General features: G+C 33.6%; 27 protein-coding genes and 1 long non-coding RNA gene across 35 annotated transcripts; 14 read left to right on the plus strand and 14 right to left on the minus strand.

The window, feature by feature from the left end:
• Positions 1 to 2,364: 2,364 nt before the first annotated feature.
• LOC120773924 (farnesol dehydrogenase) lies at positions 2,365 to 5,714 on the minus strand. Its single transcript, XM_040103121.1, has 3 exons — positions 5,125 to 5,714; positions 2,601 to 2,738; positions 2,365 to 2,528 (listed from the first exon to the last, which is right to left on the minus strand). The coding sequence occupies exons 1-3, from the start codon at positions 5,698 to 5,700 to the stop codon at positions 2,487 to 2,489; spliced, it is 756 nt and encodes a 251-aa protein (XP_039959055.1). The 5' UTR covers positions 5,701 to 5,714; the 3' UTR covers positions 2,365 to 2,486.
• Positions 5,715 to 6,792: 1,078 nt separating this feature from the next.
• LOC120773923 (farnesol dehydrogenase) lies at positions 6,793 to 8,809 on the plus strand. The gene is made up of 3 exons (XM_040103120.1): positions 6,793 to 7,371; positions 8,500 to 8,640; positions 8,706 to 8,809. Exons 1-3 carry the CDS (start codon positions 6,793 to 6,795, stop codon positions 8,745 to 8,747), a joined length of 762 nt encoding a protein of 253 aa, XP_039959054.1. The 3' UTR covers positions 8,748 to 8,809.
• A 2,409-nt stretch (positions 8,810 to 11,218) lies between these two features.
• On the minus strand, positions 11,219 to 13,988 carry LOC120775351 (activating signal cointegrator 1 complex subunit 2). The gene is made up of 7 exons (XM_040105509.1): positions 13,875 to 13,988; positions 13,739 to 13,822; positions 13,530 to 13,687; positions 12,879 to 13,475; positions 12,655 to 12,819; positions 12,456 to 12,596; positions 11,219 to 12,392 (listed from the first exon to the last, which is right to left on the minus strand). The coding sequence occupies exons 1-7, from the start codon at positions 13,902 to 13,904 to the stop codon at positions 11,345 to 11,347; spliced, it is 2,223 nt and encodes a 740-aa protein (XP_039961443.1). The 5' UTR covers positions 13,905 to 13,988; the 3' UTR covers positions 11,219 to 11,344.
• A 421-nt stretch (positions 13,989 to 14,409) lies between these two features.
• On the plus strand, positions 14,410 to 16,911 carry LOC120773952 (UDP-N-acetylglucosamine transporter). Its single transcript, XM_040103178.1, has 4 exons — positions 14,410 to 14,680; positions 15,030 to 15,165; positions 15,230 to 15,349; positions 15,912 to 16,911. Exons 1-4 carry the CDS (start codon positions 14,651 to 14,653, stop codon positions 16,841 to 16,843), a joined length of 1,218 nt encoding a protein of 405 aa, XP_039959112.1. The 5' UTR covers positions 14,410 to 14,650; the 3' UTR covers positions 16,844 to 16,911.
• Positions 16,912 to 17,253: 342 nt separating this feature from the next.
• On the minus strand, positions 17,254 to 19,439 carry LOC120773951. Its single transcript, XM_040103177.1, has 3 exons — positions 19,053 to 19,439; positions 18,523 to 18,981; positions 17,254 to 18,392 (listed from the first exon to the last, which is right to left on the minus strand). The coding sequence occupies exons 1-3, from the start codon at positions 19,149 to 19,151 to the stop codon at positions 17,619 to 17,621; spliced, it is 1,332 nt and encodes a 443-aa protein (XP_039959111.1). The 5' UTR covers positions 19,152 to 19,439; the 3' UTR covers positions 17,254 to 17,618.
• A 118-nt stretch (positions 19,440 to 19,557) lies between these two features.
• On the minus strand, positions 19,558 to 22,029 carry LOC120773950 (protein RFT1 homolog). Of its 2 annotated transcripts, none has more exons than XM_040103175.1 (7): positions 21,850 to 22,029; positions 21,542 to 21,756; positions 21,040 to 21,481; positions 20,703 to 20,966; positions 20,252 to 20,634; positions 20,075 to 20,195; positions 19,558 to 20,012 (listed from the first exon to the last, which is right to left on the minus strand). In XM_040103175.1, exons 1-7 carry the CDS (start codon positions 21,907 to 21,909, stop codon positions 19,881 to 19,883), a joined length of 1,617 nt encoding a protein of 538 aa, XP_039959109.1. In that variant the 5' UTR covers positions 21,910 to 22,029; the 3' UTR covers positions 19,558 to 19,880. The 2 variants fall into 2 exon arrangements, with proteins under 2 accessions (XP_039959109.1, XP_039959110.1); XM_040103176.1 differs by having other exon boundaries at positions 21,542 to 21,782; positions 21,850 to 22,028.
• A 75-nt stretch (positions 22,030 to 22,104) lies between these two features.
• LOC120774462 lies at positions 22,105 to 23,496 on the plus strand. The gene is made up of 2 exons (XM_040104118.1): positions 22,105 to 22,465; positions 22,540 to 23,496. The coding sequence occupies exons 1-2, from the start codon at positions 22,172 to 22,174 to the stop codon at positions 23,341 to 23,343; spliced, it is 1,098 nt and encodes a 365-aa protein (XP_039960052.1). The 5' UTR covers positions 22,105 to 22,171; the 3' UTR covers positions 23,344 to 23,496.
• Positions 23,487 to 28,219, minus strand: LOC120774461 (acidic repeat-containing protein). 2 transcript variants are annotated; one of them, XM_040104117.1, is made up of 11 exons: positions 28,064 to 28,219; positions 26,562 to 27,986; positions 25,911 to 26,492; positions 25,638 to 25,833; positions 25,234 to 25,601; positions 24,813 to 25,154; positions 24,636 to 24,746; positions 24,391 to 24,583; positions 24,115 to 24,264; positions 23,813 to 23,920; positions 23,487 to 23,756 (listed from the first exon to the last, which is right to left on the minus strand). In XM_040104117.1, exons 1-11 carry the CDS (start codon positions 28,134 to 28,136, stop codon positions 23,507 to 23,509), a joined length of 3,798 nt encoding a protein of 1,265 aa, XP_039960051.1. In that variant the 5' UTR covers positions 28,137 to 28,219; the 3' UTR covers positions 23,487 to 23,506. The 2 variants fall into 2 exon arrangements, with proteins under 2 accessions (XP_039960051.1, XP_039960050.1); XM_040104116.1 differs by having other exon boundaries at positions 25,234 to 25,833; positions 28,064 to 28,218.
• Positions 28,220 to 28,398: 179 nt separating this feature from the next.
• Positions 28,399 to 30,675, plus strand: LOC120775597 (WW domain-binding protein 11). Its single transcript, XM_040105836.1, has 6 exons — positions 28,399 to 28,581; positions 28,654 to 28,779; positions 28,838 to 28,935; positions 28,997 to 29,281; positions 29,342 to 30,216; positions 30,283 to 30,675. The coding sequence occupies exons 1-6, from the start codon at positions 28,518 to 28,520 to the stop codon at positions 30,470 to 30,472; spliced, it is 1,638 nt and encodes a 545-aa protein (XP_039961770.1). The 5' UTR covers positions 28,399 to 28,517; the 3' UTR covers positions 30,473 to 30,675.
• A 208-nt stretch (positions 30,676 to 30,883) lies between these two features.
• Positions 30,884 to 33,670, plus strand: LOC120774744. Its single transcript, XM_040104500.1, has 4 exons — positions 30,884 to 31,570; positions 31,652 to 31,938; positions 32,152 to 32,374; positions 32,482 to 33,670. The coding sequence occupies exons 1-4, from the start codon at positions 30,968 to 30,970 to the stop codon at positions 32,689 to 32,691; spliced, it is 1,323 nt and encodes a 440-aa protein (XP_039960434.1). The 5' UTR covers positions 30,884 to 30,967; the 3' UTR covers positions 32,692 to 33,670.
• A 99-nt stretch (positions 33,671 to 33,769) lies between these two features.
• LOC120774743 lies at positions 33,770 to 35,984 on the minus strand. The gene has a single exon (XM_040104499.1). The coding sequence runs from the start codon at positions 35,856 to 35,858 to the stop codon at positions 33,951 to 33,953; it is 1,908 nt and encodes a 635-aa protein (XP_039960433.1). The 5' UTR covers positions 35,859 to 35,984; the 3' UTR covers positions 33,770 to 33,950.
• A 224-nt stretch (positions 35,985 to 36,208) lies between these two features.
• On the plus strand, positions 36,209 to 37,616 carry LOC120775262 (nucleoporin Nup35). Of its 2 annotated transcripts, none has more exons than XM_040105347.1 (3): positions 36,209 to 36,480; positions 36,564 to 37,308; positions 37,376 to 37,616. In XM_040105347.1, the coding sequence occupies exons 1-3, from the start codon at positions 36,354 to 36,356 to the stop codon at positions 37,515 to 37,517; spliced, it is 1,014 nt and encodes a 337-aa protein (XP_039961281.1). In that variant the 5' UTR covers positions 36,209 to 36,353; the 3' UTR covers positions 37,518 to 37,616. The 2 variants fall into 2 exon arrangements, with proteins under 2 accessions (XP_039961281.1, XP_039961280.1); XM_040105346.1 differs by having other exon boundaries at positions 36,215 to 36,501.
• A 125-nt stretch (positions 37,617 to 37,741) lies between these two features.
• LOC120775263 (glucose-induced degradation protein 8 homolog) lies at positions 37,742 to 39,011 on the minus strand. The gene is made up of 4 exons (XM_040105348.1): positions 38,689 to 39,011; positions 38,402 to 38,624; positions 38,166 to 38,337; positions 37,742 to 38,116 (listed from the first exon to the last, which is right to left on the minus strand). The coding sequence occupies exons 1-4, from the start codon at positions 38,804 to 38,806 to the stop codon at positions 37,940 to 37,942; spliced, it is 690 nt and encodes a 229-aa protein (XP_039961282.1). The 5' UTR covers positions 38,807 to 39,011; the 3' UTR covers positions 37,742 to 37,939.
• A 392-nt stretch (positions 39,012 to 39,403) lies between these two features.
• LOC120774396 (ras-related protein Rab-10) lies at positions 39,404 to 42,252 on the plus strand. The gene is made up of 4 exons (XM_040104014.1): positions 39,404 to 39,726; positions 40,262 to 40,461; positions 41,351 to 41,440; positions 41,506 to 42,252. Exons 1-4 carry the CDS (start codon positions 39,600 to 39,602, stop codon positions 41,701 to 41,703), a joined length of 615 nt encoding a protein of 204 aa, XP_039959948.1. The 5' UTR covers positions 39,404 to 39,599; the 3' UTR covers positions 41,704 to 42,252.
• A 455-nt stretch (positions 42,253 to 42,707) lies between these two features.
• Positions 42,708 to 44,319, minus strand: LOC120774395 (dolichyl-diphosphooligosaccharide--protein glycosyltransferase 48 kDa subunit). Its single transcript, XM_040104013.1, has 2 exons — positions 44,096 to 44,319; positions 42,708 to 44,033 (listed from the first exon to the last, which is right to left on the minus strand). Exons 1-2 carry the CDS (start codon positions 44,232 to 44,234, stop codon positions 42,826 to 42,828), a joined length of 1,347 nt encoding a protein of 448 aa, XP_039959947.1. The 5' UTR covers positions 44,235 to 44,319; the 3' UTR covers positions 42,708 to 42,825.
• Positions 44,320 to 44,786: 467 nt separating this feature from the next.
• On the plus strand, positions 44,787 to 49,345 carry LOC120773414 (splicing factor 3B subunit 1). The gene is made up of 5 exons (XM_040102284.1): positions 44,787 to 44,876; positions 45,088 to 45,486; positions 45,547 to 45,626; positions 45,686 to 45,868; positions 45,928 to 49,345. Exons 1-5 carry the CDS (start codon positions 44,849 to 44,851, stop codon positions 49,210 to 49,212), a joined length of 3,975 nt encoding a protein of 1,324 aa, XP_039958218.1. The 5' UTR covers positions 44,787 to 44,848; the 3' UTR covers positions 49,213 to 49,345.
• On the minus strand, positions 49,313 to 51,005 carry LOC120773415 (inositol polyphosphate multikinase). The gene has a single exon (XM_040102285.1). It carries the CDS (start codon positions 50,767 to 50,769, stop codon positions 49,756 to 49,758), a length of 1,014 nt encoding a protein of 337 aa, XP_039958219.1. The 5' UTR covers positions 50,770 to 51,005; the 3' UTR covers positions 49,313 to 49,755.
• A 384-nt stretch (positions 51,006 to 51,389) lies between these two features.
• Positions 51,390 to 54,192, plus strand: LOC120773416 (probable nuclear transport factor 2). 2 transcript variants are annotated; one of them, XR_005705162.1, is made up of 5 exons: positions 51,390 to 51,631; positions 51,984 to 52,055; positions 52,117 to 52,215; positions 52,381 to 52,798; positions 53,913 to 54,001. XR_005705162.1 is itself a non-coding variant. In XM_040102287.1 (4 exons), the coding sequence occupies exons 1-4, from the start codon at positions 51,524 to 51,526 to the stop codon at positions 54,024 to 54,026; spliced, it is 393 nt and encodes a 130-aa protein (XP_039958221.1). In that variant the 5' UTR covers positions 51,392 to 51,523; the 3' UTR covers positions 54,027 to 54,192. The 2 variants fall into 2 exon arrangements, 1 of the variants encoding a protein (XP_039958221.1); XM_040102287.1 differs by lacking the exon at positions 52,381 to 52,798 and having other exon boundaries at positions 51,392 to 51,631; positions 53,913 to 54,192.
• A 288-nt stretch (positions 54,193 to 54,480) lies between these two features.
• Positions 54,481 to 64,028, minus strand: LOC120775712 (ATP-binding cassette sub-family A member 3). Its single transcript, XM_040106024.1, has 14 exons — positions 63,796 to 64,028; positions 63,148 to 63,706; positions 62,907 to 63,050; positions 61,432 to 62,661; positions 60,260 to 60,533; positions 59,686 to 60,178; positions 57,980 to 58,320; positions 57,791 to 57,916; positions 57,510 to 57,719; positions 56,458 to 56,596; positions 56,213 to 56,395; positions 54,909 to 55,568; positions 54,769 to 54,834; positions 54,481 to 54,716 (listed from the first exon to the last, which is right to left on the minus strand). The coding sequence occupies exons 1-14, from the start codon at positions 64,011 to 64,013 to the stop codon at positions 54,542 to 54,544; spliced, it is 4,818 nt and encodes a 1,605-aa protein (XP_039961958.1). The 5' UTR covers positions 64,014 to 64,028; the 3' UTR covers positions 54,481 to 54,541.
• A 5,094-nt stretch (positions 64,029 to 69,122) lies between these two features.
• On the plus strand, positions 69,123 to 69,647 carry LOC120775711 (heterogeneous nuclear ribonucleoprotein A/B). The gene is made up of 2 exons (XM_040106022.1): positions 69,123 to 69,301; positions 69,360 to 69,647. Exons 1-2 carry the CDS (start codon positions 69,236 to 69,238, stop codon positions 69,555 to 69,557), a joined length of 264 nt encoding a protein of 87 aa, XP_039961956.1. The 5' UTR covers positions 69,123 to 69,235; the 3' UTR covers positions 69,558 to 69,647.
• Positions 69,637 to 70,501, plus strand: LOC120775710 (acyl-CoA-binding domain-containing protein 6). The gene has a single exon (XM_040106021.1). The coding sequence runs from the start codon at positions 69,658 to 69,660 to the stop codon at positions 70,405 to 70,407; it is 750 nt and encodes a 249-aa protein (XP_039961955.1). The 5' UTR covers positions 69,637 to 69,657; the 3' UTR covers positions 70,408 to 70,501.
• A 275-nt stretch (positions 70,502 to 70,776) lies between these two features.
• Positions 70,777 to 72,263, minus strand: LOC120775707 (26S proteasome regulatory subunit 8). Its single transcript, XM_040106019.1, has 3 exons — positions 72,152 to 72,263; positions 71,944 to 72,085; positions 70,777 to 71,881 (listed from the first exon to the last, which is right to left on the minus strand). The coding sequence occupies exons 1-3, from the start codon at positions 72,167 to 72,169 to the stop codon at positions 70,827 to 70,829; spliced, it is 1,215 nt and encodes a 404-aa protein (XP_039961953.1). The 5' UTR covers positions 72,170 to 72,263; the 3' UTR covers positions 70,777 to 70,826.
• A 412-nt stretch (positions 72,264 to 72,675) lies between these two features.
• LOC120775709 lies at positions 72,676 to 74,024 on the minus strand. Its single transcript, XM_040106020.1, has 5 exons — positions 73,813 to 74,024; positions 73,583 to 73,759; positions 73,315 to 73,503; positions 72,966 to 73,253; positions 72,676 to 72,912 (listed from the first exon to the last, which is right to left on the minus strand). Exons 1-5 carry the CDS (start codon positions 73,960 to 73,962, stop codon positions 72,832 to 72,834), a joined length of 885 nt encoding a protein of 294 aa, XP_039961954.1. The 5' UTR covers positions 73,963 to 74,024; the 3' UTR covers positions 72,676 to 72,831.
• Positions 74,025 to 74,464: 440 nt separating this feature from the next.
• On the plus strand, positions 74,465 to 78,670 carry LOC120775706 (serine hydroxymethyltransferase). 2 transcript variants are annotated; one of them, XM_040106017.1, is made up of 3 exons: positions 74,465 to 74,747; positions 77,092 to 77,953; positions 78,069 to 78,670. In XM_040106017.1, the coding sequence occupies exons 1-3, from the start codon at positions 74,538 to 74,540 to the stop codon at positions 78,611 to 78,613; spliced, it is 1,617 nt and encodes a 538-aa protein (XP_039961951.1). In that variant the 5' UTR covers positions 74,465 to 74,537; the 3' UTR covers positions 78,614 to 78,670. The 2 variants fall into 2 exon arrangements, with proteins under 2 accessions (XP_039961951.1, XP_039961952.1); XM_040106018.1 differs by lacking the exon at positions 74,465 to 74,747 and adding an exon at positions 76,814 to 76,901.
• Positions 78,671 to 78,788: 118 nt separating this feature from the next.
• LOC120774801 (broad-complex core protein isoforms 1/2/3/4/5) lies at positions 78,789 to 83,857 on the minus strand. 2 transcript variants are annotated; one of them, XM_040104593.1, is made up of 5 exons: positions 83,272 to 83,857; positions 82,626 to 83,181; positions 82,302 to 82,547; positions 82,113 to 82,238; positions 78,789 to 79,163 (listed from the first exon to the last, which is right to left on the minus strand). In XM_040104593.1, the coding sequence occupies exons 1-5, from the start codon at positions 83,539 to 83,541 to the stop codon at positions 78,937 to 78,939; spliced, it is 1,425 nt and encodes a 474-aa protein (XP_039960527.1). In that variant the 5' UTR covers positions 83,542 to 83,857; the 3' UTR covers positions 78,789 to 78,936. The 2 variants fall into 2 exon arrangements, with proteins under 2 accessions (XP_039960527.1, XP_039960528.1); XM_040104594.1 differs by lacking the exon at positions 78,789 to 79,163 and adding an exon at positions 80,823 to 81,429 and having other exon boundaries at positions 83,272 to 83,856.
• A 559-nt stretch (positions 83,858 to 84,416) lies between these two features.
• On the plus strand, positions 84,417 to 87,939 carry LOC120775404 (putative fatty acyl-CoA reductase CG5065). The gene is made up of 11 exons (XM_040105567.1): positions 84,417 to 84,530; positions 85,308 to 85,369; positions 85,430 to 85,715; positions 86,118 to 86,268; positions 86,325 to 86,410; positions 86,479 to 86,588; positions 86,649 to 86,844; positions 86,913 to 87,090; positions 87,195 to 87,265; positions 87,331 to 87,456; positions 87,529 to 87,939. The coding sequence occupies exons 2-11, from the start codon at positions 85,315 to 85,317 to the stop codon at positions 87,764 to 87,766; spliced, it is 1,497 nt and encodes a 498-aa protein (XP_039961501.1). The 5' UTR covers positions 84,417 to 84,530; positions 85,308 to 85,314; the 3' UTR covers positions 87,767 to 87,939.
• Positions 87,940 to 88,694: 755 nt separating this feature from the next.
• On the minus strand, positions 88,695 to 93,206 carry LOC120775405 (actin, cytoplasmic A3a). Of its 2 annotated transcripts, none has more exons than XM_040105569.1 (2): positions 93,089 to 93,206; positions 88,695 to 90,046 (listed from the first exon to the last, which is right to left on the minus strand). In XM_040105569.1, the coding sequence occupies exon 2, from the start codon at positions 90,036 to 90,038 to the stop codon at positions 88,908 to 88,910; it is 1,131 nt and encodes a 376-aa protein (XP_039961503.1). In that variant the 5' UTR covers positions 90,039 to 90,046; positions 93,089 to 93,206; the 3' UTR covers positions 88,695 to 88,907. The 2 variants fall into 2 exon arrangements, with proteins under 2 accessions (XP_039961503.1, XP_039961502.1); XM_040105568.1 differs by lacking the exon at positions 93,089 to 93,206 and adding an exon at positions 90,726 to 90,890.
• A 17,982-nt stretch (positions 93,207 to 111,188) lies between these two features.
• LOC120774852 lies at positions 111,189 to 111,610 on the plus strand. Its single transcript, XR_005705272.1, has 2 exons — positions 111,189 to 111,228; positions 111,260 to 111,610. It is a non-coding gene; the product is annotated as an uncharacterized LOC120774852 (long non-coding RNA).
• The last annotated feature ends 25,118 nt before the right edge of the window (positions 111,611 to 136,728 follow it).

Raw genomic sequence — 136,728 nt, forward strand, 5'->3', positions numbered from 1 at the left:
ATAATTGTGTTAACAATTGCATTACGTTTCATTGGAACATGTGTGGGTTGCTTGTGATCAGGTATGAGATCGTTTGCGACTTGTTTGAGCGCTAACACAACTAACGGATATTTATATTTAAAAGTAAATTCAAAACACTTGGAGGTTGGAAACTTATTGTTGTTAAATATTAGTTCTGGTGAAAATTAATCCTTTATTTTTTCCAATATTTTAGTAATCTGTAACTTGCACTGTATATAAGCGACCGACCTACGCTATAAGGGATTAGAAAGATAAGATTTCGTACGAAACAACTTTTTACTCATAAAAGACGCTATATTTTACAGTTTTTCTTATTATTAAAGAATATATTTAATTATATTTGGAAAAAAAAAAACATGGAATCAGAAAACTAAGTTTTTAGAATGAAGGAAAAAAGACTTTTGATAAGTTCTTTTAAAACGAACTAATAGTCCAACTAAAAGTTATAGTTATTTCGTGTATCATAAACCCTTACTTCCATTAGAGTGAACAATCCTTGTTTGCGTTTTGATTAGACATTGGAGCCTTTCGATCCCAACTCTAAACTAGAGGAGGGCGGCCCGATGAGTACTTAGTATCACTACCCTAATTACTATACATATATCGTATGCTCGTATAAGGGAATTGTGGGACGGCATTCCAAACTTCTTACGTACAGCTGCAAACGAAACCATTGTTTTTTCGGAAAAGGCAAAAGAACAGCTGTTACAACGAGGAGTGCCGTGTCGCAGCTGAGAGAAAACACACTACCTACCTCGCAACGTTACAATCGACCACAACACGGCGTGATGGAATAGATACCGAGAATCGAAGAGGGAGACGGATTTGCAGACAAAAAAAAGAGAGAGACCGAAACGCGTGAGTATGAAAATCTTGACAAGCTGGCCGAGAGGAGTAATGCTCGAAAATTCTACGAAAAAATGCGGCGCCTAACAAAAGGTTTTAAGGCCGGAGCATGCTTTCAAGAACCCCCCAGAGGTGATCTAGTAACCGATGCCCAGAGCATACTAAAATTATGGAGGGAACACTTCTCCAGGCAGCAGAATGGCAGTGAAAGCATAACATCAGGAGATAGCGAACCCGATTCCCCAATAGATGACGATGGATCAGACGTTCCTTTGCCCGACCATGAAGAAATTCTAATAGCAATTACCTGTCTGAAGAACAACAAAGCGGCGGAGATCAATGAACTACCGGCCGAGCTATTCAAATACAGTAACGAAGAACTGATAAGAAGCATGCATTAGCTTCTTTGTAGAATATGGTCGGACCAAAGCATGCCAGGCGATTGGAATTTAAGTGTGCCCAATGCACAAAAAAGGATACTGCACCCTATAAGTCATTCATTATTCCTGTCCTGTTATATGGTGCAGAGGCATGGACGATGACAACATCTGGTTAGTCGACGTTACGACGCGTTCGAGAGAAAGGTTCAACGGAAGATTTATGGTTCTTTGCGATGGAACTATGAGCTGTACGTGTTATACGACGACATTGACATAGTTCAGCGAATTAAAAGACAGCTGCTACGCTGGCTAGGTCATTGCGTCCGCATGGATGAAAACCTTCCAAAGTAGAGGAAGAAGAAGACGTCCACTCCGTTGGAACGACCGGGTGGAGAAGGACATGGAAACACTTGGAATCTCCAATTGACGCCAAACAGCGGGAAGCATGTTTCCACTTAAACCATACCAAAAACCAAAGGACAGCAGAACAGTGGATTTCACATGGCAAAAGTGATTACCCGCGTTTTCTGAGGTTAACAAAGTGTGATTTAGGATATTGACTACTTGACGCAAATTAGGCATATGACAAAAGTAACTGGCAAACCATGGAAGGACTCTACTGGAATAAGCAGTAACTAACCACGGAACGAAAAACTATTAACTCGAATTCCCAATTGAAAAGAAATATTAAAATCTTAAGAGGAATAGTTTGAAGTTTATGATTGCTCTCTCAATGGATTTATTATTTGCGGGGAAATCAACATGTATATGCTATGTTGTCTTGTCGTAAGGTCACAGAACTAATATTGATCTGTTAAACAGATCTCCAATTTGTGCATCTTTTAGTTTACAGTAACGCTATACCACGCCAAAAGCTGGCCATGCTAGTTTATCTCTTGGGAGACTTGAACCTTTCAGAAGGATGCAGCTAAAATATTTGATGGATCTGTATGAAGACGGTCGTATTTACAAAAGTGTAATGAAATAAGAAAAATGAGTAACTGGCCAAATATTAAATATAAGAATAATACCGCCAGTTTTGGAGAAGAAATGAAAAAAGAAAACCATCACTTGTATGGTCTTGGATCTAGGTGCACAAAATGAAAATGAGAAAATATAAGCTCTAAAAACAACAGTTTACATTTATTTATACAATAGTATGTTCATATAAGATTTTCTGCTATAACAGTTCCTTTTTGCTGTGACACTTCAAAGTTCAACAAATGAAAAATATTTGCATTAAAATATTTCCCCCATCGGTTTTAACGTGATCTCGTGAATCTAAATATTCGAGAAGAGTGCATATTAATATAGGGTTATACAGGCGTATTCACAAATATGTTGGTTACCCACCTGGACATGGGGCGGAGTACGAAGCGCATATAAAACCGCATCAGCTATATTAGCTGGCTCCAAGCGTGCCATATCCTTCACATAGAAGTGAATTTCTTCCGGAAATATGTTTGTGTTCACGGCACCGGGACAAATACCCTTTCCAAATGTCAAAATTTCAAGTTAAATATATTATAAATAGTGGTGAAAAAGTGAAAATGCACTCAACCTTTTAATGGGACTACAAATGTTTATATTCGTGACTTATGAATGAAGCTGGCGAGTATTAAGAAATAAATATACTAGATGAAGTTCTTCTAAATGGGGTTCAGAAAAGTAAAAGATTGAAAAAGCGTGTCAATAGTCAAGAAATGTTTGAAAAGTGAAAGAAGGTATGCGAGACCACTATTGTAGAAGTTGTTAAATCGATCTAGCATGAAGAGAATCCTTACCAAATTTGCCTCTAATATATTCAATTTCTAAACATCACGAAGAAACATGACACAATTTTGGGGGAATTGTTATGAATTCAAAACTAAACCCCCATTGTCAAATTTTAAGAGCCAGGTAGGGCAAAGTTCGAAAAAAAACACGTCATGAAGTAGGATAAGTTAAATACTCTGTAACTTTAAATTCTGCGTTCAGCAAACAATATTTATATAAGTAATATCTCAAATTTCTATTAATTATGAGAAACAATTTTTGGATTTCACAACACAAAGAGCCATTTGAGTACTTATCGGAGCTTGCTCGTGATTTTTGGACCAAAATCAAAATCATACCAACGCCAAATTCTTTAAATTTACCAGATCTTACACCCTGTGATCTGCTTCCAAAACTAAGTACAATAGATAAACAAATATAAAACTTCATTGCTGACAGATTCAAGATTATACTAAAAGAAGTTAGAATAGAAATGCCTTGAGGTGTCGATAAAATAATGAAAGTCGTCGACTCCGACCGTCATGTAGGCACTGTTTCGAATTAAATAAGGATGGATACAGAAAAAGCTAAATGAATTGATACCAAGCAAGTTAACGGTAAAAAAAACCTAATATACCGAATTTTCATCGATTCGCTGCTGAGTCTCAACAAAAACGATCCATTTATAAGTTGATGATTGTGTTTTTGATTGGTTTACATTATTCCAAGAGGGTCGAGAACGCGTTTGAAGGAATTGGTGCTTGAGAATCAACGGTTAACAGTCAGAAATCTTACTGACATCGTTGGAATATCGGAAGGAGCAGTAAAAACCATGTTTAAAGATGATTTGGGTCTAAATAAAGTGAAACACTGGTTTTTTTCGAAAAAAGCGTTGGTTCCAAAACCAAAAAACAATTTTTTCGAAAACCAGCGTCGCGTTAACGTTAACAATACTTTGCGACTACCAGGATGTTATAAAACGTATTATTACTGGCGATGAGTCTTGGATCTATGCTTACGACCCGGAAACAGGCGATCATTTGACCGAATATCGTGGCAAAGATGAGCCGAAGCCGAAAAAACCACGTAAAAGCAGATCTAAAATCAAAGTTATGTCTTGGTTTTTGCACCATGATATTGCACCCTCGCATACTGCATTGTTTATTCGTGAGTTTTTCGCGAAATTTTCAATCAATATCGTGCCGCAAATACCGTATTCACCTGATTTAGCTCCATGTGACTTTTGGCTATCCAGCAAACCGTTTTGAGTCAATTGAAGACTTGAACAACTGTTTCGAGGATTGGAAAAACCATTGCTACAAGTGTATTGGGGTCAAGGGGAGTTATTTCGAGGGGCGATATAGATTTTGAAGAATAAATTATGAACAAAGGCTTACTATTGTTTGCTCAAAGTAGTACGTGGGTTGCCTTTTATATTTCGGGATTCGACGGCCCTATGTTATACATACTCAGTATTGTTTATAGTAACTTAAAATATTCATCTCGGCCAAAAAAAACGAAAAAGATCGCGAGCATTTTCGCGCGATTATTTTTTACCACTTTCAATGTGGATTATCTGAGCAAAAATGCATCGAAGAGCTTAATTCAATTTTGGGCTATGAGCTTCATTAATCCAGTCCTCCATTGTTTATCGATAGATGATGAATTCAATCGAGGTATAAAAAGCAACCTACGTATTTCAACAGTGATTCGGTAGAAGCTCTGAAAGTTTGGTTGGGAACTTCACTTTATAGTCTGGAACTGGCATCAAGTGATTATTTTTTGTGTCTAGCTATGGCAAATATGGCTTATGGAAATCGACTTTGCTGGTAGGGTAATAAGGATTTCTAGGATAGTGGCATTATGAAATTGCTTTCAAAATGGCTGTAAGTTATCGAAATAAAACTATCAATTTATGCATATATAGTATAATGATTTCATTTCACTAGACCATACTTATATCCGAAAAATATTACTTTTAATGTGACTCTATAATTTTCGTAATTAAAACACAAATTTTCGAAATGTATATGAGCAATAGAATTAGCAACAGAGAAGTCAATCTAGCATACTACTACTTATTTCAAAATTAACGCTAACCTTAATGACACTACATACTCACCGTAATACGAACTTTATTCTTGTGCAGTTGAAATTCTTGCCTGTAAGTCTCCGTCATCGCCGTAATGGCAAACTTAGTTGCCGGATATATATTGAAGCTCGGTAGCACATCAATAAAATTCAACACCTGCTGCCCAGCTATACTGTTAATGACCAATATATGGCCCTCGTTGCCACGCTTCATCATGCCGCGGAACACTTCACGTGTACACCATAACACCGCCATGACGTTAGTATCAATTACCTGGCGTATCTTCTCAGTATTATTAGGCGCCACCAGTTCCGTTTCACGTGTGATACCAGCATTATTTAACAGTACATCCGCGCCACCCAACATACGTTCCGTCCAATCGATTGCCGCTACAACCTGATCCTCTTTAGATACATCACAGCGACGTGGTATGAACTGTGGTTGCAATGCTGGAGGCAAACTGAATTTGAGCTCCTGCAATTTAGCTTCTCGCCGTGCGAGACCGACGACACGTAGACCTGCCACCACCAAAGCTCGAGCACAGGCAGCACCAATGCCACCACTGGCACCAGTGACCACTGCCAATTTACCCTGCCAACGTTCCATAGAATTACATGTACTTTCAAAGACAACTAAGTAGTTACTGAGTGAGGAATATAGCTTATTTTCATGTAGTTTGCTACAAATTAATGCATATGTATGTAAGTACAAGGCGCGTTCCAAAGTAAACAGGACAGGATGGTTTTTTTGGCAAAATCAATTTATTTTATTGAAAGTAGTCTTCTTCTGCTCCAATACAGATTTTTGCACGGACGAATGGCCTCTACGTCTGCATAACGCTTTCCTTTCGTGGGCAAATGCATTTTACCGAAAATAAAGAAGTCGCACGGTGCCGTATCAGGTGAATACGGGGAGTGGTTAATGGTTAAAATGTGATTTTTGGTCAAATAGTCGTGCTTCGAATGTTGGATTTGGAGCAATTTTTGGTCGTCAGTCAATTTGTGCGGAACAAACCGTGCACACACCTTTCGTAAGCCCAAATGTTCGTGATGTTTTGGAGATGTTCAATTCCATTTCCATGAATTTCAATGATGATTTCGGCTTTTGATGAATTCACGCGCAGTTTCGATGGAATTTCCGGTGATAACGGATTTTGATTGGCCCACATGTTGATCGTCATTTATGCCCTCACGACCACTTTAAAAACGTTGAAACCACTCGTGCACTCTGCTACGGGATAGGCAATCATCGCCATATACTTGTTTCATCAATTGAAGAATTTCGGTAAAAGTTTTACCAATTTTAAAACAAAATTTAATGTTGGCTCTTTGTTCGTAGCTCGTTTTCGCGCCGCTAACACAAACATACTGACACTTAAAACGCAATAACTTCACTTCCATTAAATGTTATGAAATTCTCACTGGACAATCGATGAAGGCAGCAGATTCTATCGCACCAGACGACATATAGATGGCGCCACCAGAGGGCGCTAGATTCAAAAAGTTTTGTTTACTTTGGAACGCACCGTGTATGTACATAAGTTCGTATATTTTTACAATTGCATATGAAGTTACTTATGCATGATGATTTTTAGGTCGATACTAATTTTTTACAATATCGATTAACTAATATAGCAGTTATAGGGTTTCACTTGTATAATTGAATATGAAATCATTGTCACTTGCCATCACATTCAACATGGAGCGCTGGCAGGGCAAAGTTGCTATGGTGACTGGTGCTAGCAGTGGCATCGGTGCTGCTTGTGCCAAGGCTTTGGTGTGTGCCGGATTTGTTGTTGTGGGATTAGCACGTCGCCAGGAACGCATTGCGCAATTGCAACAGGAATTACCTACGCGATTTCGCTCCAATTTACACGCCTACAAATGTGATATAACAAAGGAGGAGAGTGTAAGCGACGCTTTCAAGTGGACGCAGCAGAAGCTGGGCGCCGGCGTTGATGTTTTGGTGAATAATGCTGGCATTATAGCGACTACGGAGTTGAGTGCACGTCAGAATACGAATGAAATACGCAACACCATCGATACGAATCTGTTGGGTACGGTTTTTTGTACACGCGAGGCTTTCAATTCAATGCGTGAACGTGATGTTGAAGGTCATATAATGATCATTAATAGTGTGGCTGGTTTGCAAGTTCCGAATTTGGGTCCAAACTTGCCATCGCTCAATATATATCCTGCAACAAAGTTCGCTTTACGAGCTATGAACGAAATCTATCGACAAGAATTCCAGCGACACAAGACTCGTGTACGAATAACGGTACGTGGTATTCATAAAAAAAATTATATTGTAGAGAATAATGAAAGTGGCATCAATAAGACTACGTTGTTCATATTGGGTAGTCGAAAAAGTCTTTACGTATTTTGTCAATAGATGTCGTTGCAATTTTATATCTCCAGTACTATCAATCACATTGTGTCATACCATATACTGTTGTAAAGGTGAGATTTTCAGCTTCATTTAACCAAAAGTTGAAAAAAAGTTACAGCTGTTCCAAGTGAGTGAAAATAATGAAGAAATTCGCAAGTGGGTTTACTGAAACGATGCTGTATCAGTTCGAGCACAACAATGGTTCGCTCGCTTTCGTTCTGGAAATTTCAAAATTTCGATTTACACTGATGAAAGTTTTACACAGATGTCTCTAGCGGAATTTATTGGAATACGAAAATACTTTTTTGACTACCCAATATTTGATTCAGGCTGATCCATATAAACTGAGCGCGCAAACCGAATCGACAAAATTTGTACTAGTGTGTTTTTGGAGTCCGCTTTGTCACGAGCACAAGTATTTTTGTAGCACAAAAGATTCCGTAAGGGTGTGGTGCTTGTGCTTGAAAATCACCACGTTGACTTTAGAGAGATATCAGAGGATATCAAAATCTCTTATGGATCAACTTGACATTTTGATGAAGGTTTTGAGTGCAAAAAGTGTCAATCGTCAGTCTCTCGCAAGAAATACGTCGGATAGAGGTATTGAAGGTCAACCCAGCCAGGGCTTATAACAAGTGTATGGAAAATCTGATAAAACGTTAGTGTCAGGAGCCCTTGAAGGTGATAATAAAGATTTGTATTAAACTACGTGAAAATGTAATTTTTTTGTCAGTCAGTTACATGAGATCAGATGGTATGTTAAACTTTGAAGGTCATAGCGAACGAATGAGAAAAGGCAACATAGCGTACAAAGCCAAGACAAAAAATGCATAGTAATACTCATTACTTCGTTGATGACGTCAATTCAAAAGCATTTATCTGTCAAATGCATTTCAAAAAATTAAACGAAACAAAGATGTCATAATCTTTATTTCTAGAATTCTATTTTACATTTCAGCTCGCATGGTTAATCTCATACCCATAATACATGCTATATTTTTTTAAATTTAAATTTAGAGCATCAGTCCAGGCATTGTTGATACCGACATATTGCCCACTTCTATTCGCAATGTTGTCAAGGATATGCTACCGAGTCTTACGTCGGAAGATGTGGCCGATGCTGTATTATGGGCAATAAGCACACCACCAAATGTACAGGTACATTCAGCAAATTTGTACATAAAGGGTTTTATTTGAATAACACCAGATTACTCTTTTTATAGGTTCACAACATCACCATAAAGCCCATGGGGGAAAAATTTTAATACTTAGTATAGTTTAAGCTTATCTTATTAAATTCATTTGACCCTACTTAACTATTTTTTATTTAAAAATATAGAACATTTCATGGAATAAAAATTATTTAATTAATATTTTATTATATAACAAGTAAGGAAGAGCCGAAGTCTAATTTTTGATTTTATTAACTAGACTGCTTACATGATGATTGTGGTGGTGAGACATCTTTCAAAAAAAGAAGTATAAAACTTGTTTAATAATAACATTTTAAATCGATTTGAGATAGCTTCTGAGTTACAGCCTTTTAAAACGTAACCGTGCGAGACTTTATAATACATGTGTATGTATGTATATCTAAATGAGCAAAGTGACGAGCTGAGTCGATTTAGCTGGTCTCCCAGGTTTTGAGATATCGATCTGAAAGTTTTCACAAATCGTTTTCTTCTCAACGCAGCTGCTCACTTATCGGAACCACCAATATCAGATCACTGTAGCATATAGCTGACATACGAACTGAACAATCAGAAACAAGTTTTGTATAGAAAATTTGTTTATTTGACAAGGTATCTTCACGAAATTTGACAAGGATTATTATTCAACGCAGTGGTAAAGTGCAGTCAATTATACAGATCGAATCACTATAGAATACGAATATAGCTGTCATACAAACTTAACGAACAAAATCATGTTCTTGTTTGGACAATTTTTTTTATTTGTGAAGGGTATTCTAGCTTCAGTGCAACCGAAGTTAACTTTTTTTCTTGTTCTTGCTCCTTAAGACTTACGAACCTACATACATAGGGTTAGATCGCCGAAATACAGGACTTTTAGATGGATAAAATCGGGTAGCGAGTCAGAATAGGAATATGATATGTCTCAAACCGTATATACTTTCAAATATTTGTCAGATTTTGATACATATTTAAAAATACAAATATTCATATACCGTAAAGAACTTTATAGCACTTACCTCCGAAATTATCTGTAGAGCTCTGATCTTGCATTAATAATCTTTTTGTTTCTTGGGACAAATGTCTAACTTAAATCATTAATCGCACCTAGAATTAAAAAAAAAAGAAAATTTATTTTTCAATGGAAGTAATAATGAGACTATTGTGTACATATTTTGTCGTTTGCCCTATTGCGGAACTATAAACTTAAGTAGTCGTTAGATGGATTAGTTACATATAATATTAATATACTGATGATATTTGATAATCACTAAGCTTTGCCATTTCATCATGGAAAGATATACGATCCAACAAAAAGTCGAAATTATTAAATTGTACTACCGAAATTCGGAGTCAGTGGCCTCAACTTTAAGAGCGCTACGTCCAATCCATCAATTGAGCGTCTAGTGGACAAATTTCAATCCACAGGCACAGTACAAAATGTTTCTGTGCCAGTAAGACAAAGAATATTACCGTCGCCAGCGCATCAATTGAGGAAGACCCAAATCAGTATTTCACACGTCGTTTTTAAGCATTGGACATCCCTGTGACGTATTTGTGGCGAATTTTGCGAAAAGATCTTGGCCTACATCCTTACAAGATCAAATTTACGCAAGAACTGAAGACGCTTGACGACCAGAATCGTCGTATATTCGAGTATTGGGCTCAGCAAAAACTTGAAATTATGAAGATTTTCATCGAGAAATCATTTTCAGCGATGAGGCTCATTTCTGGCTCAATGGTTTCGCCAAGAAGCAAAATGTGCATTATTGGTCAGGTAACTATCCACACGTACTCCGTGAGTCACCATTACATTTCGAAAAAATTACGGTTTGGTGCGGTTTATGAGCCGGCGGCGACATTGTGTTATCTCACGAAATAGCCCAGACAATTGGTCACCCCGGACGTGCGATTTGATGCCGTTAGACTATTTCCTGTGGGGCTACGTCAAGTCTATGGTCTGTGCCAATAAGCCAGCAACAATTGATGAACTTCGTACGAATATCGAAAGTGAAATGGCAGCAATATCGGCCGATTTATGCTTGAAAACCGTCGAAAACTTGGTTCAGCGTCTGGACTTCTGCAAGCGTGCCCGTGGCGGTCATGCAAAAGAAATCGAGTCCCATACATAATGGCATCAAATGCGCTTTCACAGGATTAAGGAATTTCATCGATATCCCAAACAGATTTTATTTTAATTAAAGAAAAAACGTTTGTAGCGCTCTTATTGAAAAACCCGTTATTGAGTGCTCAAAACTTCTACAACGGAGCGAAATAGCATTCAATAAAAAGGAGAGTATTTTTTGGCTGCTTATTCAACTCGCATCTTTTAGTTTCTTATAAAAAAAAAAACAAATGTAAGATGACAATTTTCTTTACCATGCCATCAATGGCACATTATTAAATTGGGAAAATTTTTTATTTGAGGCAGAAATAAGCATAATTTTATATAATGGGAAATTTCGTAGGTTAATACATTTTTAAATGACGTAGTTGTTAGTATGATTAGAGCAGTAACTAAAACACAAAGACGGACAAAATTTCAATACTTTGAAAACTTTGTTATTTTTCATTTTTATTTCATAAAAAAATGTTCAATAATTTGGGTAAGTAATAATCAATTCAACACTACGCAAATCAACAAGAGTAGAGGACACGAACCTTAAACACGATTAGCCCATCATTCCTTTGCTACGTTTAAAGGCTGCACCCATTTTGCGATTATGGTTTGCACGCGAAGATTTATTTTTCTCTTTTTTATCGCGATTTCTCAAAGTGTCTTTATCTTGTCCTTGACCTTTTGGCGCACCAACAACATCTCTCGCTTTACTGTTGTTATCGAAATTGCCGCCATGATTGCGATTACCCCATTTAGCCTGTCGTCGAGCTTCGTAACGAGCTCGAATATCTTCGGGATTTTCACAAAAATTCAATCGTTTATTACGATCAGTTTGTGCATCTAAATTGGATTTATCTTCTGCCGTTTCCTGATCATCCTCACTCTCTTCGTCCGATACATCTTCAACATTTGCCAGACCAGCTTTAAGCTGTTTCGATTTAACTACACGTGTCTCACTTTCTAATAATGCTTCATAACTGTCATCATATTCATCGTTATATTCATCATTGCTACTTTCCCCTTCACTTACTAGTGTATACGCTTGATAGCGTGATTTTATTTCAGCTAAATCACTTTTATCATCTAACATTTGAGCAGCATCTCTTGGTGTGTTTGGCATGCCCTTACCCTGTTTAATAATACAGTTAGGGTTATCTTGCGTCATGACATCATATGCATCGCCATCATAAACGTTAAAGTGTTTAACACCAGTCTGTTGATAAGTCTTATCTTGAGGATCGGGTGGTATATATACCTCGGTTTGGTCTGCATTCACTAGATCAGGTGGTAGATTGTTTTCAAGTATAGCGGCAATAGCCTCTTCGCTATTGTTATAACGCGAAAGTATACGCCGAACAAACCCTGTGCCTAAATGAGGCAGAACATCCAATACTGACGTTACTTCTAAATCAATATCACGTTCTTGAGCTACTACTGTGGACGATGTAATATTCGTATCTTTATTTGATGTTTGGTTATTTTTATTATTTAATTTCGAAGAATTTTTAGTTTTTTTATTCGGTTTTGGGTTGTTTTTGTCCACAGTCGATTTTGATTCTGTTTGATATCCTTGCACAATAAAAGACGCCTTAAATCCATCCCTATAAAAAACATTTCAATTATTTTCTAAACAATATGCTTATATTCTAAACTTTTCTACATACAAATTTTTGCAGGTTTGTTTAAGTATATCAACATCTAGTTCAACAGGGTATAAGCGGCCATAATCATTAACGAAAGTCTGCTCTGAGAGGCATTCAGTCAGTAATCCTATAAGTAGTTCAGCGTTCGGCATACTATCAGCTCTAAAAAAATATGCTTTAGTATACACTAATTAATATGAAAAGTTGCAAAATATCTTACGGGTTTGCCATGGCCGCTTCAACAAAGCTGTAAGCTATACTTCGAAACGCCTTTAAATATTCTAAACGTGCCATATTAAGCCAGCCCAAACTTGTAGCAGCCTCATTAATGAGGAATATGTTTTTGTACAAAAAAGGTATTGTATTATCATAGAACTGCGCAATACTAAAAATAAAAATAAAGGTTTATTAATATATGCATTTATATGAAATTAACTTTTGCACCTTTGTCCCAATTTAATTTCAGCGCATAAGGCCTGCACTTCCGGACAAACAGCTAATAGTACACTTAGTGAGTACGCACAATCTAAGGTGTATAAAGCAACATCATCATACGGGGTTTCAGCATTCTCATCTAAATCCCCTCCACCAGCACCTTCAAATCCCTCATTTTCGGCTTGCGTTTGTATACTTCGAAATGCAGTGCGGAAAAATGACAGTGCGGCTAAGATATCCTGCTTATAGTTTGGTTCAATTCGTAAAAGTGAATCAAAAATTCGACGTAATATTGCTGTGTTTTGTGGATCTGCATCTCCGACAGCCATAAGTAAATCGAATAACATTGGCACTGATATTAAGTAGTTTTTATAAATCAATTCACGCTGATGCTCAACACTTAACCAAGCTTCATCCGATTCACGATTAGTAATAAGCCGGCAAACGATACGCATCACCAGTTCTAGTATTTGTTCGTATATTTCTATAACATTTTGTTGTTGAACAATTTGTGACCAAACATTCAAATAAAATGGTGTCGACCGCTGTAAAAAGGAAACAACCGCCGCTAGCGCAGTCTTTTGAAAAACCATATATGACCAAAATCTAAAAAGCCAAACCAATTAGTTTTTAAATCTCACAGGCTAACTGTACACTTACTCATGATGGCGACAGTTTAACAAAAAATGCATGTCTTTGCAAAAGCAATTTGAATTGTATTGCCACTCCTCCAATTCTACACCACTTTTCACACGACCATACTGAGTCAAAAGACTTACATATGTTGCAAAATTGGCACGAGGAGCCCAATGTTTATGCTAAAATTTATATATTATTTACTTCGATTGATGTATAAAATAAAGTTTTACCAAAGCTGGCACGGAACATGGTGTTAAACCATCGTCTGCTGGTATTCGAAATACTAATTGATCTAGTGATTTTTTATCCAGATTCTAAAAAAACTATATTTAATTTACACAAAATAATAAAATTTGTATTATTTACCGATAACTCCCCATTAATAGTGATACTCATTTTATATAAAAAAAAGTAAAACGTAAATATGTGAAATAAAGCTTTATAAAAATTAACAATTGCGAAATTCGTGTAACAGCTGTTGTCAGTGATGGTATTGCCACACTTCAATAGATTACATTTTTAAGCGCTGATTCTTTACATTTCTGTTTCATACAGTTGTGAGAGTGTACATTAGCAGTAAATGTATTTATATATTTTATGCATAAAATTTAAAATATTTCACTTCGTTGCTATATGTTGCGAATGTATAACATTTTTTTTGCTTTACCAGGCTGTCCTTTCCCTTTTTTTCGAATTTAACCTTAAATTCGAAAAAATAGGATGTAAGGGAATTGTATGTAAATATTACGAAGACAATGAACTTCAAAGTGAGCAAACCCAGAAAGAAGTAAACAAAACAATAGTAGCAAGGTGTAAAATATACATACTTACATCTTAAAATATACCTTGATAAGCACACACATGCAGATAAATGCGCTGATAAACATTCATTCAATGTTACGACGAGAGTACTTCGTCAGTCAATTTTAATGTTCAAGCGTAACACTTGAATAAATATTATTTGCTGCTTAGAGTTGACGTATAATTAATATTTAACTAAGAGGAAAATAATGTTCAGTTTCACTTAAAGCACATAATTGGGCAGTAAAAATTTGTCACACGAATGGACATTAAAACAAATAATTGAAAAGTGAAATTATATTCTTAAATTAAAAGGCGACTGTAGCACTTTACTCTTCCAAATGGCGCAAATGGGAAAAACTATGGAAGATGTGAGTATATATATGGACATATGTATATATATTAAATGCTCGCTTAGTCAGTAGTTCGCGCGTAAAAATGTAACGTCGTTATAAGAAGGTTGTTAGAGAAACATATCGTGCTTTTTGTTTACCTCTGAATTTGCATCTTATTGCCGAGCAATGTGCACAATTTTTCACTTCCCTTTTGTTTGTTTTCCCGTTTTGTGCGAGTTGCTTTTGCTGTTTCGCTTCTTATTGGAAATTTTCTGTTTACGTGTCGGATTGGATAAAATGCCGAATGTGATATCTTAGATAAAAGAGTGTCACAAAGTATTGTTGAATTAAATTAAGCAATTAAATAGGTAATAATAAATTACAGGTGTTTGGACGTGGTCAAGTCAGAATACACGACTTTGGTGGAAGTGTCCAGAAAAGCTCATCGGTTATAGTTACAATTCCTGCCCATACTTCAATGTCCACAACTTCTATACCAACAACTGCCATGAATATACACGGTTAGTATGACACAATAAATATCCGTTTTATTCTTCATATCAAAAAAAAACCTACAATTTTTAGTAAACGCCAACACTTTGAAGTACATCAGTTTAATAACGCTAACATTGCAAAATGCAATACTTGGACTTAGTATGCGATATGCACGTACCCGACCGGGAGATATTTTCATCAGTTCTACAGGTGTGTAACTTTATTCAATGAAAAATACCGTTAATCAAATTCGGAACAGTTTTTGTACAATTATCTTTCGTAAATCTTAAATACTTATATATGTGCATACATAGACACTAACCTACCTGTATATATATATGTATTTGCATGTATTTACATATACATACATACATATATGATTGGACTTATTTAAATTTATAATATAAGCAAAAACTTCTCTTGTAAGATAAGAAATATTTCCGGTTTTCTAATCAGAAAGTGAAGGTGGAGATAAAAACACAATCATAGCATACATATGCACCCAATTTAAGCACTTTTTCCGTATTAAAAAATGCGGTACTTAAATATGTAAGTATATCTATTTATAACTTTTTGCTTGATATACTGAATATTTATTGTATTTATCTATAAAACAGTCAAATGTAAAGCACTAGTAGTAAATATTAAGGTTTATAATAAAGGCTATAAATGGAACTTTTAGCACCTAATAGTAAATATTTGTCCTTGCTTTTGACTGTTTGACAATTGTACATTTAATACAGTATTATTGTATTCAATTTTTATTTTTTAGCTGTGCTTATGTCTGAGATAGTTAAACTTGTCACCTGTTTGGTTTTGGTGTTCAATGAAGAGGGTAAGGACGCACAGAAATTTGTACGTACGCTGCACAAAACAATTATTGCGAATCCTGTGGATACACTCAAAGTGTGCGTTCCTTCACTAGTTTATATTGTGCAAAATAATTTACTATATGTGTCCGCTTCACATTTGGATGCAGCCACTTACCAAGTGACCTATCAATTGAAGATATTGACGACCGCCATGTTTGCTGTATTCATACTGCGACGACGCCTTATCAACACACAGTGGGGTGCATTATTGTTGCTTATTGCTGGCGTTGTAATGGTGCAATTAGCGCAAACTGTGGATGATAGTACAGGAAGTGCAACATCAACAGGACCGGAGCAAAATCGTATGCTCGGATTGTGGGCAGCACTAGGAGCATGTTTTCTGTCCGGTTTCGCTGGGATATATTTTGAAAAAATCCTTAAAGGCGCCGATATATCCGTATGGATGCGTAACGTACAACTTAGTTTGCTCAGTATACCATTTGGTATGCTGACTTGCTTCATTAACGATGGACATCAAATCGCAAGCGCCGGTTTCTTCCATGGTTATGACTTGTTCATTTGGTATTTGATATTTCTACAGGCGGGTGGAGGACTTATAGTAGCAGTCGTGGTAAAATATGCTGATAACATATTAAAAGGATTTGCTACCTCCTTAGCTATAGTCGTTTCATGTGTAGCATCTATTTATTTATTCGACTTCAACTTGACTATACGTTTTGCAATTGGTGCGGGATTAGTTATTGCTTCCATATTTTTGTATGGATACGATCCCAAGAAGTCAACTGGAAACGCAAAGCAGACAACAATGAACGCAGCACAAAAGAATCCAACGCAACTAGAGGATGAGGAAAAACTCCTGCCCAGAGTTTAAAACACTCGACGTTTTAAACTAAAATCAATTTAGCAATTGATTTTCAGTATTCGAAATGTAATTACCATAAATGTTTTAATTTTAATTAAAGGATTTAACGTCAGTTATGCAACTTAAGTAATTTATAAAGGAAACCGACTGCGAACTTAAAAATGATTTTAGTTAGTTATTTCATATTGAACGCAATTTACTTAATCTCACAAAAACTATTTAGTTGTAAGCATATACATTTATGCCCATATAAATATTAAAATATATATTTAAACGCCCAAACGAGTTTTTATTATGTAGTAATTATTATTATCTGTTGAAAGAGTTAAAATATAATGGGTTCTGATATTTTATAATATTTGCCAATAAATTACTCTGTATGCTATTAACTGTAGTGAATTATTGAAATATTCATTAAATTAATTAACTGAAAACTGTTAAAAGAACAGTATTTTTTATTCGATATTGAAAAATATTACAAATTCATATTTCGCTACTAATATATACTGCAATGGGTCAGTACGTGGTGCGAACTTAAATATGTAAATACACATTTTTACTCTGCGTATTGTGAGCACATAGTATATAATTCTTAAGTGCGTAAACGCTTCGCATGAATAAATATTGCTAAAGAAATATTCAAAATTGGTAAACAATAAAAAAAAATTAAATTAAAGAAAAAACTAAACAAGTTCTTCAAGTTGGAAGCGGAACCGAATTCAAATAACATATATAATATAATGATAAAATATACGTTTGTAACGTTCACTGGTACTAGTTAGCTTTAAAGTCCACAATTCCAACCAAGTGTTGGATCATTTAACTGTGTCTGTATTTTTAATATTAAACTGTAAATACGCAGTGAAGGACCCAATTTAATTGGCAGCTTTTTAATAACATCACTGCGCTTAAGCAACAACAGTGAAGTTCCATCGATTTCATGTTCCTTAAAAACGTGAGCCTCGTTAGGAAAGTACTTGGCAAAATAGGTAGCGACTTGATCAGCATTCCAATCTTTTACATCGGGCACATCTATTGGTTCGTAAGGGCTATATCGTATAACCGGTGTATTGCTATTTATTGCCTCATCGTGATTTGTTTTTGATCTCTTTGATGCGGCAGCATCGCCAATCTTTACATCGCCACTTAAACTAGTTGTGTTGCTACTGGTCGTGCTACTGCTACTTGTAGTACTACTACCCCCGCTTTCTAGACAACTACCATCGCTTTCTATGCCACCCTTGCCTTGCTTTTGTGCATTGTCGTTACCTACTTGCATATCCTGTGTTGACTGTTTGCTAGCAGCATTTTTCGCTTCGACTGCAGCTTCTGCAATGTTTATGTTTTGTTGTAGAAATTGGGTTCGATTTGAGCGATGTGAATCGTCACCAATGATTTCCCGTATTGTTTTCACTGGTAAAGCAGAACCTCCATTGTTTATACATGGTTGACATTTGTTGCATTTCCAGCGAAAAGTCTGTTGGTATTTAAACACATTAGGTATGTGGCAGGTCAGATGATATGATTTAACGCATTTAGAACACGTCACCATTGGTTGCTAAATAAAGAGAAAAAATATTTAATTTGAACATAACATTTCGAAGGTTTTTAACTATAACTACAAGCAAAAATAAAATAAAAAGTATGTAATATATTTTTAAACTAACAATTTCGAAGCAAACACTTACGTTAATTTTTGGTTCGCAGTCGTTAAAAGCGTCACATACGTCGCATGTTCGGCAATTTTCGCACTTGTAGTTCTGACGTAAAATGTCAATATCTTCAAAATCCACCTGTAGGCATAATTTATGTACTCTTCGTTCGCATTCCAAACAAGATATCAATTTATTCCTGGCGTGAGTACCGCGCTTAGCTTCGCGTTTTTGACAAACATCACATACAATTTCTGTGGACACGTTTTCACCAACAGAACCTGATGTGCCGGTCGAAGTTATTGAGGATTGCGAAAGACGTTTATTTTGCTGTGTATCTTGATTTTGTAAAATTGGTGTGTCCCGTTTCCGATCAATAAGTATAGATATTCCCGTTGCTGTGGGGCCCGTCCCGCCTGAATGTGTCGCTGCAATATTAACACGTTGTGAACGTGGCAAGTAATTGTCAGAAGGATCAAAGACGGCTTTAGGTTTCTGAATTGAACAAGACATTGAATTTGTACATGTATGTTATCTATTTTTGTTTAAAAATAAATAATACTCACTTTTATACGTCCTGTTGTACGCACAGCCATATTTTCGGAACTCGCAATACTGGTAGCATCATCCTGTTGAGCAATTCGCAAGCGAGCAACTTTTTTCATTTTCTATAAACTCAAACTGGTTGGGAAAATAGTATATTGCAAATTCAGAATTTATTGACCGGATATAAAGTGCAAAAAATATGCAACTAATTATGATTATTAACTTTTCAAAAAATAATTTTCATTAAAATCTCCTCAGGATTACTATATTTTTTTCTTAGTGAAGTGTAAACTTTAAACAATGAAAACGATATACACATATAATCGAAATTGCTACTAGGCTTCGATATGCCAGCTTCTTCTTCTTCTACGTAGTCGTTCACCATATTAATATTACAAAAATTCAAAAATATAATAGGTACTGAAAATAATACATATGTACATATTATAACCTATATATGTATATATATTTCAACGGTCGGTTAAATATATGTATAAAACATTAATTTATCTTCAAACACTTTAGTCATTGTGATATGATTTCGTAATTTACTGATAACAAACTCACTTTTGATTTTCTACAATAAAAAATGGTCAAGTGATTAATTTTCCTTTCATTTTACTAATCTCGAACAGGTTTCAAGCTCACGATACTCACTAGTCTCGCGCCATTTTCTTTTAAATTACTTATTACATTCAGATACTTTGAAGTCCCATTAAAAGATTTCATAGGAGTATCCATTTCTTCTGCTTTTCAAATGAATGGATATATATTCCGTTCCTTTTAATTTTAATAATTTATTTATGGAAATATTGTGCTAAGTTGATTAGTGTAAATTATGCGCTTTTTCAATCATTTTTAATTCGTTGCCCATATCGCCATCCTAATTTAACCAGCTCAAGGTTTTCCATAGTCCAAATGAGCAAACAACAAAAAACACTTAAAAATCCATACAATAGATGAACTAGAATTGATGATGACTAAAAAGTTATAGCAATATTAATAAATAAATGATTCATTATAAGTGTTTTCATGAACTCACCGATACGTATTTGCAAAACAAACCAGATATTAAAAGCGTGAAGATAAACCATTTACCAGGCAACAAGCCTTTCAGCGGCATTAAATCTGTTGGCTGATATTGTCGATATATAAAGTGGGTGCTAGAAAGATATGAAAATTATTTATTTTTAAATAAACGTATTTTTCTTATGCAAACCTGTAGCATATTCTACAAAACATGTTTACGCAATTGGCGAATATAAATCCAACCGGACCTAAGAAGCTTGTCAAAATGTAAGATAGTATTAGAAAACTAACGGAGAATATAGCCATTAAGTAATTATAATTGTCGATATCTCTGCTTGTATTCGTTGCAAACATGTAACCCTCTGTTATGCCGTTTATAGCTAAGAAATATATAGCTAAACAATGCCACTGTAACAATTTTTCTGGAAGTCCGCCGGCAACAAAATCTGCACCGCCATAGAGTAGAAGTAATGTATGAGAATAGCTTTGACCAAATGTTAAGGCTAATAGTCCAATCGATGTAACCGCTAACGATAAATTATGTAAAACGTTTGCTGCTTGCACAACGCTTTCCTGCAAAAGGATTAAACAAAAAGTACAATCTTGCCGACAAACTAAAAAAAATGTATATACAATCTTACCCGTTTTTGTTTAAACAAATCGACGTCACGAGCAATAGTTTGAGTAAAAAAAAAATAGCTACTTTCTTCAATAGGTCTAAAAATAAAACGTGCCGCCAAGCTTCCCAAATTATTTACCACATCATATGTAGCTTGTTCACTAAAATTCAGTACTGGGCTTACAGACATAACATATTTTTCACCTTCAGTTAAGATTTGCTTTAGTACGCCCTGCTTAACAAAGCTTAAGGTAAGAATTTGCAGTTCTGAGTTGAAGAATTTATCCTAGGACAATTTTAATAATATATATTTCTATAAAAAACTATGTTAGCGGTTATTAATATGTCATCAAACTTACTTCATTCTTCATCACTCCAGGGAAAAACTCGCTTAATTTTGTAAAGGGAAAATCTTTCATATCACTTTGTCCTTTATGTTGATTGAGTCGTCGAATATAGAAATAAAAGAAGCCGTAGTTTCCAAATATTATTGTTGCAGTGCTCATTAGCTGAGCTATAGCAAAAGCATTAATTGCGACGCTTTTGTCATTTATCACAATCCAGAGAAAAACAGCTGAACGTACCAATATATGTAGAGTATTCAAGACAATTCGTACTCGTACAAAACAAAAGACTTGTGTCACAAAACTAGGGGCTTCGGCACATAATTCAACAATACATGACAAAGCCATTGCATAGCAACCAAATTGGTATTGCACATTGTATTGCTCCTCAACGGGTGACAACAGATGCAACCAAATGTATACGCAAGGAATGGATATAACTATACATGTCGGTGCTCTAAGTATAATTATTTTAACTACTACAATTTCATCATTAAATATTATCAAATTAACTCACGTGAGCCACATTTGATTTATTAACTGCGCCCATGAGCATTTGTTACGTTGCTGAGTAGTGGCACTAAGTCCTGCTCGGTTAAAAGCTTCTCTGGATAAAAACAGTAAAGTACTTTCCAACAGAAGCAAACGTACGTTCATAATGCCCAACACATCACGTCCAACATTACGTACAATATAAGCATTAATAGCAAAAGTAAGAATGCGACATAGAACCTTCGGACGGGCAAAAACAGAAAAGGCTTATCAGCCGTTGTTGACACCAATTATTTGATTATAGCTGGTTTAAATATAGATAAACTAACATACCTGGAAAATAATACTGAAAGCCCCACTAAGTATGCTGCTATGAAGCACATTACGTTCCATTTTCTTTCAGTTGTTCTAACTTAATTTATTATAATATAATAAATTTTTCATTATATTGGACACCGGGAATAAGAAAAACAATTTCTGGACGCATAAACAAGTTTCAGTGCAAAAACACGTCAATGCTTTGAACAGCTGATCTTAGTAAAACATTCACAATATATTGGTGTGGAAACTGAAGCGAAGAAGAAGATTCTCGGTTTGTTTACATTTATTAAGTTGTGAGGAGTCAAATAAAAATTTAGCTCTATAGAACATAAAAATGGTTTATTGTTCAGTACCGGGTTGTGAAAAATTCAACAAAAGCCAAAATAAACGATTTGTATTTAGCTTTCCCAAAAAAAAGGAATTGGTGCAAAAATGGCTTGAGGCGATACCCAGTTTAGCGCGTCCTGTTAAAAGCTCTTGGCGAGTGTGCCAATACCATTTTAAACCAGAGGATATTTTAAAGTCATTCAGCCACACTATTGGTGGGGAAGTGTTTTTAATAGAGAGGGAGAGACCAAGGCTGAAACCAAATGTGGTGCCAACAAGAAACCTCGAATTCAACAAATTTGTCAGTATAAATAAAAATTTTCATGCCATAAACTAATTTAAATTGATGATAAGTATATATATAATTAATTTCAGATTGAAAACAACGATCGAGAAACCAAATCAATAAATAATCATAAATCACATGTATTAAAGCAATCTAAAGATACTGACGCGTTAAATAAAAAATCCATTGCACAATTAAACTTAGCAGGTAACCAAGATGCCGTACCTGAAGAGAATCGTGAAAAGGCATGTGTGCGCAGTGTTGAAATTATAAAAGTTCATCATGAATCCAAGGTTCTTACAGCCGTTGCAGATATTTTGCACAGAACCCCTGAATTTCTAGACGAGGACGCTGAGCAATTTGAATCGCAAAGTTTTGAGGACATATCTAATGAGTGTAACCAAAATCTGGATAGAGCTGATGGAATTATTATTCTACAAGATAAAGAAAATAGCGAAAGCAGTTTAACTGACAATAAAACCGAAAACCTTGTCAACTGTTCCAATCCAATAACAGAGGTGGATTACTTTGACAACCTCTTTGATAGTGTTTTTGAGGTAGTTTTGCCTACAACGTTGTGGGGAGTTCATCGCTCTCCACACCAAAAACGGATAATGTTCGTATGTGTAGATGAAGAACAATTAAATATACAAAAAATGTTGATCGTGGATGATTCAGGCGACCTAAAAATGTATTTAGTGAGCAGGTTGATCCGCGAAGAGCATTGGCCAGTTGATATTTTAACTCCAGAGCGTATATCAGATATGCTTGCAGAGTTGGAGGCAATGCAAATATGCCTTGGAGCAAATTTGTCTGAAACTTGTGAAGTTCTGCTTACAGATGTTAATAGCGATGAGCAAATAACGCAAAGATTATGCAAAAAGTGCTGTTGAAAGTGTATTTATAATTTTAAAAATCACTAAAAGACATAAAAATATGTTTTTTTCAGTTATAGTTAACAAATATAATAATAACATAAATACATGTAAAATACAAATTTTATGCAGGAATAAACTTCAGTTATTCTTATTAAAACTTTCCAACAACTTCATTTTTTTACTCTGGTATCTTTAAAGAGGCGAATTCAGTACTTAATTTCTTCATAACATCAGCATGTTTGAGATCGGGGCGTTTATATAGTTTGTAATTGTCCTTGACAAACTTTGCAAAACCCGTTGGCTCGCGAACTGGTGTGGGCAAAATATTGCCATCTTTATCCTTTTTATTTAAAAATATCTCAATGGCACCATGACAAAAAGAACACCTTATATTTTCAACTTTCTTCGATTTTGAGTGAGCGTGCGATCTGTGAGAAAAAGTTTTGCTTATATTATCAACAAGGAATATCTTATTATAACATACTTTGCGCCGCATAAGGTGCATTTGTAAGTGTATTTATATTCGATATCATACTGATGGCACACACCGATCTTCGGAATTTCTGGAAAAACCTGGTTAGCTCTCAACGCCCTGAAAAAGAAATGTCTATGTTATCATCGTTTCTAGAAGGTTATAAAATTATTTTTATATTGCTATTATAGAAAAACAAGCTATATATTGATATATGTTTGTATGTTTGTAACATTATTTAAATTGTAATTCATATCCGTTGATTTTTAAATTTAGCCGATGTAGTAATAGTAAATGAAAAACTATATAAATACCATTGCTTCCAAGTACTACCATGACCACCTTCCCCATTAAATATCCAAGTAGCAGCATGACACAACTCATGTATTAATGTACAACGCAAACGATCAGCACTAGTTAGAACCTTTTCACTCAACTCTATAACACTTGTTCGAGTGCCCATTCTAGAATAGATAAAAAAATTATATATGAAATTAATATATATATACATATACATATATATATGAACTAGAAAATATTAAAAAGCAATGATTTAAATAAGTACTATCATATATCAGGTTACTACATACTTTTTCTTATTTAAACACCTTCCAGCTGTATTGCACAGTTTCTTGTTCCATTGAAGTGGCACTTCTAATTTGTTTTGAAATAATTTCTCATTATAGAGCTCGTAGAGCAAATTTGCCAGTTCTTCCTTCTTTGTACGATAATTCTCGCGGTAACATAGTGCTTTTGGATCACAAAGAGATTTGGCCACACATACTAAAAATGGATGTAAAATTATATTTTTATTCAAAAAAATTTAAATATTTACCATCAAGGGATTTTAGAAAGCCGTATTTGTTTTTAAATGTAGGGAACATTTGTTCTGAAATCTTATTTCTCTCCCTCAATATTTTTGAAGGTTTCGTTTGATTAGGAGAGTCTAAATTCATAAAAAAAAGTATTTATCTTAGATAAAATAAAATATTTTATAAATTTATAGAATTACCAGTTGACTTTTCTGGAGTCATATTGAAAACAGGATTTCCGCGTTTTATTGCTTCCAAATGTTTATTAAATATTTCAAAGTTGTCTAGACCATCTCTTATATTTACTCGTTCCATATCGTGTGAAAGTTTTTCCTCATCAGTTGTTGGAACACGTCTAACAGGAGTTCGAGGTTGCACCCCGTCCTCGCCAATGGTTAAGTCTACATCTTCTTCTCCAAAATTTGCAGTGAATAACTTTCGTTTTGATTTTCCACCAGTGGTTGGGGTAGCTGGTATTTTTGCCCTGTCGGTCGCTTTGCAAGTCCGCAAAATATTTTCCAAATGGGTATTAAAATTCGCATCTTGTGCCGCAAATATTAACAGAAAATAAAAATGTTCAAGTAATTTTTTATAATTATAATGATAAGTTATAAATATTACCATTATTTGCCAATGGAGAATTTGTTTCACCTTCTTGTATGGTTACTTCATCTTTAGATAAATCTAAGTAAATTATATCATCTTTTTTCTTCGCTTTCACACGACGAGATATTGTAGAGTCACCCGCATCTTTAGTTTTAGTTGACTTCTTACTTTGTCTTTTTGTAGCGTTTTCTTTGGGGCCTTTTTTGGGTTGTGAGGTTTTATAGTCACTGTCATCGCTTTGATCAGACGGTGGGCTCCATTCATCAGATTTATTCTCCATATTACCATTAGGTGAATTATCGTGTGTTGGCGTCTTATCTAATGTTTCGTCATCAGAAGCATTGTCCCCTGACGTACCGCTATCTACATCGACCAATTGACGCCAACGTTCAGCTGCTGCCACAATATTCTGTTGTCGCTTTGTTGGACATTTTCTTTTTACTTCGGTTCTTGGTAATTTAAAGTCTTGTTCCCGATGTTCTTTTCGCTGCCTATTAAAACGCGGTTCGCTGTTAAAGTTATTATCTTGAGCAGCGGATATAACTTGGTCCTTATGTAAATTAGGGGTCATATAGCGAGTAGAGTCCAAATTTGTTTGAACAATATCGCGACGAACTTTAAAATAAATATAATAATAATTTAGCAAAATTCACATTTTTTACACTTTTGTTAATAATTAAGTTATGACGTACAAATAGAAAAATCATCGAGGGCGCTTTCTACCACACTTTGATTCATCTTGCTTCTGCCAGTGGTGTTGACCAAATTATGCGATTCTGATTTTGTTTCCTTAAATGAAGACTGTTTATTAGATGATTGTGGTAATTGTGTAGAGTCCATTTTTTTCGGAGTGCGGCTGGTACGTTTCAGAGTGCGTATTACTTCCGGTGTTTTCCATGCTTTCCCGTATACTTGGGTGAGAAGTCTTTCAGCGTGAGTTAGAAAATTCACATCCGGTTCATCCTCATCAGAATTTTCTTCCTTATTATTACTATTTTCAATAGATTCGGATGGGTTTGTGTTACTTTTATGTTGCTTTTTCTCATTGCACGACGTCTCAAATACTTGATCTTTAGATGCCAAAGCGGTTGTTGTTACATTTTTACTATTTTCATTAACTCTATTACATTCTTCTTCACTATTGCTATCGTTATTGACACTTTCATCTTCCAAACTTTCCAATTGTGAAATTGAAATTTTTATATTAATCTTGGCAGAAATATTTATATTACCGATACTTATTTGCGGTGCTGATGATTGGTTCCGCTCAGCTTCTGAAAATTATATTAAAATAAAAAATATAATGTTAAAATATACTTTTGAATATCAAACAACGTTCTTACCTGTTCGACTACATTCACTGCTACTATTGCTAATGTTGACTGAAGGAATATTCATATCTTCGCTGGACGTCTCAGATATAATAACTGAATCTTCGGGCAAATCCACGTTACTAACATGCGAAATGGAACTTTTTTCACTACATACTATTGAATTGTTTTTTCTCTCCTTGAATGTAGGTGAGTTCAATTCAGTTTCTTCATGAGCTAGACGTCGGGGGTCTCCTTCAGCACTTCTTTCGCATTCACTATGAATTTCACCAATTGAAAATTCTTCTGTCTTTATTTTGCTCATTGATAAAGTATCATTTTTCAAAAGTGAGTCTGTCTGAACAATTGTTTTCGAAATTCTGACACACTCATCTCTATCTAGCAGGTCACTTGCAATGGAAGTCATGGATTCTGTGGCCGCATACGCCAAATCACCATGAATTTGGTAGGCATTATTTGTTACAATATTCTTTTCAGGAGTAACTGCAGCAATATATCTTAAAGAGTTAAAATTATCTTCCATAATTTTGTGATTTGCTTCCAATTCTCTGCGCTGTTGCGAAACATCTCGTAAAAATGCCTCCATCCGATCTGCTTTTTCGTTACTAAATGTATTTGGGATGAAGGCATCAGCAGAATGACCACTTTCAGGTATATCAGATGTCATAAAGTTGAAATCCGTACATTCAGAAACAGTGCTATCACTTATTGTTATGGCACTGCAACTATCGTCTGTTGATAACAATGATATACAACCAGATTGGGACATTCCAGCATTTTCAGGAACTTGGCTTTTACCTCGGGAATTTATGTTGCATATTTGCAGTTTATGTTGTTCCAAGTCACAACTCATTCGCTGACTCTCTGTAGAAACCAATAATGTAGTTTCTTTAATAAGTCCATCATTTTCAATATTGTTTAAATGCTGCGCACTCACAGCCATTTTTGAAACGTCGTTTGTTAGTGTTGATATATCGTATTCCCGTAAATACTCTGCAGTGTGATTATAGTCACTCACTTGTAAAGGCTGCATATCTTCGGTATTCTCTCTTGATATATCATTATTTAAAGAAATATGTTCATTTGCTTTACTTCCATTGCTATCACTAAGCAACAGGGGATTAACATAGTGAGGAATATTAGAAATTGTGGAAGCTGCTCCAATATTTCCCTGTAAGTAACCGCTCTCAGTGTCAAGATTTTCACTCTTCCCATCCATTGGAGAAAATTCTGTTAAATTGGACAAAGTGGATGCAGATGTAGCACTTTTATGTACAGCGATAGTTTGGGAACTGCCTGGAGCTACATCATCCATGATTTCTAATAGATTGCGACTAACGCGTTTTATTGGCTCCACATCACCGGGGATGCATTCTTCACACGTTTCTAATGTGTCGTGTTGTTTCTTTTTATTTGACAGTGTAAGCTTTGCAAATCCTAAAAAAGAAAACATTCAGTTCAGTTACTTGTGTTTTGTAAATATGTATAGTTCACAAATCTAAATCTAAACGTACTATCTCTTATAGGTACATTGATTTTAGTGGGATCAACGCAGGTTATTAGTTTATATTTTTGTTCCCCGTCCATTTTGTTATCAAAATAGCAGGTATTAACGTCGAATATAATCACACTACACGAAACAAATTCAAATACAAAGCGTTGATGAAAACCATTTCTTGCTTCTTCTTAAGCAGGGGTGCTTTCTTTAATAATTTATCGATATCAAGAATGAAGAAATATGAAAATTATACTGACTTTTCAATATTTTTCAAACCATTTGCAATAATTTTGGACGATGTGGCAGCACATACAGCACAATACATCGATATCAATATCGAGTCAATATTTTCATTTCGTTTGACAGCAAACTTTGCTTAGCAAAGTAATCCGGTGTATAAAAAGCTTTTAGATTTATTGTCTAGAAAAATTAACATTTATACATTTAAAATAGAAATTTAAATAGGAACAATGGGACGGCGTTCTATTAATACCACTAAAAGTGGGAAATATATGAATCCTACGGATCAAGCAAGTATGTATATTTTCATACAAGTTTACATCAAGTCTCTATGCTACCTTTGTGCATGCTTCTAATTGTTTTCAGGAAAGGAAGCGCGTAAAAAAGAGCTGAAGAAAAATAAACGACAGCGACAAATGGTCCGGGCAGCTGTCCTAAAAAATAAAGACCCGGGGCAAATATTGGAAGAAATGGAAAAAATTGATGAAATGGGTTTGTAATCTATACGTACTTTTTTCTAGTGCTTAAAAAAGGTACCGTTATATTATAGAGTATAATGTATTGCAACCGTCACCGTTAAATGAAAAGGTTCTTCGGGATAAGAGGAAGAAGTTGAAGGAGACTTTTGACCGTGTGATGCGTCTTTATGTAAGTTATTATTAGTTCTTGCATAAAATATAAGCAAATTAAATGCATCATTTAATTATAGCACAATGATGAACCCGAGCATTGGGCTGAATTAAAACGGAAAGAAGTGGAGTATGAAAAGAAACGACTCAAAAAGCAACAATATTATGAAAGTGTAAAGCATGCACAGAGTGTACAAATTGACGAAATCCCTCTACCAGCCTCAACCCAGGGTTCCAATGCTAGTTCTACGGGCGCTTTGACGTTCCATGTCGCCAACAGATTACCACCTCCACCAACATCATTATCCTTGCCACCTTTTGCCCCTGGGGCGCCACCTGGTATTATAAAAAAAAATCAAGAAGCGGTATGTGATTTCTAAAAATTAAACAGAAATATTGTTAGTAATATCTATATTGTTACCTAGACCACAAAACCAGCTGACAAAACTAATGATGTCAAAAAGAAAGAGCTCTTAGGTGTTCCGCCTGGACCGCCACCTATTCTTCTCCAAATGAATGACTTAGACACAGATGCCGAAGATGATGAAGTTGATGTGAAAGATTATAATCCAAAATTAAAAGCTTCAAAGTCGAAATCATTAAGTAAGCCAAATTCTTTGCAGCAACGGATGCTAGCTATCTCAGGTCAAAATATTGATGAATTTATGAAGGAAATGGAAAATGTACACAAAAAGAAAGAAAAGGAGCGAGAGGCTGCTTTGCGCGGCGATGAAGCGTCTTCGTCTGATGAAGACGAGAAACCTAAAAAATCTGAAAATTCTGACGATGACGATAGTGCACCTGCAAGTAGTCGCAGTTCGGACAGTTCAGATAGTGGGGAAGTAAGTGAAGATGCTATACAATCTCCTAAAAGAAAGCGAAAGGAAACAAGTAGTCCAGCAAATGTACAAGTTTCTGCTGCTACAATTCATGCATCTACAGCTGTTCCTGTCACAATTCCTTTGCCGCCTGTGCCCCCGCATGTCGGTCCACATCTCTCTGTTCCCGCTCCACCTATGCCTCCTGTAGCCGGCTTGGCACCATCGATGATATTGAGGCCTCCACCATTACGACCACCTGGAGCTCTGCATAACTTTGGTATACGTATGCCTCCAGGTCCCCCACCTGGTCCACGGCTACATGGTATGGGTGGTATGCCACCAAGAATGGGTATACGCATGCCTCCTGGACCTCCTCCTGGTATGCCACCTCGAATGGCTCACCACCATAAAAATCAACAGCAATTGCATAAAGATCAAAGTAAAGGTGTAACTACTATAACAGCCAAACCACAGATTAGGTAAATTATCATATATTTATTTTATAAGTGTTGCGTAAATGTGTGCTTAAAATATTTTATTTTTAGAAATTTGAGTGCTGATGTTACTCGTTTCGTTCCATCGACTTTACGTATAAAGAGGGAGGAAACACGAAAACCTGGTACGCGAACCAAGATGATTCAAGAACCAAGCATTCAAACTGCAGAAGCAAATAAGGCGGCCACAAAGGACGATGCCTATATGCAATTCATGAATGAAATGCAAGGACTGTTATAATTATCAAAATATTCCTACATAACGTGTGTAGTATATATAAATAATATAAATTTTAATTGATTTTATGTGATATGTGTTTATTTCGTCCGTTGAATCCTTGAAATAAAACAGTTTAGTACAATGAGAGTGGCATCTCTAAATGTGACAATTTCACCACTGCAAGAGAGCTGCCAAACGTTCAACATAAGCCTAATAAATAAAAATTTCTGTTTCCTTTACGTATTTTAACAAAACAAAAATTGTTATAAAGATCACCATTATAATAAACATTCTCCATTCAATACATCATACATATATAATTTTTTTTATTATATGGGCCATTCATATTTTAATTTTTCCCCCACTTTTATTTTTGTTTTCATAATCACATCCGTGGTGAGTTTAAAAGGAAAATTGACATTTGGGATTATATTTATGGAAATTTAGTTTCATCTTTATTGGTATTTGCTAGAATTAAATTTTTTTGGCGAGAACCTTCAGTGTAAAAATAAGGATATGATGCGGATGGTTGTCTATCTGACAATCGTGGCTCTTTGTTGGCAATTTGAAATGACGAGCTCACGCACGTCCACTTTATGGAAGTTAAATACAGATAGTGGCAAAATAACTGGACACATTTCCGATACTCGAGGAAAGGCAGATAACACAATGCTTGAAGAGTTTAGCATACCATTGTTTGACGCTAATGCTGATGTCTACGCACAAGACGAAGTATTTTATATCATTGCGTCTACTTTGGCACTGGGCGCAAGTACAGGTGCTAGATCAAGTATCACAGATGCGGATCGCAGTGAGGGAGACAATGCAGGATACGGGTGGGTACGCGAATCACCTGAAAATTCTATAGACACTTTGGCAACATTATCAAAACGGTGCAATGAAAGTGATGCTGAAAAACAAGAATCTAACGGCACTGAAGTAGAAAACAAAAAATCTTCGTCCATTACGGGTAGTTCCGGTACACCAACTGTAGCTAATGTTGATACTGCCTTGGTGGCTGATGAATCTTTGGATTGTAAACCAGTGAATTTTACATACTACGATTATCTTATTGGAGTGGGACAAAGATTCAATCATCCCAAGATACCAGAGCCAGAGGTAACTTATATTGTGTTTATCACTCACACATACATATGTTAATTAAAATTGTTCTATGTGTTTTGCCAATCTTTAAATTAGGTTGCTTACCTTTTTCTGAAAATTAAAGATGAGAACTCTTTCAAAAATTTCGATATATCAGCTTTGGAACGGCGTCTCAAAAGAACAAAGCGTGAAAAGCCTAGATCCGTGCAACTGTATAATCAAATTGGAAACTACTGGCGTATTGTGGGGGACGCGCGTCAAGCGATTGAATGCTTTAGACGAGCTCTAGCAATGTCTCCAACAAATGCCGAAGTTCTCTTGAATTTGGCGCGCGTGCTATACAATCTTCAATATCTTGACGATGCTATACACTTGACAAGAAGGTAGGGGCAAAATTTTGTGCTAATTGTTCAACAAACAAATGTCGGTTAGCAAAAAGATCAACCAACTTAAATTTTATTTATATTTTTTTTTCACCAAATTAAGAATATTAATATTAACACACCCAATCTTTTACGTCTTATTAGACTAGATAAAATTTAAATACGTCCAGTAAAGACGGAAATTAATATATTTTGTTCATTAAAATCGTACAGGTCTTTGGAAATGCAACCACCTGGAAGGTCTGCTTGGCAGCAATATTTCACACTTGGAGAAATTTTTAAAGCTTATGGACATTTTCAAGAATCAATTTTGCATTTGCGACATGCACTTGAACTCTATCCTCAGCACGAACCCATATTGAAGGCCCTGCGGGATGTGGAGAATAATCCCTCATCAACATTGCATGTGTACACAGTTGTCATAATCGTTGCCTTGGTAAGTGAGATATTCAAGATATTTGCTTACAGGCTAATAAATAAGATATTTCTACAATTAAGTCACCATGTAGATGTCAAAAACCTATATTTTACATAATTTTACAGGTCGTTGCTGTTTTTATTGTAATTATAACATCATCTAACAACAGTGATAAATATAATGGTTTAAATAGCGGCCACACTCAAAATGATTATGAGCCTAAAACACAACGGCATTTCAACCGTGCCATGGCTATGCGCTCACTCAAGGGATTTTCCTCTTCCTCAACTTTTACGGGTTCATCATCACGGAACCTTAGACACAGAAAAAATTGAGCCTCCCAAAGCAGAAGTGGATAATTTGCCACAACACTATCTATCTACGTCCACGCCCATGCTTACACAAATAAAAATTGCTTAAATAGCACAATTGCTTATACACATATACACGTGAACACACAAATTCACACGAAAATACAAATCAGGAATACCATTGGATAAGAGGAAATGTTGGGCTTAACGATATATCGGTGATTTGATAAATCGATTAAACGAAATGCCAAAAATGCACGGATCTCATGAAGATAAGCGACCCATTTACTTAGTTATTTTGTTTTATGTAGATTTACGACCTAAACTACATTCGGTTTAAGAAAAGTATATTTGAAAATTATCACAATACTTTTATTTTAAAAAATTTGATGTAGTAAGCCAAATTAACTTGTTATAAAATTAAATTTTTTTGTTCCTTCTGTTCATATTTGTTTAAATATGGATATTATATATGCCATTTGTACTTATATTTACGTCATTAATTTTAAGTTTTTTTTTTTGTGAGAAATTCTTTAAATTTCTGTGATAACTTTGAAATATTAAATTCAATATTTAAACTTTTGGTGAACTTATTTTAAATTAACTGTTTACTTGATCTATGGAAATTAATTTCTACATATTGTACTTAAAACTTTTAGGAATAATTATAACTATTATAAATCTCGTTACTCAAGTAACGAAAAAACAAAAAGTTAAGTACTTAAATTAACCATCACGGCCATTAAATGCTCTATAATTTGTTTATCCTTAATTTATGTACATTGTATGTAATTATTATTTGTTATTTGATATTTGAATATATACATTTATATTTCATTTTGAAATAATTTGTTTGCCATGAGCATATATTTGTATGTATATTTTTAAGACCTGAATTGTCATTGAATACTCTGTAACTTGGGTAGTAAAGCGGCATTTGATATATCGAGTTCATGCAGTAAGTTCAATAAGCGTGTATTCTTAAGACATACTCATAAGGATTATTTATTTAAAACTGGTACTGCTAAAATCTATTTAGCAAAATTTCAATTAAATATATATATAATAAATAATTTTCTGAGACTAAAAAAGTAAGGATGAATTACATTTTATTTTGTTTATTATAAATTAAAACTCTATGAACTTATATGCAATTATGTTAATATCATTATTTAGTTTTATAAACATCGAAAGTGTACAGTGCTTAGGATTCATGTGTCGTAATAAACATTAGTTCAGCTCTTTTATTCTCTTTATTTGTAAAAATTTTGTATGGAACTGCCTCAAGCACTCATTAAAAAATCTGAACGTACTTGCTTTTTTAATAATTCGCCGAAAATTATTTTCTTTTTGCCACCATCGAGACATTCATTTATTTGCTTTAATACATCCAATTCATTGACAATTTCATTTTTAATATTAAGAAAAGTTTCATCACTTGTTCCCTTCTTTTGAATAAAATACTCTATATTCTTTATGTTGCAATTAAGCATAGTAAGCTCATTTAGTAATATGCATATACAATTAAAAGCATTTTCGTTATTATGTAAATAAAGTTTCCACGTTTTATTATGATCTTCACTTTCATCTGTTTGTGATATTTCTAAAGCCATCGATCCAAACCACAATGACGTGCAAAGCTTATTGAAATATACACACGAAATATAGTTTTTTTTGTTATGTAAATCTTTATCTCCTACAAACTCATGGTTATTAACATCATTTTGTACACATTCATTAAAAATTGTATTTCTTTTGATAATATCGAAGTTGAACTTCTTAGCCATTAAATGCTCAAATAAAAATACATCTTTCTTTGATTCGAATTGGATATGTAGTGAGGTCTCTTTGTTAATCATTGCTGTAGCCAAAAAGTCCTGATGAAAAGTTGAAGTCTCAAATGAAAGATTATACTTTTGTCGGTTCATAATTATGTTGTTAATATTTAAATTCTTCAAAAAGAGATGTTGTTCATAAATTCTTGTTTTTACCTGTTGATTCATTTTATGTGAATGTTCCTTTTTCACTTCAAAATATAATAGTAAAGGACACTCCTCTACTAAAAGTAATTGGGAAGTTTGTATGGCAATCAAAAGTACAGCAAAGGATGAAGGCAGGACTCGATTCAACTCACATTTCGACCAAATTGTTGGTGTTGTGTGTAATTCCTCATCTTCGGTTTGAAAAAAAGTTTCCAAAGTTTCTAAATTTTCAAACTTTTGTTTCAGTTGGTATATGCGATATTTATATATAATATTGTCCACATAAGTATCCTTCATCTTAAAAATTGGTTTGAGGTTTTTGGTTATTATTAGGCTATTTACGGAGCAATTGTTGACCAGTGGTACACCAAGAACCATTATATTGTTCGAAACATATCTTAACCAAATGTCACCACATCTGGCAATAAACGGCTTTTCTTCTAACTGATCGCTACGAATATAGTTACAACCAAATCTTTGGAAATCACGCAAAGTGTCAAATTCTTTTTGTGTAGTTGATTTATACAACTGTAGTTCCGCTTTGGCACATCTCACTTGCTCCATCAGCTGCTTTATATTTCTTCTATCGTTACTGCCGTTGCTAAGAGAACAGCGATTCATATTTTCATTTTCTTGAAAATTTGTGTATATCATGTCTCCATTTTCAAATTTTACTTCTAATATAGCATCGAATTTTTCTTTACCATGTATGATACGATGTTTATGAACACTTTCGAACTGCATGACAAAAACGAAGTCGGGCAAGGCAATAGCCAACAATTTATCCCAAAGATGTATTAACAAATATAATTTACAAATTTCAAAATTTCTATAAACAAACTTTCCAAATGATATTTTAAGATCAGTTGTAATGTGCTCCTCGCCACATATTGAGGTCTGCGGTTCTGAGGTTTCCGATAAAGACTTTAACTCCATTATGCTACTATGTGAGTCTTCGTTCCGAAATTTAAACCATTTACTTTTTGGACCTTTGTAGTCACACAAGTTTGCAGCAACATTTTTTAAACAAGTTTCCGACAAATCTATACTGCTGACAAGTTGTTTCTGGTAAAATTGGTAACATTTCAAATTGCGCGCCAGAACTACCAAGCTTCGCTTTCGGTTGACCCATAATTTATCACAAAATACAAGTTCCTCCCCAAGGAAATCTGGAACTTCATTTTGTATAAGCTTTTCTGATAAAGTCATAAAGGAATATTCGAATACACAAATAAATTCTTAATTTTAAGAAAATTCCAAGAAAACAAAATTTTGGTTAATTATATTCTAATAAATTCAATGAATGAAGTAAATTAGAAGATAGCACTAAAGTCTCCTATTCACAATGACACTACTTTACCATTTGATATCATAATTATATTAATTACATAAAGTAAATAGGTAAATGATAATAATTTTATTATATTCAATCTCAATATAATTATTTTATAATATATTTTTAAAATATTTAATATTGTTATCAAAAATAAATAATTATTGTAGTAGTGTAATATATGCCGATAAATACTTCAAAAATGTAAGAGAAGTATCGATAATTGCCAGTTTCATATATGGCATTGATTCCAATACTGACGTTTGAATTGAAGAGTGGGGTTTATTTCTTAATTATTATTACAAAGTTTAGTTGTTGGCAATTTTTAAAAATATTAAATAAATTCTAATAGGAATAGTTCTCATAACAAAATGGAACCAATGGCATTAGGAAGTCCTGGCGGTAGTCCAGCTGCAAACAGCCCTTATTTACCAGCTTTTCTTATGGGAGATAATCAAATTCCAACAACACCGCGCAACACGCTTTCGCCAAACAAAGGTGCCAGGAATATATCCTTTGGTATGAGTTAATTTCCAGTTTTAAAATATTAATTTTTTATATATTATTATTTATTCATCTAGTAACGTCACCCATATCAAATTCTCCGGCTTCTAGTGCACTTAGTGATCACAACCGTTTCGCAGTTGGACAAAAACACCTATTTAATAGCTCCGTTACTACCAACTATTCGGGTACTCAAGGTCCGCCCACACAAGGATTATTCGACTCTTTACGTAGCGAGCGTAATCTGGTGGAAACACCCACACGTGGCATAGAAGCACAGTCACCAATAGGTTTCGGAACTCCTATATCTGTTCAACATAATTCAAGTACTTTCGGGAGTAATTTGGGTTTCCAACAGCAGCATATGCTTCAACAACAACAGCAATTTCCGCTACAACCAACAACTCAATATAGTGACACATCTTACCTGGCTAATACCTCATATAATACCCCACGCTGCATCAGCTCACCTCTCGGACCTCTTGCTACCCCTAATTCAAATAATGTTATTAATAATACGTCATATATGACCCAATGCCCGCCAACGCCGCGGTACACGGAATTTTGGGTGACTGTTTATGGTTTCCCGCCAAGCGCCATTTCAACTATTTTGCAGCACTTTGCGCAATGCGGCACCATTGTTGATAAAGTGTTTCCACCCCAAAATGGTAATTGGGTACATCTTAAATATGCATCACGCCTGGAATGCGATAAAGCACTCAATTATAATGAAAAAATATTGGGCAATAATATTATGATAGGCGTTACACAATGCAAGGATAAAAATATAATCGACAAAGAGAATGTGTCCGAGAATAATACGTAAGTCAAAAAAATAATATACCTTATATAAATTACAACTTTTAAATTTTTGTTAATATAATTGTAGGCAACCATGTAAAGTACGTCCGTTGGCTCAAACTGCATATAAAAGTGCCCAAAATGAGTCAGCTGTCGATAATAATGCGAACCTCCCACAAAAGAGTTCGGGTTTGGTGAATAAAGCACTAGATCTGTTCTTTGGTTGGTAAAGTAAATCAGTTTTAAAATCGATTACATTTTCAATTCAAGATAAAGTTGTATTTGCTCGGTTCTAAATAAGAAAAAATATATATTCGTTAATCAAATAATATTGTTTTTGTACTGTTTCTCACAATAAATTTGTAAAGTATTTTCCAGTAAATAAAAAAATGAGTTTACATATGAATCGAATACAGCAAGACTAGCCTGGAGAAAACGAATGCAATAAACTCTTGAGTTTACATTTGTGAATTTATTTATTTCGTAGAGAATGTACACACGATTACATATACATATCTTAATATTAATATTTCTTACTAAGAAAGCAAACGCCAGCTAATAAATCTTAAAACCACTTTGCTTCTGGTTACATATTTCCAATTTATAAAGCATCAATCTTCCATAAACTAACGCAATACACTTTTCCATTGAACTATTTGGGTTTCTCAATGAGAGCTGTTTCCAGTTTAGACATTTTTGGATAATGAACATCCCGAATGTCTAGTTTCGATTGCGCCCAAAGGATTAATTTTAGTAAGAACATTACTTTAGGTGTTGAATCAGTGCTATGTTCGCACTTAAGTATGGCTGCATTCAGTTCACTGGCAATCTGTAAAAATTTTATAATATATTTGGTAGAGTTTGAATAACAGTATTACCTTTTGCCTATGTGCCTGTTCTAATAAATCAGAAAAAGGACTATTTTGTGGTTTCTCGAAAGCTAACAGTGCTAAAGTCCGTTCAAGTTCGTTAAGTGCTTCAGGAATATCCTCTCCTGCTTCGGATAATTTATTTTGAGCAAATGTTAAGGCTTCTTCAATTTTTCCAGCGCTGCAAAATAGGGTTTCAATTAAATGGAAGTGTTCAGATATAATTTTTGCCAAATAAGCCATACCGAATTAATTCAATAAGTTGCAACTGTTGTAGGTGAAAGAATAAATAACGGTCGTTGTCTAGCAACTCGGGATGCAATTGATTTACGAGATGTGTAGCTTCCTGTATGCGGCCACTTTGAACTGCTTCTCGTATAAGTATACGGTCATCTAATGAACTTAATTCAACACTCGGTTCAAGTCCAGCTTCTAATTGAAATTTTTCTGCAGCCTCCTTGAATCCCTCTTAAAGAGAAAAAGTTATAGTTTATGACCAGTTCATTTAAAATATAATTTTAAATCATTTTACCAGTTACTAAATAATTCATAATTAATCGATTCATATCGCTTTGCTTATATGGAAATTGTTCCAATTTTCGCATCCAATCTTCCTTTGTTATACTATCACACTTTTCGTTGTAGCTCATTTTTTTATTCCTCCTTATTTTGCCAATTTTGAGGCCGTTTTAAAAATACCAAACACCGAAATAGATTTTTTAATATGTAGAGTTATGCGTGTTTGATATGTTCTGATTTATATTTATACTTTTTTTTTGAAAATTTCGATTCATCAAAAATATACAACTTTTACTTGTGCTGATTTCCCAAGCTGGAGCGATTTTAATTGTATTTTGCTTTGCTCATGCCATTCGTACATTTGGTATGTTCAGAAATGAGACAAGAAAACTTCTATTTAAACCCTTGTCGGTCTCCGAAAGTTTTTATGGATTTACTGTGTCAGATTCGAATTATTTGTATCTTTAATGTTCCTACACACATTCTTTTACAAAAAGAAATACCATACGACGAAGCTAATGAGAATTGCGTTTTATTTTTGTTAATTATTCCAGCAGAAGTAAAAAAATCAGAAGATAGTTAAATTACAAACAGCTAGCAGTCCTTTTAATTTAGATATTTTATACCACATTATAGATATGGATTGAACATACACTGCAGAGAATTGTGGATAAGACATGAGGATAAAAATGACACTTTGACTCATTGCACGAACAAAAGAAATTAAATAAGAACAAAAAAAACTAGATTTAACTTCACTGTGAATAATTTTGTACTGTGCTGCTGAATTAAAAGATAAGGTTTTGCGAAAAACTAATATTTGCAAAAATAAAAAAAACTTCTGTCGCACAGGTTGTCAATCTTTATAAAATAAAAAATTTGCCACCGTTTAAAATAGAAACAAAATAACAAACATTAAAGATAATGGCAAAGAAAACGTACGATTTACTTTTTAAGTTGTTGCTGATCGGCGACTCAGGAGTTGGAAAAACTTGCATACTTTTTCGTTTCTCAGACGACGCATTCACCTCCACTTTTATTTCGACTATTGGTAAGTTAAATTTCTATGATTACACAGTCTGTAGATAATATTGTATGTGGAGAAGAACGACATATACTAACATGGGCGTGGCAGAGCCTGATGCAGTGCGCTATTGTTATTAACTGGGGTAGCCTTATACCCCAATACTCTGCATTCCAGAGTTATTAGCTTGTTAACCAAAGATAACTGTTGTCTCACTTATTTAATGTACGTACATATATGTGTTTTATATTTATTAAAGTATCCCGGCAAACATTCTCTTTGTTTACATACGGATTCACATTTTTATAAATATATGAGCTATATATGTACGTACATATATAAAATGTCTTTGTACAAACCTAGAATATTTTGCAATAAAATGATGTAGTAAATAATATATTTACGTATATCCGAATTTATCTAACAACAACATTACATAAATTAAACAGTTTCTCAATGGTAAATGCATATTCCATTAAAATGTATTTATGTACAACTCAATTCTCTTTCAAAAAATTTGATATGGTAAATAATTTAATATATAAATATTGTGTAATTAAAGGAATTGACTTTAAAATCAAAACAGTCGAACTGAGAGGTAAAAAAATTAAACTCCAAATATGGGACACAGCCGGCCAAGAACGTTTCCACACAATCACGACATCCTACTATCGTGGTGCTATGGGCATAATGCTGGTATATGATATAACAAATGAAAAGAGTTTCGAAAATATAGTAAAATGGTTACGAAATATAGATGAGGTAAGTAGAAGTGTGTGTTCTTATGCATACAAATGCACATATACATGTATCTGTGGCATACGAATACGTACAAATGTAAAAATATCACTAACAAAACATTAAACAAATGTTTGCACAACTCGTAAGGATAGTCAGGGTCATTAATGTGGCTACTTATGTATATGTCCTAAAATTGAATTTGATGAAGTCATTTGCACAATAATACCGTAGCAATTAAGAAAGTGCGAACGACGTAAACATACATATAACCTAACTATATATTTAGAAACTCATGTTTGAAATTATATTCGTTGCAACTCGCCAAAGTTAAAATTCCTGATAATTTACTTTTGCTTACATATAAAAAATTTTATGATGTTTATCGAAAAATTTTTATCGCCTAACTTAATTTTACATGATAAGCCATAAAGATCCAAATTGGTTGACTAATAATTAATAATTAGTTTTTCAATTGTGATGCACAAACTTAGTAGTAAAAGGCAATATCTATTAAAAAATATTTTAAAGATTAGTTTAAAGTTATTAAAAATATGTAATTACATGAAGTAGTTGTTAATAGTATAGAGAGATTTCAAGAAAATGTTTTTTCGGAGGAATTTGAAGATAGAATATGAAAAATTATCTTAAACACACAAAACATTCCAATATGGTTTATAATTACCTAAGAATATACGTACATACATATATACATATGTACATATATAAATGCATATTACTTTTCATAAAATTTTAAAGATAAAATAGTTTGTTTATGCAGTGGACGTTTTTTATGAGAACGTGACCTTGTTTACATTGATAATACTTGAATTTCCTTTTTTAGTTTCATTATTTTACTATTTTACACACATTATTATATATATGTATAATGTTACGTTTTTTTTATATTTAGCATGCGAATGAAGATGTTGAAAAAATGATTCTGGGCAATAAATGCGATATGACAGACAAGCGTGTGGTGAGCAAAGAACGCGGAGAAGCGGTATGTTGAGTAATTCATAAATATTTTTAGATATATTTTATAACCATTTGTTGGGTTTTTTACAGATTGCCGTGGAACATAGCATCCGATTTATGGAAACATCTGCCAAATCTAATATCAATATCGAACGAGCATTTTGCGAGTTGGCTGAAGCTATTCTAGATAAAACTTCTGGTAGGGAGGCTGCAGAAAATCCCGATCGCCTAGTTGTTGATCGTCGAAATAATGAAAAGGCGCCTGCTTATAAAAGTTGTTGTTCTTAAGTTTGCTTAATGCAACAGGCCACGCCACCAACAGCACCACCACCAATTACCACTTTTACATCCTTATTGATACTACAAAATAACAAACCAGAGGCAAAGAATCAATGCAAATCATTAGAATATAGTATTGCCTATAACAAAAATAAGATACTATCATTTTTTTACGTAATGAGAAAATAATTAATCATCAACAGCTACTCAATTCACTACTAATTACTATGTGTATTGTAATTTTACGATAAGAGGGAAAGAATTGAAAAGTTTGTAAAAAGTGAGAAAAGTTAAATGCAATTGCTTCTGCAGTGATTTACATATTTAGGTGATCTGATATGCTTACTCGCTTCTAAACGAAAATTTGAAAGAAAAAAGTAATGAATTATAAAAAACTTTAAATTAAAATATATGTACATGTTAGTTGTAATATTTTGGCAAAATAATTTGGTTGGAATTTGCAATTTATGTCCTATTTCTACATTTCACAGTTCACTTTCTTATACAAGAAGCTTTGTGTCATTAATTAAAAATTCAATTATAAAATGTGCTCACATACATATGTTTTATTAAATATTTGCTTGAAATGACAGTGGTATTGTGGAATCTAGGAAATTATATATGTATATAGGCTTGACCTATCTAGTATAAACATATTTTTTTTATAGAAGCGATGCAAATCGTGACATACCGGTTCAAGTTATTTAAAATCCATTCAATCGACAGTCGGGAGTAGGGAACCGCAAGTGGGCCGGATTTTTATCTGGCAAGAGACTATTCACATGACAGTATTCCTCAAGTGTTTGAAAAATAATTCTGACACTATATCCAATATCGTAATTCCCCAGATTAAATTCCTAAATGTATTAGCTTATCCTATCTAGTTGGACAGGGTTTAGATATCCAGAACAAAAAAAAAATAGACATTCCTTAAGTTGATTAGCCTTGTTTCTTTTCACACGTCTCAAAAAAATTACTACATACATATCTCAATTAACTTTACCTGACAGGAAGTTTTATTTGTTTTTTTTTTTTTAATTCGATTTCTTTATTTATTCAAATCTGAAGATGTATTTATTAGCTTAAAAATTACAATTACAATTTCGCCTACTTTGTGGCAGTTCATCATATTTATTGCATTTTTTTGTCATCTGCTTTCCCACTCTTTGCAGAGACTGCATTATTTTCATCCTTGAAGTGTAAAAACACAAACGAAAAGATAAAAACGCCAATCATCATGGAGAAAGCACTGCTGTAGTAGGGGTATGCACTAGGAATGAATCGTTCATATTCCGTATGTTCCAGAGGACGAACAGATACTTGGGTGGTATTGTAAAGATGCGTGTAACCAACTCGATCATAGTTTATCTTGAATTGATACACTCCGTACACGTCAGGTATCTTAAATCTAGCTTCATAGCGTCCACCGTTTACTTGCTTAAGTGTAGTACGTATGAATGGATCGATTCGAACAAATTCCAACTGTACATCATTTGCTTTGAACGGTTTCCACTTCTCATCCACCAATTCTTCTATTGATATAGTATACACAACTGGATCGACAATTGTGTAAGCTTGCTCAGGCGGTAGAGACTCTCCTTCTTTGTGGTGGTTCACTCTAGCAACACGTAAACGTCCACTTTCGCCGAAGGCCCACCTACTTATTGCAGTGGCCACGTCTTGGTTACTTGCTTGTTTGTTTATTGTTCCATCTCGTGCATTTTGGACAGGTGCTGTAAAAGCTTCATCAGAAAAGAAGTGCAGAGATCCAGAAAATACAACTCGAGCATTATTACGCGCTTGCAAAGCAGCAATAAGCAACGTTTCCCGTCCCACTGCGTGTGGGTATTCTTTGACAGTCTGTTCAGGATTATAACTGTACGCTGTACTTTCTGCAGACAACAAATGTAATACTAGGGGATTTTCTTTATCTGCCAATAACCCAGTTCCTCGATAAATTAAGGGAGCAGACTTCTTGGCACCAACTATAATTGGTGCATCGATGAGGTTTCGTGCTGAAGTTAATATAGTAGTGTGATCCCCAACATCAGAGACATCATAATTTAAATGATCTATAACAGAAGCTCCTTCCTCATCAACTTCAAACCCACATTCTGAAGCGAATTCACGCAAAGCATCACCCGATTGCTCACTAGCAGCAACTAAAACGTTACCGCCATCGTCAACGAATTCTGTCAACTTTTCAACACTTAGATCGCCTCCAAACTCCTCAACACTGGGAGCAAATATAATAACATTCTTGTAAAGATATTCTCCATATCGTGAAAGCACTAGACCAGAGTCGTCTGCCAATTTATAAACAAGGTTAAATCCCCGCTCTGTTGAACAATATTTTATTTAAAATTGACCACGTCACTTCAGAACACTGATAGTAGCTTACCTTGCAACGATTTAAAGAAAATTGAATGGGTTTCTCGAATTGCTAAATTATCTAACAAAACCAACGTATTAGCATCGGACTCCAACACAGCGTTTGAAGTTTGTAGAAATACGCAAATAAATACAAAGTACTTCCACATTTTCCTTAAATTTACAATAACCAGAAAATGTTTGAACAAATATCCAATGTGAAAAAATTATACGCCCGGTAGAGAATTGCCAAACACTTGTGAGAAAATATATTTTACCGGCTATCGAGTTGCCAAATATTATTTTCTTCACATGGTTGCATTGCAATTAAAATGGCAAAGATACAGCTATATTTAATTGTTTTTTAATATTAGTAAATCTACTGGACTCTGATTTTTAAGAACATTATTACTTATTCGTATAAAAAATGCATTAAAATACAACATTTCTTTTTCTTCTAATAATTGCAATACATTTTTCCTTCATTGCTTCATTTCTCGTTTCGGATTTTATTTCCATTAGTAAATTATTATATAATTTTAAGTCATTATAAAATATCAGCATATTGAATATTATTGTCCTTCGTCTTTAGAATCAAATTTTCGTCTTTAGAATCCAATTTTAAAGTTTATATATCTTCAAAACATTTTTGTTTAATTAATTTAATTTAGACTTCACAAAGAAAATAAAACATATGGCAGCGTGCTTATTATAGTTTTGACATTTAATTAATTTAGTAGCTAGCGCTTATTTTTCGCTTTACGTATAGTGAACGTTGAAAAATATGGAAAATATTCCGCGAACACACGAAGGTAAGCTTCTTTTATTAAATATTGGAAATTATAAATCAGTAAACCATAAGTGTAATTTTGTAATTCACATACCACGTAGGGAAAGTTTGTATTTGTTAGGTCTAAGTCATGGATCGATTCACCTCATTTTGTCGTATTGATTTACCTTTTGCAATACGAAGAAAAGTTACTCAGAATTCAATAAATTTCTTTATTTATTTGCTCTTCCTAGATATTGAGGCTCAAATTGCCGATATTCAAACCAAGAAAAAGGAAATTCAAAAAAATTCATCGACTGGAGTTGGCTTATTGGACAGTGGTGGATTTTATGATACAGAATTATATGATGAAGGCGGCGGAAAAGGAAAGAATCGTTATGAGGGCTATAACACTTCAATTGCAGCAAACGACGAAATGGATGAAGACGAAGATGATGGATTCCCGGTACCTCAAAAGCGTACAACTTATACGGCACCCATATCCGTTTTAAAAGATGTCACTCAAGGTAAGGAAGATGTTGATCCAATGGCGGATAGACGTCGACCAACCATAGCAGATAGAGAGGATGAATATAGGCAAAAAAGACGTCGTATTATTATATCTCCTGAGCGTGCTGATCCCTTTGCTGATGGTAAATAAAACATACATTGTTTAATTAAAATGATCACTTACTTATTAATATCTATCTTAGGTGGAAAGACTCCTGATATTGGATCCAGAACATATCCCGATATAATGCGTGAGCAAATGCTCAAAGGGGAGGAAAGTGAGGTGAGTAGCTTAGTTGATATTACAGAAGTAAAAATTAATTTTGTTTTTATTACATGCAGCTTCGCAGAAAAATACAAGAGAAATCTAAGGAAGGCACATTGGTAAAAACTTCGAATGGGGAGGCGACTAAAGAATCGACAACACGTAAGCGAGGACGTTGGGATCAAACCGTTAGCGAAAGTTTTGTACCTGCAAAGGTATCTGCAACACCTAATAGTGCAGCAACGCCTACTTGGGAAGATGTAAGACTAATTATTTTAAAATTTTATGAACATTAATTTGATTTCTCTTTTTTTTTTAGAAAACACCAGGTGATCATCGATGGGATGAAACACCTGGCCATAAAGGTAGTGAAACACCTGGGGCCACCCCAGGTTTGGGGACACGAATTTGGGACGCGACTCCGGCACATGCAATGACGCCAAGCCATGAGACACCTGGGCAAGAAAAATCAGCTCGTCGTAATCGTTGGGATGAGACTCCAAAGACGGAACGTGAAACTCCCGGTCACAGTGGTTGGGCTGAGACCCCAAAACCAGACCGGGGTACAAGTGACAATGTTGTTGCTGAATCAACACCAGGTGCTTCAAAAAGAAGATCACGTTGGGATGAAACTCCATCAAATGCGACACCGTCAATGACACCCTCTTCTGCAATGACGCCTAGCCTTACACCAAGTATGACTCCACATACCACTCCAGGTCACGTCACACCACTCTTAACACCGGGTGGTACCACACCCATTGGAGTAAAGGCAATGGCCATGGCAACTCCAACTCCGGGCGCATTAGCCGCAATGACACCAGAGCAACTTCAAGCATACCGTTGGGAAAAGGAAATTGATGAACGCAATCGGCCACTAACAGATGAGGAACTCGATCAAATGTTTCCCCCTGGGTATAAAATATTACCGCCGCCTGCTGGTTATGTGCCATTACGCACACCTGGGCGTAAGTTAATGGCCACACCGACACCAATTGCTGGTACCCCTGCGGGATTTTTTATTCAAGTCGAAGATAAAAATGCCAAATTTATGGACAACCAACCAAAAGGTCAAAACTTACCGTTTATGAAACCAGAAGATGCTCAATATTTCGATAAACTGCTTGTGGACGTAGACGAAGACAGTCTTTCTCCAGAAGAGGCTAAGGAGCGAAAAATAATGAAGTTGCTTTTAACTATTAAAAATGGTTCACCTCCAATGCGTAAGTCATCACTTCGACAAATAACTGACAAGGCACGTGAGTTTGGAGCTGGGCCACTATTTAATCAAATTCTTCCCTTACTTATGTCTCCAACGCTTGAAGATCAAGAACGACATTTACTTGTAAAAGTTATCGATCGTGTCCTATATAAGTTAGATGATTTAGTGCGTCCTTATGTACATAAAATTCTTGTCGTTATTGAGCCATTGCTAATTGATGAAGATTACTATGCCCGTGTAGAAGGTCGAGAAATAATTTCGAATCTAGCCAAAGCGGCAGGCCTTGCCACTATGATTTCGACAATGCGTCCTGATATCGACAACATCGATGAATATGTCCGTAATACAACGGCACGAGCATTCGCCGTTGTGGCGTCGGCATTAGGTATTCCATCCTTACTACCGTTTCTTAAAGCCGTGTGTAAGTCGAAAAAGTCATGGCAAGCTCGTCATACCGGTATAAAAATCGTGCAACAAATTGCCATATTAATGGGCTGTGCTATTTTACCGCATTTAAAAGCTTTAGTGGAAATTATCGAACATGGATTAGTGGATGAACAACAAAAAGTGCGAACGATCACAGCCTTGGCCATTGCTGCATTGGCTGAAGCAGCTACGCCTTATGGCATTGAATCTTTTGATTCCGTTTTGAAGCCCTTATGGAAGGGTATTCGTACACATCGCGGTAAAGGCTTAGCTGCATTTTTAAAAGCTATTGGTTATTTAATTCCATTAATGGATGCCGAGTATGCCAACTATTATACCCGTGAAGTGATGTTGATTTTGATTCGTGAATTTCAGTCACCCGATGAAGAAATGAAAAAGATCGTATTAAAGGTAGTAAAACAGTGTTGCGCTACAGACGGTGTGGAGGCACAATATATTAAAGAAGAGATTTTGCCACACTTCTTTAAGTTCTTTTGGAATCACCGAATGGCTTTGGATCGTCGCAATTATAGGCAGTTGGTAGACACCACGGTAGAAATTGCCAATAAAGTTGGCGCTTCTGAAATCATTAATCGAGTTGTTGATGATTTAAAGGATGAAAACGAACAGTATCGCAAAATGGTAATGGAAACCATAGAGAAGATTATGGGTAATCTAGGAGCTGCAGACATTGATTCACGTTTAGAGGAGCAACTTATTGATGGTATCCTATATGCTTTTCAAGAACAAACCACCGAAGACGTGGTCATGTTGAATGGTTTTGGTACGATTGTCAATCAGCTAGGCAAACGAGTTAAGCCATATTTACCTCAAATTTGTGGAACGATTCTTTGGCGTTTAAACAATAAGTCTGCGAAAGTGCGTCAACAAGCAGCAGATTTAATATCCCGCATTGCCATAGTTATGAAGACCTGTCAAGAAGAAAAATTAATGGGGCATTTAGGTGTTGTATTATACGAGTATTTGGGAGAGGAATATCCAGAGGTATTGGGGAGTATTTTGGGTGCGCTTAAGGCAATCGTTAATGTTATTGGTATGACTAAAATGACACCGCCCATTAAAGATTTACTCCCACGACTGACTCCTATCCTTAAGAATCGTCATGAGAAAGTACAAGAGAACTGTATTGATTTAGTCGGAAGAATTGCGGATCGTGGACCAGAATACGTTTCAGCGCGTGAATGGATGCGTATATGCTTTGAGTTACTTGAACTTCTCAAAGCGCATAAAAAAGCTATTCGTCGCGCTACAGTGAACACATTTGGTTACATAGCTAAAGCAATCGGTCCGCATGATGTGCTCGCGACTTTGTTGAATAATTTGAAAGTACAAGAACGACAGAATCGTGTATGTACTACAGTAGCTATTGCTATAGTGGCTGAAACTTGTCGACCCTTTACAGTACTCCCTGCATTAATGAATGAGTACCGCGTCCCAGAACTGAACGTGCAAAATGGAGTACTCAAATCACTTTCTTTTCTTTTTGAGTACATAGGTGAAATGGGAAAAGACTACATTTATGCCGTATGTCCCTTGTTGGAAGACGCATTAATGGACCGCGATTTGGTGCATCGACAAACTGCTTGTGCTGCTATTAAACATATGGCACTCGGCGTTTATGGTTTTGGATGTGAGGATGCATTGATTCATTTGCTGAATTACGTTTGGCCAAATATTTTTGAAACATCACCTCATTTAGTTCAGGCATTTATGGATGCTGTTGATGGTCTACGTGTTTCACTCGGACCCATAAAAATTTTGCAATATACACTGCAGGGACTATTTCATCCGGCACGTAAAGTCCGAGATGTGTATTGGAAAATTTACAATTCTCTTTATATTGGTGGACAAGACGCATTAATAGCTGGTTATCCAAGGATTACTAACGACCCAAAGAATCAATATGAACGATATGAGTTGGACTATATGCTTTAAAGTGCGTCTATATAGCGGAGGAAACATTTTCTACAATACAAAAACTACAACTATAGCCGTACAATGATTTTTTTTAGATGTAACAATAATTCCGAAACAATTATATATAGAAATAATTTTATTTCAACTAAAATTTTCCGTTTTCATTAGTATGTGTCATTTTTGAGAAGAGTGATTTCGTTTTAGGATACAAATATCAGTTCATATTCAGCTATTCAGATGAAAAGTTCCAACGTGTAAAAACATAATCTGCGAATTCACTACTTGAATCCTAAATTAATTTTTTTACGCTCTTTAACTTTTTTTTTTACTAAAACGTTGAATTAGGAAATTTATTATTTTATTCATTAATACTTTTCTCCTTTTTATTAACAATATTGAATTATATTAATATACCTATACTTGTTCGAAAAGATTTGTACGTACATATGTATATATACATACTAGGGTTATAATTTTGTGTATTTGAGGGGTATAAATAACAATAGTCTTCTTGGAAGTCTTTATGCCAAATATTTTAGAATGCTTATTGTGCTAAATTTGTTATCGGTTCATTAGTTCTTCGAATACCACGATTAGATTTTCTAATCCGAAAATATAATTGGTATCTAAAGACTGGTTTGTTGTGGGAAAAACATGTGCGAAATCTATCATTTTTACTTTAACCCAATGTGCATCACTTGATTTATATTCAGTTTTTTCCTGTACATTTAGGTTTACGCTGCCATTATTCTCTAAATCACCATTTGTCAATTGTGAAATACCATTACCTTGGTGTGAATCATTTGGTGGTAGGAATTTTTCGAGGTGTTCATAGTCATATACAATCAATAAGGAACTTGCATAGAAATTGTATAGTGTCTGCATCTTAAACCATTCTCGTATTCTGTATAACTGTTTTAATATTTCAAAAACCAATGGTCTGAAAACTCCATTTTGAGCATTTATGAAGAGTTCTATTGTCTCGTGGAAACCATCAGAGTCCAAATTTTTACCATACTCTTTGCTAAAGCGAAGTACTTTACGATCTTTGTGCGTATACACCTGGAAGCCCGGAATACAAAGCCCCAAAACTTGTTTGCAGCGTACATATTTTTGTTCTTCTACACGACGTTTTTGTTCTGATGCCATAGGATCCCAAGTTCGTTTACCCACTTTAATATCCATTATACAAGGTTTTCGCATACCTTTTGTGAGATCTTCCATTTTCAGGAAAGTGTGCTGACGGTTATTAACAGCTAATATCACTGTTTTATGGTATTTTGGTACAAATGAACTAAGCAGCTGCAATACATTTGAGTCATTTGATTTTTCAGCTTCTTGGAGATTTTCATAAAAATTTTTCTCACGTTCTCCACATTCCGGTTTGCCTAATGGTTTAAGCACGCAACCACCACTGTCTTGTAAAAGACCTAAAGATGATGTATCAAACGTATGACCAGCAACTTGAGTTTCCATAGCTGCGAATCCAGCAGGAAGTTGGATCTCGACCAGTTCAGAAGCAGCGCAAATATTTGTGTGCTTTTCCGTCATTTTTGTAGAAACTTTACTTGGCATCTGTATGTAACTTTTCAATTGTTGGCATCAAAATACCCATAAACGCATGAGTAATGCAAGTATTGCAAAAGTATTTTCAATTACTACGATTTATTCATATCTAAATTCTTATCCCAAAGTTAATACCGCCTGAAACCGATTGAGCCAATGATAAATGCTGCCAGATATACATAATATTTTGTGCTTTTATTTTTGTAATATACTTTAACCACTATGCATTCAGGAAAAGTTGTCTGCGTGTTATTGACACATATTAGAATTGATATTAATATACTTTCGTTAACGTTATCAAATATTTAATTTATTGTGCGAATGTATATGAAATATCTTATCAATTTTATATACTTAATTTTGCTATGATATACCAAATAAGTTAATCGTTGGATGCATACTTTTAGGAGTCGAAGTAATTAACTAATTCACAATAGCTAGACATTAGTTCGTATTAATGAAACATATAATAAATACATCAGATATTAAATTATTTTACTATTATTTAATTTTTTGACTCACGGTATCAACAAAATCTCTATGTACATTGTGATATACTCTCCGATTAGTTAATCTTAATTAAGTGACATTTCTTATTTATATTGCATTGTGTTGGCTACACTGACAGCGCGCAATCAACCGATTTCGCATACGGCAGGGGAGACGAAGTGAATCCGTCGGAATTTGCACGGAAATAATTCCTATTTTTTTATAAGTTACTCGTATTTTTGCATTATTTTAGTTATTGAATTTTGAAGTGAAAATGGCGTTAAATCCACAGTACGAGGATATTGGTAAAGGATTTGTGCAACAATACTATGCGACATTTGACGATCCCAACCTCAGAGCGAATGTGGCCAATTTCTACAGTGTGAGTGTGAATGTGTATTGCAGCTGGTGTGGTCACCACTGCCTCTGTACCGGTGTTGTTGTTTCTGCCACTGCTGCTCCACCTTTTTGTCCACAGAATTTCAAATGACACATGTCCATTTATAATTGCACCTTATTACTATTATATGTTTTTTGTTTCCAATTTATATATTTTCTGTGGTTAGTAGCCAAAGTCACTTAACCGCCATTTGTGCTATTTTTAGCGTAGAGTGCTTCAATTATATTACTTCTGGACCATTCCGTTTGCGTTCGCAGCAGCAGTAGCAAAAAATTAATGTGTAAAATATAGGAATATCTAATATATATTAATGAATATATAATTTATATTCTAGGCGACCGAATCATTCATGTCCTTTGAAGGCGTACAATTGCAAGGAGCACCTAAAATAATGGAAAAGTTGTCTGTGAGTACATTTGGGTACCATTCGATTGACTATTTTATTAACTAATTTAATATTTATTTAGAGTTTGTCGTTCCAAAAAATATCGAGGGTTATAACAGCAGTAGATTCACAACCAATGTTTGATGGAGGCGTATTAATCAATGTATTAGGAAGACTCAAGGTAAAATATAATTAATACAAAAATTAAGTTTTGTTCCATTGTACGGTTTGAAACATGTTTCACAAAATGTAACTTTAATGGCCGGTGTGTATACATAGCTTAATTTAAGTTTTTGATCCTTTCATTGATCTATTTGTGTACACGCTGCATTTGACGCCTTATCAGACCGATGATGACCAGCCACATGCGTATATTCAAACATTTGTTCTTAAGCCTGTGGGTGGTAGTTTCTTCGTACAACATGATATTTTCAGGCTATCCCTACACGACGTATAGTTATATGGAAAATATGCACTGCGTGCACTGCCCTTAACTCACGCTTGACAGTGGACGCTACAGTTACTGCTGCGATAATAGATACATTTTAATAAACTATGCTAATTTGCTAACGTATGTTACCTTAAATAACGATAACAAAAAAGGAAATCTAAAAGCCAGTTATACAAAAATTGCAATAATTTAGAATAATAAATTTGACTGATTAGTGACTGTGTCGAGTTTAGTCGCCAGATATGCCGCCAGCAACGCCACTACCATCGATGCCGATTTTACTATGAAATTCGAAGAGTATTCTGCGTTTTTGGTAATAAATCAATTATAAATAAAATTTTATGAGCTGATGATATAACCCGATTTTTCGAATGTAATATTTTGAAAATAATTTTCTGTCTAACGCGTTTCGTTGTGGTATTATTTTAATTGGCATATTAAAAAAAATCCAAATAACATTATCCAAAGTTTCTTAAACGCATGCAAAAACTGTACTACCTACCACCATACATACACACATAAACTTATGCTTGCAATTACCATGACAGCCATTTACGTTACAGAAGTGTAACCTAATTTATACCCCGGCTATGACTGTTACATTAATATTATTTGGGAAATGTTTAATTAAGTTATTCACTTTACTAGATGTTGTCCACAAGAAAAATAAAACACATTCATAATTATCATTTACTATTAGAAAGTTTGAATATCCTAGCATAAAAAAACTACGAACTCGTTAAAAGTTAAATAAATAAAGGAATAATTAAGTAAAAGTTTCGTATTAAACTGACATATTTCTCCAAGTTTCCAATCATTTTCTAATGCCAATGAATAATAATATTGAAATACTCCTTAGTGAAAAGTTAATTTCTTCGGCATTCTGAATTTGCGAAAATTTTAAAATTATTTAATCATTTCTAATTTCATTTAGATATGTATATAAATTTTGTAACTTTCGGTTAAAGCTTTTATTAAATTGTATTCTTTTCCTGAACTGAATTTGACCCTTACTTATAATTTTGCAATTTTGCTTAACAAATTCCCGAAAACACTCCGGCCATGGACAGTGATACTATTTTTTATTTTTATTAATCGCTATCATTTTGTGAACTTGCTTTAAGGCATTATATATTATTTTATTGTAATTTTTGTTAAAACTCGAGAAGTACCTAGATATGCATATAATTTTGTATAAAAAACCTCAGACCTTTGCACAACCCTTCTAATATTTCCCTAGATATTCCACTTATTTTATTTATTTATGTTTGCTTAACCATTTATTACTAGTCTTTTATTTACATGGACAATGCATACATATGTACATATGTATTTTTGTTTTACTCTATTTAGGTAAAATGTTACATAGTTTTTAATTGCTATTTTATGGAGTTAGGTTTAAGTATGTAAATTTTATTTATTTACAGTGTGACGAGGATCCACCACACGCTTTCTCGCAAGTCTTCGTTTTGCGGCCACTCGGCGGTACATTTTTCTGTGCACACGACATCTTTCGTTTGAATATACACGACACAGCCTAGTTGTGTCAACATTTTGATTACGTTTATAATAATAATGATACATAAATATTAAAACAAATGGAGTGATTGTAATAACGTTAGATATTCTGGCATTTATTTCGTGTACTTGTAATGGATTTGTTCTATTCGTTATTATGTCTGAAAATAATATTACAACGTATTTAAATTGATTGTTTTTTGTTGAGGTTCAAATTCTCTACTATTCTCAATAACAATTTTTTGTTTATTTGAACTTATAAATACTTATTCCGACATTACAACTTCAGGTTAATGTTAAAAGTTACGTATTTTTAGTATTGCCGTATTATTATATTGAATTCGGTATTTTTCAGTATATACCTATCTTTAATTGAGTTTGCCTTAATTTTTTTGAAAATACTAAACATTTTTTAATTGACAGCAATGCATATATACATATATTATTTAAACAATTCGCAGAGCGACAGGTAATTTTTTAACAATGGTCCAAATTAGAAGCATAAAATTTTTTTTTTTTGTAATTTTTAATGATATCTTTATACATTCCGATTGGCTTCAATCGCATTGAAAACATCTTGGATTGTTCCTTGGCTAACGCCGTACTCAGCAATATTGAGGCGCCGTTTATTTTTTTCCATAGAACCATACAAAAATGAATAACTTACAATAGGGACTGGCAAATAAAATTTGAAGCAATTATCGATGCGCACCCTAAAATACCAAAAATTACTTAAAAATCTTATAAAATAGTTTGTTACTCAACTGTAATTCAGAATCTTCATGCAAGAAGGTAACAAAACGCACTAAGTTCTCAGCGTCCTTATATAGACTACAAACAATAAAAAACAAATAGTATATTATTACGTTTGTAAATAATTTAAATAATCTTTTTTAGCAACTGACTTGTCTTTAGCTTCCTCAGAATTCGCACCATCAATCTTCAATTTTACATCTAAGTAAAACCCTTTCGTATATCTGTTACGTAGATATTGGGCATTACCAAATGCCCACATCTCGCCCTCATTGTAAATAAGCACACGATCGGCTAATGCCTCTAACTCGATTGCGTTTGATGTTGTGAAAATTAAAGTTTTGCCCAAAAAACGCTTATAACGCAAAACATTCCATATTTCTCGACTAGTGCGTGGTGCAAGTCCACGTGTCGGTTCATCCAATATTGTAACAGTCGGTTGAGCGATCAATGCCAGCGCTATGTTAACTTTGCGACGCCGATCAACGCTGATACCACGTATCGGTTTATCCATATAGGAACCCATAATAAAAGCACTTGAAAGATCTCGTAAAATTCCTTTAATATCATTTGGTACAACACCGCGCAACATGCAAAAGAAGCGTAAAATTTCTCGTGGCGTAAATGTTTCCCAAAGCCCATGATCTTGCGGTACAAATGACATTTTTGCAAGTGCTTTCTTAGGATCATATTTCAGTTCGATGCCATCAACGAATATATCACCAAAAGCAAAATTGGTTTGGCCAATAAGTTGGCCAGCAACATGTGATTTTCCACTATGGTGTGAGCCGAATATTGCCAAGCATTGACCCCTACAATCATAAAAAAAGATTATTAAATGATATTATGAAAATAACTGAAAATTAAATTAATGTTACTTTAGTGGACGCAATATAAAATTATTTCTCTAAATTATTAAAAATAACATAACGTATTGCTTAAGATCGTATTCTACGCGGTTTGATTGGATATTGAATATGATGTTCAATATTAAAGGAATGTCTGCCATAAGTTTATACCCTGCACGGGGTATATTAAGTTTGCGACGAAGTTTGTAACCCCTAGAAGGAAACGTCGGAGAGCCTAGTATATATGTACCTCTATATCTATGTACATACAAAATGATCAGCGTGACGAGCTGCTCCCTCAATTTATGAGATATTGATCTGAAATTTTATACAACTTATCGTTTTCTTCTCAAGAAACTGCTCATTTCTCGAAACCGCCGATATTAGTCCACTATAGCATATATAGTGAAACTGCCGTATAAACTGAACAAACAAAATTAAGTTCAACTGAACGCTCAAAGCTCTTGCACGTCATCTTTGTTTTTGTGGGGGGTGCAACCGAAGTGAACTTTTTATTTGTTATTTTTTAAATTATCATGGAGTCGTTATAAAAATTACCATTAGTTAAGTTTTCACAAAGATGTAAGTGGAAAAATAATGTTACTCACTCGTTTACTATAAATGAAATTGTATCCAGAGAATTTACTTTTTTAAGTATTTTGTATTCAAGCTGATCCACCATAAAACGTTTTTTCAGACTGCTTTGTAAATCCTGTTCGGCTACATATTGCTTTAACTCCACCACATCACGATCGTCGTAAGGATGTGTTGCGGAATGAAGAGTTTTTATGCTACAAACGTAAATTTTATGAATGCAAGTACAATTACTTATACATTATATAAAGAAACATACTCTCTCTTCGACGAAAACATCTTACGAGTTTTCCTAGATTCTACAACACATATGGCAATAAATAGAAACACAGCTGATATTAGCATGTAGCAAATTACAACTAGAATTCCGGGATCCTCAAACTTGAAAATAGTTGACACTGTTAAAATATGAAAATATAAAAGCATGCATCTAACTGGACAAATACAATTAATAAGGTAATTAAAAACATATACATATGTAGATATCTGCATTAAATATTATTATCTCATCTACTAAGTGTATGGAATGTAAATATTGCTGGTTATTGGAAAAGAAAACGAAAATTGAAAACTGAGTGACTATCTGTCTGCCCGTATGTGCGGGCGATAACCCCACCCTTTCCGCATATAACGGTTCTGTTAAAAACTACTAAAAGCGCGATAAATCAATAAATAAATTCTACAGATAAATTAAATTTTACACTTGAGATAAAACAAGATGACTTTATAAGAGCCGCAGTCAAAAATGGATGATAAGCGTGGTAGCGCCTACGTTTAGATGGAAAGCCTACTCGACCCATATAGACCAAATTTGATATTTAATGTTACCTCGACATTCCTATATTACAGTGCGAAAACAAACGGAATCGGACTACAACCACGCCTACTTCCCATATAACCCAACACGAAAATATCGGTCAATCTCTGAGATACATATGTACATATAGTATATTATAGAAATTCGAAGAGTACCCTTTCTTAATATGTCTGTAGGTCAAAAATGGGTATAATCGGATCAATAACTTCCTTAGATACATACATATATCTAATAGAAAGATTTTCGAACTTCCAATAGACTTTAAACCGCATATATCGGCAAATGTGTGAGTTTTTTTTTTTTTTAATAAAATTGTGCGAGTGTGTCTTTAAGACTAAAATGAGGTGAAAATTTGCCTTAGACCCCATATAACTTACTAACTTTATGCACTTAAAGATATTTCCCTGGCTTTGATCCTGACAAGTTGCAAGAGTATGAAATATTCGATTACAACCGAACTTGGCCCTTCCTTACTTGTTTAAATTATTACTTACCACAGCATTGTGGTATAGTAGCACATATATTCTTCTTGTCACAATCTTCATCATCCTCGCATGCTTGTTCACAATATTCTTCTTCCTTAGTTTCTGTATATACATTACTTATGCCATCCATAAGGGAAAATGTAGGAAATATTGCCCAAATATAAAATATTATATCATTGTCCAAGAAAATATTCCAATACACAATATACGAAAATATTCCTTTGAAAACAAACAATATTTGAAGAGTTAGATTGAGATTCCAAAATAATTTTTGAACTTTCTAATTTTACCTGTTCCAACCTGTATTAAAACTGCTATAAGAAATGCTGACCACATCGTACAATAGAAGTATATAGAGAGTAAATATATCAAGGCTAAGCCAGGTACTCCATAGACATTCATTAATAACATTGCATCTAAAAATATAATAATCAGCAATCATTTAAATTTGAAATGTTTAATATAATTCGATAACTTACACATCTTGTGCGAAAACGAATAACCTTCGATGGGTGATAAAGCCAGTATAATTGTATAGACAATGGAATATGAGAAGAACGTTATATAATCCCATAGAAAATTCACACACCAATACCGTGCCATACTAACACCGGCTATTTTCTGTAGTGTTAACAAATGATATTTACGCTCCTCCACAAGAGGCACAATAAAGCAAGCAATCGATATTGGTATGGCAATTCCCAAGACCATTGGTAATAGTAAATGGGTCTTCTCTTGATCAAGCACGTGAATTTTGGCACGTAATGGCGTGGGTTCTGGATGATTAGCGACTGTAGTTATTGCTTTAATATCTTTATTTCTAAATAAATAAAAATTATAAATGTTTTATATTAATTATATCCTTTATACGTACACATTACATTGCATAAACAAATCTATATATTATGTTATAAGGCCGAATATCTTATTTATTATACGAGATATTCATTTTAAAGGAAACTAAACAGACTGTTTCTTAAGTAAAATTGGATATGGATAATGAGGATACTAAATCGCGGTATTTTTATTGCATCTCGAAACTTCCTCAACCACCAGCAAAATCTCCTATTGCGCTGATAACTACACGGTTAAGTCATCGGGCACTTCACGCTTCTTTAATACAAAGGGTTTCACACCCTTCGTTATTAAATATACGGCGTATTTTTGAGGGGCTTGCAGAAGAAAGTCATAGGACTTGCGGAACAAATTACAGACATGTCAGAATTCCTCACTACCTCGTATGATTCTAACCACATCATGACTTGACCCCTTAAACGCATAAATTTAACACCCCTTCTCCGTTGTTCCTTTACTGGACCTCCCCTTTTTGTTGTTACTGTTGTTGTAGCGGTTAACTAATCTCGGCATGGGTGGTAAGGTTCCTGCTGGTTATCATCGAAGTCATCTAACGAGAGGAAACGTCATGTTTCGATTAGGCCGGGCATCAGGGAGAGGTGTATTAGATGAGTGTGCATTTGACATGCAAAGAGAAGATTGGGGTCAAGTGCGGGCTTGCTTGAATAATATTTGGTATGTCGGAGTGATATGTAGGAGTTTAAACTCGGAAGGCAACTCGGCCTCTCGTCTGCAATGGGTTGCTTAGCTTTTTCTACGAAAATATCTCGGCAGAAACTGCTTGGAGAGGAGTACATTGTGTTCTATAACCGGATATTAGGAGGCATATTTTTACTGTATGGAGTGATGTGTTCTGACAGGTCTGAGCTTGTTCGTCTGCGTTTCAGGCCATCCAGGCGACCATATCGGTGCTACATAGCTTATGACCGACTGGGCAATTGTCTTGTATGTTGCCGAGAGCGTTTTTTTTTGTCTTTTCCTCGGGTGCTGCCGGTTAGCGACTTGAAGATTTAGTTGCGGTTCTGCACTTTGACAATAATCGCGGTCGTATGCAGAGCTTCTGCTTCGGCTATCAAGTGCAACGCCAAAATTTTAGAGTTTTATTTCATCGACTGTGGATATTAAGATCTAGTCTGAACTCCTTCGTCTAGTTCGTGAAAATTTTGTTTGTGGATTGAAGTGTTAGGCCCTTTGCAGAGCAGAATAGTGAAAGATCGGTGAAATAACTGTTTACTGAACTTCCCTTTAGTTGAAAGCGATGAAAATATTTAAAATCTTACCGGTAACTAACCGCGACAACAACAAAAAATAAACATAACATTTGACTTACGAAAGATACAAATTATGCATTAAATTCAACACAAGTGGAGCGGAATGGAAGATGCGTTGATTAAACCAGCCGGTGTATATTTCGCCATTAACTTCTACTGCGCCAAATTTGTCCATCACCGTTTCTGATTTCTTTAAAAAACTCTCAAAATTAACATGAAGGCAACGAAGCGAGTTTTGGTCAAATCTTAACGAACTTTCGCCAACACGCTTTTTTCTTATAGGGTTATAGACCTGAATGGTTTTACAGTCTTTGAATGCTGTTAAATCGATGTTTTTTGTAGCACCCAACTCTATGGGATTGTAGCGCGTTGGTGGTACATTCATGCTATTCTTTGCCATTATGGCTATCAAAAGTATAAAAATGAATGAAACGGCCATTGTTATGAGAGGCACAAAGTTTGGCGCTTGATGTATGAGCTTCTTATTTAGTAATGCGTAAGTTTGTTGCCTTCCAAGCTTTTTTGAAGAGATATATTCGCATGTAGGTTTTTCTATAATTATGCGAAAAGAAATAAAAATTAAAATCCCTTTTAATGAAATCTGGTTCAAATTTAAAATGTTTTTATACATACTATCGCTAATTATGACTTGTTTCGTTTTACGTGTACCCATTGTCATGTAAATTTCAGTAAGCTCGCTACTCAGTGCTCGCATATCTATGATGCCAAGATTTTTTTGCTCCTTCTCCAAATGTATCAACATATTTTGAAATTTCGGTCTCATATCAAGTGGCAGTTTGTAGTAGAGTAGCTCTCCAATTTCATTTTCCGGTATAACTCCAGGTATAAATCGTCCTATTAACTCAGTTATAGCTTCGGTTGATGCTGTGGCGGATTTGACTATTATCTAAGGAACAAAGACATAAACAAATAGAAGCTTTATGAGTAAGATGTTTAAATAAACAAGCAGGAGTATGTACTAAGCAACAGAATTTGATATTTATATTTCAAAGCGATGGTTAGAACCGAGTAAGAACCGTGACAAGAAATTATACGGTTGCTTTATCAATGCTAGATTTTACGATCGAACCCTTCTTCTTCTGTATAACTTCTACAATTGCCTTTAATTTGATCGATCTAACCATATAATAATGGCATGAATATAACTCCTGTCATTCTGGAATCTATTTTTGATGGTGGAACAGTCTCTCCATGTGACGGATCTCACATCTGGCTCCGGATTTATATACAATTAAGGAACGCTACCTCAACACCATTACGCAAAACTATTGGGGAATGGCAAATAACACTTAAAGCAAAAAAAGGTTAACTTCAGTTAACTCGAAGCTATAATACTCTTCACAGTTTTCATACAAGAACTTGATTTTTATGGGTCAGTTTTTATGGCAGCTATATGAAGATTGAGAAGTTGTCTTTAAAAATAATTCACGCCAATTTTGTGAAAATATTTTCTGAGATAAAAAAAGTTTTCCATACAAGAAGTTAATGCTGTAGTTCAGTTTGTATGACAGCTACTTATATGTTATAGAGGTCCCATATCAGCCATTCCTACAAGTAAGCAGATACGTGTTCAAACTTTCATGTGCATATTTTTGAAAGTTCCCCCCCGTTTTCTCCTGGGCTTTATAAACTTCATGATAAAGGTAATATATCCTGTCAGGGTATAAAAATTGTTTCATTTGCATACTGATTCTATGACGTTTCGCATACATGTATAAATTTTGTGGTTTACCCCACGTTTATATGTATATATCCACATAATGCAAATATGTATAAATTATTACCAAATCACAGCCGACACCAAATTTATTCCTAAGGAAAAATGGTGTGCCATAAGTTAAGAGCGCGCCTTCACCGAACATCGCAATACGATCTCCAACAGCTTCGGCTTCAGTTATGTCGAATGTGGTCATCACAATAGCGCGACCATATTTTTCTTTATGTAATATGCTCCAAAATAAACGTTGCTCTTTTCCTTTCATATGAAGTGTAGGTTCGTCAAGTAAAACGATTTTTGTACCACCAGCAATAGCGCAACCCAAACTTACAAAACGTTTTTGACTATAGGTTAATGATTTCACCAACGTTTTACGTTGTATTCGTGTTGCTCTCACAGATTCGAAAAACTTATCTAATTCCATATTGATTTTTTGATTATCTCTTGCTGGTAATTTAATTAGCATATAATATTTTAATGTTTCTTCAACAGTCAGTAAATCAAATAAAGCGTTATTTGGCATGCATACATCTATGCTACCACGATATTTATTCCAATGTTCATACAAATCATTATGTTCAATTTGTACTTGTCCCAGCAGTGGTCGCCTCCAACCAGCCATTATTTGAATTATTGTCGTTTTGCCGGAGCAATGTGGTCCAAATATGACAGTAATCTCATTGGCATAGATACGCATTGTTATATTTTTAAGTTGTATTCTGCCGGAATTGTGTTTGGTGTGCACATTTTTTAAACGTATCAATTCAACACTGCTGATGGTGCCGAATTCAAAATTTTCCCAAATTATAGGTTTTTCAAGTATTAAAATATTGTGTTTTTTCGAATTTGGAGCTTTGGCGGGCTTATTCATTGTGGTAAGACAGTGTCCACTACAGCATAAGCTGAATGGCAACGTTTTAATGTAAGGCCCTGGACTAAAATACTCCGCTATGGAAATCAATATCCAATAAAATGCGCAGTTTGCCAACATCGTTATGACTGGATTTAAAAAATCATCGCCCTCTTGAAACTCACGCATTCCGTATGCAAATCCATTGTTGGCAAAGCCAATAAAGCAAATGAACAAAATTGTGGTCATTTCCAAATAATGCTCCACCAAAATTGAGAATAATGAATACATGGTAAGCCATATCAGAGCTCCGAACAATACAGCGTGCAGTGCTTTAGTCGAAATTGAGACTATAAACACGGCGGTAATCAGGAGTGCAATATTGTATGAAATTAGATAAAGGACCAACCAAATAATGTTACTAGCGAATTTTCCCTCAAGTGGCAGCTATAAATAGAGAGAGCAATATGATTGTTATGTTATTTGAGATATTAACATTTTGGTAATTGAAGTTTAATATAACTCAGGCATATCGAGACTATTGCCTTATCAAGTATTGAAACCGCGATAACGATTTTCAATAACAATCAAAGCTTTATACATGATAAAATAGGGAATAGAAAGTTGAAAATCTAATTTTGATTGATTTTATAGTAATATACATATGTATATGATATATGTGATTATCTTACCAAAACCACAATTGCAATGAATATATCCAAAACTAATAAATGCAAAAAAGAAAGAATGCAGTTGCCAGTCCAGTACTTGGCATACTCAAATCCATATCTCCAATGATGAGCTAAAATATTCTCTTCTCGTTCACGCCCATATCGCTTGAAATGTTTAATAAAAATCAATATATACTCGTATATATATATATATATACTCATGTCATATATCTAAGAATAATTCGTTAAAACGCTCTATTACCCATAGAATATTTAGAAATGGTAAAAAGAATGAAAAACTGAAGCAAAACATCGATATACTGGACTTGTTGTGGGCAGAACACATTCTCGCATTGGTATGTTGTCGAAATGATCGCACTGTAAAATTTATGCTACTTATATCTTGATCCTGTGTCTTGAGTAACCATTTAGCAAATATTTGATGTTGCAACTGCAAGAAACCCTCTCGTAAATATAAATCATCTTGCACGTTTTTTTCGCCAGCATCCTGAGCAAGTATACCGCTACAGCGTGTTGCCCAAAGTTCTGTACCCATATGATTTAAGTCCTTTGTTCGAAACTCACTTGGAAAACGTATTTCATTTTCTAGATTAGTCTTTGTCGTCGATATGAATTTAACAGCTGCTAGTGTTGTATTTCTGTCGAATCTGTTCATCATTGATTTTTCTGTTTTATATGACTTTGCTTCGGTTAATTGTAGACTTTTTGCAACTTCATCCATTATACCGGTAGCCGTCTCATCGTCTGGAGTATATGTAAGATTTGTTGGCATTGTTTTTTCAGAGACGCTTAATAAGTATCTAATGAATAAAAATAATATTAATGAAATGTGATTCAAATATTTTCCATACATAATGGAAAAAAAGTAATAATTTTTTTCCAAACTTACTTTAGAATGTCTAAATTATCGAGATTTTGTTCGTCATATATCACAATCTTTTTAAGGTCTTCATCAGTCAGTTCATTATTGATCGAAGGGGTTGTGGGGAACAGAACAGCGAGTAAATAACATATAATTATTATAGCTATTTCTGAGATGGTTTTTTTAACTGAACGAATTTCAAATTTAAAATTTTTACTAACGGCAGTTTTAACCGAGGCAGGCATTTCAGTTGATTTATTTAGAGCTACAATAAAATATAAAAATGCATATTACATAAGGTTTTATTCCGAAAGCAATAATACAAATTTGTTTTTGTAAATTTGCAACAATAAATGTATGTTTTATACATTTATAAATATACATTTGCATGTATGTATATTAACGTATCCGTTATTTCTCCAAGTTGATTTTTTTCTGCCAACGTCCTTTATAGTTTCAGTATTTGCTCTAAAAATAATAATCCAAAGTCCTTTATTTTCAGTTTAAACTGCGCTTTAATCATATTTCTTTTCCCATATATGTACATACATATAATAATATAAGTTTTTATGCCATATTTTGCATTAAACAAGTAAATATATAACTTTGAAAAAGTGATATTCTACTACAAAATATTCTGCTCTACAAGAAAGGTCATAAAGAATTTTTCATAAAAATATTCATTTAAAGGTATAAGCTGTTAAAGTTTTAAATCAAATGGTACAAATGATTCAAATGCACTTTCTGGTTGCTCATACGACATGGTGTACTATATAAATACCATACAGTACATTTGCTGCATAACTTTAACTGCTTATAACTTTTAAATTAATATTTTTAATTAAAAAATCGTTTTTTATAGAGCGAAAAATATCTTTCATTCGAACCTGAAGATTTATTTGTTTTAAGATAAAAAAATTATTGCAAAAGATCAAAAAATCCCATTTATAGTAAAATATATTGGAAAAATAATAAAATCAAATAAAAAATTTTTGAAATTACAACGTGACTTCAGAAGAAGCAGGCTGCCAGCTGGCTCTATAAAAGAAAAGCAGCCACCGTGAATGGCCAGTAGTGCTCACGTGACTTTCGCGCAACGATGTAATTCGATTTGGTACTCACAACATGACTTCAGTTGAAGCTAGCTTCCAGCTTGCTCTATATAACTAAAGTAGGCAGCGCGCCTGGCCAGTGCTTAGGTGCCTCTGGTGCGGCGATGTAATGTGAGCCAGTCCTTACGTGACTCTCGCGCCGTGATGTTATGTGATTTGAAGTCCGCGAGGTAAATTCACAAGAAGCTAGCTGCCAGTTGGCTATATACGTAAAGCAGGCACCGTGCCTGGCCAGTCCTTAGGTGACTCTCGCGCCGTGATGTTATGTGATTTCAAGTCCGCGAGGTAAATTCACAGGAAGCTAGCTACCAGTTGGCTATATAAGTAAAGCAGGCAGCGCGTCTGGTCAGTGCTTAGGTGACTCTCGCGCCGTGATGTTATGTGATTTGAAGTCCACGCGGTAAATTCACAGGAAGCTAGCTGCCAGTTGGCTATATAAGTAAAGCAGGCTGCACGCCTGGCCAGTGCTTAGGTGAAGTCCACGCGGTAAATTCGCAGGAAGCTAGCTGCCAGTTGGCTATATACGTAAAACAGGCAGCACGCCTGTCCAGTGCTTAGGTGACCCTGGTGCGGCGATGTTATGTGATTTGAAGACCACGCGGTAAATTCGCGGGAAGCTAGCTGCCAGTTGGCTATATAAGTAAAGCAGGCAGCGCGCCTGGCCAGTGCTTAGGTGACTCTCGCGCCGTGATGTTATGTGATTTGAAGGTCACGCGGTAAATTCACAGGAAGCTAGCTGCCAGTTGGCTATATAAGTAAAGCAGGCAACGCGCCTGGCCAGTGCTTAGATGACTCTCGCGCCGTGATGTTATGTGATTTGAAGTCCACGCGGTAAATTCACAGGAAGCTAGCTGCCAGTTGGCTATATAAGTAAAGCAGGCTGCACGCCTGGCCAGTGCTTAGGTGAAGTCCACGCCGTAAATTCGCAGGAAGCTAGCTGCCAGTTGGCTATATACGTAAAACAGGCAGCACGCCTGTCCAGTGCTTAGGTGACCCTGGTGCGGCGATGTTATGTGATTTGAAGACCACGCGGTAAATTCGCGGGAAGCTAGCTGCCAGTTGGCTATATAAGTAAAGCAGGCAGCGCGTCTGGTCAGTGCTTAGGTGACTCTCGCGCCGTGATGTTATGTGATTTGAAGTCCACGCGGTAAATTCACAGAAAGCTAGCTGCCAGTTGGCTATATAAGTAAAGCAGGCTGCACGCCTGGCCAGTGCTTAGGTGAAGTCCACGCGGTAAATTCGCAGGAAGCTAGCTGCCAGTTGGCTATATACGTAAAGCAGGCAGCACACCTGTCCAGTGCTTAGGTGACCCTGGTGCGGCGATGTTATGTGATTTGAAGACCACGCGGTAAATTCGCGGGAAGCTAGCTGCCAGTTGGCTATATAAGTAAAGCAGGCAACGCGCCTGGCCAGTGCTTAGGTGACTCTCGCGCCGTGATGTTATGTGATTTGAAGGTCACGCGGTAAATTCACAGGAAGCTAGCTGCCAGTTGGCTATATAAGTAAAGCAGGCAGCGCGCCTGGCCAGTGCTTAGGTGACTCTCGCGCCGTGATGTTATGTGATTTGAAGTCCACGCGGTAAATTCACAGGAAGCTAGCTGCCAGTTGGCTATATAAGTAAAGCAGGCTGCACGCCTGGCCAGTGCTTAGGTGAAGTCCACGCGGTAAATTCGCAGGAAGCTAGCTGCCAGTTGGCTATATACGTAAAGCAGGCAACGCGCCTGGCCAGTGCTTAGATGACTCTCGCGCCGTGATGTTATGTGATTTGAAGTCCACGCGGTAAATTCACAGGAAGCTAGCTGCCAGTTGGCTATATAAGTAAAGCAGGCAACGCGCCTGGCCAGTGCTTAGGTGACTCTCGCGCCGTGATGTTATGTGATTTGAAGTCCACGCGGTAAATTCACAGGAAGCTAGCTGCCAGTTGGCTATATAAGTAAAGCAGGCAACGCGCCTGGCCAGTGCTTAGGTGACTCTCGCGCCGTGATGTTATGTGATTTGAAGTCCACGCGGTAAATTCACAGGAAGCTAGCTGCCAGTTGGCTATATAAGTAAAGCAGGCAGCGCGCCTGGCCAGTGCTTAGGTGACTCTCGCGCCGTGATGTTATGTGATTTGAAGTCCACGCGGTAAATTCACAGGAAGCTAGCTGCCAGTTGGCTATATAAGTAAAGCAGGCAGCGCGCCTGGCCAGTGCTTAGGTGACTCTCGCGCCGTGATGTTATGTGATTTGAAGTCCACGCGGTAAATTCACAGGAAGCTAGCTGCCAGTTGGCTATATAAGTAAAGCAGGCAGCGCGCCTGGCCAGTACTTAGGTGACTCTCGCGCCGTGATGTTATGTGATTTGAAGTCCACGCGGTAAATTCACAGGAAGCTAGCTGCCAGTTGGCTATATAAGTAAAGCAGGCAGCGCGCCTGGCCAGTGCTTAGGTGACTCTCGCGCCGTGATGTTATGTGATTTGAAGGTCACGCGGTAAATTCACAGGAAGCTAGCTGCCAGTGGGCTATATAAGTAAAGCAGGCAACGCGCCTGGCCAGTGCTTAGGTGACTCTCGCGCCGTGATGTTATGTGATTTGAAGTCCAGGCGGTAAATTCACAGGAATCTAGCTGCCAGTGGGCTATATAAGTAAAGCAGGCAGCGCGCCTGGCCAGTGCTTAGGTGACTCTCGCGCCGTGATGTTATGTGATTTGAAGTCCACGCGGTAAATTCACAGGAAGCTAGCTGCCAGTTGGCTATATAAGTAAAGCAGGCAGCGCGCCTGGCCAGTACTTAGGTGACTCTCGCACCGTGATGTTATGCGATTTGAAGGTCACGCGGTAAATTCACAGGAAGCTAGCTGCCAGTTGGCTATATAAGTAAAGCAGGCAAGGCGCCTGGCCAGTGCTTAGGTGACTCTCGCGCCGTGATGTTATGTGATTTGAAGTCCACGCGGTAAATTCACAGGAAGCTAGCTGCCAGTTGGCTATATAAGTAAAGCAGGTAGCGCGCCTGGCCAGTGCTTAGGTGACTCTCGCGCCGTGAAGTTATGTGATTTGAAGTCCACGTGGTAAATTCACAGGAAGCTAGCTGCCAGTTGGCTATATAAGTAAAGCAGGCACCGTGCCTGGCCAGTCCTTAGGTGACTCTCGCGCCGTGATGGTATGTGATTTGAAGTCCACGTGGTAAATTCACAGGAAGCTAGTTGCCAGTTGGCTATATAAGTAAAGCAGGCAACGTGCCTGGCCAGTCCTTAGCTGACTCTCGCGCCGAGATGTTATGTGATTTGAAGTTCACGAGGTAAATTCACAGGAAGCTAGCTTCCAGTTGGCTATATAAGTAAAGCAGGCAACGCGCCTGGCCAGTGCTTAGGGGACTCTCGCGCCGTGATGTTATGTGATTTGAAGTCCAGGCGGTAAATTCACAGGAATCTAGCTGCCAGTTGGCTATATAAGTAAAGCAGGCAGGGCGCCTGGCCACTGCTTGGGTGAAGTCCACGCGGTAAAGTCGCAGGAATCTAGCTGACAGTTGGCTATATAAGTAAAACAGGCACAGTGCCTGGCCAGTGCTTAGGTGACACTCGCGCCGTGATGTTATGTAATTTGAAGTCCACGTGGTAAATTCACAGGAAGCTAGCTGCCAGTTGGATTTTGTTAAAAAGCAATCAACTTAGGGAAATAACGGTGTGTTATACAAACTGTCAAAGTGAAACAATTTAACAAACAAACAAAAAGTGAAAAACTTAAAAAAATATCAAGTTAATATGTGAAAATGGCAGAAAGTAGTATTAGGAGATTAATGTGGAGTGAAGCTGCCGAAGCCGATCTAATGATATCAATAAAAATGACACATCTTCCATTTGGAACAGCTGTTTTATAAATGTGTGTGAGAATAGTCTAGATTACTGAATAGATTAAATGTTAGCAATCCAAATCGTTGGCAGGAACATGATATAACTTATCAGCCAAAGCAAATGTTTGTAAAGTGAACCAAAAGTTGTAAGTGAATCAGCCATAAGAATTGCGAGCATACAGAGCTGCCAACAGTTAAGAGGCACATAAATAATAGTGATTTATTTTTTAGAATAAAAACGAAAATATTGTCAAGTAAGAAAAATGCACGGAATTTAGTTAATTTTTTATTTTAGTAATTTGTCATTTAGATGATTTAAACTAACTTTTTTATAATATTAATTCTGAACGAACATGCCTAATGGGAAAACTATGCAACTCTAAAACAGCTGTTTCGATTGACATATGTTACACCTTTTATTTTTGGTAGCCTAGAAATGTCTATGCGGTAAATAATTGTGCACAAATTTACGCAACAAATATAAGTAGGCGAGTGGAGTTGTGTTTTTAATAATTATCATTTTAAGCAAATGGCCACAGCAACAAAATTAGGCAAAGGCCTGCAAAAACTATTCGTGGGAAATCTACCGTGGACGGTAAATCTTACAATATATATACTGGATGCTAGTTAAAACAATTTTCATCTGATTTTAGGTGGGTCATCAGGAATTGCGTTCATATTTCAAGGCATTCGGTCGTGTAATATCCGCCAACGTGATTTTCGATAAGAAAACAGGCTGTTCACGTGGATACGGTTTCGTTGTGTTCAATGATATCACACCAATAGAGAAAATTGAAAGTGAACAAAAACACGTGCTTGAGGGCAATTATTTAAACATTCAAAAATCTTAAAATATAAATCTCAATTTAAAGCATTATACATACTGTATGTAGTATACGGATCCCGAAGTCTTAAAAGAATAAACACAGGATAAAAAACTAGTTTTCCATAATGTCGACATCCGACTTTTCTGACAGTGACATTGACACCGAACCTATTGACGAAATATTTTCGGAAGCAGCAGAACATTTACAAAAAATTCACAACACACTCGAGTCCACAGACCTTTTAGAAATCTATGGTTTATACAAGCAAGCAACTTGTGGTCGATGTAACACGCCAAAGCCGAGCGTATTTAATATGCAAAGTAGGAGCAAATGGTGCGCATGGAATGATTTGGCTGATATGTCTTGCACAGAAGCAAAAAAATTATATATTACAAAAGTTAAAGCGGTTGACAGTAATTGGATACCAAATTACGAAAGCACCAGCAAACGCAAAACTCCATCTAGTTGGGTAGTACATTCCATTCCACAAAAACATGAAGAAATCGATCAAAAAGAGGAACACGAAAAAAATGCCTTTGACTATATTAAAGAATTAAATTTCATTCAACTGCAAAAATCATTAACGGTAGAAATTATGGATCACCTTGACGAAAATGGAATGGGTCTTATACATTGGGCCACTGACCGTAATGCTGTCGAAATACTAAAATATTTAATAGATAATGGCGTCGATGTCAACCTACGCGATTCAGAGCAACAGACAGCTTTGCATTATGCTGCCAGTTGCGGTCATGTCGACTGTATTCGTATACTACTAGATGCTAATGCGGATCCAGCTATTAAAGACGCAGACGGACAATCGAGTCTCGATGTGGCCGATAATAATGATATTTACGAATTACTTAAAACCTGATTGAGATCCATATAAATTACATATACATATTATTTTCTTACCTGTAACTTTCGTTAATAAAGGTTTAAACTATTTATATTAAAATTATAATGAACTTCGGTATGATCTGTTTAAATAAATTTTCTCTATTTATCAATAAAAAAGATATTTCGATTTGAAATTGACTTAAAACTGAACGAAATAAAAGATATTTTTATATATGTATGTATGTGACACCATGGTGTAACATAAATCTATCTGGTGATGGTGATGTTATTTTATAAAACAAACGAATTTTAAATGCTAACGTTGTCCCCAAAATAAACTTAAATTAAAACGTACTTTTGAACCCTTAATACACCAACAATAATATTGAAATACTCGATTTAGAATTAATTTTTTTTAATAAATTCTATATTTGAAATACAATTTTTTAAATTTTACTTCCACAACTTTTTAATCGACATATTCTTTTCCGAATCCTTTTGCATTACTTTCGCAACGGCCATTTCAAAGTCTTCTTGTGTGACATGTACACGCCGTTCACGTAAGGCGTACATACCCGCTTCTGTACAGACACCTTTCACTTCAGCACCCGATGCTCCTGGCATTAATTCAGCTATTTTGCGTAAATTTATGCCTCTGGTTAAGTTCATTTTTCTAGAATGAATTTTCAAAATATCCAAACGTGCTTCCTCGTTTGGTGGAGGAAATTCAATCTTACGATCAATACGGCCTGGTCTTAGAAGAGCTGGATCCAGAATATCAATGCGATTGGTTGCCATGATAACTTTAATATTCTTTGTAGCTTCAAAACCGTCCAATTGATTAAGCAACTCCAACATTGTCCTTTGTACTTCGGAGTCACCGCCAGAACCAGATTCGATTCTGGAGGAACCAATTGAATCAATTTCATCCATGAAAATAATAGAAGGAGCGTGCTCTCGTGCCATTACGAAAAGTTCACGAACCATACGTGAACCTTCGCCGATAAACTTTTGCACCAATTCCGACCCAGATACTCGGATAAATGTACATTCGGTATGATGAGCCACTGCACGGGCCAAAAGGGTTTTTCCTGTGCCAGGTGGCCCATAGAGTAGTACACCCTTTGGCTGAGCTATACCTAATGCGTCGAACAATTCTGGATGCTTCACCGGTAATTCAATAACTTCCTTGATTTCTTTAATTTGCTTGTCTAAGCCACCAACCATTTCATAGGTAGAGTCAGGGACTTTTTCAACCATCATAAGGGATACCAATGGGTCAACTTTATTTGGTAGAATTTTATGTAGAGTATAGCTTTCGTTTCTAAGAGCTACACGGCAGTTGGGAGTAACATCATTGATATCGATATTTTTATCAATATCAACTACAAATTTGCCCTCTGGATGCACTTTTACCAACACTTTCTTTTTATCCATTGGTTTGACGACTTCACCAACATAACTGCCTTGTTCTTGTAATAACTGTAGCTCCTCACGTAGCATACGTACTAAATGTGTGAAAAAAAACAATTAAAACAAAGTATACATTCCTGCTTTATAGAACAATTACCTTTTGCATTGAGCTCATTGCGCTGAGCTTGCAAACGTCGCAAATTTTGACTCTTTTCAGCAACAATTAATTGCAATTCTTCTATCTTCTGAATATAGTAAGAACGGAATCCTTCACCTTTCAGAGCGGCGTCGATTTCCATCTGTGATATTATTTAGTTATAGATTGTATATAGATACATTTTTATTTAGTTAAGAAAATAACTTACCCGATTTGTGACGGTCATCGCGGAATATTTTATTTAATAACTTATTTTAATGAAATAATGTCTTGCAAATGTTTTTGATAAAAATGACTATGCAAAAGCTTCACTAGAGGAAATTGTCATTGTGTTTTCGAATCTCGAATTTCGAAGTACACAGAGTTGATACTAATGTCTACATGCAACAGAAATTTCGATTTAATATCAACTTATCGATTTGAGAATAGCTAATAAATTTAAAGTAAATAGACAAACTGAAATGTTAGATAAGAAGTTAGGAATAACAAATTAAGTACGCTGTATTCACCTTCGGCGTATATAATAATGACAATTGGATTAATTTTGTAGGCTTCTGAAAGTCTTATAAGTTAGTGTATATCGATATTTTATTGGCTCGAAATCGGCATGCACTCATCGCGATTTGCAGACGAATATTCACTAATTTTAGTTATTAGTGAAAAAAATTAGAGCTTACTATTGTACAGGCTCATATAGTACATTTATACCATGGTACAAGGGTTTATACGACGTTTTAAATGACTAAACTTTATTAAGTACATGTAATTTATTTTCATTTCGTGTGTAATACATTAAATGTAATTTCTATATAAAAACATATTTTACTTAAAAAATTGTACATATACATAATTAGCTGAATTATGTAAAACTTCCAACTTAAATTTATCCTAGGTATAATCCGGTGCACTCATCTGTTCTATTCTATCTTGAAGAACATTAATAATATTAAAGCTGATGTGCTCAGTAATCTACAAAAGAAAATATATAATTTGCGGTTATAGTAAATTTGCAATATACCTACCATCATACGGAGATCCCAATCAGTTTGAATTTGCTTTGGTTTGGGGCAGGAATCTATAGTCTTTTTAAAGTTTTCGCACCAATTCAAAAGTTGCTTTAAAAATGAAGAAGTGTATTTAAAGTACATGCGGTAGCCAGCTTTAATAATATCCTCATTTTGAGCATCACAGAGAATGACATTTATAAGATAACTTAAAACACGCACTAAAATGTAAACAATTTTAGTATTTTCCTCCTCCTGCAGTGTCTCATTTTCTATATTATTTAGCATTTCGAGCAACTTCATGAACTATAAACAAATTTTTACTTTTTCATATCAAAGGTATAGAATATATAATAAACTTTCTTACCTGCCTGAAGCAATACATTTCGCTAGGAGTTTCTGTTATTTCAGAGAGTATGGTCCACATAAGACAAATAGAAATAGCTCTAGCTGTTTCACTTATGATAACCATTTGGTTACAGAGTTCAAGTATATTGAACACGTCCGTCTCCTTCTTTTTCAAACTTGTCCAAAGTCGTTTAGTCGCTAAATGAAGCTAAAAAAAGGGAAAAATGTAAAGGACTTGTAAATTAAATTTAAATTTTATTAAATTTAACCGCATAACTATCTCTTACGTGCATTGGGCTTAATGTGTCTGTATAGTTAAATGTTCTTTGCAAAAGCTGTGTGCGCCATTCCATGTTTAGAGGTGTAGCTTCAATAAAATAAAGAGTGCCAACAATAACGAAAAGGCTGGTTATTTCATCTAAGTTCAATTCGGAGTTTAACAATTCCAGTATTTTTCTGTACACCTACAATAACATATTTTAGAAATATTTACAAGTTCGCTATAAATATGACATACTTCATCTGTTTTGGGATCTCCGTCTAAAATAATGTGAAACTTTTTTTTTAAACAAGAATTCATTACGTTCTCTCGCATTTCATTCCATGTATATCCAGGTTCTATTATCAGACTTATACCGTCGTTTTCTTGTGGATTTAATATATCCATATTTATATACGGCGCGTAATTTTCGAAATCAATAAAACCCAATTTTACTTTATGATAGTGATGAGATAATAAATGATAACTGTAAAAAAAAAATTTGGTAATTCCTGAATTTACAGTTATCGATAACTTATTCTTCACAGCATATCAAAACACATTCATATATTCGTTGCCTATCATTTTTCATCTACGAAAGTCTGCAGTTTTTTATACTTTGCTTATAACAATGCTATATAAAATTTTTTAATGGAAAATAATATGATTAACGTATAAAATAATTTGTTTTGTATTTTCCTTATAAATGTTATTGTGATATTTAATTATTTGTACGCAATTTTAAAAATATAGCAAAGAATATTTATCACTGTCCAAGACTTTCCAAGTCTTTATCAGTGTTAGCCAAAATACTGTTATCTCTTTATGTCAGAGGTTATCAATGACCCCCTGTTATTAGACTAGCATTTACTATCAATGGATCTTTCGAAATTTTTATTTTTTCAGTATTTGGAAATCGACGGTCGTTTAAAGACATACATCTTTGAATGTGTGGGAAATTTAGAGTCAAGTTTTAGGCGAAAATGCAAGTACAAAATATTACACCTCGTGCCATCTACACGCTGAGCAAGCGAACTCAATTATCTAACGCCGGCAGTAAAGCGATTTATCAGCGTTTTATTCCTCAAGCTTCAATTGCTAATAGGGCTCCAACAAGATCACATTTTTCATATAATAAACAATTGGAAAAAGAAAGGTCAAGATTTGGCGTTTTTGCGGCAAATTATTCTACTGTAAGTATTAATATTAATATAAACTAAATTTCCAAACACTGTACAGCAAATACATCAAAAGTATACTAAATAGTTTGTTATACCGGCACCTTTTCAATTCGACAACGCATGCGGGATTTCTTTTCTTGTGTTTTTTTTTATATTTATTTTATCAGAAGGCACATGTAGGAGGTGCACACACCTATAAACTGTAAACTTTTTTAATGTGATAAACAATTTTGAGAAAATTAAGTAAATAATTTGATAATTTATGTACATATGTGCATAAGCAAATTATATGGATACATCATATGTACTATGTACATATATAGATCCTAACATTGATTGGATGTACTCTTAATAAAATTGAGTGCTTCCGCAGACAAAAAAACCCTTATACGTATTAAAGTTTCTACGTCTGTCACATAATGTATAAATTATAGATTCATTCAATGATTTATTGATTGGTAATATAAACTTATTGAATGTGGAGTCCATCACTCTTGGGTTTCTGATCTATTATGGAGAGTATTAGTTAATAAAATCAGAAATTAACGAACATTACCCTCATATCAAATTTTGAACTTGCCTTCAAATTGTAATGTGTTTAATATATATATGTATGTATAAATATTGTAAGCTATAAAATATATGTATATATGTATGTATATATGTACATATGTATACATATGTATATATATACATTTGTTTAACACATGCAGCTAAGGCGTTCGTGTGTATTTGGTTGTATTGTCAATGCTAAAAATTTAAATTTCTTTATGTACATATGTACATATATGTATATGTATGTCTATCAACTAAATGTAATTTGCCGACAACAGCAATTGTCGTATTTGGTACTTTCATATATTAGTAATTATGAAAGTGCTTTTTATACCCGAAACGGAACATATTTAGTTTGCCATTAAGTTTTTAACACCCAGAACGAAACGCCGAATGCCTATTAAATAGGATAACGTTTTTTAGATATCGTTCTGAAGTTTTACACGCGTCCTTTTCTCCACAAAAAGCTGCTTATTTATCGGAAAATCGCCAATATTCGACCACTATAGTATATCGGACCACTATAGTATATAAACGATCAAAATTAAGTTCATGTTTATTTGTCGATATATGTATTTATACGAAATTCGACATAGCTTAGTATCCAAGGCATCGCTACAATCGCCGATGGCCGATCAAAATCAAATTCTTGTAAGAAAACTTAAACCCGTGAAAGGTATTATAGCTTTTTTTTAATAAAATTGTTATGTGTAGATATCTCTAAGTATTTATTTACTAAGTAACTTAAGAATATCCCTACCAGTACTCCAAAAATAATTAAAATGCATCTACTTTCATAACAATACCTTTATCTTTATTAGAATTATTTCTTAAATTTTAAATAAGCGAAGATTTAAATATTGAGTGTACTTAGTAAACACTTACCCTTTTACACTTGATATTTGCATAGTGTACTATTTAAATGTATTCAATACTATATGTTTTATCTAATCGAATTTAAAAGTATTTTACATACAAACACTTACATGTGCATTTACTCACTTATATATTATGATGGGCAAATTATTAAGCAACGATTCAACTTTTACCGCAAACTAAATTTTTATGTCAGTAATATTCAATATTCCAAGCTGTTGACAAGCTGCTAATTTTTTGCGAGTAAGTCCTGTTTTGTGCAATTTAATTTTATATTGAATGATACTTGCATTATCAGTGATCTCTAACATAATATGTAATTATGTGATGTGTCGTATGTATGTATATAAATATGTATATATATATATTAGTATTGAGCCATTTAGAAACAAAAACATGTTTATGGAAAGGCTTGTTATTACCACGCGACCATATTTTAAAAAATAGGATTCTCATTTGAACCCAGATACAAGCATATAGATAATTCATATCAGCACAATCGTTACTTTATCATTATATGTAGTATGTACATCAAAAATCTGTAACCTGTGACCCGAATACATATTACTTTGTTATTTTTCCTACGAGTTTATTATCAGCTTAAAAGGAGAAATAAGTAATGCGATTACACTTCATAGACTTTGCCAATTATTAAGTGTTCGATCGCCGACAACAAGCGACACATTTTGAGTCTTAGCTCGGGAACATTACAAAATTTGTTTTTATTTTTTAAAGGTAAAAAAGTATATAAAAATGCAATAATTTAGTTTTTTTTAATACTCTAAAAAATGCTTTAATTTTGCTTTATTTTTACGAACATATATACATACATACATACATACATGCTTACTTAAAAATGCATTTGATCTCTATATTAATACTTTTTTTTTTTATCCAAATACTGACAAAAATATTTATTTTTTAGAAAATGTCTGGAAATCTTAAATTATTGAATGAAGGCGTGGGCGAGAGTGACCCTGAGCTGTACGCCATTATAAAGGCAGAAAAGAAACGCCAAACAGTTGGCTTAGAAATGATTGCCAGTGAGAATTTTACATCCGTATCTGTTTTGGAATGCTTAAGTTCTTGCTTGCACAATAAGTACTCCGAAGGCATGCCTGGAAAGCGGTACTATGGTGGAAATGAATTTATTGATGAAATAGAACGACTTGCACAAAAACGTGCACTCGAGGCATTCCGTCTCAATCCAGAGGAATGGGGCGTGAATGTACAGCCTTATTCGGGTTCGCCAGCTAACTTTGCCGTGTACACTGCGCTCTGTCAACCCCACGATCGTATAATGGGTCTTGATTTACCGGATGGCGGTCATCTAACACACGGTTTCATGACTGCTAATAAACGTATTTCAGCAACGTCGATATATTTCGAGAGTATGCCATATAAAGTGGACGCAAGTACGGGTCTTATCGATTACGATCAATTGGAAGCGAATGCTAAACTCTTCAGACCTCGCGTTATTATAGCCGGTGTTTCTTGTTACTCACGTTGCCTTGACTATGCCCGCTTCCGTAAAATCTGTGACCAAAATGATACATATCTTTTTGCCGATATGGCGCATATTGCCGGTTTAGTGGCAGCGGGTTTAATACCCTCACCATTTGAGTATGCTGATGTGGTGAGCACTACAACACACAAAACATTGCGTGGACCACGTGCTGGTGTGATTTTCTATCGCAAGGGTGTACGCAAAGTTCTGGCCAATGGAGATAAAGTGACATACGATTTAGAGGATCGCATCAATGGAGCAGTGTTCCCAGGTCTACAAGGTAGGTAGCTTGATCATTTCCGGTGGATATGTATGTGAAGTACGTAAGCATTATATTATAAATTTTAAAATATATTAATGTACTTATTAAATAATCACTCAAAATACTTATATAGGTGGACCACACAACAACACAATTGCTGGAATAGCCACCGCTTTTAAACAGGCGCAGACTAAAGAGTTTGCTGACTACCAGCGACAAGTGATTATCAATGCTCGTCGTCTTTGTGATGGTTTGATACAGCGAGGCTACAATATTGCTACAGGTGGCACTGATGTTCATTTAGTACTACTCGACTTGCGTAATGTTGGTTTGACTGGAGCCAAAGCCGAATATATTTTGGAAGAAGTAAATATTGCATGTAACAAAAACACTGTACCCGGTGATAAATCAGCACTGAATCCATCTGGCATACGTCTTGGCACACCAGCTTTAACTACACGTGGCTTGGTGGAGACTGATATCGATGTCGTTGTGGATTACATAGATCTCGCATTAAAACTGTGTGTTGAAACAACTAAAATTTCTGGCCCCAAATTGGTGGATTTCAAGCAAACCTTGAAATCAAATAAAGAGATTGCAGAAAAACTGAGTAAACTGCGTAGCGGTGTTGAAGAGTTCAGTGCAAAATTTCCACTACCAGGACTTACAGCTTATTAAATAATATTTCACATGTATAATTAAATTTATGAAATAAAAATTTTATTTTTATACTTATTTGTTTATTTCTCTATTTTCGATTTACATACATACATTTTTAATAAAGTCAAATATTATTTATTTCGAAATAGCAATATATGTATTATAAAGTTAATAATTACATATGAATATCGTAATGAATTTAATTTACATATGTATATGTATGTATGCATATATGTGTTTTATGCTAGAATTAAAATTAAGGGATTTACAAACATTCACAACAATAAAACCTAATGTTGGAATTCATTATCTTTGCATCAGCTGTTGTGCTGTTATGTGCCTTAAGTGAATTCCATTTTAATGCATTCTTTTGTTACACGCATATCTCTGTGAAAGCGTGAATTGTGCGTTGATAGTGACCATTTCGTCTTGAAACTCTTGCTACAGATGGTACACTCGTGTTCCTTTCCAGAAATTTCCGAGTGGCGTGAAGTTATATGTCGTCGTAATGCATTCATCGATTGCAATTTTCGTTTACAAAATTTACATGTCAAATTTTGCTCTTCCACTGAAATGTGAAAATATAAAAGAAGCATTAATCTTTAAATATTTAGAAAGAATTTGTTAACTTGTGCATCTAAATATCTAGTGTCTATTATTCGTCGATGGTCTTAGAGACTATATAAATATATAAATTTCTATATGTACACAACATTTATGTTTTGTAATGAAGACTTCACATTATTTTGTTAGCACTAACCAAGTTTAATAAAATATGTTAAGTATTGTCATCGACGGCAGATCTACAAAAGAAAGCGTTTCAAATCAGGTATAAATATTTGATTCAATCAGAATTGTGCATCGTGCTGATCTGATTGAGCTGATCGTTGCACACTCCCACATGTAATAAAAAAAGATACTTAAGTATTTTTTCGACATTCATTTATATTTTTGAAAATTATAATAAAAGTCTATCCTGCTTATAAATATTACATACATATAATATATTCAGTATATAGTATATTACAATTACTTTTATTTATATATGTGTTTTAAGTGTTTGCTTGAATTTCATTTCATTAAATATTTTTATAAATTTTATAGGTTTTAATAATTTCCTCATGATTTAAATGTGACTTAATAATCGAGATGTGTTATAAAAATGTTCTCAAGAAAAATTCCATGATAATATCATAAATCCCAGAAATTGCAACCATTTTTAAAGAAAATTATGTGTTTGATAAAACTAGGGTGGGCTGTCAAGAAAACGCAAAATATAAAAGATTTAAATGTGAATTATGGATTCATGTTATTTTATACAAAATACTTATTTTTTTTGTCCGCAAATTGTACTATATGATAAGTGTTACTTATCGACTCGAGATATGGAAATTTTCTAATATCTTACTTTCTTATAGCTAAATTTTCCGGTAGCCAAAACTGTATTTAAATAATCTACGCTATTTTTAATTTTCTCACTTCGTAATTTCTTCAAATTTTAATACAGGTATTATTTTGTACAGTTTTTAAAATTTCAATTTTGGATTTGTTTTGTTATACATATATTACCCTAATATATATAGTTTATCGGCAAAAAAATATTAATTTCTGCAAATATTTCATAATTAATTAATTCTTCTCGTCCTGCTCACACTTTTAAGTTGTAATTAAGTCTAGATCTACATTATAGAATTATGTTTGTATATCAATTTGATTTAGTTCTAATTTACGCTAAATATCCTATAAAAGTTGTAATACATATCCTTTATACATACATCTGTATTCAATTACTGAAACATGATAGATATTTATTAAATTTATACATCGATATACAAATCTACCTCACTTGAATTTTGTTTTGTCTTTATTGTTATCAGTTTACGCCGAAATATGTATTTGCTAGGATTTTGTGAATGAATTAGAAAGTAAGCAAATATTATGAATAGAGAGATTTGTGCCTGACAGTAGACAATAACCAAGCCCTAACATTTAAAATGAACCGTTATTACCTCCTTTGAGTTTGCATGATGAATAAGTGTGCCTTTAGATATTTCAAATTATAATATATTAATATTTGTTTCAAAGAGTTCTTTGTTTAAAATGAAACAGAAGGGGGAACGATTGCAAATGTATTTGCTTATATCTATTTTAAAAAAATTTACAATTGATTGTGTTTAATAATAATTAGGGTTAGCGCAGCGCACCGTTCGTTAATGTATTATATAAAAAAAAAATAAGAAAATCATTAACGAAATCAATCGACCATTGTTTATTAAATTAAACGCGATTTCATCTAATAATTGAAGCTTGGAATACACTGGCTTAATTAAAATAAATCTACTTTGCACTTGTTAGGTTAAATCTCTAGCATTTTTAATTTAAATTTCATTTTGGTAGTTCCATTACTTTATTCATATTTTTGGACGTATTTATGTGCTTTGCTCACTGGTATTAAATTAACATCGTAGTTTATAGTTGCCTTTCTTGATTGCAGTTAATAACGATTTTCATAATGAGCTTGGAATTTGCTGCTGAGCTCTATCTTTATTCACGTTATTTTCTATGTTACTCATTTATTAAATAACATGTGTGGTCAATTTAACGACGCAAATGAAATATTGTCAATCAATTTTCTGACTTCACTGTGATTTTTTGTTCGTGCGAAATTCGTATGTGCTCGCGAAGACTGTATTTGTTTTTGAAATTTTTGTTGCATAGCTCGCATTTACGGGGCGGTTGAGGCGTATGTTGCGTACGAATATGTCTCCAAAGATTAACCGTGGTTATGACCATTTTGCAAAATTGACATTCTGTCCACTTATTATTTGGCAAATCTAAAAATACATAAAAATAGCACAAAAATTATGTTGACAGTAACTAAACTTGTTTTTTTTTTACATACGTCTTATAATTTAGAATAATTTTAAGCTAGTGATCTAGCATTGTAAATCGCCAATAGTTTATATAATTGCGATGAAGTATAAATATTTAGTCAGAAAAAAAACGAATGAAAAGAAAATGGTAACATTTGGAGACATATTCATCGTAGTAGACACAAATTTAGATCACGAATTTACTGCAAAAATATTATGTATGTAGTTTTTATAACTAATAATCTGAGCTTAATTTTTTAAGTATATAATTAAAAAAAATATTTCTAAATACATATATCTAAATAATAGCTAAGAGGCACTATATGAACTTAATATAAATCAACATTCATTACAAAAATATACATGTAATATACATAACGAACGGTATGGGATGGAGATATGCTGCTATAGCTTCTCTTGGCTATATATAATTTCTGATCCATTATGGTTTTGTAAATCGACATACCGGTTTTTTCCATTTAAAATTACCACAATAACACAATAATCTATCTATAAATGCAGCTTTAGCGGTTCCTAAACAGAATGAGTTTCACATATGTATATATATCACTCGATAAACAAGAATATAACATAGCAAGTGTAAAAAAAATGGACTTTTAGTATCAAATCACTTTCTAACATACCTGCTGATGCGCCACCTTTATTATCAATTTTTACTACAGCATTAGTGACACTGCCACCTGATTCATCTAACGTTGTATGAGGTGTTGTTGTTGATGGTGTACTCGTTGTTGGATTTAAAAGACGCCCTATATACAAATTACAACCGATTTAAAAAGTAATATTTACATGAATATTTTAACCTTAAATACCCATTTCGATTGTTATTTCTGCGTTTTCTGCATCAGCTTGATGAAACTTTTCCTCAATTTCTGATTCTGTCAGAATTTCATATTCAGATGTGTACTGTGTGACATTTTGGGTGCCCGTCGTGCCACCGTCTTGTGATGTATGCTGCGCACTTCCGTCAGTCAACTGTTCACTATCATCAACTTCACCAACTATGTATTCGGGTATATCCATTTTTACAGTACCTCGTAGGAATGTCATTTCCGCAGCTTGAAATTCATTTGTTAATAAATATATGCATTTAAAGATTTAGATGTTTAAAACATAATTAAATTTCTTCTTTTTACTTTTGACTATCGAAGAATCATCCTTGACACCGTAATCAACGCCTTCTGTGGTGTATATGTTATCATCATCATCTGAGAAAGTCATTTTACGTTTTTTTATCGTATTCGTTGAAGGCAGCGCACCTAAATGAGTTTGTTGCAATTGTTGCTGCTGATGATGCTGCAGCTGATGTGTTGTTGTTTGCTGTTGCTGCACCTGAGTTTGCACGGTTTGCACATGGGGTTGCGGTTGATGTTGCACTTGAATATGCTGGATTTGTGTTTGTACATGATGATGCTGTGTAGCGGTATGATGCTGTTGCTGTGGCTGCGTTTGCTGCAAAATAGTTGCCGTTGGTATTTCGATTGTTTGCGGTGTGGTCTGTGTTGCAGTCGTTACGTCATTCACAGCTCTAATAGTACTGGGGATGGTTTTAATAAGTTTTTGTTCATCAATAATCGGTGTCGGAGGCAATTTTGGTTTTTCCTTCTCCTCTGCGGTAAGACCTTGCACGGCAAGTAATTCGGCGGTTTGAAGAAATGATTGCAATGCTTCCTGCTGTACATTCACTTCCCCCTAATCAAATCCAAAAATGTTTTATTACAAATTTACGTTGTCCGAACACGTACATTTTATTAATTGAAATTAGGATATTGTTGTGCATACCTGATACATAAACTCAATTATTGAGGTGAGATCTTCGAATTTAATAAATTTAAATATTATTACTGGATGCGGATGCGGGTTGTCCCTGAATATTTCTTTGAAATAAGAGCTACAGGAGGATAGCACCACTTTATGTGCCTTGATTTTACGTCCATCACAGCATAAACTCACGTCAACAAAATCATCGTTGTTTCGGTGATTGTCCAAAGCATATGTCAAATGTCGAAAATAATTGTTCCAACGTAGCGAGTACTGCTGTGTAGTAGCCATTCTTCATTTAATTGCCGATTTTATAACAAAACAAAAATATTGTTATTTTCTACTGAATATTTTTTTTAGTATTATACTGAATGCGGGTTTAGCGCTGGCGCTTTTACACCCCTCTCTCCTGACGCTAGTACAAAACCATAAATATATAGTCAGCAGATTAATTTATATGTGGTTCACTTTTATATCATACACTGCGAACTTTCTATCTAATAAACTTTTAATAATAGAGTGTAACTTAATTAATTTGTTTTCTTTAAAATTGATGCCAAAAATTGTAATTTTTCTTACTTTGCTGGTTTGACAGTCGACCAACTATTAGGAAAATTTTTTTATCTACGCTTGGTTGACATTAGTGTTGGACGAAATGAAATGTACCGGGTAGTTTGCGAATCGTCTCTTAGGATTTAATTCTTATATGAATATGAATAAACTTTTATATTCACCAGTAAATAAATAAGTTGTTTTTATTTAAATTTTAAATAAATATAATACTTAATAAACATACAAAATATTATAAAACTATATTTAACTATAATTAGTCATTAATGAAATAAGTTGTATATCGATTAATTTTGTTCAAAATTATCGATTTAATCTTCTATGCCTGTGATTTAAAATAATATTGTATTATTATTTAGCTTATATACATTAAAAAGTAATTATTTTTAATTGAATGAATCGAAATTCATTTGCACATACGCACTATTGCATATTATGTACAAATGTACCGAAAACCAAAAATTAAAACATGTATGTTTAAATGTAATTTGCGTTTATTGCTTTCCAGCAAAATCCAATTTAAACTTATTCATGAACTAGTAAAAATGGAATTAAACGAAATGGATTTCAGAAATAAAGTCGCCAGGGCTAGAATTATAATCAGTTAGTGTTGGACGATTCCGAAGTACACAGGTGACAAAGTGTGAAGCTATTTCCGCTCAATTTTACTGAACAGGGATACAGCCACAACAGGATATACATAGTTAACAGTATGTATTCATAATTGAAAGTGTGGTTTTTAATACAAAATGAAAAATTATTACATATATTTTAATCAAAAAACATATTATCCCCTTTTAAGCAAAGTGTGCATAAATTGTGACTATAATACAAAATCTGTCAAAATTTGTTCAACTGTTTTTAACTTTTTTCGGATAACGAATTAAAAATCATGTGTGCAAAAAATTGCAGTTGTTAAAAATTTTAAAATCCCGGTATGTAGTTTTGAAACGAAGTTATAATTGATTTATATAGGTATATTTGAATTTTGATTTATTTCATCCTCAACTATTTAATAATGAAATTTATGCAGTTGTGTTGAGTGGAAGTTCCATATTTGCCAAAATAGCTCCTGCTTACATATGTACATATATGGCTAATGGTATTTTTTTTAGATAAAATTTAATTATTTAAATATGTGTTTTTACTATTCATATCTGAAGAAGATTAGGTTAACGTATCGTTAATTCCAAATTTGCATTTATAATAAGTTTTTGACGACAAAAATATGCTAATTGAAATTGGATTGTTGCGTCAACGGCTCTTATCACGCACCCAAGTACAATGTAAACGTTTTCGTATTGAAAATCTTAATATGCATATAATTTTAAATACGAATCGTATCATCGAGTTCAATTAAAATGAACCCTGCTTACAAAAGCGCTTTTCATAGACAGCTCGCTGTGCTTAAAATTATATGTATTATTATATATAAACTTTCAACAATTCTTAGATACTTATTCAACTGTAATATTTAATACTTTTAGGTATAAAATGCTTATATCACAATTTTTTGAAAACCAGGAGATTTTTATTACCGGGGGCTCAGGTAAGTTTGAAAAGCATATATAATCCACATAAAGTTGTGACGTCTTAAAAAAACTTTCAGGTTTTATAGGAAAGGGCCTCATTGAAAAAATTTTGCGCTCTTGCACAAATGTAGGTGCCGTCTACGTCCTGCTACGACCGAAAAAAGGAAAAACTATTGAAGAGCGTTTAAATAATATATTAGATTCTGAACTATTTGCCCGTCTTAGACGAGAACAACCTCAAAACTTAAAGAAAGTACATGCTATTGCAGGTGATTGTAGTGAATTAGGTTTGGGCATTTGTGCATCTGATTTGAGACGATTAGAAAATGTGAACATTATTTACCATTCAGCTGCTAGTGTAAGGTAATGTTAACACATGAATTCATATACATATGTACATACTATATATGTATGTATACATTTTGTTTATTTCAAAATGTATCTTTTAATTGACATATTGCGAAGAACAATGTTTTTTGCCTTATTTACAATACATAAATATAATTTTAAAAACATTTTATATACTTGTCGCGTTATTTCTTCCATTCCGCCAGTAGCGGAAACTCGAATTACTTACTATTTATACTTCACATATACAAATAAAAAAATTATTTATAATACAAATTCTTGTTGTAATGTGGTTAATATTGAGAAAATTCTTTTCAACTTTGCGTCTTGAAATAATACATTTACATTTTCCAAAATATATTTAAATAAATAAATTAATACTTAACAAATAGTAATTTCGTTTGAACACATTTTCAGATTCGATGATCCATTGCGCGATGCTATTCTCATGAATACACGCGGCACTTATGAGTTGATCAAAATCGCAGAAACTCTTAAGCATCTGAAGGTCTTTATGCACGTTTCCACCACTTACTGTTATCCAAATCGACGAGTTATTGAGGAACAGGTATGGCTTGTCTATTATTAATAGGAGCATAAAAGAAAAATCCGATGTGTTTCTAGTTTTACCCACCTTATGCAGATTGGCGCACAACTATTAAACTGGCCGAAACTTATGATACTGAATTGTTGAACGTTTTCAATCTAAAGTAAGTGATTCTAAGCTGTTTTATTATTCGAATAATGAATAGTTTTGTTGTTTTCGCACAATATCCAGATACGGCGACTTCCAGCCAAACACATACACATTTACGAAAAGTTTAGCCGAACAAATTATCAAGGAGTATAAAGACAAACTGCCTTTAATGATATTTCGACCTTCAATAGGTATAATAATAATATTAATTACATTGATTACATATTGGCTACATCTTAAATTTTTCGCAGTTATTTCATCGATTGAAGAACCTGTTCCTGGGTGGGTGGATAACTTTAACGGCCCCATTGGAATGCTAGTTGCTTGTGGCATTGGTATATTCCGTACTAGCTATGGTGAACCAAACATTATTTCCGACTTTGTACCAGTTGATGTAGTTGTGCGTGCCATGCTAATTGCTACGTATCGTAAGGGTACTGAGGATAGGTTAGTCAAGTATAATATTGTATTTCAGGGTATAAAAGATATTCTCTACTTGTATTCGATAATATTAGAGATAATGATGAACCGAAGCTGGAAGTAGTTAATGGTGCTGCTTCAAAAATTTGCCCCATAACAACTGGCGAAGTCATCGAAATCGGCAAAAAAGTTATAAAAGAAACTCCTTTTGAAAAGACATTGTGGGTACCAGATGGAAGCATAACGCGGTGCCCGGTGTGGAATATGATACGGGTATGTAGTAAAAAATATTTCTCTACAATATATATGGATTGTTGTTTGTAGAAAGGATAATTATGTCTTTTAATTGAAAAATGATGTATTTAAATTGATTTCAGTTCTTTACTCTACATATTTTGGTGGCAATATTTGCAGATTTTGCCTTGCGGTTTACTAATACAAAACCATTGTAAGTCAGTAGTAATGTTAAATTATTTATAAAAAACTGTATTTCGTACCTACCCCATTTTACAGCCTTTTAAAATTGCAACGACGTATTTATGCTGCCACATTAGCCTTGCATTACTTCGTAACCACTCAGTGGGACTTCAAGAACGACAATTTCTATGAATTGAATTCTTTTGTACCAGAGTCCGAAGTGTAAGTATTTGTTGTTTATATAACTTTCTGTGAACTTACTAATAACTACAAAATTTCTTTCTAATACTGAAGCGACAAATTTGGATTCTTACAATACAAAGATCTGGATTACGAACAATTTTTCCGCACGGGTATACGTGGCGCAAGGGTATTTTTGTTGAAAGAACCGGCAACATGTTCTCAAGGTGCATTAACACGCATGAAAATCTACAAAGTATTGCATTTTCTCATCAAGTTAATCGGAAGTGTGCTGATTTTACGCTTCGTAGCATACTTTATTTATGATAAATTTTATGCTACTTTCATATAATTCAAATATCTTACACTTTCGTCTATATAATTCATTTGGAATAAAACATTAACACATCATATCATGTATTTAATGCACCATCGTCTATCAAAAAAATCTAACCTTTTTTGAATTAGTCCAAATGGATTGTTTAGCGATTTCCTATGAAAATTCTATTTTACAGTAATAAAAAGATACATACTTTATTTTTATATATCTTGGTTTATTTTTGTTGACAAATTTATTACAATTATTCTCTTGCTCTTTGTTGTCCTATACTTGTAGTGGCAATTTAATGCGTTTTATCCATCCTTCGCAAACTAATCTTCTTTACATCAAATCTCAACCATATAGGTTGGAAAAATATACACATATGCAAAGTTGTGGAAACAAAAACCAAAATTCTTAATTTCCACGAGATGGTACATGGTCACAAGTTATGCATATGGTACATGTTTCTCAGACTGCACCTTACCATCTTAATAATGAAAAATTGGGCCAGATGGCAAAGTCTTTCTTGTTTAAGAAAATATTTCTTTTTTATTAATATTTTTGTTGTTCAAGTCTTTAGTAATTTTTTGTTTAATTAACATTTTAGCGTAAGAAAATCAATACGCATGTAATTAAAATCAAAATGAAATTAAAAATATTCATTACATTGTTTGCAAGTATAAAAATGGAAAGTTGCGTCATTTTGAAGCTACGAATTTTTGTACGCATGCGTAAGCTTCTATTTGAGCACTAACTTGGTGTTTATGAATTAGAACACAAAACGTCTTTTTATGCTTATGGTGCACATGAATACATATGTATGTATGCAAATTTAATGAAAACATTTTGTGAAATGTGTGTTTATGCATTAATGAAGATGTATCTAACTTCATATGGAACTTATTAATTTGTGTACGCTTGAATTTAGAAAACTTCCAAATAAAGAAAAAAATCGACATTTTAGATTTTTGGTTATAATGTCCCCCTCATGTCTCACTCGTACGTAGACGAATGGATGACAAGAAGAGTTTGCCAATCTTATTCTTTCCTCTCAAGTTTTTGTAACATTTTAAATAATTAGAAAATAATACATTTGAATGAAAACTTAAAAAAATGCTTTAAAATTCTAGAATTTTGTTTGGTTATGTTATGTAAAATACCATTAACCAATTTAGAAGCATTTCCTGTGCACAATTGATGGGCCGGATTCGTCGTATTCTTGTTTCGAGATCCACATCTGTTGGAAGGTAGACAAAGAAGCAAGGATAGAACCACCGATCCATACGGAGTATTTGCGTTCTGGTGGTGCAATGATCTTGATCTTCATTGTTGATGGAGCCAAAGCGGTGATTTCCTTTTGCATACGGTCAGCAATACCTGGGTACATGGTGGTACCACCAGAAAGCACAGTGTTGGCATACAGATCCTTACGGATGTCAACATCACACTTCATGATGGAGTTGTATGTGGTTTCGTGGATACCGGAGGCTTCCATACCCAAGAATGATGGTTGGAAGAGAGCTTCTGGGCAGCGGAAACGTTCATTGCCAATGGTGATCACTTGACCATCGGGCAATTCATATGATTTCTCCAATGACGAGCTGGATGCAGCGGTGGCCATTTCTTGTTCGAAGTCGAGTGCGACATAGCACAATTTTTCCTTAATATCACGAACAATTTCGCGTTCGGCAGTGGTTGTGAATGAGTAACCACGTTCAGTCAAGATCTTCATTAGGTAGTCGGTTAAATCGCGACCAGCCAAATCCAAACGAAGGATAGCATGTGGCAGGGCATAACCTTCATAGATGGGAACAGTGTGGGAGACACCATCACCAGAATCCAGCACAATACCAGTGGTACGACCAGAAGCATACAGGGAAAGTACGGCCTGAATGGCCACATACATGGCGGGTGTGTTGAAGGTTTCGAACATGATTTGTGTCATCTTCTCACGGTTAGCCTTTGGATTCAATGGAGCTTCAGTCAACAGGACTGGGTGTTCCTCGGGAGCGACACGCAGTTCATTGTAGAAGGTGTGATGCCAGATTTTTTCCATATCATCCCAGTTGGTTACAATACCGTGTTCAATGGGGTATTTCAGGGTTAAGATACCACGTTTGCTCTGTGCTTCATCACCGACATATGAGTCCTTTTGTCCCATACCAACCATCACACCTTGATGACGTGGGCGACCCACAATTGAAGGGAAAACAGCGCGGGGTGCATCATCACCAGCGAAACCGGCTTTGCACATACCGGAACCATTGTCAACAACCAAGGCAGCAACTTCTTCGTCACACATTTTGTTTTCTGAAAACAAAAACAAGAAATATTTTATTAGTACTGAAATACACGCATAAGTTTACAAAATCCAATTTGCTATATATTGATTGACTTTTTAATTTAAAGTGCCGCTTTTTAGACTCCTTTCCCTTATAAAAGTCACAACTAAGTTTAGACTTTTTATTGCCAATTTTAACGAAAAGTCTTTTTGGTACAATATATAATTTGGAAAAAGCGAATTTATTTACAAAACGATATTCAAGCAACCGCGCGAATGTAGAGGAAAACATGAAATTTCAATAAAATTCACTACAATTTCAGCATAAATGTGACAACCTTTGAAATATAAATCGAAGCAATCTAGTAATTTTAAAAATTAATAAAAAAAAAAAACAAAATCACTTTGGATAACACAAATATAATTGTTTATTATTATAATTTAAAATCTGCGCTAATTGTGCGAATGTTTAAAACTTCCATTCAAAAATGGTAAATTCAATGCAAGCATTTTGAAAGGGCAACGCCCGACTTAAAGAAATAGAAAAAATATTCAGCAAAAAAAAAAAACGGATAACTATCACAATCGTTTCCGAATGCCGGCCGGATCAATATGTACATACATAGTACACTTATATGTATGTACATAAGTGAAAAAAAAAAACTTATTACAAAACCGGTATGAATATATTCGCACAATATATCTCACCTTTTTGAAGTTTAATTTAAAACACAATCTAAATTCGTAAATCGACGCACTAGAAGCGTTGTTAAAATTTCACGGTTCTTTTAAGATGCTGACTTGGCAAACCAGAAAATCTCAGCTTGAAAATTGATTGGAGAAGTTCAACTAAGCACTTTGACAGTCCAACAACGAATGGGACGCCGTTAAGTAAAAAATGTCAGTTAAAATTTCTAGATATCAACGAGTGAACAAAACGAGTGGCGAGTGCACCTCTCCGCTTTTTCGAAAATAAACGAGGAGAGTGTCAGCGAAACAGAAATCTACACGACTCTTTCTTTCCGGCTGAACATCAGTTCGTTGTACAATAGAGTGACTGAGAGCGCAATAACTCCCAAGATATCAAACTACCTCGCTGAATCGTGTTTTCGATTAACCCTCACTTTTCGCTCTCTAATCTCACTAGCAGTTCGGAGCTCTAGTATAAGCGATACCATTTTCGTGACCATATATGGTCATGTTTGCTGTACTGCAGTGAAAAATCGTAAAGCGATTTCTCGAATTGCCCCTACTGGCAAAAAAGAAGTAACTTCATTTTTCTATTTATCATGTTTGTAGCGCGTGAACAACTAATTGGTGTGAGTGAGTTAGACTACTATAGGAGCACAAGTAGTGGAAGAAAGATTAAGTGGAGGGGACAGATGTTACCAGCCGATACCATAAAAGAGCTTCTTCGACAAAACCGGCATTTTGCTACAATTCTTTATGCATGTATGTAAATATAAGTGTGCATCTATGCATAGCTTGACTTTTTTTTTGCTTTGTAAAGGCAACTAACTGAAACGAATTAACGGTTAAAAACTTGGATTTCTTGAATTAAAGAGTGCAGAAAGGACAAGGGCGGAAGAGCAGAAAATGAGTCAAGTTCAAATGTAGGCAGCGTTGTCCACTCTATACATACATATGCTTTATGTATGTATGTATGTTGAATATATGTATATGTAGATATACAATATTGCATATGGTTATGTATATACATACTTATACATATGTATTATGACTGTCATTTAGGGTGCGGCAAATATAACCATGTTTAGAAACCAAGCTAGTTCCCCACCTACACAACCAATAGTTTTAATATTTAGCCATTGAGTTATTTACTTTAAACTTTTATAGTTTATGAATCGAAGTATCTAGTTATTTGGTGTATGTTCGAAAATTCAAGCGCTTAGTGCAATAATTTTCGATCTTTACATTTGCGCAAATGCACTCATATGGCTGTGTGTTTGTATATTTCTGTATGCGGGAAATATTAATGTCGAAGCCGGCTCACACCATTATGTGTTTCTCTCGTTCACAAAGAGACAGCTGTGTAATACAAAAAAAACTACTAAAACTGTAAATTGTGATGGCCGCCGACAGTCAACTTTCTTTTCTAATTGAATCTGCAAAAAGTGTGTGATTTTGCATTGTTATAAATAACTTTCAGTGAAAAGTTGTATTAAAATGAAAGTGAAATCGTTTTTAATTCAAAAACTACACTGCATACAAGAGTTTTCGTGTTTATGGCACAACTCCTCGAGTGAAACATGTTCAGGCGTGCTAACAATGAACAGTTAACGTGGGAGTTACTGGTAATGTAAAGACGACAAGGGCGTTGGCGAGGTCATTGTCTACTACTTTTACGGTGTCTCCAGCCTGACTCATGCTACTACATACAAAATGTATCTATGTATGTATTTATGTATATGTATGTATGTATACACATTCGTACCAATGTACATATGTATGTAATAAATCGGAAGTGCCGCACAATTGGATACTAAAATATATTCCGTTTCCGAACATGCAGGTAAGGTGCCACACCCGTTGAATATAATTTTTGCCATGTGATTCCATCTGATAGTAGATGTAGGTTTTTAAGTACCAATAGACAGTCTAACATAATCAAATGTGTTCACACAGGTGGGTAAACTGCAAATGTGATAAGGTGAAGCACTATCTTATCAAGTTCACACTTATTACGCTCAAGGTCCAGAATTTAATGGCATAACTTAAATTTATGATTTCTGCACATGACATTTTGCAAGTTTTAATCATTTCAGTTCTTTGATAATTTCACTTTATATAATAAATTTTTTTAGTTTCAGAGCATTCACTTCCTTAAAATTCATATACAATTTTTTGAAAATTTCTTTTAATCCAAACGTTTTCGTAAACCTCAGTTGTTAAAATCGTTAACAAATTTCACCGGTTAGTTTAGATATATGTATATACATACATTTGTATATTTTAAATCATTCCCACTTTTTCGATTGGCACTTTGAATTAAGTCTTAGAATTTTTCACAAATTTATGTATGTTTCGTTTCGACTTTTTAAAATACTTACTTTTTTAAGTTTTAAGTTTACTAAAATTAATTAATATTATTTGAAGTCTTTTGGACTTTGTGTTGAGTTGCTGCTGTGCCTTTCTGTATCGCACACACTACAAGAACGCAAAATGTAATGATAGCAAAACACGTTAACACGCTCTTATAAAGGCTCCAACTACGCCAGTGGCTCCTTATCAGTAGAGACTTTAACTTTTACCATATATGGATGTGGAATCGCCGGTCGTAGATACTAGAGAATTTCTCGCTTACCATTTTACCCAGCTTAAAAGGGTGTAAGTGTAAACAGTATAGCGATAGCGTATAGAGAGAGATGCACTGCATGGTTTGTCGAATGGTTGTTCGCACTCAAACTCTCTCTTTGCTCGAAAATTACGAATAATCAGTGTTGTTTCTGTGAGCCATGCACTCTCAATAATCAAATAGTATACGACTATCAACGCCTATGGGTAAATTGTAGGTAGTTTTATTCATATCTTATATATATTTTATGTTTTCTTATTTATTGCTTTTTATCAAATTTTCGTGATATCAACACAAATGTGATTTCTTCCTGAAGTAATAGGAAATTTGGCTTATTATAACAACAGAATGATCGGCGTTATTCTGTTATAGCCCATTGTGTAGATGTATATATATTTATATATGCTCTGATACTAATGTACATATCTAAAATAGTATGTTACAAGTTTATAATATCTCCTTTAATGTTGAAAAATAATAACTTCTGGTATTACTACATTACATACATATTCTAAAAAACTGAAAAATCGTATATCATATTTTATCCCTTTGCACTTCAGTATTGGAATATGCAACATTGAAATATATTTTGCAAGCTCTACTTTGCTCTCAACTTTTCCCCGTACAGACAAAAAAGGAGGCAATAAAGTAATGTTAAACGCGAGAGAGAGTTTAAAATTTTTTCTTGCTAAAGGCCGTCTTGAGAGGGGAAAGCCGGAAAGTGAATAAGAAATGTCGGCTTAAATTTTCGTTTATTTTGTTTGGGATTTAAAGTTGATTTTCGGTTACAAAATTAACGTTTCATATGTAGTTTTGACTAGAAGACAATAGTTTTGTAATTATACTCTGCTAGTTAAGAACGAAAATAATTGAATTAATGTTATTTTTAGTTAAAAATACAATAATGCGGTATTTAACATTATTTTATTCAAAGGCTTACAATGGATTACACATATGTACATACATATGTATATAATAAGTATGATTCTTTGCTTGCTCACGCACTTTTGCCTATACATACATATGTATGTATGTAGATGTATGTATGTACATACATATGTATCTATTAGCATGAGGGGCAATGCATACAAGTTTGGCTTAAATTTCATTGTGACTCACAACTAGATATGGAGGTAAATATTTTTGTTTAACGTCAATATATATGTACATATGTACATGCATGCATGTATATTTATAATTAAGTATGTACGTATCTGCAACAAATATCATATAGTATAAATATGTATATGTATATATGTACATATATACATTCATATGTAGGTATATAAGAATTTTTTTATATTTATGTCTTATATTCTATATACAACACAAATGTGTACTTGAATGTATGTACATATGTATGTATGTACGTAAATATCGCTTCTTGCAAGAAGCATAGTGTTATTTTTGAGCACCCTTGCACATTTGGTTTTAAAGATAAAGACCGTCTGGATACTTTTGTATTTACTTTCCATACACATGAATTTGCTATTTAATCGTGTGTAGCTTACTATACATATGCGTGCACGCGGAATTGCATATGGTTTTAAACGCCGAGTCGGTATCAAGGCGTTGCCGGTAACGAATGTGTGCAATGGTCACAGTTTTACCAGCTGACTAATTTACTTTCCTGTTTCTGAGAATATTTGTATAATCTTCTGTGCTACTGCCCGTGGTTATAGTCTTTTTAAAGTCGACTCCAAATAAGTTAGGGAAGTTAGGGAACTACTATCTACTTGTATATTTAAAGTAAACTTACATACTTACTTACGTATTTATTTATCGACATTATTATGGATATTGAATTATTATTATGAATGGTTAAGAGCCAAATATTAGGTGAGATCGATCAGACCTATTAGTTTTTCTTCTTCTTGGTTAAAAAATAATAATTTGGACAACGCGAAATATTTTTTTGGTTTAAAAATTTTACATTTACAAATTTGTTAGAAAATTTATTCATGGATTGGAAAAAATGTTTATTGGTTGATTGTTTTTATAAGTGTACAGCAGCTTTGGGTTTTTTTGGTAAAAAATTGTATGACTAAATTGATAATTTAAACTCCAAAATAGTAATTAAAAATTTTAAAATTGTGACAGTTTTTTTTAATACTATACAATTTTAGTAGAATGCTGCAGCTGTGAGTGCTATAAAATTTAATAAATACATACATTTCATATACAATTTGTTACGGGAGTTTGCTATACATATGTATTTATTTTCTTGCTTCCTTTGAACTTTATTACTTTTAACCAGTCTTCAGATAATCAAAAAATTCAGTTTGGGAATGAGCGTAGAGTCCACTCCAAGATATATAGTACTAAATCATTATAAACAGACAACTGTGTATGTTAATGCTTTATTTGTAGAAAATTTTCAGGCTGAAACATTTAGACAGCGCCTTAAAAGGCATTGTCAAGGTCATTGAATTTCAAGGCAAGAGTCATTTTCATACATACATACTTACATATGTATGTATGTATGTGAATAATTTTCAATTTCCAACAAATTAATCAAGTTTCTTCATTATTTTTTTTTACTGTGGCAACAATACATATGTACATACGCTTAGTTGATAGTTATGTAGGTAGTTTGTGTGCTAATGGCCTGAAAGATGCACTCGAAAGTAAATATGGTTTTAGAGGCAAATATCAGCAGCAAGTTGGATGAGGGTAATGAAACATTTCTCTTACATTCATACAAATATGTATTAAATGTATGTATGTACATATAACACATATGCATTTACATATGTATATACGAACACTTAAATGCAAGTTAATCACATTCCTGGCCAATTTCGAATATTTTGTTTCAATAACTTCAATGATATTTTAGTTATACTTATATTGTATATCAGGTTATTATCGGCTTTTAAACATGCTTCTTCCCTGCCTGACTCCAGTACTAAATTTGAGTTCTTTTAAATTAATTAATAACTAAATTATCGAACTTTATTCTTTAGCTTGTCCTTAGGATTCACAAGGTCAATTGTATGGGCATGGAAATGGTCCAATTTTCCCATTCTGCATTAAAAACCTTATGAGAGTGCCAAGAAACATGTATTCAATGTTTCATCAACATCTCTCGATTTGTACTGAATTTATAGCTTGCACGGCCAGACAGGCATACTGAAATCACTTCACTCATCATTCTGATAATTATACCCTGAACAGGGTATATTAAGTTTGTCACGAAGTTTATAACACCCAGAAGGAAGCCTCGGAGACCCTATAAAGTATATATACATATATAAATGATCAGTATGTTGAGCTGAGTCGATTTAGCCATGTCCGTCTGTCTGTATATATACGAACTAGTCTCTCAGATTTTGCCATACAAACTGAACGATCGAAGTCAAGTATGGAAAACTTTCATATTTCATAATGGATCTTTACAAAAGTTGGCACATGTTATTTTCTAAGATAATAATGTAATATACGAAGAAATTGTTCAGATCGGCTTACTATAGCATATATCTGCCATACAAACTGAACGATCGGAAAAAGGCTCTTGTATGGAACACCTTTGCATTTGGCAAGATATATTCACGAAATTTGGTATAGATTATTTTCTAAGACGACAATGTAATCTCCGAAGAAATTATTCAGATCGGTTAACTATAGCACATAGCTGCCATACAAACTGAGTGGTCGGAATCAAATACTTGCATGGGAAACTTTCTCATTTGACGATATACATATGTATGTATGTATGTATGTACATATCTTCACGAAATTTGGTATGAGTTATTGTTCATAGAAATAATGCAATTTTGAAAGAAGCATATAGCTGACATACAAACCGAACGATTGGAATGAAGGGCTTGTATGGAAAACTTTCGCATTTGACGTGGTATCTTCTCGAAGTTTGACATGGATTACTGCTTAAGGTAATAATATAATCTCCAGATCGGATTACTATAGCATATAGTTTCCGTATAAACTGAACACATAATTACAAAAAGAAATGTACCTGTGAAGGGTACATTAGCTTCGGTGCAGCCGAAGTTAACGTTTTTTATTGCTTTGATATATTTTTGTACATATAGAATCCTAGATCTATCCTAATTTGTCTCAACAGCTACAAATAACCGTAACTTGTACAAATCTATTCTCTGATGCAATATGTTGCTATAGTAGTAGTTATAAATATTTGAAAAATTAAGAAGAAAAAACTATTCCAATGTGTATGTAGTATGTAAGACACGTATAACCTTGGGAAGAAGAGGTTACTCGCGAAAACATGCATCCATGATAACAAGTGTCAATCATGAAAAGTTAGGCAATATCAACAGTGTCAACAAAAGCAGCCTCTTATTTGCAACCTCAACAAAAGCGTGATGAATGCGCGAGGAGTAGTACTCATGCATAGTACTTAGAAATTTGCGAAATGAGACATTTGAAATTTCTTTGTCTGCTTGTACGTTTTGTACATGGTTACATACATACATACATAGTATGTATTTGAATATGAACCTTGTTTATATTGTGCACTGTAAGTAGTTTTATTATAGCTATCTACTTATAGTGTTCAATTGAAGTTTTCTGGCTGAGCGTTTAAAGACTTTTGAAAATGTATAGTATGTATGTACAAGTATGTATAAAACGGTTAGATTTTTGTTTTCATTTACTGAAAGATTTTCAGACCGTATTTAAAAAATTAGAAAAAAATACAAACATTTTTTAGAAAAACTCTCAATATAAAATATTCGAAAACTTTTACAACTTGTTTTGTTTTTTACCTTTATGCGCAAAACATACATATCGTCACCTGAAAATCAAAATAACGTATCATCAAAAAATTCGAAATTGAGTGTCTTATTGATTACGATTCACTACTTCAAATTACATGTGTCCAACATTTTCAGGTTCTGCGCTTAGATATAAACTCGTTTTAACCAATATTAAAATTTTTTTCACTCATGTTCCATTTTATTTCGTGCTTCATTCATGCCACTGTAAATTTCCCTAAATGTTGTTACGTTATTTTGCATTTCAGGTGACGATATACATATGTATGTACTGTACTTCATTCAGCAACTCTTAATGAACAAATAAACAAATTTGATCATCGACGCAACGCTCAATGTCTGGGTCGATTGGAGCTTCTATTGTGTCTTGCATTGTTTGTTTTACCGTTAAGTGACAGCCTGCCAAATATTGAATGCCACTTAAGCCACCATTTTCATATCTAGTCTTTTACAATACAAGTGTGCATGTGTATGTATAGGTATATCCACACAACTCAGATTGGCACGTCAAAATAAAAAAATAAAATGTATTCATTGGTTTCGTTTAGCAGACTTCAAAACAAATTTCAGATTAGATTTTAATTGTTTTTACATACATATATACATAGATACATAGTTGTTAACTAGCTTCTTCATAATATTATTATCCAAAGCAGTGATAAAATTTCTGAATAAATTGTTCAGATCGTATTTTAACGGATTCATATGTAACAGCAACTGATCAATCAAAATCAAGATAAATTTCTTTTTTATATTCTTTAATACCTTTTATACCCTATAAGAAATTACACTTCACCTGTGAAGGGTATTACAGCTTCGGTGCAGCTGAAGTTAACGTGATTTTTTGCTTTTCTTTTCATCTTTGTTATATTCTCTACCCTTTCCATTGAGTTTCCTCTAACTATTTTTATACCCTGCACATTAGTCATCTCTGTCCTGCATATAAAGGAACTAATCTCTCAGTTTTTGAGATATTGTTTGACAAACAAAATGTCATCCCAAAATTGGAATAAAATTTTATTAATAATTTTTAATTTCAAATATCGGTTTGGAAAATAAGAAAAATGTGACATTTGGTTATACTATATTTTAAAAAAGGTTTGGCTAAATTTCAAAAATGTAAGCTTATTTTTAATAAATTATTCACATATATAGCTCTTCTTTGTTTTTTTTTTAATTACACGTTTAGTGTTTTAGTTAGAAATATGAAACTCTTTTATTTTTCTATCTCCTTCATTCCAGCTTTCAATTTACTTCAATGTTTAAATAAAAAAGCTTTTCTCAATTTGTAATTCAAGTTGTTTGGGATTACGAATTGATTAAAAAACTTTTTGCCTTGAAAATGTAGGTTTTAATTTTTAATCCCGAAATCTGAATTAGAAATTGTAATTTTTATTCTTATCACCTTGAAAACAATCTTGAAATTTTAATTATACCCTGAACAGGGTATTTTAAGTTTGTCACGAAGTTTGTAACACCCAGAAGGAATCGTCAGAGACCCTATAAAGTATATACATATATAAGTGATCAGTATGTTGAGCTGAGTCGATTTAGCCATGTCCGTCTGACCGTCTGTCCGTCCGTCTGTCTGTATATATACGAACTAGTCCTTCAGTTTTTAAGATATCGTTTTGAAATTTTGCAAACATCATTTTCTCTTCAAGAAGCTGTTCATTTGTCGGAACGGCCGATATCGGACCACTATAGCATATAGCTGCCATACAAACTGAACTATCGGAATCAAATGCTTGTATTGAAAACTTTCACATTTTACAAGATATATTCACGAAATTTGGTATATGTTATTTTCTAAGGCAACAATGTAATCTCCGAAGAAATTGTTCAGATCGGTTAACTATAGCATATAGCTGCCATATAAACTGAACGATCGGAATCAAGTTCTTGTATAGACAACTTTCACATTTGACAAGATATATTCACGAAATTTGGTATATGTTATTTTCTAAGGCAACAATGTAATCTCCGAAGAAATTGTTCAGATCGAATTACTATAGCATATAGCTTCCATACAAACTGAACACATAGTTACTAAAAGAAATGCACCTGTGAAAGGTATATTAGCTTCGGTGCAGCCGAAGTTAACGTTTTTTCTTGTTTTTATTCTCAAAATTGGAATTAAAACTTAAAAGTATAATTTCTAATCCCAGTGTTGGAATAAAAAATTGAAAATTTAATTTTTGATCCAAAATATTTTAATTATAAAAAATCACAATACTGCTTATCAGCAACAATCAGTCATATTTTTTATGAGTATTTCCGAAATATTGAAATTATATTTGCTAGTAGCATGTACGTACATACTATACATACCATAAGTATGAGTATATGAATAGGGCAATAACAAAAGTTGATTACTTGGCGCTCATTAAGTGCTAGTTTCATGGAAAATTAATTAAAATTAAATATCGAATCGTTTTTATAGTAAAACATCTCGACAAATTTGAGCATGCGAAAGTCATTTATATACAGCAAGTTAAATCATTTATATATAAATATGCACATATTTACATGCATGAAAATGTGTCTGACAGTAAGTCATTAGAAAAATCAAAATATAATAAAATCCAGTTACACCAGTTTTGTGTTGGTGGCAGCCAATGAACATGAATGGGTCGTTGAACAGCGTTTTACACTTGTAGCGTCGTATTAATACATTTAAGTACATATTTATGTATGTTTGTATATATCCAAATAAAGATACAGATAGCGCATGCAATAGTAGTAAAAGCTATTGCTTTTGAAACAAAATAAGCAAAAATTGAATTAAGCAGAACACACTTAAATACGATAGACAGTCCGCAAAAAGTTAAAACAACAAAAACTAACACTTGTTGTTACACACGTTTGTTGATAAGCATCGTATGGCCAAGTTCAAATCATTCCAACTACAATGAGTATTGCTGTCAAGTATGGCGCTTGGATAATTATCGTAAATGACATTTACTTTGCATATGTAACGTTATTTTCAAATTAAAATTACTCAGTTTTTGTTTGCGGTGTGTAAAAGGGCTATTTAATTTGCGTAAACATCTGTTTAAGGCTCATATACCAATTTACGTACATACATATGTATTTGTGTACATTTGCATATGTGTGTTACGTCATCAAATAAAGTTTTAAACGAAAATCGGTTGGATAGCTTAACAGCTTCAACTTTGTCGGAAACACAATTACTTCTCCATTTCTTGTCGTAACGTATTCCACATTATTCACTCTTTTCAAGTGATTCAAATGTTGATTATTGATTCATACACTTGAGTATTCGATGAATCACCTTGTTGCATACGTGTGTGTGCGTTTTAATTTTTTAATGTCTCGGATTTTATATTTATTTGTATTCCCCCCTTTGATGAGTCAACGCTCTTTGCAACTGCCTTACCAATAACTATTTGCGCCATAAATACTTAAACTTAACTATCAATTTGAAAGCTTTTATTTGTCAAATGTTATAATTTTTCGTTTTTTTACTAGAGCTTGAAATTCATGGTGGTTCTTTTTAAATTAGAATTACATCAATTTTATCTGCTAAAATTTTGGTTGGCGTTGTAGTCAACTAAACCTTTTTGGTCAAATTCACAATAAATTCACAAAATTAAGATTTCATTCCACTTTAGACATTCGAAATAATTTTCATAGCCACCAGAATGTTACATCTGACATTACATTTTATTGTGCAGGGGTGATTGAATTGTCCAGTATTTTTCTCTGCCATCTGTCAAAAGTCAGTTAAGTTCACTAATGAGCTTTGTGGCCTAACTGAAGGCCTTTTGAAGTGTAATATCTATGTAGCTTTTGAAATGAACTTCTTTAATGGTCATATTGACTTCATTAATAACTCTGTCATCACATCAAATTAACTGACAACAAAAAAAAAACACATGTACATATATATTTCATTACAAATCTTTTTTTCCGTTTAAGGGTCATACCTAATGTAACAGTCAAAAAAAACGTTGATTTTGGGAATTAAAAAAAATATTAAATCGATTGTTTTGAGATTTTTGGGGTATATTTTTAATTGTTTCAAGAATAAACAGTAAAAAAATTAAATATTTTTTGTTACACGAGCGCTTTCCGATAGCGCTAAGGTCCTACACTGCTGCAGTGATTCCGGGCTTCTCCATGAAACTTAAAAAAAATTCTAGTTAAACTAGAAGATATTCTTTGTACAAATCAAACCGGATCAAATAAAAATCAAGAATTGACTTCGTTTAAAAAAAGTTGAATTTTGCCACAAATTTTGGTCCTTTTTGGCATGCCAAATCGAATGATATATTTTGATCAGATCAGAACACCGATGGGTGCTCATATTTAGAATTCGAATTTCATAATGATCGGATCATTTGTCATCGAGTTATAACTACAACAATTTCGAAAAATGCTGTTTTGAAAAAAAAAAAACGTGTTTAAAGGCTAACTGCGGCTACTTTTTAAACATTCAGTTATGTACATTGTCATACATATCTTTTGAGACCTCTAGTCGACTTCGATTTTGTAATAGACTCAGGTCTTTTGATACGAATCGGACATTAACACCGTTCATATCCAAAATATTAATCCATAAGGGATGTTGAGATCCTATGCTATCGCTCTGACGCTAAAACGACGAAGATCAAGCACCATTTCTTTAACTTTTTCGATGTTTTCTTTAACGCATGTCAGTTAATGATGACTTCACAACCTTCACTGAAAGCTTTAGGCCACTCAAATACTCATGATAAAGTAACTTGCTCAAAAACCAAACCACTTCTGCTTGGTCACATTCGATCAGTAGTTATGTATATTTAAACAGCTGATTGATAAATATAGTGTCAGTCTTGGATAAAGGTTACTTCTTATCACATTGCAGGTTAGGAATTGTTTTTGTATTTTTTACAATAAAAAATCAAACATTAACAAAGACATTAATTTTTCCTAATTAATTTGTAAATTTTTTTCACACTACTACTTGAATAAAATACCTATCTATTTTTATGAGCCTGCATACTGACTGAATTAATTACGGTGAGACATTTATTAAAGTTCTGATACCATTTCATTTTGTTATAACAGTGTGTTATAGAAAAAATCAAGAAATAGTTGAGATTGCGGCAAATTTTGGTGCATGTATCCTTATCAATGGGAAAATACTAAACAACTTTCAAACAATAAAAAAAAAAATACAAAAAAAGTTAACTTCGATTGCACCGAAGTTTCTATGTAAGAAATTGATTTTGATCGTTCAGTTTGTATGACAGTTATATTTTATAATAAATTGTCAAATAAACAAGTAAGGAAGGGCTAAGTTCGGGTGTCACCGAACATTTTATACTCTCGCATGGTAAAGTGATAATCGAGATTTCATTATCCGTCATTTAAATATTTTTCAAATACCGTATTTTTGTAAAGTTTTATTCCGCTATCATCATTGGTTCCTAATGTTTATACTCGTATTATACAGAGAAGGCATCAGATGGAATTCAAAATAGCTTTATATTAGAAGAAGGCGTGGTTGTGAACCGATTTCACCCATATTTCGTACATGTCATCAGGGTGTTAAGAAAATATTATATACCGAATTTCATTGAAATCGGTCCAGTAGTTCCTGAGATATGGTTTTTGGTCCATATGTGGGCGGCGCCACGCCCATTTTCAATTTTTAAAAAAAGCCTGGATGCAGCTTCCTTCTGCCACTTCTTCCGTAAAATTTAGTGTTTCTGACGTTTTTTGTTAGTCGGTTAACGCACTTTTAGTGATTTTCAACATAACCTTTGTATGGGAGGTGGGCGTGGTTATTATCCGATTTCTTCCATTTTTGAACTGTATATGGAAATGCCTTAAAAAAACGGCTCTGTAGAGTTTGGTTGACATAGCTATAGTAGTTTCCGAGATATGTAACAAAAAAACTTAGTAGGGGCGGGGCCACGCCCACTTTCCAAAAAATTACGTCCAAATATGCCCCCTCCTAATGCGATCCTTTGTGCCAAATTTCACTTTAATATCTTTATTTATGGCTTAGTTATGACACTTTATAGGTTTTCGGTTTCCGCCATTTTGTGGGCGTGGCAGTAGGCCGATTTTGCCCATCTTCGAACTTAACCTTCTTATGGAGCCAAGGAATACGTGTACCAAGTTTCATCATGATATCTCAATTTTTACTCAAGTTACAGCTTGCACGGACGGACGGACAGACGGACGGACAGACGGACGAACGGACATACAGACATCCGGATTTCGACTCTACTCGTCGCCCTGATCACTTTGGTATATATAACCCTATATCTGACTCTTTTAGTTTTAGGACTTACAAACAACCGTTATGTGAACAAAACTATAATACTCTCGTTAGCAACATTGTTGCGAGAGTATAAAAAGTTTATATATATGTACATATACTTTCTGGGGTCTACGACATTTTCTTCTGGGTGTTACACACTTCATGGTAAAGTTAATATACCCTATTCGGGAACTACCGGAAAATATATATATGTATATGTATATGTATATATTCGGGCTTTAAAATCATTTTAACTTATAACACTTTGTTCCTTAACCGAGCAAAGGAACAAACATCATCGAAATAAACCCTAATTAGTATTGTAAACTTCTATCAGCATTGAAAAATGTAAAATTCTATCAATATTATATGCATATGTGAGTGTATATGTATGTGTGTACAATTTTTGTTTACCTTTAGTCATCTAGTGTTTCACTGTAATTTTCAGCATAACACCGAATTTCTCGTTTGTATGCGTGCCTACAAATTAGAAAATTTCACATTTAGATACATATATTGTACATATCTACATATGTATGTTTATACATCCAGTGCATAATCGTTATACAAGTAATAAGTGCATTAAATCCCGCACCTAAAAATTTGATAAATAACACATACCGACTAGTTGCATATACCCATACATACTTTTGAACGAAAGTGTTGCCATTTAAGGGCAAAAATCGTTAAATTAATTGGCAAACTGACTGACAAACATGTCACAAATATTTTTGTTTTCAAACACATACTTTGGTAGACATACATATGTACATATATTTTAATACACATACATACAAATGAGATCGCCGATCAAAGTTGATGAAATAAACAACAACAATGAAAACCAATTTAATACATCTCTGTACATTGTGTATACAGAAATACGATTAAGCCGGTTGGTGATCACTTCAAATGGGGAAATCTGTAGCGCGTTGCTGGCTTAATTTGGGCGAAAACTCAATGCCGATCGCTTGCTAAATGTATAGTAACGGCAGCTATAGCAATGACAACTACAAATTGACGCACAAAACAACAATGATTTTTACCGTAAAAGTGCAGAAAACATACGAGTATATAAAGCATTATTTATGTGCACAGAAATCCATACACAAATAACCAATGGACAGTAACGAACTTTGAAAGCCAGAAACTCCAAATATGTACACATAAATTGCATATAAAACGCTTTAAATCTTTGAAGTTATATTTTGGTAGTGGACATATCGACAAGTACAGATACAGACTATATTATATAAATATGCATATCCATTTCAAATCAGATTATATACACATGTACATACATACGTAAAAATTCTTACATATATTTCTAACTATATACTCCCATACATACCCCCATGATGTATGTATGTATGTATGTGTTTCTTGTTATGCTTTTTATTGTTGTGACGCATTGTTTAAGCTTTTTGTGTAAGAAAAAACTAAAAAAAATACATATTTCGTTTTAAATTAGGTAACGTCTTTTTTGCCAATACGTGCTTACTAAGCATTAAATAAAAATATGTACATCAAGATAGACATAAATATGTATGTATATGCATGAGTATGTGCGTGTATGTATGGTATGTTTGGTAAATACTGCGATACTTGAAAGCATATGTATATTAACGCTGACGTGGGTGCTTGATAATTGTTATCTTCAGCAACAAAAAAAAAAGAAAAACAAAAACGGCAACTTGTTGACTTTATATTTTTTATTAGCATTCCGCAAAACTTATGTCTACATATACATACATATATTTGTGTGTATTTTTGTTGTATGTGTCGTTTGCTTTTGATGGAACTCTTCGATGATGGAATTTCGTTTCTAAATTACTATGACTTCATCATCGAAAACTGTGAAGCGAGAATGAGAGCGAAATTGTTTATTTAACACACATATTTTTGAATATATCTCCATACTTACATATTTTATAAGTTTCTTAAGTCATATATGTTTGTTTGTTAGAATCGGTTTAAATAATTCCGTTTTTTCTTTTATATAGTATATTATTTTTGGGGCTGAGTTCACTGTTCGTTAAATTAATAGGAATGAATTGTTCTTTTTTTTATAGAGTTCTGTTCCGTTAGTATGTATATAATTACGTTTATTGATCCCTGAAAAACGTTATTTTCATAGTTTCGGTCAAAAACTGTAATTTCTTGATTCTTCTTAGAATATATTTATTACTATTTCTTAAAATCATAAATATACTAAAATTTTTAAAAACCCTTATTGCAAAGATATTTGATTTATTGAATTACCCATTGTGATTAAAATGTCATGACTCTGTCCTTAAAATTAGTAAAATAATGTAATTTATATAAGTGCTTTAAAAAAGTTTTGATGAGCTTTTAGATTGAACCTCTTACATAGGATAGTATTTTAAAACTCATAAAGCATCAATCTACGAGTATACTTCATTGCTTTTGACTGAGTAGCATTTTAATACAAGATTTAACAAGATTAATCAAGGCAGAAAACGGCTACTTTTAAAATTATGTAATACCAATTTGAAATCATAAACTGCTTTATCAACTGTATAAAAATTTTATTCTTATTTTTACATATTTTAGAATATATTATGTATGCTTTTATGAGCAAAAAATAGTAAGACATTGTTCATAATTTTAACGACGCCAGTAAGATCTCTGACTTTTAATCGGCGATTTCAAGCACCAATTCCCTTATTTTATTGATGCCTTCATCATTATTTGAAGTTGATGGCCGTTCTTGATATGGTACCCCCTTTGAATAACTTGTAACAATTTAAAACACTGACAGTGAAAAAAAAAATGGTTCGACGAACGATATTTAAATTGAAAAATCTTTCTACAGTAGCGTATAGTAAAATTCATGAAGATAAGAATTAAAATGAGCTACATGCAATCTCCAACGACGCTAAAAAAAGTTATCTACTAGAAGATATTGTCCATAATGTTGGACTTTTTAAAAGTTTCTGTTAGTTTTTGGCCTGTCAGAACGCGTCTAAAGACAAACTGAATAAAATTAAGGTCCCTAACGTTCAACGTCAAATAGATACAAAACGCTATGTTGACACCAACGAACATCATTTTTGATAAAAATACTTTGCTGATTACCTAATAGTAGGAATAGATAAAAAAAAAACAATTTTTTAAACAGTAAGAGCCTTCAATTTCAGATTATTGTTATTAATATTTGTGTCGATTTAGAACCTGAAATTATTGACGTACTTATCTAGTTTCCTCTCCTCCTCCTTGCTTTTACTAAGAATTTCTGTAAGTTCGCAATAAATATAAAATTTTCTTATATGACACACATTTAAAATTTTGACATCAATTCGATGATTGACTGAAGAGTGATCCGTCTACATACGAATTATATACATATGTATGTATGTATGTATGTATGTATGTATGAACATGTGCCAAAGAAAAAGTATCACATGTCTACGAAATTGCATAATTGCTTTCGGAATATTTTCATATAGTAAGACAAGCGATCAGATAATTTAAAAACAAACTCTCGTTAAGCAAGCATTGTGGTAATTGTTAGACAGCTGTGCATATGTACATACATATGTATGAAGTGGGCCTGTTATTCCCGCCCTAATTAACATGTATGCAAGTTTTTGTCTATACGTTCACATATACGCTACGTAGTATCTACCTAGCTGATCTTGCCGTGTGATACCATAGTTTCACAGCGCTCACTCTATTATTCACTCACGTGCCAATTTTATAAAAATTCATTCACAAAAATATGTAGAACTCAGTGGCAGTCTCATTAATGTGTTTAACACACGCCAACGGTTATTACTTAAGACAAACGGGTCGGAGCGACTGGAAAATTGTTGCAACAGTTATAAATATTTCAGGCTAGTGTTGCCATGGTTGAATACCGTTTTCATTTGAAATATTAATTAGCTCATCAAATGCTTTTTTAGAACAGAACTTTAAAAAAGCAATATAATATTTCGAAAATGTTAGGTTAGGTAGAAAATTGCATAAAATTGTAGATGTTTGAGCTAGTACATTGGATTTCAGAAAATTATCAAATCAAATTCAAAAAATTCGCTTCGGGACCGCGCTATGAGTTTTGGTTGTACTGATCTAGTACAAAACTTTGATCCATTGGGTTTGTGGGCCCAGTTGATACATATGTCCGAGTTCAATTTAATTTTGAGTATATTCAAGGATTAATTATACCTACATACCATAATACATACATTAAGCAATGAGTCAATTACTATTTTTTTGAATTCAGCCAAGATGGCAACACCTTTTGTTTGTAAATGTGTAAAGAGCGAGAAAACAAGTTTTCCCATAATGACACAATTTTGTTCTTAGCTTTGGATACATTAGTTAAAAATAACAATAGAATGACGTGTATAGGGCGATAAGCAGTTGATTATCTCATAATTTGTATTAAACTAAGCAATTTATAAAAACCAATAAATAATATAAACAGTGTATGATAAATATAAAGATCATTTAACAAATAACTATGAAATAAATTACAAGCTTTCCATGGGCAATATGTGTACCTAGTTTCTTTAAAGTCATTATAGGAAATATCCTTATTTGAATCACTTTAAAGTTAACTGGACATACAAAAAGCTTCGCCTATCACAGTATGATACGCGATATAATCTAATTATAATCTTGTAACCAGATGTACTATATAATAGTTCACGTAACGGTTGTACGTATTACCTAAAACTAAGCGAAATAGATATAGGGTTATATATATATATAAGATCAGGATGACGAGAAAAGTTGAAATCCGGGTATCTCGATGAAACTTGGTATGCGGGTTCCTTAGTGCAAAAACAATTACACGTTCGTAAACGGGCGTAATCGGACCACTGCCACGCCCACAAAACGACATTAACCGAGAACTTAGAAAGTGCCATAACTAAGCACTAAATTATGATATGTATATATATTTAGTAATATGCCAGAGACATTGAATTTTACACCCGAGCTGATATGAGAGGTACACAAATCAGGAAGAAATTGATATAACGGGACAAAAATTTGCACTAATATTTCCTTTAAAGTATGCCACTTTATGACCAAAAATTGTCCAAATCCACCCAAAACCATTCAATCCCCTACATAGGTACGGAATATGTGCATTCCAGTACGTATAATTGACTTTTTATCGAAAATATTGGTCAATGTTGAGATATATAATTAAAATTCATAGAGTATCCTTTCCTGTTAATAGTATGTCTATTTGTCAAAAATGGATTGAATCGTGTTAATACTTCCCTCAGATTCCATACATCTAATAGAAAGATCAAACTTCTGGATGACTTTATAGCGCATATATCGGCCAACATGTCAAAGAAAGAGCGTGTTTACTAATAACAGTGAAAATAGATAGAATTGGGTGAAAATATAACTAATATAAGGATTTTCGAACATCTGGCTGACTTCACTCCATATGATTAGTTATTGCATGTAAGGTACTTTGATGAAACCTTGGGAACATTTTTATTAGTCTGTGGTATATTAATTGTACCTCCAATATATGTCAAGAAAATATAAAATTTAATTGTATTTTATTCACGATTTCATCGAATAATATATACGTACATATAATAATTCTTTTGCAACATATTTTGGTACAAAATTTTTCCAGCACCTCATGAAATTTCCCTGGTTTTGACCTTTGTAAATTTCAAGAGTATAAAATGTTCGGTCACAGCCGAACTTAGTCTTTCCTTATTTTTTTATTTAAAAAGTAATTTTTTAGTAGCTTTAAGCAGATTGAACTGCAATCTTTTAGGCGAGCTCAGTTGAGATAATTGTTGAAATAGTTTACAAAATATTCCCATTAAGCCTATTAAATTGCTAATTTGCGGCAACTTGTCTGCTAATGTCTATAAAATAAGTAAATTGTTTGCATAATTTATATGTGAGACAAAAAATTATGCATATATAATATAATATATGTACATATATCCTTTTTATTTTAAGGTGGCTAGACTATCATAATCGTTTGCAATATCTTGCGGCAGTTTCATAATAAAGATTGGAAAATTGAAAATTGGTTTCTTCAGCAAATAATCTATAGATATACGTATGTAAGTACATAAATAAATAAAATAGTTTTAAACAAAATGTAAAAAATAGCTACTGAATTTAAAAAAATATTTTCCCAATACACACTACGCTTAAATATTCTGAATTCTTTATATTATTATATTCGTTATAAGTTATTATACTTCGAACAGGGTATATTAAGTTTGTCACGAAGTTTGTAAAACCCTGAAGGAAACGTCGGAGACCCTATAAAATATTTGTCCTGTAAATTGGCATATGGGCATTTTCACGGTAACGGACGCGACATTCGTACGCTTTTAAGTGCGTCCAAAACAAAGAAGACAAAGGAAAAGTTTATATATATTGACATTGTTTTGAAGGGCTGACGCAGTACTAGATTTTAATATATACGGGAAGGTTCTACTACAAATAAGTACGTAGTTATAAGCAATTATAAAGTGATACGGACGCGACAAAAAATAGAAGTTTTTTTGAGGCGCATTCAGAAATATACAAAATTCAGCAAATTAAGGATTTATATATATATAAAAATATATATATTAATAAATGCGAACAGATGACTGTTATTCGTAGGTTTATGAAATATGTTAATTTTCCCTTAGTTTTTTTTAATTGAGTATAGAAGAAATACGGACGCGACATAACGGACGCGACAAAATCTTCCAAGAACAAAGAAATACAATTTTTTCATTATAACACTTCAATTTTATTGAAAATTAAGCAAAACAATAACGTAAATTAAAAATTCAAGTAACATTTTAGTAAAAATGACTTAAAAAATTAAGAAGAAAGTTATTAGTTTTTAGTATGGTCTATTTTAATTATTTTCTTTAATGAATAGGCGGTCCGAGCAACTTCAATAAATTTACTGTCGAAATATGAAAACCAATGCAAACTCTTAACTCCTTTGATATTTGGAATATTTTGCCATAACTCTGACAGTTGATTACAAAAACTATCAATTTGTGTTCCAGAGATATACAAAATGTTAACTCCATGAATGTTGTTCTTAGCACATTCATAGAAGCATGAAGCATCACCGAGAACAATATTTTTTGCTTTAACGATTTGCCAGACTTTTCGTTTAACTACGGCACCTATTCCGTCTACAGCACCTTTGCCATGTGAAGTGGCAAAAAAATTCCACTCTAAGATTCCGCAATTAAATTCAGCTGCAAGTCTTGGAATACTACATAGAAAGAATAAATTTATTTTTGAATTGGGAAGTGCTTCCATCAGAGAAAATATAAATGCTGGTAACTCCTTTGTACTGGTTTTGTAATATATTGATAATTTTGGAAATAAAGCAATAAACGTCGAATTTACTGTGGGTCAATCTATCACTGATAACAGAAAAAGACTTGGTTTCTATGGCTATTTTTCTATTCAGGTTTTTAGGTAGCGCAGCCTCAACTTTTTTAATTGCTTTTCCCATCGTTTGTTTACAGCTGTAAATTTCGCAATTCAAATTGTCAATATTATTTATGCTCTTTTTTTGCCGCAAAACTTGCTGTCTAACACGGTCCTTTTCTTTCTTCTTTTCTAATAAATTACTATCACTTTTCATTTTTTGCGATAATCTTTTTCGGTACTCTTGCTTTCGTTTTGCTTCTTTCTTCTTGTATTCCTGCCATTTCTCGACGTTTTCTTTCATTTTCTCTCTATACTTCATTGTTATTGCTTTTCTTGTTTCTTTTGCCGTTTTTGCCATCAATAAAATTTTAATTTTATGCAATTTCTACAACTTTATTTAATATTTAAGGTTTACGGTAACGGACGCGACGAATTTCAAACACCAATAAATTTTTTTAATCGTTTTTGCCGAGAGCCAATTATTACTTTTTTTAAGTGAAATGATGTATCTGCTTTTAGTCTGAAAGCAATTTACACTTCAACACTTTGTTCACTAATGAGAACAATAAATGATGTTTTTCGGTAACGGACGCGACATACGAATATAAGCAGAAGAAACACAAAAAACTACCGTTATTCGATCTCCACTCAGTCTGTCTGCTTGTTGAACATTATGTTACTATCAGCAGAAGATTTTTAAATTATAAAAACATCATAGTATTACTTTGAATTAGGGAATATAACAAGGAAAACCGTTGGTATATTTGGTCAAAAAAGTCAGATTTTTGTAAATTTTGTGTATTCGTTGTATATTTCGGCTCAAAATTAGAAGAAAATAAAAATTCCTTTATATTTATAAAATTAACACATTTGAGATTTATTATTCATCAACAGAAAGTTTTCAGGAACTGTTTGAATTTTGCACGCGTGGTGGACCTTTTTGTGAAAATGCCCATATGTATAACTGCCATGTCAAAAAATTAAAACTTCTTTATTTGAAGATATAGTTCAAATCGAACTTATAGGTTATAGTTGCCATACGAACTGACCGATCAAAATCAAGATCCATATATTTTTATACCCTTTTATGCTATAAGAAATGCTCCTGTGAAAGGTATTATATCTTCGGAGCAGTCGAAGTTAACGTTTTTTCTTATCTTCTTTATTTACTTCATTTAAAAGTAATAGGAAGCCGTTAGCCTTTTATAAAGCCCACTCGCTGTAGTCATAGTTACCCACATATTGTGATACAATTGTAAATATATATATGTATGTACATATATCGAAATATATTTTTTTTTTACTTGCTAATGTACATACATACATTTATGTATACATAAATTCATGTGCATTCTCATATATAATCATCACTTCTCTACTATGTGAATCTAACTGTCAATCACTCTGCTAGTGAATGGCAAGAGCTTACAGCTTACTTGTACATTTCATACTCTCCATCTTTCAACAATCTCCACAGTTGCTTGGTATGCATATCGAACTGTGAACAATGGAATAATGCAACATTGTATTTAAGTGTGTCTGTTCATCTTAACACACAATAAGTTTGTATATCTATCGTCTAGTCGCGAAAAGACTAATAAACACTAATATACATACACTCACTTATTTACGCTAACAGTGACTGCTACCGCCTCAGCGTATTGACGGAAGTGCTTCTAAGCTGCGCCCATATGAAAACCTCATAGGTGTAAATTCGAAGCCAAGATTAGAAAAGTAGCGAGTATTAAAATGCGGTAACGCCTGCTTTTAAACTATTTTCTTTATGGTCGAAATAATTTGGAGAAATGTAATAGGAATGATATCGACCTTCAATTCGCAGAGAAATTCTATCTTTGAACGTGATAAGTTTACTCTAAGGAAGCTTTAAGAAGGCTGTTTTTTACTGAATTTACTACTGAATCTTAAAAGCCAAGACTTAAAAGCTTAAGTAGAATTATCATTTGTAAAAACAATAATCATATAAAGCACAGGTTTTTTCCAAACAAGGCTGCACCGAACCTATAAAACCCTTCACAGGTACAATTTTATAGCATACAAGGGTAATAATCAAAATCTTATATTATTTATTCGTGGGAAAGCTATATCAGGTGCACCTAACATTAAATTTCCAAACCCACCACAATCCATGCATATTTTGAATTTGATCGGTTAGTATGTGTGGCAACTATATCCTATATTGGTCCGATCAGAACAATATGTTCGGAATTGTAGCCTTGTCTTGAACAATATTTCATAATAATTTCGTGAAGATATCTTCTCAAATAATCAGATTTACAATAAAAGAACTTAATTTTGATCGATCAGCTTGTATGGCAGCTATATACATAGGTACATATATAACATACATATATGTTAAACTGAAACGATATCAGCGGTTTCGACAAATGAGCAGCTCCTTCGGGATAAAACGACGTGTGTAAAATTTCAAATCAATATCTCAAAAATTAAAGGACTAGTTTGCGTTTATGCAGATATGTATGTATGTATGTACATAGATAGACAGAGGGAAATGGCAAATTCGCTCAGCTCGTTCTCATTTACATATGTATATACTTTTTAGCGTTTCCGACGTTTCCTTTTTGGCGTTGCAAACGTCGTGGTAAACTTAATATACCCTGGTCAGAATATAAAAATATGATTTTTATTCCCAATCGTACTAATTCGAGAACGAAATTAATCAGACCCAAGTCTCTAAAGAGAAATAAAAATTAGTGATCTCAGTTTTAGCTCGGAACGTTTCTATTTTATATTCTATCACAAATTGCATTTGGAAATAAGACACACCGATTTACTTGGAAAGTGATTATAAGGGCTTTTGAGCGAGCTTCTAGCGATTTCTTCGGTAAAATAAACTTTTATTTCCGAAAAAGTAGCTATATTTTCAGAAAAGTTTTTAAAATCTCTTAACTCGTGTAAAATTTGAAAATGGCTTGCACAAGATTATTTTATGCGCGAAAAATTTAAAACCTAAATAAGTCAAGTCATGTCATGTATATTTCTTCTCGCAGAAATGATGACAGCGGTAAATTTAGCTTTTTGTGTACAAACAAACATATTTGTGTAGGTATATTTACATACTTACATATAACAAGCATTGTATAAACCGTAAAATCATACTTTCTTGGTTGTGTGTTATTAGCACATTCTGCTCAGTTGTTGCCACTTTTTACTACAAGTTTAATTCACAGCTTCTCTAACTATGGCATTTCAAGTCGTGCTGCTCTACAAATATACAAACATAACATACGTAGTAAATATGTATGTATGCACATGCATGTAAGCTTTTCCAACCAACCTCGCCATGGCCATTGCCATGGTCATCAGCTATGACACTCATAGTTTCATCTACGCTGCCTTGTACGTACATGTGTATGTATATATGTATATAAAACACCAATATATGTATATTAGTTCGTTTAGCTTGTTGCTTTGCAGCCAAATCAGACACTTCACCTTTCTCCTCATTATGAATACGGTGCAATGTTATCATTTCTCCGCCGCACAACCAGCCACATTCTTCACTGTACCGCAAAGCCGACTACACCTGTTACACCAGCTACTATACAAATACACACCTATATACATGTATATGTATTTTTGAATGTGTGCCTGTCGGCTGCTGCGAATATTTGATCTCCTTTTTCGTTTTTGTTGTACATATTTACAATGTTTCGACTTTTGCCGCTCACCTTATTTAAATGTTATTGACTCCGTTATTGTTGACGATTTTTTCGTTATTGTTCTTGTTTTTCGTTGAATGAGCACGTCGTATTGCATGTGTGTTTGTATTAATTGTAACTGACAATGGAACGCGCGTTCCCCTGCTGACCTGCATACACAAATATCGCTCGCCAAATGTGTTTTGTGTCTGAAACCAAAACTGGTTAAACTAACTGGCTAACTAACGAATTAACGTTTTACGCTCTAACTGTTTAGCGGCGGCCATACAAATATACGTTCGTATTCACATGCCTACATTTGTATGTCATATACATATGTATGTACACGTACATATTTACATACAAATATAAGAATGTTGTCGTCGATGACTGAAGAAAAAGTAGTGTGCAAAATTGTTTAGAGGTGTGTGATTTTTCGAAGATTTCTCACTACTTTCGCAAATGCAAATTTTTATTTTCATTTTGTTTATAGACCATAAAGACGCGATTTTGTACACACATAGATATACATGCAAGTATGTATGCATATAATACACGTTGCCACAAGCAAAGAGTATAAAGTGCGACAACGGGCATGCGTTGTGTACTACAGCTATAGGCGACATACTTATTGAACAGACACGAACACAAAATTACACATAGATATTATCATTGCTTGCAATGTATAAAATAAAAGACTTAAACAACGAACTTTAACATCCATTTCACATCAGCTCAACGCTGTGCTAACACTTTTGGGAAAGCTCTCAGCTCCTTGATCGCACATATGCATATACATGCATGGCAGATATAATGTTCACACACAAATCTTTAGTTTGTAAATTTTTAGTATTGGAACTTATATACACACATAACCTAAATGTATGATTGTATGAGGATTACAGTTATGTTTTCATTTAAATCCACACCAGACAATAGTATTGTAAGGGCTTTCTTCTTCTTTGCACATATTCACCACAGTGTGTATTTGTAAATATGTGCGCATGTAATTTTTTGTTAGCTTTGATTTATTTGTTATTTTTAAGTTTCACTTTCTATGACATTCTCATCACTGTTGTTTATACATAACTATATTAAAAAACAATTGTGACATCTACATACATAGTATACTATTGTGGAAGATTACTTTTACTTTCTTGAATAGTTATTACTAACCGCAGTCTTTTGTCAAATCTAACTATTTTACTTTGTTTTATATCTTTTATTTCAATAGAAAATATTTGAATTTATTAAAAAAATTTCAAAACCGTTACTCTTTTCGGAGAAAAGTAAGTGGAAGCTATGAATTACGTAAAATAATAAATATAAATATGCATTTCTTTGTACGCAATAATATTTTAAATAGTTCTATTGCAAAATTTTCTCTTAGTAAGCTAAATGTGTGGTGTTATACCTCCCCACTGAATCTAGGTCCATCACAGAACAACAATTACAACTTTATTGTTTTTTCAGTGGGGGATACAAGAGAGGTTTTCAGGATTTAACACCCCTTGGGGCCGGTAATAAAAATTACAACTGTTTAATAAAAAATATTCCATATTTATCGGAGGTACGATAACCGCGTACTGAAGTCAGTTTTATTAATCCTTCATCCTTTTTAAATTTTGGAGACTTTTAAACAAATTTTTAAAGGATTTCATCGTCAGTTAAATTTATACTTTTATGAATGTTTAAGGAAGCAAGACCATTAAGACGCTCTTATCTTATCGTATTTCTAAGGTGACTATTGATTCTTCTCAAAGCTTTTTTTACGGGCAATACTACCAGAGCTCGTTAAATCTTATTTAAAATTTCAAATGTTTCTCCATTTATTACCAGAAATGATATTTATAGTCATAAATTACAGTTATTGATAACAAGTAATGAAGGGCTAAGTTCGGGTGCATCCGAACATTTTATACTCTTGCAACTTGCAAGAATCAAAGCCAAAGTTATGGGTAAAATACGTTCTCTCATTTTCATTGAGATTATTATATGGGGTTTGAAGTCACCTGGAAGTTCGATAATCTTTATTTTAGGTATATGGGGAATAACGGAAGTATTCACCCGATTCAATCCATTTTGACACACAGACCTACAATTACCAGGAAAGGATTATCCCTAAATTTCAATTATATACCTCACACATTGATCGACATTTTCGGTCAAAAATCAACTATAGCTAGTGGGGTCTACATATTCGGTACCTAGGAGCTTAAGCAGTTTTGGTTTGATTTTGACAATTTTTGCTTATAAAGTGGTATAATCTAAAGACTTTATTCGTATACAGTTTTATCCCATTATATTAATTGCTTCTTGATTTGTGTACTGGATAGTGAACGAATTAAATGGAATTTAAAATTATTATATATGTATGGTACATAAAATGAGATTCCGTAGAAATCTTATAGTAATGAGTCTCAACATTTTCTGTACAATGTCATAATATGCACAAATTGTAATGAACGACTCTCTTCCAACTATTTTAAATTTTGGCACATTCTTACTATAATAAATAAAGTCTAGTTTTTTCTTCAAGTTATCGTTAGTTAATACCTAAATTTATAAGAATAAGGGTATAAACTACCTAATATTAGGTCAAAACTAATTGCAATAAATCGCTTCATATTCTGAACTGTAAACTATAAGGTAGATTGATATTTCAATACTTTTTGAATGCAAATTCGACGGAAGAGTTTGGTAAGTTTTTAGAAATTGCCAATAATACCTAAATGGGTCGATCTGAACGGAATTGTCTGACTGATGACAAATTATTAAAGGACATTAAGATCCCACGGTTTGTTTCTCGAAAGTTATAGTTCTATTTTAATGAATTTCGAACAATCTTCTTTGTTTTTAAAGTCAATCCAAATACCAGTCTCAGATCAACATATGTATGTACATATGTGGCATGTCATTAAAAGCCTATACCTACAAAAAAAAGTGTTTAACTAATACCATATCTCACAGCTATTTACATCAACATCGGTTTGCTCTTATTGACTCCCCCTTTATATGTATATAAACATATGTATGTACATAAGTACATTTGTGCTTAATCAGTGAAAGCATTTGTTATTCCATTTGGTGGCTGACGTTTTAGACGTCTACAGCCGCAAATAATGCTCAACGTAATCCTGTATACCGATGACTATGTGCATTGTAGCCGTGAATTGGGTGCTTGTAAATTTATCAAGGCGTCACAGTTGTCGTTTTGTCAACTTCATTATCACCATTGTTGTCAGCGGTGCCTTCTTCGTCATCATTGACAATCGTCAAAGGGTGTGGCCCAAACACTTTGTGACGAATTTGTGCTGACCCACCAAATAAGCACAACTTTATTGTTTTTGTGGTATGCAAAACATACACAAAGCACACACATACTCTCACAGTAAGTAACTATTATTGTAAGTGAAGGCATATACATACGTCATCAGTAACTATGTGTGCGTGCTCATGATCATATATGGATATATTTTGATTTTTTAACAAAAGTTATAAAAACAATACAAAGTTAAGTGTAGAAAATGCGATGCAACGTCTCACGTGAGTGATTTCATACTTTATCACGCTCACAATCAGGGTGTGTAAACGGACGGGTATGCCTTGAACGAAACATCTAAACAAACGAATTAGGTTTATCCAACCATACTATTCGGTATCTTATGTATGTCTGCTTAGTTATATTAAATTTAACGGCATTAAATTTTAATTTACAGTTCTCACGTATACTCCAATTGTGTACACGTACATATATGTACATATGTAACTACACACAATACAAATGTTTACGATTTTTTTGCAATTTGTGAAGTTATGATTTTTTTAATAATAATTTATTTAGTTTTGCTATTTTGAAAACAAAATTTTTTGCCCACATACAGAAATTATGTGCACATACATGCATATGTTTATGCGTAGGTTATTGCCATTTAAATATTTATTAGCACATACTTAAATATGTATGTATGTGCGTGAAAAAGATAATTTGACTTAACTCTGACCATGATGTAGGTCTCTCTCTAGTATTATTTACAGTATAGTGAGCATTAAATTGTTATAACGTTTACACTTGTAAGTATTAAATACGTAAAAAGCCTAGTATTTCTTCTTCTTAATTGGCGTAGACACCGCTTACGCGATTATAGCCGAGTTAACAACTGCGCGCCAGTCGTTTCTTCTTTTCGCTACGTGGCGCCAATTGGATATTCCAAGCGAAGCCAGGTCCTTCTCCACTTGGTCCTTCCAACGGAGTGGAGGTCTTCCTCTTCCTCTGCTTCCCCCGGCGGGTATTGCGTCGAATACTTTCAGAGCTGGAGTGTTTTCATCCATCCGGACAACATGACCTAGCCAGCGTAGCCGCTGTCTTTTAATTCCCTGAACTATGTCAATGTCGTCGTATATCTCGTACAGCTCATCGTTCCATCGAATGCGATATTCGCCGTAGCCAATGCGCAAAGGACCATAAATCTTTCGCAGAATTTTTCTCTCGAAAACTCGTAACGTCGACTCATCGGTTGCTGTCATCGCCCAAGCCTCTGCACCATATAGCAGGACGGGAAATATGAGCGACTTATAGAGTTTAGCTTTTGTTCGTCGAGAGAGGACTTTACTTTTCAATTGCCTACTCAGTCCGAAGTAGCACCTGTTGGCAAGAGAAATCCTGCGTTGGATTTCCAGGCTGACATTGTTTGTGGTGTTTACGCTGGTTCCAAGATAGACGTAATTATCTACAAATTCAAAGTTATGACTGTCAACAGTGACGTGAGAGCCAAGTCGCGAGTGCGACGACTGTTTGTTTGATGACAGGAGATATTTCGCTTTGCCCTCGTTCACTGCCAGACCCATTTTCTGTGCTTCCTTGTCCAGCCTGGAGAAAGCAGAACGAACGGCGTGGGTGTTGAGGCCAATGGTATCAATATCATCGGCATACGCCAGCAGCTGTACACTCTTATAGAAGATGGTATTTAGTTCTGCAGCTCGAACTATTTTCTCCAGAAGCAGGTTGAAGAAGTCGCCTAGTACTTATGTACGTATTTATATTATGATTAAAGATCACACCAGGTGCGTCACCTTAAAAAGGATTTTTGGGAATAAAAAAAAATAATACTGTATCAGTTGTTTTACAAATTTGAGGGTTATTTATGCATAAATTAAGATTATAAAGTAAAAGTTTTGAAGAAAAAAGTATATTATTTTTGAGTTACACGCAATTTTTGACGGCTAAAACGGCTCCCTCTATGGATCAAACATACAACTCGATTTGATCAGAACAAAAAACTGTTGGGCAATTGTATGGAGTATTATATAATTTGAAAAATTGGAACTGGTTAAATCGGGTCAATGCTTAACTTAGCCACCATATACCTATTATACAAATTTCCGAACTTCCAGTGACTTTGTACCACATACAAGTATATCTGCCAATATGTGAGTTATCTCAAAAAAATTAGAGAGCGTGTTTTGCTTATGACAGTGCATATAAGTATGTGCCTAAATAGATAAATTTGAGCGAAAACTTGACCTAGCCCCTATATAACTAATATCAGGATTTTCGAACATCCGGCTTACTTTGCTATATACATATGATAGGTTTTATGTACTGCATATAATGATTTCCAACAAATTTTATGTGTATGTCAGAGTTATACAAGTATATAGTATATGTATATATACAATTGCTTGTATTTTTCCTCTGATTGGCGTTTTACACCTTAAAGTATTTCCTGAAAGTTGCAAGAGTATAAAATGTTCGGTTGAACCTGAACTAAGCCCTTCCTTACTTGTTACTTCTTGATTTGTGTACTAAAAAGTGAAACATTCAAATGGAATTTAAAATTGTATTATATGGGAAGTAGGCATGGTTGCAGCACGATTTCGTATGTTTGCCAGAATGTTCGTTCGGTCAGGTCCCAAGATATGTGATTTCACCAAAAAGGGGCGGTGCCACTTTCGTCGTCCAATTTCACACCTGTTCCCATAAAGCTCTCCTTTACCATCTCGGTGGTAATATTTTATGTCTCTGTCGTATTGAGTTATTGATATATTATGCTTTTAGTAGTTTTGACCCGGTAAATGGAGAGTGAGCAGGGTTATCTTCCGATTTCATCCATTTTCACACTTTTGGTGGGAGTTCTTATGTTATTTGCGCTAAGCTAATTTTGTAGCTTTAGTGGTTTATTAGTTATATACATTAAACTTTTTAGAGGACGGGACCACGCCCACTTTTTCAAAATTTTCCATAGTTGCCATAGTTGATCCTTCCTACTGCCACCCCCTGTACCAAATTATAGTTCTATATCTTAATTTTGCGCTAGTTATTTCACTTTATAGGTTTCCGGTTAATGGCGTTTTGTGGACGTGACAGTGGTCCGATTTCGCCCATCTACGAACTCGTTTTTTTTTACCAAGGAATGCGCGTACCAAATTTCATCAAGATCTCTCAATTTTTAGTCAGACAGTCACTCGGATTTCAACTTTTCTCGATATCTATCTCGATTACTTTAAGGTGATACGTACAACCGTTAGGTGAAGAAAACTATTATACTCTGCAGCAACATGTTGCAATAGTATAAAAATAGCTTTATAAAAAATTTAATACTACCTCTTCCCTTCAAAGTAATTATGGTACAGTATAGTTTAGAATATGTTCAAAGAAAGTTAAAGTGTTTTTCATAAGGAAATTATAAAAATGATTTTCTACATATCTGTGGTATAAATAGAGAATGTGGGTATTGAAAACACATTAGTTTAGCCAACCTCTACCGTAACTTTTATTACGAATGCGCTAGATCATGCTAGCTAGTAAATTTGCGTGATAATACTAATTGCAGCTGCGCAGTATTTATTAACACTATGATGTAGGCGCCTTCTTGCACGCATGGCCTACTATGGCAGACCATATAAAAATGTGAGTACAATTATTCCTAGAGAATAAAGTTAAAACTGAATAATCCTGAGAACTATTATTTTTAAATTCAAATAACTTCAGATGTATGGTATACAAACTTTCAGATAATTTTAATAAATCCCAATTTTTAAATATACATTTTTATAACAATACACAAACCGGCCTAATGAATAATGCAAGTCCATATCTAATACGTCTTGCAGTAACATTGATTTCGACATCTGATTTGAGATATTGGTGGTTATGTGCCTTCTAAATTTCCATGCTACTAATTCCGTAATTGTAATATCGGCGTTGTTCAAAGCTTCGGTAGCGACGCAAGTTCTCTTTCAAGGGGATCTTCGTCAAAGTTAGTGTTAATAGTAGTCCTTCGGACTTCTGTAGCCAAAGCTAGGAAAATTATTATTCAATTGACGTAATGCGAGGTGTTAAATTTTAAGTGTTTGCCGTAAAACCTCAAATGAACAAAAACTATTAATTTGGTCTGCAATAGTAGGTCGTGCGTGTAGTGTAGTGTTGATTTGTTTGCAAGCACGTGAACATTCGGCAGAGATAAACGAACTAAGGGTCTTCAGCAAATCACTTCACAAAAAAAAAGAAAAAATAGACGCGAATGAAATCATTTATCACCGACAGAGAGAAAATGCATATATCCCCTAAGCCCAGAAATGATTTTTCTCTTTGATTAATTGTAATTAATTTAACACTTAACAAAATCATAAATGCCTAAGTGGATAAATTGATGCACTTTCGATCGTACTTTACACACGAAGTGGGTGGCCGTGATGTGTTAAGTTGATGTATAGCAATTTTTTGTTGTGTTAAAAAATGCAAACAAGTAAAATAAGAAAGAAACAAGCAAATAGTTAATAAACTCGACTTTGAAAATGCCAAATATGTTGAAAGCAGCTGATGCAGCAAAACAATATCTACCTACTTAGTTATTTCGACGCAATGTCGGCAAGGAAGGCGGAGGGAGATAACGTGCAAATTGTGCAAAAAATGGTAAGAAAAATATTGTAAAACAATTAAAGTATAAATTTGGTTGAAGGTGCGTGCACTTTCATTGGACCAAACAGACCGTAAACAGAAACGTTCATCACGAGCTCTTTCATTAGGCTTGTGCGTACATTCATACATATGTACATTCATACCTGTGTGGCATATATGAATATGTAACTAAATACAATATACTTTGTCTGCAATTAATTTAAAAGTTTTAAAATGCGAAACGTTAACATTTCAATTGGCAATGAAATATTAAAGTACCTTCTTTTGTAAATTTATTGTTTTCTGCCACTTGAAATAATTATATTTTTTCTTTATGCTTTGTAGCAATTAACTAATTAGCTTTAGTTTTTTCGCAATTAAGTAAAAATCATATAAATAATGTAATTCATATTTTATATGATTATACAACAAAAAGTAACGTTTCAGCAAATTTTGTTATGACTGATTTTCTATTCTTTAAGACATTCCCTTAAAATTACTTTATAAAATAAATAAAAATACATAACCATTATCGTAAATGTTGTTGAACATTAGCAAACTATCATTTTATACAATTACTTATTATCGCCTTCAAAAACTCTTTTTGAGCCAGTACAAGCATGTCTTAATGCAATAATCAAGTTTTAAGCCACGGTCAGGATGGCCTTCAGTTGAGGTTTTTACGGTTTCGGTTCTTTTTGAAACGCCATTTGCTAGATTGTTTGACAGTTTAGACGTCACATTCATAAATCCAAGACTCATCGCCAGCAATGAGGCGTTTGATGGATGTAGGGTTCTCAATTGCGTTTTCATCTTTTTCGACATCTTCTCGGCGTAATTTTTGCAAAAGATTCAGGTATTTTGGTAAGACTCTAGCGTTGACATTCATAACAGATCATCAGCAATCTCTCTGATGCCAACATGGCGATTCTCATGCCCTCTTTCTTTAACTTATGTCGTTATTAACAGAGGTGTGTTGATGACTTTATGACCTTTGTGCCACTAAATACTTGTGTTCGTGATAAAGTACAGACTTCAAGACACCTCTGCTACATTTGCAACGATTTCTTAGATGTGGTTCCATTTGAAACACAAAGTTTTATAAAAGTTCAATAGTTTTTCCATGGTACATATCGAAAGACAAATTGTTCGCGTCGCTAACAAACTGCCGTCAAACACACACTAAATGATATAAATTGTGACAAAAAAGTACCCGGAAATTGGTTATAAAACGTAAAATATTTAATTATTCCTCCCAGATTTAATATATTTATGCCAGCGATTTTTCCAGTCCTCGAAGTCACTTTTTGGAATGGCCTTCGGCGAATTTTGTTATATCTCTTCGTTCGACTGAAAACGGGTTCCGTCTGTCCCTCTGATCAATGAATGAAACAATTTTTGGGCGACACTTTTGTGTTGTTTTGGTTTCGGCTCGTTTTTTCCTCCATTCCGATGATTGTTGACTTGTTTGCATGTCAAACTCAAAAACCCATGCCTCGTCGATAGTTATACTTGAAAGTAACTTGTTTACGGTACTCTTTTTGAAAAAAAATGAGCTTTATTGGGACGAGTCGATCATGAAAGGTTATGTATTCCAAAGGAAAAAATGTAGCTAGCTTGTACTGTTTATATCTTTAACCTTGCACATTTCATATGTTTTCGGACCATGACTGATGTTTCCATAGATTTTATCGTAATAATAAAATTTTCTAACTACTAGCTCAATTTTGTGGAAATTATTATGTTATTATGTGTAGTTATTATGTTAGAAATAATTGATGCTAGGAGAAAAATTATTATATATACATATAAATATTAAGGAAAATTCTCATGTCTCATAGCATAATTTCGATGCTTTTTATTTTTGCGTTGCATTTTCGTCGCAATAATAAGTTAACTGGATTAAATAAATTCTACAAATTCAAAATTACAGCAGAGTTATTGTATACAAGTATGTTATATTTAAAACAATTGTTCAATTTTAACGTTTATTAATGAACTAAAAAATACTAACTACTTGTAATAGTTATCTTAGCTTCCATATAAAACCCTTCAAATCAGGTTTGAAATGTACAACATAAACTCTTTTTTACGTGCATTTTCTAAACATTCTGTTTAAATTAAATAAACTATGTTCAATTGACAACAAAATAAAAATCTTTGTTAGTAACCCTCCCTGAAAAAAATTCAATTGTTCATAAGACAGGCGAATGACCTTTTTATTTTCCAGTAATTTCTCTATCGCGACATGTAAAAGTTAATAAGGTTTGGGGTAGGATTTAGCAAATAGTAGTTTTTGGTGAGGGTTGATTTTTTTTCATAGCGCCACCCTCATCAAATTGAGGGTGTTTTAAGTTTTACACCCGTACATTTACTTTGCATTGCCTAGTGTTCATGTATTTGGAAAACTGTAAGACAACTATTTTTATATAGAGTTGCCAATTTTAACTTTTGAATTGAATAATTTCATTTTATTTTTAATTAAATAACATGATTTTGTGAAAAAATTAACACAACATGGTGCATTATCACAAATATACAATTAAAAGTGTTTGGGAGTTGAAACAAGACCACAGAAGTTTTTAGATATAGAGTCCTGGCGACGTTACGCCCTTCCTTTTATTCCAAAACTTTGGCTTTTAGCTTTAAAACTTAAAATTACTATAAATGAATTCCGAAAAATGTCATTCGGAACTCGACCTATGTATTCCGGGTATATATAGCATAATAGAGTATATGTTACATATATTTCGGTGTATGGTAACTCTATGAATTTTAAATAAAACCGAAAGTAATAGAAAGTTGTAATATATTGTATTGTTGGATTAATTTTAGCCTAAAGATGTGTACTTTTATATATTTGTATGAATATATGTACATACATATGTATGTATTTATGTAGAATCCCATTGCACTATATGGTCCTGAAAAGGTCAACTGAGTGATGAATAATGAAAAAGAGCCTTGGTTAACATTTAATGCATAGAATGACAGCAAAGTAGGAATGACAACGAAATAGCCGACATGTGCAGTAAAATTAATGCATTATTAAATTGGGTGAGTTAAGAGAGTCAGTCCGTGTAGTATTTGGGTGTGATGGGTGTGTGACTTAGAACATTAAATAAAACATATACTCGTGCATACTATTTTATACAAAAATGCATCATCGTGAGATGGCTTTTGTTGAATTGCTGACATCCTTTAATTTTAGGGTCAGTTTTTGGGTTGCTTTATACATTTAAAATCTATAATAAGTCGTGGATAATATTTAAATGTTTTATGTGTGCTTCTATTTTGTAATTTTGATAATGCTTATGAGCGGATGCACACAAAACAAGTAAGGAAGGGCTAAGTTCGGGTGTCACCGAACATTTGATACTATTGCATGATAAAGTGATAATCGAGATTTCATTATCCGTCATTTATATATTTTTCAAATGCCGAAATTTGTGTAAAGTTTTATTCCGCTCTCATCATTGGTTCCTAATGTACTATATAGAAGGTATCAGATGGAATTCAAAATAGCGTTATATTGGAAGAAGGCATGGTTGTGAACCGATTTCACCCATATTTCGTACATGTCATCAGGGTGTTAAGAAAATATTATATACCGAATGTCATTGAAATCGGTCTAGTAGTTCCTGAGATATGGTTTTTGGTCCATAAGGGGGCGACGCCACGCCCATTTTAAATTTTTAAAAAAAGCCTGGGTGCAGCTTCCTTCTGCCATTTCTTCCGTAAAATTTAGTGTTTCTGACGTTTTTTGTTAGTCGGTTAACGCACTTTTAGTGATTTTCAACATAACCTTTGTATGGGAGGTGGGCGTGGTTATTTTCCGATTTCTTCCATTTTTGAACTGTATATGGAAATGCCTGAAGAAAACGACTCTGTAGAGTTTGGTTGACATAGCTATAGTAGTTTCCGAGATACGTACAAAAAACCTAGCAGGAGGCGGGTCCACGCCCACTTTTCCAAAAAAATTACGTCCAAATATGCCCCTCCCAAATGCGATCCCTTGTGTCAAATTTCACTTTAATATCTTTATTTATGGCTTAGTTATGACACTTTATAGGTTTTCGGTTTCCGCCATTTTGTGGGCGTGGCAGTGGGTCGATTTTGCCCATCTTCGAACTTAACCTCCTTATGGAGCCAATAAATACGTGTACCAAGTTTCATCACGATATCTCAATTTTTACTCAAGTTACAGCTTGCACGGACGGACGGACGGACAGACAGACATCCGGATTTCAACTCTACTCGTCACCCTGATCACTTTGGTATATATAATCCTATATCTGACTCTTTTAGTTTTAGGACTTACAAACAACCGTTATGTGAACAAAACTATAATACTCTCCTTAGCAACATTGTTGCGAGAGTATAGAAATTTCCAACGAAACAGCAAAATGTCTTTCATACGTTTTTCTTAGATAAGTGTATGTATTTATATAAATATGGGAAATTCTTATGTTTTGATAACTAAATGACATTGTTTATTTATTTTTAAATTTTTGTAACTTATGGCATGTCACTTTAAAGTCACTGAATTTATTTTAGTCAAACGATAAGTTCGGCAAACAAAAACATCCTTTGTATGTAGATAAATAAATAAGTACTGTACGAGTATGTATGTACTTGTATGTGCATATACGTATACATATATGCAATTGGGCAGCGAAATTTACATACATATGTATGTATGTATGTACATACATATATTCCAATATTTATACCAGGCGCGCAGTCATTTGTTTTCTTCGTGGGTTTTGCATTATACACTTTTTTAAAAGGTGTTTCCCTCTAGAATGCCTTAAACGACAAACAATCAGTTTTATTATATTTACTTAATTATTTTTTTATTTTTAATATAAAAACAGGAGTATTTTATGTAGTACGAAATCGTTTTTAGTTTAAATTAAAATGGTTTAAAGCTTTACGGAATAATAAAATAATTCATATTTTATTGAATAGCCGCGGTTTAGCACTTTATATTGGGTAGTCGAAAAAGTCTCTTCGTATTTGAAATCAAACTTCAACTTATTGGTTTTTATAATTATAATAATAAATACATAAACAAATATGTACCATTTTGATCGACCACTTTTTGCCATTTTTCCGCTAGAGACATTATTCCATCAGTGTATAATAAATCGAAATTTTCAGAACGGAAGCGAGCGAACCATTGTTGTGCTACACGAACTGACACAGCATCGTCTTCATAAACTTCATACATTTCATTGGGAGTTTGCGTGGCATTCTTCCCTTTTTTATATAAAAATTTCAAAATATTGGGAATTTCTATATTATTTTCACTCATTTTTGAACAGCTGTAACTTTTTTTCAACTTCTCCGAATTAAATTTTTTTCGGTTAAATGAAGCTTAAAATATCACCTAACACTATATATTATGACACAATGTGATTGGTTGCTCTGGTGATATACGACTGCATCTATTGACAAAATACGCACTTTCTGGTATGTTTAGGGTCATTATCTTAATGGGGTGTTGAAAACAATGGTATATTCAATGTAACATAAGTCACTTATTCCATGACGCCTATAATCAAATGAAATTTGGTCCAATTCCACGATGCCAAAGCGACCCCATACTACGATCTTCGGGCCAGCATACTTGATGATTTCTGTTGTAAATCGTGGATTATATTCCATAGTAGAGGACGCCGGACAAAGTTTCAAGAACTTGAAATAATTTACAATGTCTACAAATAAGACTTAAATTGGATATACATATGTGAATCTTCTCCAACTACCATCGTCGTCCAATTTAAAACATGAAAAATTAGTTAGGGCTAACACTGCAAAATCAGCAGACTTTTCTTTGTTTTACAGCATATCGTCCTGTCATCGGCTGAAATTTACATTATCAGTAGTTTCTATTTATATCGTATTTTCGTTTCCCATAAATTGATGAAAAGTGATCTTACGTCATTTTACATTTTAGGCGACGGTATGTAAGTGATTACAGGGAAACATATGAGGTAACCCATGGTATGGTAAAATATATTTAGAACTTACGACTCTCAAGTACATATGTACTATATGTATATACATTCGTGGCTACATACATGCATTACTTACTCACAGCAAAATTCGATAATCGAACGAAAGGCTGTCGCCTGATTTCTGCTTTTCAAAGAACTACATTCTTTTCGAGTTATCAACTGGAAGGCTTCTTATCAAAGAATGGTTTCACATTATATATGGTACATATCTACATATGTATATACATAAATGCATACATACATGATGCATATAGTGTAAAATGTGTGGATTTTCGTTTAAATTGAGGCAACGCCTTTACGTTCGCACAATTTGCTTTATTATCAAGAACATTTATGTTATGAAGTGTGAGTATAAATACTACTATGTGTATACATGTTTGTATATTGTATACATATGTATGTGTATGTGTGTATGCATATATGTATGTATGTACATACATTAAGCTCACGTATTGCGCATACTTACATACATGCTTGGTTAATTAGATGTTATTGTATGGCGTTGAACATTACCATAAAAGGAAATTTATTTTGGTTTACATAGTATTACTAATATGGGTATTAAAAACCAATTCTTATCGCGTTTTCAATGAGTTACGAAAAAACTGACTATGCTACATATATTCCTTCCTTGTGATAAAAGCAATATTTTAATCAACACGTCATAAAACTGAATATTTTATGTACCGGTCATTGTGGCAAGTCAAATAAATTTATTCGTTAGAATTTTGATTTGAAGTGCTAATACAACCTATCTTACACATACTATACATGCACTTTTTATTATTTTATTATTTTTATACCCTGATCAAGGTTAAGTTTAAGAAAAAATCGAAGACCCTATAAAATATATACACCCAACTCTTTTTTTACACGGTAGATACGTTCCTCAAGATATCCGTGTAAAAAAATAGGCGTTTCCTATAGTAAAATGGGGGATACGTTCCATGTCATCTGAAAACCGTGTAAGATGAAATAAAGAACTATATTTACTTCGAAAAACCGTGTAAAAAATGTTGAAAACTATAAAATTTCGCATATGCATACAAATTGTATGTTCATATGGCATTTTATTGAACATTAAAACTTAAAATACATAATTCATACAGGTGAAAAATTGGTAGAGCAAGCAAAAAACAAAAGAAATATGTTAATCTAGAAATAAGAACAGAAAAATTATAATACAAATAAAGAAAAAATACTGACAAAGCTACATAATTATTCGTCGCTACTTGATAATAAGCTTAATTGTTTACGACGAACTGGACTAAAGTCGGTATCATCACTAGAGATGTCCATCAAATTATCCAATGGTGACTTTCAACAGATTCCCGTATTTATTCTCATTTTTCTTAATGGTCCTGATAGTAGCTTCGTTTAAGCCAAAATCCTTGCCCGCAGATGTTGAACCTTCACCTCTTGCCAGACAGTTCAAGAATTTTAATTTTACTTCCAAAGAAATGGCTTGCCTTTTACGAATCTTTGAAATTTTGTCATTTTGTTAACTGCATTAAGAGTAAACATTTTATTTTTAAAGCTTAACTAAAAATTTATAGATAAAATATATTTTTTCACTTATTAAGGTCAGAAACGTTCAAATCTAATTGATAGCACGAACATTTGATAAAATATTGCGAGCTAATAAACTTTAAACACTTTAATTAAGCAATATTTTATATAAATATCATGCGAACAAAATGTGTAGGTAAGAGTTATCGAATAAGGGGATTTCCCAGTTACTACTATGTATGTATGTTCATTTCAGCAATGGTGCCAAGTGTGGTAAAAACAAACATAATTACAGGACAGTGAATTTGAAAACGTACCAGATTAAAATTTTTTTTACCAAATTTTATTTTTTTTAACCGTGTAATCTGTGTAAAAAGAAAACGTGTAAAAAAAAGTTGGGTGTACATACTTATGCGATCAGCGTTTCAAGCTGAGTCGATTTAGCTCCTCTGTATGTATGTTTGTATATAAGCGAACTTAGTGCCTAAGTTTTTGAGATATCTATCTGAATTGCATACGTCCTTTTCCACCCCAGAAGCTGATATTTGGGTAATACTGACGATATCGGAGTATTATAGTATATACATAGCTGTCATACAAACTGATATATCAAATCATGTTCTTTTCTATTTAACAAGATGTGTTCACAAAATTTAGCAAGAATTATTGTCCAGCGCAATGTTACGATCTCCGAATATATTGTTTAGATCGTGCCAATATAGCAAACCTATACCAGTCATTAAGAGTGACCGATAAAATCAAGTCCTTGTATGGAAATTTTTTTTATTTGTGAAGGGTATTATAACTTCGATGCAACCGAAGTTAACAGTTTTTCTTGTTTATTATTGTTATTGTTTTATTTTCTGGTATAAAATACTTTGTTACATTAAATTCTATCCCTTAGGAATGTGAAACTAATAACAAGTAAAGTGTTAAAAATTATCCACTCAAAATTAATTATACTCATACACACTTATAACGGCAATATGCACTTGAAAATGACTCATTCTTAAATTTTATTAGATTTCATTTAATTTTATTGCATTAGTATGCACATACTGTGAATGCATATATATTTATGTGTGTATAATTGTATTTACAAATGTGTGGCTTCCTTCCCTCATAATTTTACTTTGTCAAATACATAAAACGCTCCCGTTTTTACGACTTTCTTTCTTTGGCTGTCCATCAAAAGGGTGATAAAATGCATCTGGGGTTGGGGACTTGATGAATCATCTGTGCATCGAATGCTATATGGCTGCAAATGGTGTAGCTTATGAATTACGATTGACTTCCTTCGGAAGTGACAAATACATTATGCAAAGAAAATAAAATATTTATATTAAATATGTATATAAAATATTTATATACGTATGTATTATAAATATTTTTTCATATATTTAATATATTTATATAACTGCATTCCATTCCGTGACTTAATTATAGTTAAGTAAAAGCCGATAAGCCTTTTCTAATTAAATTCTGTTTAAGAATTAGATTTCGAATGTCAACTCAGTTTATTCTTGTACAGTGAATTCCCCAAATAGCGGATGTTTGATATTGTAAACCTCATTGTAATGAGTTTTGAGTTTTCAAACAAAATCTTTCGCGTTATAATTGTGGAAATTTCTACAAAGTTATAGAAATTGCCTTCGCTCTAACTGATTTTTTAAATATTGATACTTACATACCAACACCGCCTTAACATACCACACAATCTCAGATAAACTAGTCAAATTTTTAAATAGTTGTGGGATTTTTAAAAAAGAGTTTTCGACTGCCATAAATGGATTATAGGATCGTAAGAAGAAAGGAGCGGGATGAAATATTCAGTTCAATCTCTATGTAGCTTTGGCAAACATTGCTTTGATTTTGATTTGTGACATTCACTGTGTGACTTGAGGCGCCGTCCTGTTGGAAATACATATTGTCCAAGTCCAGTTCGAGATGCAATGGTGACTCATGGAGTACTGTGGATTGCTTATTGATGAAGCCATTCAGCTAGAAATGAGCCTCATCGTTGAAGATGATTTTTCGATGAAAATCCGGATAATTTTCAAGTTATTGCTCAGCTCAATTCACGAACATACGACAATTATGGTGGTCAGGCGGCTTCAGTTCTAGTAGGCCAAGGTTTTTTCGCCATAACGACGTAACAGAGATGTCCAACTCTTGAGAACGACGTGTGAGAGACTGATTTAGGTCTTCCTCAGATGGTCTTACGGGCACATCTTTGTCTCACTGGAACATTTGTACTGTGTCTATGGATTGAAATATTCCCGGTTATGACGGTCATAAATTGGAAGTAGCACTCTTAAAGTTGAGGCCACTGACTCCGAATTTCGGCAGTAAATTTTAATAATTTCGAATTTGTTGGGTCGTATAGTATATCTTTTCATGATGAAATGATAAACCTTATTGAAGAGAAATGTCAAAAGAGCGAGAAAAATATGGCGATGTTTCCTGTCCCTATCGGTCTAGTTTTGTAGCTCCCTATTGAAAAATCCTATATTTGTCGTTCAGATAAAATGTTATTATAATTTTTATTGATGTTGTCATGTAGCTTTTGAGTTAAATGTTTTGTTCATCCCTGCTTTATAAGATCTCCGACGTTTCCTTAGGGCATTACAAACTTTGTGGTAAACTTAATATACCCTGTTTATGGTATAAAAATAACTTAACCTGTATATTAATTTTCAAAAAATATTTTTAATACATCATTAGTTATTAAAAAATATAATTTTTTTCGAATTCACCTCATAAACTTTTTCTTTTTCCAATTTTTATTATTAAAAGTTGAAACACTAGCTTGTTCTGAATACTGAATCGGTCATTTTGAAATTAGTTATCGAAAACAAAGATAATTCTATTCGATTATTTCATAATTGTAATCCTGCTGTAAGAATTCTTAATTTCTTAATTAATTTTACTCCATTGACAACCAACGCACTCTACATAATCAGTTTTGAGATATTGGTATCAACCATTTCGTTCTTAATATATCAATAGAATTCTATTTACATATATTTTATAGAACAATTACTATAACTAGTAGAAAATCTAATATAGTGCACCGCTTAACTATTTTCAAGAAAAAATTATACAAGTAATTTTTGGACTTTGCTTGTTCTCCTTTCTAATCACAATCAATTGTTGGGGCTTACCCCTAACAATAGATAAAAAATTAAATTAAAAATTTATTTCCCTTATAACCAAGGTTGCTTAGAGTGAAATAGTTTTCATTATCTAACAGTTATTGCAACTGCAATGTTTCAAATCAAATAATAGATTAAGCGTGACTGTCTGCTCGACTGGATGATATATCTTTGTTATTAATATTGTAACATAGTTCGGGAGAATGTTGAGATATCTCATCAGAAATAAATGTGTTTGATAAAAATGGAGAATGAATTGGGAAATTCGGTTCACATCTTCCCCTAACACCATATACCAAATAAAATCAATTTGCACTCAGTTAAGCTAAGCTAATCCTTCAACTAATGTATGATATTTCTTTATAAAATACATGAGAATTTTATACTTATGAATTGGCTCATACAATCCCATAACAACTAATACACATACATATATATCATTTTAAATTATTTATTACTTATTATTGTGGTTTTGTCACCAGTTTAAATCCTTTCGAATAATAAGTCTATCCGCTGTTCTACAAAACCTTATAATAAATGCGAAGAAACATCCCGGCCTAAATATGTATTAATAATAATAACAGTAATTATTTTTTATCGATATAATTTTATTCTTCCGATAATAAGGTGTGCGTTGGAATAAGTTTCCAATTAAATTGTGTACTTAAGAGTTCGTTCACATGTGCGGATATCCATCTTTCGGAAGTTGGTTTTATGTACAATAAAATATACAATTGAAATATAATATTCTAAAAACTCGCAACCAAACTGTTGACCTTTAAAAACTACCTGTGCCAGCATTACTTATTAAGGATTTAAAAATAAACATGACAACGGATGTGCGTTATACATAAATTATTTATGCAAGGCACATGCAAGTTTTATAATTGAAATGTACGGAGTATGTGGGAAGAAAAGAAAAAGTAATGAATATGAAAAATTATACAAAATAATTGACTTTGTAAGTGCATACATATTTGTACATAGAAGTATGTACGATAACATACAGTTGCGTGTACAAAATAAGCAGTACTAAGTTATTTTTCAAACTTTAAGCGCCGTTTTCTCGAAGCCATATTTTTCAAATTAGAGTAAGGGATTACGGAAAAAGTGGAAAGCCGATTTTTTCGGATAATTTTTTTTTAAAGAGCATAAAATAGTCTAGATATATTATGATCATAAAAAAGTCTAGTACATAGTCTGAAAAGTTTAATGCCAAATTTTTGCACAACAAAAAAAAACATTTTTTTTTTGAAACGTAATTTTTGTGGTTAATATGAAAAATCTATCTAGGATAAGAAACTTTCCGGCAAAATTCCGATTTCTTTGGCGCAGCGATCTGAAGGTACCGTTGGAAAGAGAAAGTCCTCCCGCTTAAAGAAAAGGCACCGCAAACGCTTAGTATACGAGATATTCGACTTTAAAGTTCAAAAATTCTAACATTTTAACAAGCAATTTCACAACACAATTCACGCACATTTTTCGCAACGCGTCCAAATGCCATCAACGCAGAAAGGAGTACTACGCGAAAGTACTTCAGCCACACGGGTATTGGCTCGGCCATGGTTATTTTGTTAGAACGTCCCCGAAGAACGCCAACGCAGAAACCAGTACTAAAAAGTAAAAAAAAACGCTGTCGTTGAAAAATCCTTCATATTTGGTTTTCAAAATGTGGCAACCCTCATTTTGCTTATAATTGGAAACACCCCAACCTTTTTAGCTATGAGTGTGTTAGGTGATTTTTAAACTAATAAATTTAGCTAAAAAAACAAAATAAATGTGAACTTATTTCAATATTTAAAGTGTATTTTTCAATACACGAACTGAAAAATATGAAAAAACTTAGTTAAACATTGTGAAATACCATGTGTTATTTATAAAAATTTTTGAAGTTTTAAACGCGAATATTTTAAAAATTATAAGTGTTAGCAACGTTATTTTTACATATTCCTCCTCTGAGAAGCTTGATTTTATGATGTGAGCTAAAAATTATTAATTAAGGCTTTCTACACCATTTCCGATGTCACTACGACTTACAGTAACTACGAAAAGTCAATTAAATATTTATTGTGCTTTTTTTATTCTTTAACCATTTCCTTCAATATACATATGTACTTATTTAGGTACATGATGTCAAGAATACGCGCATCGTTTTCATTTCCCGAAAAAAATCGCGAAAAAGTACTTATTTCGACCTCTATGGGTACTTCCCCCTTAAGCTTATTATGTCAATGTGATAAAAACACAACTTTACTCAAAGATTGAATAAAATTCGTAATATTTCTAGTTGATATAAACCAGTAGCAAAGCAGTTAACGGACTAATCTGCTATGGTCTCATGGTCTCAGGGATTTCATATTCATATTAATTAAGGTTTAAAATAAAACTGCGTTTGCCATAGGGCCATGCAAAAGTCATGAGTAATAAAATCATATACAAGGTGCTTTCCAAAGTAAACAGGACTTCTTGAATCTATCGCTCCCTGGTGGCGCCATCTTTATCGATTGTACAGTGAATTTCACGACATTTCATCGATTGGAAGTGAAGTTATTGCGTTTTAAGTGTCAGTATGTTTGTGTTATCGGTGCGAAAATGAGCTTCGAACAAAGAACCAACACTAAATTTTGTTTTAAAATTGGTAAAACTTTTACCGAAACTTTTCAATTGATGAAACAAGTTTATGGCGATGA

Source organism: Bactrocera tryoni, chromosome 4 (assembly GCF_016617805.1).
Source record: "Bactrocera tryoni isolate S06 chromosome 4, CSIRO_BtryS06_freeze2, whole genome shotgun sequence".
Classification (NCBI taxonomy): domain Eukaryota; kingdom Metazoa; phylum Arthropoda; class Insecta; order Diptera; family Tephritidae; genus Bactrocera; species Bactrocera tryoni.

Coding starts and splice junctions, on each gene's coding strand:
- LOC120773415 (XM_040102285.1), bottom strand. CDS start 50,769: ATGCCAAGTAAAGTTTCTACAAAAATGACGGAAAAGCACACAAATATT.
- LOC120774462 (XM_040104118.1), top strand. CDS start 22,172: ATGGTTTATTGTTCAGTACCGGGTTGTGAAAAATTCAACAAAAGCCAA. Junction 22,466..22,539: donor ACCTCGAATTCAACAAATTT/GTCAGTATAAAT, acceptor AATTAATTTCAG/ATTGAAAACAACGATCGAGA.
- LOC120774743 (XM_040104499.1), bottom strand. CDS start 35,858: ATGACTTTATCAGAAAAGCTTATACAAAATGAAGTTCCAGATTTCCTT.
- LOC120775712 (XM_040106024.1), bottom strand. CDS start 64,013: ATGCCTGCCTCGGTTAAAACTGCCGTTAGTAAAAATTTTAAATTTGAA. Junction 57,720..57,790: donor TTTAATACAGGTTGGAACAG/GTAAAATTAGAA, acceptor TTGTTTTCAAAG/GAATATTTTCGTATATTGTG. Junction 56,396..56,457: donor ATGTTTTCGTCGAAGAGAGA/GTATGTTTCTTT, acceptor TTACGTTTGTAG/CATAAAAACTCTTCATTCCG.
- LOC120774801 (XM_040104593.1), bottom strand. CDS start 83,541: ATGGCTACTACACAGCAGTACTCGCTACGTTGGAACAATTATTTTCGA. Junction 83,182..83,271: donor TAATTGAGTTTATGTATCAG/GTATGCACAACA, acceptor GGATTTGATTAG/GGGGAAGTGAATGTACAGCA. Junction 82,548..82,625: donor TGATTCTTCGATAGTCAAAA/GTAAAAAGAAGA, acceptor ATGAATTTCAAG/CTGCGGAAATGACATTCCTA.
- LOC120773950 (XM_040103175.1), bottom strand. CDS start 21,909: ATGGAACGTAATGTGCTTCATAGCAGCATACTTAGTGGGGCTTTCAGT. Junction 21,482..21,541: donor ATAAATCAAATGTGGCTCAC/GTGAGTTAATTT, acceptor AATTATACTTAG/AGCACCGACATGTATAGTTA. Junction 20,013..20,074: donor TGTTTTGCAAATACGTATCG/GTGAGTTCATGA, acceptor ATAACTTTTTAG/TCATCATCAATTCTAGTTCA.
- LOC120775351 (XM_040105509.1), bottom strand. CDS start 13,904: ATGAGTATCACTATTAATGGGGAGTTATCG. Junction 13,688..13,738: donor CATGTTCCGTGCCAGCTTTG/GTAAAACTTTAT, acceptor TATAAATTTTAG/CATAAACATTGGGCTCCTCG. Junction 13,476..13,529: donor TTAAACTGTCGCCATCATGA/GTAAGTGTACAG, acceptor TTGGCTTTTTAG/ATTTTGGTCATATATGGTTT.
- LOC120774744 (XM_040104500.1), top strand. CDS start 30,968: ATGATGCGGATGGTTGTCTATCTGACAATCGTGGCTCTTTGTTGGCAA. Junction 31,571..31,651: donor CCAAGATACCAGAGCCAGAG/GTAACTTATATT, acceptor TCTTTAAATTAG/GTTGCTTACCTTTTTCTGAA. Junction 31,939..32,151: donor GCTATACACTTGACAAGAAG/GTAGGGGCAAAA, acceptor AAAATCGTACAG/GTCTTTGGAAATGCAACCAC.
- LOC120773416 (XM_040102287.1), top strand. CDS start 51,524: ATGGCGTTAAATCCACAGTACGAGGATATTGGTAAAGGATTTGTGCAA. Junction 51,632..51,983: donor ATGTGGCCAATTTCTACAGT/GTGAGTGTGAAT, acceptor TTTATATTCTAG/GCGACCGAATCATTCATGTC. Junction 52,056..52,116: donor AAATAATGGAAAAGTTGTCT/GTGAGTACATTT, acceptor ATATTTATTTAG/AGTTTGTCGTTCCAAAAAAT.
- LOC120775262 (XM_040105346.1), top strand. CDS start 36,354: ATGGAACCAATGGCATTAGGAAGTCCTGGCGGTAGTCCAGCTGCAAAC. Junction 36,502..36,563: donor TGCCAGGAATATATCCTTTG/GTATGAGTTAAT, acceptor TTATTCATCTAG/TAACGTCACCCATATCAAAT. Junction 37,309..37,375: donor AATGTGTCCGAGAATAATAC/GTAAGTCAAAAA, acceptor ATATAATTGTAG/GCAACCATGTAAAGTACGTC.
- LOC120774395 (XM_040104013.1), bottom strand. CDS start 44,234: ATGTGGAAGTACTTTGTATTTATTTGCGTATTTCTACAAACTTCAAAC. Junction 44,034..44,095: donor TTTCTTTAAATCGTTGCAAG/GTAAGCTACTAT, acceptor ATTGTTCAACAG/AGCGGGGATTTAACCTTGTT.
- LOC120775707 (XM_040106019.1), bottom strand. Junction 71,882..71,943: donor CAATGAGCTCAATGCAAAAG/GTAATTGTTCTA, acceptor TCACACATTTAG/TACGTATGCTACGTGAGGAG.
- LOC120773923 (XM_040103120.1), top strand. CDS start 6,793: ATGGAGCGCTGGCAGGGCAAAGTTGCTATGGTGACTGGTGCTAGCAGT. Junction 7,372..8,499: donor AGACTCGTGTACGAATAACG/GTACGTGGTATT, acceptor ATTTAAATTTAG/AGCATCAGTCCAGGCATTGT. Junction 8,641..8,705: donor GCACACCACCAAATGTACAG/GTACATTCAGCA, acceptor CTCTTTTTATAG/GTTCACAACATCACCATAAA.
- LOC120775597 (XM_040105836.1), top strand. CDS start 28,518: ATGGGACGGCGTTCTATTAATACCACTAAAAGTGGGAAATATATGAAT. Junction 28,780..28,837: donor GGAAAAAATTGATGAAATGG/GTTTGTAATCTA, acceptor GTTATATTATAG/AGTATAATGTATTGCAACCG. Junction 28,936..28,996: donor ACCGTGTGATGCGTCTTTAT/GTAAGTTATTAT, acceptor ATTTAATTATAG/CACAATGATGAACCCGAGCA.
- LOC120775706 (XM_040106017.1), top strand. CDS start 74,538: ATGCAAGTACAAAATATTACACCTCGTGCCATCTACACGCTGAGCAAG. Junction 74,748..77,091: donor TTGCGGCAAATTATTCTACT/GTAAGTATTAAT, acceptor TTTATTTTTTAG/AAAATGTCTGGAAATCTTAA. Junction 77,954..78,068: donor AGTGTTCCCAGGTCTACAAG/GTAGGTAGCTTG, acceptor ATACTTATATAG/GTGGACCACACAACAACACA.
- LOC120775263 (XM_040105348.1), bottom strand. CDS start 38,806: ATGAGCTACAACGAAAAGTGTGATAGTATAACAAAGGAAGATTGGATG. Junction 38,625..38,688: donor TATGAATTATTTAGTAACTG/GTAAAATGATTT, acceptor TTTCTCTTTAAG/AGGGATTCAAGGAGGCTGCA. Junction 38,338..38,401: donor CAACTTATTGAATTAATTCG/GTATGGCTTATT, acceptor CCTATTTTGCAG/CGCTGGAAAAATTGAAGAAG.
- LOC120775709 (XM_040106020.1), bottom strand. CDS start 73,962: ATGGATATATTAAATCCACAAGAAAACGACGGTATAAGTCTGATAATA. Junction 73,760..73,812: donor GAGATCCCAAAACAGATGAA/GTATGTCATATT, acceptor ATGTTATTGTAG/GTGTACAGAAAAATACTGGA. Junction 73,254..73,314: donor AAATGTATTGCTTCAGGCAG/GTAAGAAAGTTT, acceptor ATTTGTTTATAG/TTCATGAAGTTGCTCGAAAT.
- LOC120774461 (XM_040104116.1), bottom strand. CDS start 28,136: ATGGACGGGGAACAAAAATATAAACTAATAACCTGCGTTGATCCCACT. Junction 27,987..28,063: donor CAATGTACCTATAAGAGATA/GTACGTTTAGAT, acceptor TTTCTTTTTTAG/GATTTGCAAAGCTTACACTG. Junction 24,584..24,635: donor CTTTCTAAAATCCCTTGATG/GTAAATATTTAA, acceptor ATCCATTTTTAG/TATGTGTGGCCAAATCTCTT.
- LOC120773924 (XM_040103121.1), bottom strand. CDS start 5,700: ATGGAACGTTGGCAGGGTAAATTGGCAGTGGTCACTGGTGCCAGTGGT. Junction 2,739..5,124: donor AGAATAAAGTTCGTATTACG/GTGAGTATGTAG, acceptor ACATTTGGAAAG/GGTATTTGTCCCGGTGCCGT. Junction 2,529..2,600: donor GTACTCCGCCCCATGTCCAG/GTGGGTAACCAA, acceptor TCGAATATTTAG/ATTCACGAGATCACGTTAAA.
- LOC120775404 (XM_040105567.1), top strand. CDS start 85,315: ATGCTTATATCACAATTTTTTGAAAACCAGGAGATTTTTATTACCGGG. Junction 85,370..85,429: donor TTTTATTACCGGGGGCTCAG/GTAAGTTTGAAA, acceptor AAAAACTTTCAG/GTTTTATAGGAAAGGGCCTC. Junction 86,845..86,912: donor CGTAAGGGTACTGAGGATAG/GTTAGTCAAGTA, acceptor CGATAATATTAG/AGATAATGATGAACCGAAGC.
- LOC120775711 (XM_040106022.1), top strand. CDS start 69,236: ATGGCCACAGCAACAAAATTAGGCAAAGGCCTGCAAAAACTATTCGTG. Junction 69,302..69,359: donor TGGGAAATCTACCGTGGACG/GTAAATCTTACA, acceptor ATCTGATTTTAG/GTGGGTCATCAGGAATTGCG.
- LOC120773951 (XM_040103177.1), bottom strand. CDS start 19,151: ATGAAAAAAGTTGCTCGCTTGCGAATTGCTCAACAGGATGATGCTACC. Junction 18,982..19,052: donor GTACAACAGGACGTATAAAA/GTGAGTATTATT, acceptor TGTTCAATTCAG/AAACCTAAAGCCGTCTTTGA. Junction 18,393..18,522: donor ACTGCGAACCAAAAATTAAC/GTAAGTGTTTGC, acceptor CTCTTTATTTAG/CAACCAATGGTGACGTGTTC.
- LOC120773952 (XM_040103178.1), top strand. CDS start 14,651: ATGGCGCAAATGGGAAAAACTATGGAAGAT. Junction 14,681..15,029: donor TGGGAAAAACTATGGAAGAT/GTGAGTATATAT, acceptor AATAAATTACAG/GTGTTTGGACGTGGTCAAGT. Junction 15,350..15,911: donor TATTTTCATCAGTTCTACAG/GTGTGTAACTTT, acceptor TTTATTTTTTAG/CTGTGCTTATGTCTGAGATA.
- LOC120775405 (XM_040105569.1), bottom strand. CDS start 90,038: ATGTGTGACGAAGAAGTTGCTGCCTTGGTTGTTGACAATGGTTCCGGT.
- LOC120773414 (XM_040102284.1), top strand. CDS start 44,849: ATGGAAAATATTCCGCGAACACACGAAG. Junction 45,487..45,546: donor TGCTGATCCCTTTGCTGATG/GTAAATAAAACA, acceptor TATCTATCTTAG/GTGGAAAGACTCCTGATATT. Junction 45,869..45,927: donor CAACGCCTACTTGGGAAGAT/GTAAGACTAATT, acceptor TTTTTTTTTTAG/AAAACACCAGGTGATCATCG.
- LOC120774396 (XM_040104014.1), top strand. CDS start 39,600: ATGGCAAAGAAAACGTACGATTTACTTTTTAAGTTGTTGCTGATCGGC. Junction 40,462..41,350: donor GGTTACGAAATATAGATGAG/GTAAGTAGAAGT, acceptor TTTTATATTTAG/CATGCGAATGAAGATGTTGA. Junction 41,441..41,505: donor GCAAAGAACGCGGAGAAGCG/GTATGTTGAGTA, acceptor GGTTTTTTACAG/ATTGCCGTGGAACATAGCAT.
- LOC120775710 (XM_040106021.1), top strand. CDS start 69,658: ATGTCGACATCCGACTTTTCTGACAGTGACATTGACACCGAACCTATT.